Source organism: Populus trichocarpa, chromosome 9 (genome assembly GCF_000002775.5).
Source record: "Populus trichocarpa isolate Nisqually-1 chromosome 9, P.trichocarpa_v4.1, whole genome shotgun sequence".
In the NCBI taxonomy this organism is placed as follows: Eukaryota; Viridiplantae; Streptophyta; class Magnoliopsida; order Malpighiales; family Salicaceae; genus Populus; species Populus trichocarpa.
The window spans coordinates 10969595-11080113 of record NC_037293.2 but is presented as its reverse complement, the minus strand read 5'-3'; the positions used below and the strand labels follow the sequence as shown (position 1 = coordinate 11080113).

At 34.8% G+C, this 110519-nt stretch overlaps 14 protein-coding genes and 1 long non-coding RNA gene across 27 annotated transcripts; 9 read left to right on the top strand and 6 right to left on the bottom strand.

Moving 5' to 3' along the window:
* Positions 1 to 2963: 2963 nt before the first annotated feature.
* LOC7472104 (protein CHAPERONE-LIKE PROTEIN OF POR1, chloroplastic) lies at positions 2964 to 6852 on the top strand. The gene is made up of 3 exons (XM_002312910.4): positions 2964 to 3364; positions 5618 to 5978; positions 6466 to 6852. The coding sequence occupies exons 1-3, from the start codon at positions 3032 to 3034 to the stop codon at positions 6639 to 6641; spliced, it is 870 nt and encodes a 289-aa protein (XP_002312946.1). The 5' UTR covers positions 2964 to 3031; the 3' UTR covers positions 6642 to 6852.
* Positions 6853 to 8238: 1386 nt separating this feature from the next.
* Positions 8239 to 12771, bottom strand: LOC7472105 (protein ALTERED PHOSPHATE STARVATION RESPONSE 1). Its single transcript, XM_024608956.2, has 4 exons — positions 10869 to 12771; positions 9923 to 10146; positions 9493 to 9716; positions 8239 to 9399 (listed from the first exon to the last, which is right to left on the bottom strand). The coding sequence occupies exons 1-4, from the start codon at positions 11770 to 11772 to the stop codon at positions 8556 to 8558; spliced, it is 2196 nt and encodes a 731-aa protein (XP_024464724.1). The 5' UTR covers positions 11773 to 12771; the 3' UTR covers positions 8239 to 8555.
* A 3514-nt stretch (positions 12772 to 16285) lies between these two features.
* On the bottom strand, positions 16286 to 21260 carry LOC7472106 (probable protein phosphatase 2C 64). The gene is made up of 5 exons (XM_002313663.4): positions 20963 to 21260; positions 19906 to 20346; positions 19192 to 19559; positions 17526 to 17762; positions 16286 to 16774 (listed from the first exon to the last, which is right to left on the bottom strand). The coding sequence occupies exons 2-5, from the start codon at positions 20222 to 20224 to the stop codon at positions 16505 to 16507; spliced, it is 1194 nt and encodes a 397-aa protein (XP_002313699.1). The 5' UTR covers positions 20225 to 20346; positions 20963 to 21260; the 3' UTR covers positions 16286 to 16504.
* A 15094-nt stretch (positions 21261 to 36354) lies between these two features.
* LOC7494232 (uncharacterized) lies at positions 36355 to 45007 on the top strand. The gene is made up of 14 exons (XM_002312912.4): positions 36355 to 36522; positions 36964 to 37612; positions 41060 to 41141; positions 41250 to 41306; positions 41735 to 41790; positions 42270 to 42498; positions 42800 to 42883; positions 43178 to 43252; positions 43369 to 43452; positions 43763 to 43827; positions 43941 to 44169; positions 44251 to 44339; positions 44600 to 44714; positions 44797 to 45007. Exons 2-14 carry the CDS (start codon positions 37020 to 37022, stop codon positions 44836 to 44838), a joined length of 1800 nt encoding a protein of 599 aa, XP_002312948.3. The 5' UTR covers positions 36355 to 36522; positions 36964 to 37019; the 3' UTR covers positions 44839 to 45007.
* A 1263-nt stretch (positions 45008 to 46270) lies between these two features.
* Positions 46271 to 50659, top strand: LOC7494233 (translation initiation factor IF3-1, mitochondrial). Its single transcript, XM_002312913.4, has 8 exons — positions 46271 to 46656; positions 46809 to 46899; positions 47034 to 47101; positions 47508 to 47606; positions 47771 to 47827; positions 48400 to 48468; positions 49368 to 49514; positions 49628 to 50659. Exons 1-8 carry the CDS (start codon positions 46447 to 46449, stop codon positions 50486 to 50488), a joined length of 1602 nt encoding a protein of 533 aa, XP_002312949.3. The 5' UTR covers positions 46271 to 46446; the 3' UTR covers positions 50489 to 50659.
* Positions 50660 to 51282: 623 nt separating this feature from the next.
* LOC7494234 (probable 26S proteasome non-ATPase regulatory subunit 3) lies at positions 51283 to 54880 on the top strand. The gene is made up of 8 exons (XM_002312914.4): positions 51283 to 51564; positions 51656 to 51846; positions 52492 to 52629; positions 52722 to 52858; positions 53085 to 53139; positions 53219 to 53329; positions 53703 to 53942; positions 54128 to 54880. Exons 1-8 carry the CDS (start codon positions 51489 to 51491, stop codon positions 54638 to 54640), a joined length of 1461 nt encoding a protein of 486 aa, XP_002312950.3. The 5' UTR covers positions 51283 to 51488; the 3' UTR covers positions 54641 to 54880.
* Positions 54881 to 56320: 1440 nt separating this feature from the next.
* Positions 56321 to 58673, bottom strand: LOC7494235 (uncharacterized). The gene is made up of 5 exons (XM_002313664.4): positions 58507 to 58673; positions 58330 to 58426; positions 57937 to 58015; positions 57750 to 57831; positions 56321 to 56806 (listed from the first exon to the last, which is right to left on the bottom strand). Exons 1-5 carry the CDS (start codon positions 58537 to 58539, stop codon positions 56666 to 56668), a joined length of 432 nt encoding a protein of 143 aa, XP_002313700.1. The 5' UTR covers positions 58540 to 58673; the 3' UTR covers positions 56321 to 56665.
* A 932-nt stretch (positions 58674 to 59605) lies between these two features.
* On the top strand, positions 59606 to 63539 carry LOC7472108 (uncharacterized). Of its 2 annotated transcripts, none has more exons than XM_002312915.4 (13): positions 59606 to 59810; positions 60104 to 60241; positions 60331 to 60412; positions 60503 to 60579; positions 61126 to 61226; positions 61681 to 61810; positions 61889 to 62005; positions 62085 to 62170; positions 62485 to 62551; positions 62744 to 62822; positions 62905 to 62996; positions 63080 to 63223; positions 63323 to 63539. In XM_002312915.4, exons 1-13 carry the CDS (start codon positions 59700 to 59702, stop codon positions 63356 to 63358), a joined length of 1260 nt encoding a protein of 419 aa, XP_002312951.2. In that variant the 5' UTR covers positions 59606 to 59699; the 3' UTR covers positions 63359 to 63539. The 2 variants fall into 2 exon arrangements, with proteins under 2 accessions (XP_002312951.2, XP_024464718.1); XM_024608950.2 differs by having other exon boundaries at positions 59681 to 59810; positions 60183 to 60241.
* A 7861-nt stretch (positions 63540 to 71400) lies between these two features.
* Positions 71401 to 73071, top strand: LOC7494236 (probable aquaporin PIP2-8). The gene is made up of 4 exons (XM_002312916.4): positions 71401 to 71819; positions 72122 to 72417; positions 72543 to 72683; positions 72808 to 73071. The coding sequence occupies exons 1-4, from the start codon at positions 71537 to 71539 to the stop codon at positions 72925 to 72927; spliced, it is 840 nt and encodes a 279-aa protein (XP_002312952.1). The 5' UTR covers positions 71401 to 71536; the 3' UTR covers positions 72928 to 73071.
* A 6695-nt stretch (positions 73072 to 79766) lies between these two features.
* On the top strand, positions 79767 to 81830 carry LOC112328671 (uncharacterized). Of its 2 annotated transcripts, none has more exons than XR_008060100.1 (2): positions 79767 to 80081; positions 80406 to 81830. It is a non-coding gene; the product is annotated as an uncharacterized LOC112328671 (long non-coding RNA). The 2 variants fall into 2 exon arrangements; XR_008060099.1 differs by having other exon boundaries at positions 79767 to 80105.
* A 116-nt stretch (positions 81831 to 81946) lies between these two features.
* Positions 81947 to 85791, bottom strand: LOC7494239 (uncharacterized). Of its 6 annotated transcripts, none has more exons than XM_024608724.2 (5): positions 85430 to 85682; positions 84612 to 84747; positions 83594 to 83974; positions 83035 to 83348; positions 81947 to 82950 (listed from the first exon to the last, which is right to left on the bottom strand). In XM_024608724.2, exons 2-5 carry the CDS (start codon positions 84733 to 84735, stop codon positions 82144 to 82146), a joined length of 1626 nt encoding a protein of 541 aa, XP_024464492.2. In that variant the 5' UTR covers positions 84736 to 84747; positions 85430 to 85682; the 3' UTR covers positions 81947 to 82143. The 6 variants fall into 6 exon arrangements, with proteins under 6 accessions (XP_024464492.2, XP_002313701.2, XP_024464494.2 ...); XM_002313665.4 differs by having other exon boundaries at positions 84612 to 84762; positions 85430 to 85667; XM_024608726.2 differs by lacking the exon at positions 85430 to 85682 and adding an exon at positions 85267 to 85423.
* A 6008-nt stretch (positions 85792 to 91799) lies between these two features.
* On the top strand, positions 91800 to 95208 carry LOC18102166 (transcription factor ABORTED MICROSPORES). Of its 4 annotated transcripts, XM_024608433.2 has the most exons (10): positions 91800 to 91937; positions 92022 to 92082; positions 92277 to 92382; positions 92474 to 92653; positions 92742 to 92820; positions 92916 to 92984; positions 93091 to 93720; positions 94184 to 94474; positions 94567 to 94743; positions 94847 to 95208. In XM_024608433.2, the coding sequence occupies exons 2-10, from the start codon at positions 92061 to 92063 to the stop codon at positions 95051 to 95053; spliced, it is 1761 nt and encodes a 586-aa protein (XP_024464201.2). In that variant the 5' UTR covers positions 91800 to 91937; positions 92022 to 92060; the 3' UTR covers positions 95054 to 95208. The 4 variants fall into 4 exon arrangements, with proteins under 4 accessions (XP_024464201.2, XP_024464200.2, XP_024464202.2 ...); XM_024608432.2 differs by having other exon boundaries at positions 91801 to 92082; XM_024608434.2 differs by having other exon boundaries at positions 91801 to 92113.
* Positions 95209 to 95305: 97 nt separating this feature from the next.
* Positions 95306 to 96324, bottom strand: LOC7472109 (basic blue protein). Its single transcript, XM_002313666.3, has 2 exons — positions 95971 to 96324; positions 95306 to 95763 (listed from the first exon to the last, which is right to left on the bottom strand). The coding sequence occupies exons 1-2, from the start codon at positions 96128 to 96130 to the stop codon at positions 95408 to 95410; spliced, it is 516 nt and encodes a 171-aa protein (XP_002313702.1). The 5' UTR covers positions 96131 to 96324; the 3' UTR covers positions 95306 to 95407.
* Positions 96325 to 99376: 3052 nt separating this feature from the next.
* LOC7472110 (uncharacterized) lies at positions 99377 to 100142 on the top strand. Its single transcript, XM_006379228.3, has one exon. It carries the CDS (start codon positions 99473 to 99475, stop codon positions 99932 to 99934), a length of 462 nt encoding a protein of 153 aa, XP_006379290.2. The 5' UTR covers positions 99377 to 99472; the 3' UTR covers positions 99935 to 100142.
* A 2330-nt stretch (positions 100143 to 102472) lies between these two features.
* Positions 102473 to 109123, bottom strand: LOC7494240 (probable ubiquitin-conjugating enzyme E2 23). 3 transcript variants are annotated; one of them, XM_052455745.1, is made up of 8 exons: positions 108823 to 109122; positions 106170 to 108209; positions 105658 to 105726; positions 104487 to 104978; positions 104118 to 104187; positions 103888 to 104027; positions 103437 to 103745; positions 102473 to 103019 (listed from the first exon to the last, which is right to left on the bottom strand). In XM_052455745.1, the coding sequence occupies exons 2-8, from the start codon at positions 108207 to 108209 to the stop codon at positions 102768 to 102770; spliced, it is 3372 nt and encodes a 1123-aa protein (XP_052311705.1). In that variant the 5' UTR covers positions 108823 to 109122; the 3' UTR covers positions 102473 to 102767. The 3 variants fall into 3 exon arrangements, with proteins under 3 accessions (XP_052311705.1, XP_024464260.2, XP_052311706.1); XM_024608492.2 differs by having other exon boundaries at positions 105586 to 105726; positions 108823 to 109120; XM_052455746.1 differs by lacking the exon at positions 102473 to 103019 and having other exon boundaries at positions 103607 to 103745; positions 103858 to 104027; positions 105586 to 105726; positions 108823 to 109123.
* Positions 109124 to 110519: the final 1396 nt, after the last annotated feature.

Genomic DNA, 110519 nt, shown 5'->3' with positions numbered 1-110519 from the left:
CAGTTGGACGTCTCAGATCGGTCTAATAGTGGCTCATCTCCAGCCAATGAAAATCAATGATTGCAATTAAATGATAAAAAAAAAAAACAGAAGAAGGCATTTGTAGTTTGGAAATTGATCAGGCATTGGAAATGGAGAGCTAAACTCGAAGTTTCTGTTAAGGGTTACTGAGTGCTTAGATAAGAGGTTCATCTCCCTTGACTGGAATTATTTAAGCAAATTTTTCCTTCTCCAAGAAAGTCTACCACCCGATTGGCAGCTTCGAGTCCGGTCACATAAGATTTTTCCTGTTGTAAGTTGATATGCAGAAACATCCAATCAATCTTCTGCTTTTGTATATCCCCACTTATGCAATCAATTTAATCAACGAAGTGATATATAGTACCTGTGACCATGATCCGTGCCGCGTTATAATCCAATCTCCAGCCATGAACATGCAAGTTCGGGAAAGGTGTAAATCCGCGCATCATGTATTTGGATGAACCTTCGAGAGGAAGGTAGGCTAAGATCGATAAAAAGAAGAAGGAAAGCTTGTACTTGACGCAGCAAAGATTGCAGCTGATTCTAAATGAAGCAGAAAAGGCCTATCAAACAGTGTCCAGTGAGAGACATGCTGTTATTAGCCCAGCAAAGCTCTAAGAAAGCTACCCGGAAAGAAACGAGTCAAGGATTTTGGAAATCTGGCAATCTCCATCATAGTCACCTGAGCTGTCTCGAAGTCCTTAACGCACTTGGAGAGATATGACATCACTTCTGTAGCTATGTATTCGCCTTTGAGCGGTAGCAACTCATTGCCATGATAGTGTGAAACTGCATATGGTAATCAGAATAAAGGAGCACATGACCTTAGAAAGAAATTTGCTAAAGCTTGCTTACTTCGCCAGAGAATAATACTAAAAAAATTAGCTTGTACAGTTGTTTCAGGACTTCTCTAATGCTGACCGAAAAGTTCGTTCAATTCAAAGAAATTCCACCCAGATGAATCATCGAATGAAGAACTAGCATTCCTTGCAAATGGAATCCCGATCTGCTTACACGAGTCGGAGAAGAAAGGCTTAGATATTTACGCACATAAGCATAGACTCCAAGCAAAATGGGGCTATATTCGAAACCATTGCTGTCATCAGAGGTAGTGCTGGTGCATGAATGTGATTAATGGTGAGACATGATGACCCTTCAAGATGCAGGGGCATTACTTCCTAAAGGCACACTTGAAATATGAATATTTACAGATGTGTCAAGTGTCTGTCAAGTGACGCTTGCTACAATTTTCTTTAGAAACATGCTAGATTTTAAATTTCTCTATACCTGAATGCTTCATTGCATTGATAAATAAATCAAGAAAATAAACTATACTTGCAAATGAAAATCAGTTTTGGGTTTTAGATGGTCAGTGAAATGTTATTCTTTTCTTCTTATCCTATCTCTATTTGAATGAAAAATCCAATGAGAAATGACATACAGGATTATCCGTGGACATACCTTCTTGTCGAGCCGAAGCTCAGTGGAGACCAAATCACTTGCAGACAGGTTTAAAATGTTCTGAAACTCCTCTCCGGCACTGTATAAAACCCGATTTCCGGTTAAAACAGGATAAGGTAATGGTTTAAGCGGAAAAGGGATGAAAATATGGAAACAAGCGACTCCAAAACAGGAAAAGATAAGAGAAAGGGAATCATATTGTACCATGGATACCAACATCACCAGGATCACCAAAATCACACCCATCTCCAAGAACTGAAGCATCAAATCCCTGAGCAAAATATCTCTCCTCCATATTCAGCACCATGAGCTCAATTATGGTTGTTTATTCACCAAAACAGAACTTAAAATTTTCAATTAAGATGATTATTTGACAAGATATTAGAATTTTATTGATCAAATGATCTCGGCTTCAGAAGGCTGGTGAGGAATTTGCAGGAGTCTTTGGCATAGAGTTTTGCCTTCTATAAACTCGTGAAAACTTTGATACTATTCAATCTAGTCACCATTCATCTGCTTTGGTCCCAGCATCTTTTTGTGACTTGACACTGAAGCAAAACTAATGATTTTATCCTTTTTTTTATCCTTCTTACAGTATCAACAGAGACATGTAAGAACAAAAGAGGCTAACTTGAGGCATCAGTTCTCCAACAAGTAATGTCAAAGAAGAAAACAAAACGTTAGCCATTCTCTCTCTGGCAAAATATCTTTCTTCAGTGACCCTCACAACTTTTTTTTATTTTTTTTTTATCAATAATCAAACCATCAAATGGTCTCTGCGTGGCAAAGATAAACGCTCACAAAACTCCCAAAGAGATCCAATCTCGGGAAAAATACATATCCGTCCCCCAGTTTTACATATAGTTTCTATGTAATTTTCAAAATTCAAAATTGATCAATTTACTCTAAAACTAGCAAAATTCATTTATAAAATATATTTTTTCAATATTATTATTTTTTCACTAGCGAAGCACAATATCCTTATCCTAAGTGGCAATGAATAAGACTATGTGTCATCCAATAATTTTTATTATTTAACTCAATAATTGATTCTTGAAAAAAAAAATACTTATTGTCATGATTTCAATTCCCATCATTCATAGCTATATTTTCTTTTTTAATTGAAGAGGGGTTTCAATACTAGCTTGGAATATACATGCATACATATATATATAGTAATTTTACCAAATATATTTTTAATTTATAGTTATTTTAACTTATTTTTTAATGAGTTATTTATGAAAAATAATTTTTGAATTTTGAATCAAATCAAAATTTATAATCTAAAAATTATATCAAAACAAACTCTAAGTAACATTTGATAGTTGTGCTTTATTTTTAGAGAAATGTTAAGAATAGTTGCGATTGTACTCTTAAGATTTAGAGACCCAATTGAAATCAATTAGATATTTGGAGGACTAATTTGTAGTCTTGCAAACATTCTCTCACTCATTAACAGTTGCTTGCTTCCTCACTCTTCTTCTCTTCTCTCTCTTTAAACACAGAAAGAAACCAAACCAGTCTTCCATTTTGTCCACAAAAAGAACAAATGGCTGCAACTCTCTCGGTCCGGTCCAACCGTCTCTCTCCATCCGGTTCACCTTTCTCACGACCACCGGTTCACAATCCCTCAAACTTAAATCAAATAAAATCATCATTAAAAAAGGATCCGTATTTTTGGAGGGGAGTAATTGTGCAACACAGGCGTAATTTAGTGAGAGCAGGCTCAAGAGCCGATGATTCTTCGGCGCCGTTTGAGATGTCAGTGGAGAGCGCACTCAAGCTTCTCGGTGTCCCAGACGGCGCGTCGTTCGATGAAATACTTCGCGCCAAAAAATTAATTGTTGCTACTTGTAAAGATGACCAGGAAGCTATTGCGCAGGTGATAAACATGTCCTCACGCACACTGGGTTATTCTATCTTTCCTTTTCTTTTTCAATAAAATTTGTGTCTTTTTAGCTAACTGTGAATTTTCGAATTTCGTGTAGAAAGAAGTGTTTAGTTAAAGATTTTAATTTTATTAATGGGTTTTGTTTTGAAGTGTATTTATTGTGTTTTGGGTGGTTATTAATGATGGGTTTTTGTGAAATGTGAGGTTTAGCTTATAAGGGTTGAAAATTTGTTTCTGGGTTTGGTGTCAGAGCTGGATTAATTATTGCGCTGGTGTTAAATTTAGCTTATAATGGATTGGATTTCGTATCATCATGCCCATTAGAATTTCAATTTTTTTTTTTTTTAGTTTTAAAAGTAACTGGAAGCCAGTATGCCATTAGATGCACAGCCAGTGTATGGTTAGAACTTAGAATTGTGAAAGGTACCATAGCTCTAAGTTCAGTGTATAGAGTGATTAGTGAGTTTAGTGGAGGTACATGATAAATGGGGTGTACAAATCTCGGTCATCAAGTTGCTGTCCTGCATTGATTTTTAATTGCTGTTGCTTAGTTATTTTTGAGAGGTTCTTGAATCTTGAGATAATGATCTTGGTAGAATTTATGGCATGTAATTTTCAGTTGTGGTGTTTTGGGGCCTTTTTTGCCATTTTCTAGCGATTATTTCAAGATCCTTGACTGGTTTAAGGTTTATTTCACTTGTGTTATTTATGAACTTCTGCTTGAAGCTTAGTTGAGTTTCCCTGTTTTCTACCCTTTTCAATTTAAGTTTCTGCATTTATACTGACCTGTCTTGCTACAGTTCTTCATTGTGCTATAAGTTTGTGGTGTCGTTATGAAATGATTACATTAGAATTAGAATTACAAAGAAAAATAAAACGTTCAGGATTTTGCTCTTTTTTTTTGTTACTGTAGCCGAGATGTGTTTTTTTGCAATTTTCATCCTTGAAGTTTTTTTTTTCAATTTTGTTTCGATTCTAATCCCTCTTTTATGAGTTTTTTTACATCTTGGTCCAAAACTTCCTTTTCTTCTCATTTTGTTCCTTGAGCTAAGAGGGAAGAGGGAGAGGAGAGTGGCCAGATTACGGTGAAGAAGAGAATAAGTTTAAAAACAGACGCTTTTGGGTGGTGAAATACATTGTTCTTGATGTCAATGAGTTTCATTTGACGAGAGTACCATTTAGGTCTTCCTTTTCATTTATCTTTCCCAAAAAATTAGATTGGGCTTTGGGATGTTATTTGAATTGGGATGATTTTTTTGTTTTTTTAACCGATTAAGTGGTGATTTAATACCAAGAGTGGGTTTTTGGAAGTCCCTATGATATTTCTTACATGTTTTTGGTTGAAAAAATCGGTGAAAATGGGTTTTTTACCCTTAGGAGGCTGTTGTCAATTTTCTAGCCACCTCACTCTTATAGCAGGCAATGCCTGAAATTGTTTTTGGAAAAACCACCCCCAAAAATAGAAAAAAATTTTATAAACAGGCCCAGGTGTGTGGGCTGGCCCAGACCTACGCCCATGGGCTTTTTATTTTTAATTTGTTTTTGTTCATTTGTATTAATTTTTCTTGCTGATTTTTTTTTCTAGTTTCATCCTTAAACATTTTATTTGTTTTGAATTTTGCTATGTAATTTGCTTTTATTTGATATTTGTGGGTTTATCATGGTTTAAAATAAACGCCTTGGTATTTAGTTGGTGCTTAGATTTGCAAACTTCTATTTATTTATTTTTTCATTTAGTTAAACAAAAAATAGTTTTAAAAAGAACAATGTTATTAAAACAAGTTAAGTTCATCACCCAGCTCACGAATTATTAATTAAATAAGAGTTCATCTAAAAAAAATTAAACACATTGGAGTTCATGATCCAAGTCATGGGTTTAAAGGGTTAAGCTGCGAAACCCGAATTGATCCAACATGTAGCCATCTCAGTATTTTAAAAATAAAATTGTCATCTTAGATTTTTTTTTGTTGTGGTACACATTCTTTTTTTTCTTTCAAAATTCTTTTTACGGGTTAGGCCATGAAATTCGGGTGAACCATTTTTTTAGTTCAAAAACTTTTTTGTGCAGCTTGCAGCGTAACGCAGGTACCTATGTAGTGGTCACTAAATTGACACAGATATGGTCTAATTTTTTGACATTTACTTTCTGTCACAAGCATTTATTGAGCTGGAATAAGATTTTGTATCATTGTGTTTTAGATAATTTTTATTTTGTCATGAATGTAGTTAAATTGTGATTTTTAGGTTGAAACTGCGTATGATATGCTGCTTATGCGGAGCTTGACTCAGCGCCGAGCAGGAAAAGTTGCAAGTAGTAACATCCGTTATGCTGATGTTAAACCTGTAAATGGCCCTGGGATGGGATCAATGCCACAATGGCTGCAGACTACAATCAAGAAGACCCCTGTTTCCGTGGAAACGCCATCAACTGGAGAGTTAAGCTTACAAGCAGGAGTATATGGAGCTTTGATGGTTTTAACTTATGTTAATGGCACTTCCACACCTTCTGTGGCACCTTATGCTGGGGCTGATGTTCCTGGGCTGTTATTAGCTACAAGTTTTGGTGCTTCCTTATACTTCATGACCAAAAAGAATGTGAAATTAGGTAAGGATCTTTCCTTTTTATGTTTCATCAAATTTCAAGGAATTTGGCCTAAAGTTCTATTTACTTGAATCGGATTATTTTATTCAGGGTATAATAAAATTTCACAGTTGGTTTTGTGGATGATGAAAAGCTTCCAATCGCTTAACTATGCTGATTGTTCATTGCAACTTCATAATAATGGTTGGAGATAAGAACAAAGTGTGTGTGTGTGTGTGTGTGTTTTGGCATGCCTCTGGGGGTGGGGTGGGGGTTGCTCTGGAAAAATGCGGGTGTAACATTCTAGGATGTTACCAATATGGGTTACCAGGGCATACCATGTGAGAAAGGAAACCTAGTCTCGAGGGAAATTGAATTTTTTGTTTAGAGTTTATGTGAATCAATGACTTGTCGTAAATAAAGACCACAAGTTATTTATACATTAGGAGAATTTCAACTGTCTGAGAGGAGCAAAAAGAGCATCTAAGACTGTTGCTGGTCATCTTTGCAGGGAAAGCCACTGTAATAACCATAGGGGGGCTTGCGGCTGGTGCAGTGGTGGGTTCAGCAGTTGAGAATTTGTTGCAGGTGGACGTGGTCCCACTTCTTGGCTTACACTCCCCAGCAGCTGTAGTTAGCGAATTCATACTTTTCTCGCAATTCTTGGTCTCCTTGTACCTTAGGTAGGGTTAAGAGGTGATTGAAATTGCAATCAATTTGTAAAACTTGTAATTATTTAATTGCACGAGCATACCGAGCTTTTTTGTTGATTGTTGTACAAAACTAGCAAATAGAATGTAGCGACACTTCAGTTGACTTGGAATTTGCTTGACAATTACAATGATCTACACGGCTATTTAATATTAACAATTACAATCCTTGAGGGATTGTTGCCCTTGTTAATTCTTGCTGGAAAAGCTGAAACTTGATGTCCAATATGATTTGCCTATATCCAACTTGAGCACAAATCATGTTCACTCTATCATGTTTGGCCTGATGTTGATGGGTTGACATTATCTCTGGTGATTCCACACTGATGTTCTTGACCTTATAAATGGATGCCGAGGCCAGGTCGCATTCGACAGTTAGTGTATCTTCGTTCTAGTTAGAATTTGATAGTAGCAATTGCATTCCTTTTCATTTTAGTTTCATCTTTAACCTGCAGCAACGGTTTGAGTGCTAGATCCCAACAGGGCCAGCACCCCTTCAGGAAATATCTAAAGTGATAGGGTTGGTCCAAGAAAACTGCACCTTAAAGCCCAAAAAAGAACATAAAGTTTGCTCTTGCCCCATGCGGTTTATAATTTATACGTACTTCCAGTTCCAGGGTATTTGATAAAATCTCATGCTTCCTCCTTCGTTTGGGACTGCGGCTATCCACGCGGTTGGCTGGAGTCCCAAACGCAACTTTGCTATTCCTGGAGCGAATGCCTCAGCTGGACTCACGTTCCCAACATCTGGACAAGAGCCCTGATATTAAAGCTGCTGGATATTTCAGTGCATCTATTAAGCAGCATTCTGAGTTTTGAGTGAATCTGAATCGACATCAACATCAACATCATCCATGGACTCAAGTTGGACTCTGCTATGGAAATAACCCTTCACTCATGATCAATGTGATGAATGGTAGACCCTAGAATATGGGTATTGCTAAATTGGCTCTCTTTGGCTTTGAAAGATTGAGAGATGAGTATCATGGTTGCCTATGGCTAACCACACCTGGACAAGAGCCCTGATATTAAAGCTGCTGGATCCTTCAGTGCATCCATTATATATTCAGCAGCATTCTGAGTTTTGAGTGAATCTGAATCGGCATCAACATCATCCATGGACTCAGCTATGGAAATAACCCTTCACTCATGGTCAATGTGATAGATGGTAGGCCCTAGAAGATGGGTATTGCTAAATTGGCTCTCTGGCTTCGAAAGATTGAGAGATGAGTATATCATGGTTGCCTATGGCTAACCAAAAAGCAAAGAATACAGAACAGGTCCTGAAAAGCACTGGACCTGCCTTCCCTTGGCTGCTGTGCTTCAGCAGTGTAAATGATGCTCATGTCCCCAAAGAAGGCTAAATGGCGGCTTTTTTACCTCTTTTTTTTTTTCCTGCTCGAACTGATGCATCTGTCAGTGGTGTTGCCTGTCGCAAGATGTTACTAATAATTTGGATAAAAATTTCTCATGCTTCAGTCATTTCATTTGCAAACGCTGATCTATGTGCATCATCCCCGGGGCTAAAAGCTTAAAAACCGGACAATTAAACAGAGCCTAGCGAGAGAGCAATCTATCACCAAAAATCTAAAATTTATCTGGTCCACACCGAACTTTAACTACTTACAATGACCTCCCACTTAGAATTTTCCCTCTCTGCACTTCTTGCTCATGTCAAGAAAGATGCAATAGAGTAGAAAATTTTTACAGGTCTTTCTACAAAAACGTGGGCAATACAATACCAATCGACAATAAAAAAATCAAGGATTAATTGCTACAAATGCCTAGTAAAATAGAACTTTACACTGTCTCAGCGAGCTGCTTCGACAGTATAATATACAAACCATCCATGAAACGGGAGATAATCAAGGCTCATTTCAGGCCTTCTCAGTCACCCGCTGCCATTTTCTTCGACAGGGGAGCCTTCTAGGAAAGATTGTTTCTCCACTTTACCAGCAGTGTTCTCGCTATGATTTGCAAGATCATTGTACATCTTCATAGAAGCCTTAGAGAATTCAGTTAAGGACTCAAAAACTCTCGAAAATCCTATCTGAAACCCACTTAGTGTGATCCTTTGTGTTTCTTTCACGTAGTTGTGGTGTTTTTCCTTCTCTACATCCAGCTTCTTCCTAAACATGTCCAACTGATCTTTCTTCTCTGTCAAGTGTTCGCGCCGGTTTTCTGCATCTGGCTCAGGTTTATATTCTATAAGTTCAGATTCAAGAAACCTGGTCTCTACCTTCTGGAATGACGTGGTTCTTCTGTCGAGTTCTCTTGCTAGACTGTCAACTTTCCTCTTCTGTAGCTGTTCCTCCCCTTGCTGAGCCCACAAAGCCTTCATATCCTTCAAGAAGCTTTTAATTGCAAAGGATACTGCCTTGTCTGGTAACTTATCCATAGAAGACAACCAATCATGGCAAGTCCCAAGTAACGGGGGACCAACTGCTCGATAAGGCGCTGCTGAACTCCTGACCCTGGAGCAGAACTCATTTTCAGGTATTATGAACATGCTTAACCAACCATGAAGAGCTCCAACATATGCCTTTTGTGCTGCAACATACTCTATAAAGCATGCACGCCAATTCAGAAGCTCAGCCTTGAGCTGAAGTGTCGCCAGCCGGTGCAAGTCATTGCAGAATTTTTCATGTGTGGGGCTGGCAAAAGATTTTACTTCGAAAAGAATCTTGTTCTGGGTTTCATGGGATTCCAACATAATCTTCCAGGTGTGTGTTAGGCTGCACATAGAGGAAGATAAGTGAAAAAAACAGGAAGACACGGAATGAAAACTTGAACAGAATTGCTTTAGTTTCTATAAGCAACTTCCTTACCCTTTTAACAGTTCTACAATTTGAGGCTGCAGTTCTTCATCTCTTAATTTCTCGATTCTCTTAGAAATTGATTCAGCACTTCGAATTGCAACCAAGATCCTAGCATATAAATCTTTTACTGCAGCTCTGGTCTTGTCCATGGTAAGTTCATCATCTCCCCTGACATCCTGGTTTCTCAGTCGTGAACACTTCTTTTCATATATTTTTCTTGTGCTGTCTCCTGCCTGAGGAACAATAAAAACAAACTCAGGTTTATATAAGAGATAACAAAATTTGGTTCTCTAAATTTGGTTTATACAAGAAATGTAACCCTTTGATGTTCAAATTGATCTTGATTTATAGCAATTTTCATGGATACAAAGAAGCCGTGATGCAATCTTAATGAACAAACTATGAAGACCAAGAAAACAGTTAGGTGGTAGTGACTTACCTTGACCTCTTCATAGAGCTTCTTTTCCCAAGCATACAACCTTCCAAGTGTTAGTGAATGGCTTCCTGAATCCATTCCTCCATAATCATCAAAGAGATCATTTTTATATTCTGTCCAAGTAGAAGAGCCTTTCGAACTGGATGCTACAAGGCTCTTACATGATGATGGCTTTGATGAAGTGGACCGATGCCATGTAATAGCTTGGATTAGTTTTGTTGAGTTCTCTGCGTTCATATGACATGGTGATTAGTTTTGTGAGGTTGATATCAGCCACATAAATATCGAGTAATTAGGAGGAATGTTCATCTGTTAATGTATCACATAAGATAGAAATAAAACGGGGGACAGATATAGCATTGTCCCAGTTTGATAAATTAGTGGAACAAGCGAATCTCAGACCCACTCGCAAAAAAAGCTAGGGATGAGGATTCCCAAAAAATTTCATGCCTGTTTTTGGAATTTTCCTTCGCAGGATATACTTTAGACCTCCTATCATTACTAGCAATTGTTGTATGAAGTTTGCTTATACATATTCTCAAATTATGATTCTATTCGTTACATTACATTACATTACATGCTAACTAACAAAGGGAGGGAGTCTTTTCAATAGAAGAACTTGCCCTTTTTAAGTATCAGACAAAATGAGGATCACTGTAGATCTTTTCAATATTGAAATAAAAAAGTCGAGTGGGATAAATAAAAGATTACCAAAAGCAATAGAAAAATAAAGATAGAAAAGAATTCAAGCAAAAAGAAAGAAAGAAATCATAGCATGCCAGGACAGATTAGTTCAAGAAAGTAAGCAAAGGCATCTGGTAGCTTAATCTGCATGATTTAGATACAGTAATGAAAATCATTATTCTAAGGAAGAGGAAGAAGATTCACATGGTAATTAGTTAGAAATCACTTACATAACCATGAAAACATAACAAAATAGATACCCCACCTTTAATTTCCTCCAAGCCAGACTGCAAGAAAACTTTATTAGCCTCAAGCATCCTTGACACATCTTTGCCAGAATCATAAGCCCTAATGAAATGGTCCTCAATATCCTTCAAAGCATCCAATAACTCCCTCCCTCTCTCTGGTGTATCAATGACTGTAAGTCCCTTCTGCTCACCTTGGCTCCCATCACCACCTCCATCAACTACCTTGACCACATTACCTCCACTGTCCCCAAGATCTCCTTTCCCTTTCTCTTCAACAACAATCACATTTTTCTCTTCCTCTTCTCTATCTCCTTCTAGGTCAGGAATCCCTTCCTCTTCCCTCACAGCCCTCAAATCATCATCAGAACTTCTCCTGTAACCACTTATAATCTCTGGCCTCGTGCTAGTATTAAAAGGGTTAAAGAAATCCCACCCAAAATCCCTCTGAGGTGACTGTGGTGGTGGTGGCATTTGCATATAATAGTACCCATAACTTTGTTGTGCATGTTCCTCTCTCTTCATGACGTCTTCTTTATTACCCTCTTCCTCGTGATCACTGCAGTCTGAAGAAGATATTGTTGAAGAACCACAAGACTCACAAGCAATGGCTTCTTCATGTGTTGTTGACTCGGATGGTCCTTGTTGAAGAAACATTGGGTTTCTTATCGCATTTTTTTCTTCACTTGGTGGTGGAGATGGGCAAGGAGGAGGGAAAGAAATGAGAAATGGTGAAGCTGGGGAAGAATGTCTAGCTACAAAAAGCTTTATACCTGCTGCTACTGCATAGAGAGATTGATAATATCTACAATGCGCCTCTGCTAGTGCATGTCTTCTCTCTACAGCAAGGTTCAACTGGCGCTTCCTCTCTCGACAGATAGATACAACCTCTTCTTCTTCTAGCTTGGAAGCAACACATCCCATTGTTTCACTTTATTAAAGCTGAAAGTTTCTTCTCGGTGTGTGCGGGTGTGTGTATGCTTTGGCTTCTATATAGGCGTGGATGCAACTTTTAGAGAAATGGAAGAACGTAAAGAGAGAAAGGTTGTTTTTTGAGAGAATCTGTGTATGCTTTAAGGATAAAAAAGGAAGTGGGGCTGGGCCAAAATGGATTTTATGTAGTTTTTAACAGCGGTTATATACATGTAGAGCAGAAAATGTTGCTTTTGGAGATGTTTTGGGGTGTCCCAGTTCATCTTCTTTTGCAAAAGAATGGTGATTTTCTGCAAGAAACTTGCTTAAAAATGAATTGGCAGAAAGATTAGTTTTTGTTTAAAAGATAACACAAAAGAAGAAGAAAAAAGTGGATGTTGTGGTACCGAATCTATCTATTTATTGTATCAAACTAAAAATGGCTTAACATTATAGCAGAGAATGTGGAGAGAGAGAGAGAGAGAGATGTTCTTCTGGTTGAGCTAAGAAGCTATTCAAAAAGAAATGAATAGGAAAGGGAGAAAGCCCTTCTTGGTTTCTGCTAAACTGGTTTTAGAGGTGATTTTTGAACTCTTAACAAGCTACCAGCCTACCACTGGCTTGAGAAAGAAAGAAAGAAAGAAAGAAAGAAAATGGAGAGGGAGGAACAAACTAGTCTAGTTGATACAGGCTGCAGGGTATATGGCAGTGGCTAAAGAAGGTAGGGGCTCGAGAAAGAGAGAGAGGAGATGGCGGTGTCCTTGTGTTTGGTAATTTGCACTCAAATGAGTTGGCCTGCATCAACGGCAAAACCAAAACCTCACTCTTTAAAACAATTAATGAAAGTTCTGCTAGTAAATTTAGCAGAGATTTTTAGAGGGAAGGACCAGGACACACACCTGGGGGCTTGGGACAGACAGGTGAGTCAAATGGACAGTAATTTACTGTTAAAAGGATTGTGACTACTGAGGCCAGATAGACAGAGAGAGAGAGATGGATTTGTCTTGTTTCTGGTGGTGTTCTTGTTGTTCTTTGAGTAAATCATGACTTACTCCCTGTATTCTTGATAAAGTAATCTGATAGTCCCTCTTTCTCAAAAAAGAAAATACCACGTGTTTAATCTTTGTTTTTCATATCCATTTATAGCTTAATTCTTTTATAATTTCTAGTCACTTATTTGTTTATGAGGTGCTGAGCTATCATTTTCTAGGTATTAATTAAAAAAAAAAAAACCAATTAGTAATTTGGTCAATTAACTCATGCTTGTGGAAACTAGAGGGACTGACTTTTTAGTTATAAAAAACTATAGTGACCAAGTTGTAATTTACTCCTTTTTGTTTTCGTAACTTTTTTTTTTTTTAACTACCATGTGGACTCCTAATAATGGGTTTATAATTGCGCTCCTTGAACAAAAACATTAGTACTAATTTGTTAGTGATGATTCTTAATAAGTGTGGATTTAGAGACCACAGAAGTCAAAACTCTTGTTGTCTGTTGTACACAAATCTATCCCCAGAAAGTCCAGGTGCTGTTTGGAATTATTATAGCTACATTGATTTAAAATATTTTTTTTAAAATATATTAAAATAATTTTTTTTAATTTTTAAAAAATTATTTTTAATATTAGATGATAAAAACAATCTGAAAATATAAAAAAAATCAAAAAAATCAAAATTTTTGAATTAAATAGAGAAGAATGAGCCATTTGTTTTTTGTTTTGAACTGTATTTAACTATATTTTAAATAAAAAAATATTTTATACAGTGTTCTATAGTTATTTTGATATGTTAATATTTAAAATAATAAAAATTAAAAAAATATTTTCAAATTAAACTTTTCTTTAAAATACTGTCATTAATTTTGGTAAAGTTATTGTTTAGGAGATGAGTAAAAATTAGAAATATATTAAAATAATATTTTTTTTATTTTAAATTTTTTTTATTAATATTATCGTATCAAAATAATTATAAAAAAATTAAAAAATTTTAAAAATAAAAATACGGTTGGATAATTTGTAATGGGATGGAACTAGATTGTTTTCAAGGATTTCAAGGGCTATAGGATCTGGGAAAGAAAAGAAGGTTCCTGCTTGGTCTATGAACGGGTCAGGCGGTACCATTTGCACTTGCATTCGGCTCACAACACGTGCAATGACCTCCGTGCACGTGCGTGTCAACACGGTGACACTTGCATTGGCAAGAATCGAAAGGTGAGAAAATCACAGACTCGGCATCTTCTTTTGTTTGTGTCATTCGATTGATTTATTCCAGAGACATTTTTTATGAGGCCATGGTTTAGATTCTTAAGAAGGGCATTTTCGGGATAAGTATATTAGCTAATTAATTTTCAGAGTACAAGAATTTAAATAAAAAATTAAAATACAGTAACTCAGTTAAAATTTCGATAAAATGCATCATGATTATCTCGTGAAAAAATTTCTCTCTTTTCCATTAAAAAAAAACCAGAGCTGGATCCTTTCTGCACTTTTGCTTCAAAAGCATGAAGCTCCAATTGCACTGGGCCATTGAATAATGAACCTTCCTTCCTGCACTTTCTCTCTCTCTCTCTCTCTCTCTCTATATATATATATATATATACACTTCTCGAGATTAGGGTTTTTTAAGGGGTGGGATGAATGTACCTGTATTTTGTATCGTAGCATTTGGAATGTCAAACGTAGCATTTTAAACTGCCAGGAACATCCACACTCGAATTAAATTCGATCCTATATGAATTGGGTTAAGGAAATAGTAGTTATGAAACCAGTTCGGCTTTGATGAGTTGATCTAAAATTTGGGTAATTCAAGATTTTAATTGGATATAAAATCATAAAAATCTAGACTTATAATTGACTCTATCAAAATTGATCGACCTGTCTGGTCAAGTCAAAACTATAGTAACATAGTATAACTCTGGTGATTCTATTTTTTTATAAATATAAAATATATAAAATTTATTAATGAATAATTCATCTTTTCTTGACTTTTTAATATGAAATATATATATATATATATATATTGTCAATATTGAATAGCTAGATTAAACTTTACTTTCTTTTTTAACAGCATTCATTTGCATGTATTGTTTCTTTTCTAATATATTTTTTTTAATTTTTTCATATTCATTCGTGTAATCTAAAACCTAATTTCTTGGCAAGGTCAACCCGGGTAGCACAGACTCTGTAATAAATATGCATGCACATGAATTATCCTTGACCAACAAAGCCATTGAGAATGGTGCGGCTGTTCATGGTTTAAAAGGCGGGAGCAAGTAATAAAAAATGACAATTAGGGGAAACATTACAGCGGTGGTCTTTCGTGGACGAGGGAGAATATGCCCTGACAAAGTGTCTGACAAACGAGGGGAAAAGGAGTCCTTATCTTACCTCGTAAATCATCCATCTTCTCTCTTTTCAATAACAATGCAGTCCTGTAGCAGCTCTTTTTTTTTTTTTTAATTTACAGGTCAAATTTTCGGTAGTATATGTTTCAATTTGGCACTTCAAGCAAGGCGTGCTGCGTTCGTCTTTCCTTCCTAGAAGTCTGAGAACACTATTCACTGATAGTCAAGAAACAAAACCCAGGTCTGGGCCGAGGTTGTATAATCATCTTGGATAGCTACGGACTGCAGTCTACTGGGGATTGCACCCCTGTGCATAGATATAAAACCTTGACTGACCAGTCAACTCGTTGATTCGATACCTGACCGAGTCAGATTCTATTTTAAGGAAAGAAAAACAAGTATAAACGGGATTGTCTTAAGAGATTAAAACCAGCACATTAATTCCCGGAGCAGGCTAGAGCTAGGCCCAATTTCACGGCTAGGCTAAGTCCAACAGCGCTTGAAATCGATTAAATTCGGCTATTTTACTATACAGCTGGGGCCTTTCCTGTCCCCGGACTCGGGGAGAGGGAATGCAGTGTTACTTGTTCCAGGATAATCCCATTGAGGGATGGAACAAAGCTGTGAACGAAGAAGACCGAAAATCATCATAGGAACATAAGCAGAAAAACAAACTTGATTTTGCTAAAACCAAAGGGTAACACTAAAACTACCATGGAGTATTTTCCAATACAGCAAATCACAACCAAAGTAACTATTGATTGGAAAAGGAGACCACTAAACCATACAAGTAGCAAGTGTTCATGTTCTGGACAGCCTAAATAACTATAAACAGCTACATCTCACAAAAAGTTCAAACTGAATTCCATGGACATTTCCTCAGTCATTTTCAATTTAAAGAGTCTGTCAGTTTAATGCATTTTTCCTGAGAATAACATTACCTGCCCTATTGTTAATATTGTGATTTGCTTCCCAAATAGGACTGCTTCCAGTGCACAGAGTCTCCATGAAAACCCTGTACAAGAATCTGCCAGAACCCAAATTGACAACAGCTGAAACATTGCTCCTGGTAAAATTAAAGTTTAAACCACAAGCAGGAAGGCAGGAAGAAAGGAAACTTAATTTGCCAAGTTTGTACTATTTACAGAAGTAAAACACAGATATAGCCAAAGAAAATGAGAGAGGCAGAAAACTTCCCAAGAAATAACTATAATAATTGTCACCTTGTACTTCTCCAGTTCTAGGGTTTTTCGCACATAAGCTAAATTCAAGTATGAGTTCCAGTTAAAAGTTACAGTGTGCATTAAAGAATTGAAGGGTGGCTCCTCTTTATCTCTTTCAGAAGCTACCTGGTATTCACATGAGAATAATACAAGAGACAGGAACATGAGATACAGCTTCATCACATACTGCCAGCTTCCGTTGGTGTGGTACAAGGAGCCAGTGTGTTGGGAGGCAGACTGACTCCAGCCCCTCTAACAGATATATTCGAGCACTTGACTGAGCTAACCCTGCTTACGAAATTTGAGTCAAGAAACACAACAATCACAGTAATGTCATCGTGGAAATGTCGACGCACACCACGGTCGATCTTCTTCAAGTCTGAATATCTCATCTCTCTCTTCTTTGCTGCTTCTTGCAAGGCAGCTTTTACCAGCCTCCTTGCACTTCCCTGCATGAATAGAACAAGCAATTTCATGAATGGATTCATCTTTAAGTTTATAGTAGCACATGCATTAAGTTTGTTGGATGACATGAATCCACCACCCTAAAGACAAATCCTCTCGGTGTATTTCATGTTTATTCACTAAAACAAGCATCGAAATATGGAGCCAGATATGAGAATAAAATAAGAAACAAAATGTAAAAGAACATGAAAAGTTTTCTAGGGACTCCCTTGAATGAGTTTGGAGGTTTGCTTGACAGCTCTACTCCTACAGATGAATTTGCAACTGAAACACTGAGTAACCTCAAATGGTGAACTTTAACATTTCCAATTTGCAAATAACTACTAATTTAGAGGCATGTAAAAGACCTTGTTAGTTAAAATTTCAGGTGAAGGGAATACTATAAAACTGTTTTATCAGCAAGACTCTGTTTATAGCATTTCATGACCCGAACTTACTATTTACCCTCAATGAAGACAATCTAACAATGTTTTCAGGAAAACAGAAAAGAAACAGGACAAATTTAGTCCGAAGCACTTTTCTCTCTTTCTTTCAAAGAAAAATTAATTTCACAAACAAAAGGTTGGTAATTTAAGTTGCAAAACAGATAAAAACTATTCAAACTGAGGTGCAGTCCAAACGAGCAATGACCCTAATTGTGTCTCTATGCATGGATGATGATGAGAGTACATGTTACAAACAAATGAAAATAAAGAAAAATAAACGATTTCTAGCACCAAGATAAATGTTGCTCACATTGCGTGGATGATTTTGAACTATATCAACTGCTTCTTGATTGCTTAGGTGCTCCCAAAGGCCATCAGAGGCAAATATAACAAATTGATCGTGAGGCTGCAGCTGGTGCACTGAAATTGACGGTTCTGAGCTCAATATTGGCTTTTTGAAAGGTTCTCGGAGTCGGAACTTAGCATATAAAGGTTCCCTGTTGAACTCGGCCTTCTTCAAATATACATCACCAATAGATCTGGAAACCTGAGAGGTCGGAGGATTGTGATCATCAGTGAAAAAATTCAAAAGTGAGGTTGTATCAGGTCAAAATCCACAACATATTACCAAATAAATATTTTTTGAACTCCAAGAAAAAAATTTAATGGAAATTTTTAACACCATGACATACTAACCCTATTTGGCATAGCATGTCGAATTTTCTGATTCAAACCAGGGAACATATTCATATTTGCCTAGGACCAGCCAAGTAACTGTAGGTGTATTACATGCTGCTAGCTATCTATGAATTTTCCACTGTTTCTCTTATCTATAGCATTTGAGAATTATTCCCCGTCAATTAATGATGAATTTGATTCAGTTAGAAGTAACACCCCTGATCCTCCAATCCCATTTAAAAATCAACTATCAACTGAACCAGCCTTTAGACCCAGGTCTGACTAAAGCATCAATTTCATGGTGTACCAAAGTTGCAAAATCTGAGAAATGTGCCAAATGTCCAAAAGAGACTCATGCAAGGTGCACGGACTAAACAAACCCTAAAACTATGGGATGCCATTTTGTAGCTACATCTAAAAAACAAAATCTCATATTGTCTGCATAGGTCAGATATAAATGAAGAACAAAATGCCATAATGAAGTTGACCGGTGAATTATTAACCAAATCTAGAGCCACCAACCTAAAGCTTCATAACATTCTGTACTTCGCATTTATGGCAATCCATTTACCATTGAGCCAGTATATTCCTATCAAATTACTTGACAGAAACTTGTAAACCAGAACAAACTTTTAGCATATCACTTTACGCCCCTTGAACCGTCTACAACATAGCCCTCCCAGCAATCCATTTTGTAGTTCTCCATATGATAACTGCACGGTCATTTTATAAAAGCTAATGCAAGAACCTAAAAGGTAATGCGGTCATATGATTAAAACACAACATTTACGAGCACCTAATAGAGCAATGACTGCAAAGCCACTAAAAATAATATCATGTCAGGTGATATCAACCCTAGCTCTTCAAACATTGAGGACCACTTACAAAAAGTCACACCAGCCTACCAGGTTTAAACAAAACCAAGCTAGACAGGGAAAAAATGACTGGCACTGACATTGATAAAGAATTTTAAATAGACAGCAAGCTCCATCTGACTCCACCCATTTCCACCATTTGCTGCAAAGTGGAAATCACCAATACTGACACAGAGTGAGGCCCTCTGTTCATGCCAAAGATGACTGGCACTGACATTGATACAGAGTTCTAACATTACTATGTTCCAACTCCTTCCATTATATAACGTGCTTTCAAACTCTTAACACATTTAGACTAAAATAATAGTGTCTAGAACGCAACAAGGCTACCAGGACAGGCAACTGTGACAAGATCCACACCTATTCTTTGTCAAATAAGAAAAAAGAGCATAATAAACAGCTCCTGGATGGTGAACAGCTTACTTGTATAAGACCTTTTACACGCCATACATTGTGTTTTAATACTACAATATGGGGGTCATCAGGATGCAAAGCCTGCAGCTCCTGTCTCACAGACTCTATGCAAGCATTGTGCTCAGCAGATAGCTGAATAGACAGAACTTCCCCCGTTGCCTTCACAACTCTACCCAAAACAGCACGTGAATCACCAAGGCTGGCAATGTAAAGGGTTCCGTTACAGATAACACCGGCCAGGCAGCAGGAACCAACTGCTGCAATTTGTGGTTTCATAGGCCACTGTTTGGTAACGAGAGAGAGAAAACCCTCTTCTGTTGCTTGAAATGCCTTCCTTATCACTTCCACCGACATCGATTGTTGCTCCAAAGTAAACCCTACAGATAAGCATCAAACCTGAAAAATTTAGTGCATAGAACAGGCTTAATATCTAAAAGCCCACCATGAAGATAAATTTATGACAAAATATTAATTATCAAGTTAAACTTATTGGGAAAAAGAAGACAAGAAGGAAGACGCATTCATAACAAGAGACCTCCACATTTTTAAATTATTGATAGGCCTAAGACAGCAGTGGCTGTAAACTCTACTTTAAGTATGTCTAGGCTACCTATTTGGTTAATTGACATAAATTTTTTATTTTTAGAAACAAGGATAGGCAAAACCAGGAAACACAAAGTCACAAATCCATGCCGAAGAGTTCATTAGTTTGAAGTAACTTACTCTTGAGATGCTGGAAGAGGTGATCATTGACATAGCGAGATGTCTCAGGCCCTCCATGTCCATCGTAAACACCAACAAAAGTACCATATGGGCCAGAGTCGTTTAGGCTCAAGCTTCCTGACTCAAGCTGACTCTGATCCTCAAGTAAATTGTTGGCCTGCACCACTGCCATAGAAAATTCACCATTTACGTGCTGCCCGTGATCTTTATACCACAATAGCCCGTCTTGGCGACCACCAGTATCTGAATTTGTGTGAACATATCGATCAGGCCTCGGCCGGAAGCAGGCCCTCAAAAAGTTCATCAACCCAGATAACATCCCTCATCTCATCTAAAAACCCTCCAAATAGTCCACATTTAATAGGTGCCCAAAAGAACTCTGACCCAGGAACTTCAGAATGATTTGCGTCCTCCTCTACTTTACAACACAGTAAGTATGCTCTGCAACAAGATCAGCAGCAAAACAAAATGAACAATCTTACACCTAAGACTTGAAACAATTCAGATACAAAACCCCGCCACTAGACACTCGATGCTCAACAAAACAAGTAGTGACTCAAAAAAACCAATTTTGACCTTGCCATGCTCCGCTTATCAGCAAATTAGTTTGGACAACTAAAAAAAAACAAGGAAATCAAAAGTTGCACAGCTGAAGATTAACAGATCAATACAATAATTTAAAAGAGCAGTCGCCTTTTCTGTTAGTTTCCGTCCATGAATTGCAGAATAACATATGAAATCGATGCCTATAGTAACAAAATCGTTATGTTCTCTCTAAACAAAAACCCCAACACCCTAATAATGAAAATATCAAAAAGAAACTTTGAAAAGAAAAGGAATGGTCAAAGCCCACTTTTTTTTCTCACAGTTTGGTCAGCCATTGAAAAAATCCAGGTCTAGCATTTAACAAAGAAGAAATCCAGGACTTGCATTTAACATTGAATCATTAAAACCCGTGATTATACAAATCATCAATGACTCATTAACCAACATAATTCAACTAATCAATATAAAACAAAAGGAATCAAACTTTTTTTTCTTCCTTTTCAAGCTTTACCTTGTTGTAATTTGACTTGTTCTTCAAAGCTACTAACTTTAACAGCCAAACAAAGAAATATTTTTTGTGGGTTTATCAAAGTGTTAGATCTATGGATCCAACAAAATCAAGAAAGCTAAAATACAGATGGGTTTTAGCTGTTTTTGTGTTAGTGTTTTTGTAGATGGTGAAATTGTTGAGTGGAGAAGAATAAGAGAAATGGAGTTGTGAAAAGGGAAGTCTTTGTTAAAAGGTTGAACCCAGCTTGTCTCTCTCTCTCTATTTTTTTTCCCTCTCTTCTCTCTCTATTGTCTTAGCAGACAAGCCCCATAAAAAACCAACAATGGAGAGCTTGAAGCCAGCAAAGCAGGGGTCCAGTTTTGGGCTCCACACACACTGTAGTAATAGAGGGAGAGAGTCAATGGTGTTTATACTTGTGATTTACTATTTTACATGTCATTTCGGGTCTGAATTTATTGCAAGCTTATGGCAAAATAAATAAATAATAATAATAATAATAGTTTTATAATTAATAAAAAATGTAAATAAGTTTGTTGTCTTCCCTCTCACGAAACATAGATTGTCTAATCTCCCATAATATATTTATTTGTTTAATATAGACACCCGTATCACTTGTGTTTAAAACTAATATAATTAAATAAATTCAATGCTATAATCTAACTTTTATAAAATTATAACTATTAAATAAAATTATATATCTACCAGCAAGTTACATGGCATACATGCTGCATTGATCATTTTGATACTTTACAATTAAATAAATTAAATCAAAGTGTATTTTGACTGTCCAAATTCAACTCGATAAAATAAAAATTTATCAAAAGAAGATGCTGATCAACTTAATATAATTAACAAGGGCATTTAAATAAATAGAAATTGAATGTCTTCTCATATCGAGTTCCCTAACATTTTATAATAGAATTATATTTAGAATTTAAGAATAATATAATGTCTTATAACATTTAAGATTTTTAAAATTTGGATATGTATTATCATACCAGGCATTATAAAATATTAAATCCTAAATATCTTCTCTTAAAGAATTTTAAATGTCTTGGTGAAAAAATGTTTATATGAATATTTTTATACAGTTTGTATATTAATTACAATTAAAATATTTCTCAATCAAATTGAAATAAGTTAGAGAGTAATTTTTATTTATTATTATTAATGTGAATATTCGGATCAGCTTGCGTATACCTCGACTAATCCTGCAAATTCTCAAATTAATAACTATATAATTCTTCAATAATTATTATATTAACAACTATAAAACTTTAACCTAAAACCACGAGTAGCAAGTAATTTTATCACTGGACCACGTTAAGTTAGAGAGTAATTTTATTTGACCTATACCGGACTAATGCGCTGAAACTGCTATGAGAATAGGCATCATTCAAACGAAGAAAATTGGATAATGATATCATGTACAGCAATATTTCGGGTGCTGCATGAAATGGGGTTTACGTGAATCCACGTGGAACGTGACATCACACCAAACTATAAATGTAAGCTGTTGTCTTGTTTTTATCTGGTTAACTGATGTTTTGGTTGGATTTATATGTGACGTGTCAGCAGATGAGAGGGGTGGCACACAATTGGTGGGTAGTCTTGGGTAACTGGTTACAAATCATGTTACTAGGAGGGACATAGTCACGCCTTTTAGGCTAGTCAACAAAAGCTATGGACCCACAAACCATATTATAACCATACGTATAAAGTATTTTCCAGAGTTATTAAGACCCAGTCTATTCCATGACATGGTCCAGGGTTCCTGTTCAATTCAAAAATTTTTAAAAAGATTATAACGAGATTATTCTAAAAAAATAAAAAGTAAAATCAGGTTTAATTATATCAAAACTTAACTGGTAAAGTTATTTAAGATTAACTAAACCAATTCTTATTTGATTTTAAAAAAAATATATCTAGTTGAACAGACTCATTAGAATATACCGAGTTTAATAATTTTAAATTTTTAGATTAATTTTTATATATTAAAAACTTTTAATTTAAGTTTTGATTGAATTATTCATTTTCAAAATGATATTGTTATAAAAAAATTATATTTTCTGTTTTCTAATTCGATTCGAATAGTCATGCTAAAGGTATTTTTATCATGGAGGTTTTTTTCATTTCAAATAGGGTGAAAAAGGAGATTATTAGTTGTGAATTATTAAAGTAGATAAGATGTCAAGTGTATTAATGGGTCAGAGCCTAATAATACGAAGAAAATGGTCAGCATTCCTGTATAACGACAGCTCATGAGAAAGACTTTTCCGGTGACTGGAGATTTGTGAGACAGCCGACTTTTGATTACCTCTTGAAAATGTTATCTGCTATAGCTCAAACAACACCACACTGTTTTTCGATTTTGCCCATCTCGGACGGTGTTATTTTTTTCACTCCTTTCCATTTACGCTGTAGAATAATGAACCAGGAAACAGTCAATACATGCATGCGTGCAAGTAATTAAACCATCTCTGTTAGGTTTGACAAGTAAAAGAAGAAGAAAATAGAGAGAGGAGACGGGAACGAGCTGTAATCTTTTTTTACTTGCCATTCACGCTACTGTCATTACATCATTTCTACAACGCCGTTGAGGCTGTTGTTGCTAACTCATTCTCCCTCTCGTTAACCACCTTTCAACTAACTAGTAACTACCCTTAACTAACTTTGCAGCTCATGATTCACATGTTTAATCTATTCCAGCTGCTGCTCTTACAATTATGTACGTTCGTTTCTATTTATTTCATGTGCAGCAGAATGTAACAGTACTCCCATCTTTCAAATGATTCTTTACCTCAAGAATCTAAACAAAACTCTGGAAATTTTAGTTTGTAAGCTACAATGCCAACTTTCTCATTGATTTGGTATGGACCATAATACCTTGGATTCAATTTATAATTCTTCTTGAGAGATACAATATTGCCCTATATATATGGACGGCTGTAGCTTCAAAAATACTAGAATTGGGTCGTCAGCACTTCAATTTATGAGCTAATATGATCATTCTTCTTGTTTAATTTGCTCTACCTATTGTTCTTGCCATATGTCTTGTTGATTCATTATGGAATCTCTGAATTCTTGATGGATCATGCTCTGCAGTTAATATTCATCAAGTCTTCTACAATGTTCATCCATAACTTTAAATTTGTTGTTTTCCACCATTTTGTTTGGATATAAGTGAACGGTCTCACTCTTGTGTAGGCTTTGATACCGATTGTGAGGTTTGATATATAACAATAAGTATAAGAAAATAGAGAGAAATGAATAGAGAATACAAGAGAATGAATTGTAATCTTTATCTTTTTTCTCTTCGCATTATTGCCATTACATCATTTATACAATGCAGCTAAAGCTGCTGTTGCTAAATGATTTTCCCTCCCATTAGCTACATTCTAACTAGCTAGTAACTACCATTAACCAACTTGCGTAGCTCATGATCTACGTGTTTAATCTCTTCCAGATACCGCTCTTCTAATTCTGTGCGTTTTTGTTTATTCCATGTGCATAACATTTGTTTTTCCTTTTTACACGTTTAAGCTAGATTATAGTTTTCAGATATGACTGGTTAAAGATTTGGAGTTTGATTCCGTTAGGGATTAATTCGGGTTGCTAAATCAATCCCAAAACAACAATGTTTTGGATATAAATTAAAAGAAAATAGCGTCATTTTGGATAAAAATAATAATAAAAAATATTTGAAGTTAATTTAATTTGTTCTCATCCGAGTTTGACTGGACTAATACTTAAAACCGTTTAAAAAAACCCTGATATAGATCAAGTTATGAGTTAACAACTTACATTACATCAAAGCCAAATCAAAATCAAGGTATTTTCTAATGTAAAATAGCGTATGATTATTATATTGGAATTTTTTTAAAAAAAGTAGGGATTGAAATAGCAAGTTTTAATTTTTTTTATTTTAAAATTATAAAAATTCACTTCAAAATAGTTTCAAATACACATTTATTTTTATATCATAATCTTCATTAATTTTTATTAATTCTTGAATATTAACCAAACACAACTTAATTAATTCAAACAAAAAGGCTAGGACTGCGAATTAAACAGGCCTTTAATCGCATGCAAACTACAAGGTTCAGGGAGGAATTCCACGGGGTTTGGGTTGAAGATGAGGAGAGTAGAAAATATATCTTCTTACTTATAAAAGATATACAGAAGTTCCTTTCACGGGAATAAATGCCCTCGCATGTCAAGATTGTATCTTTCATAATATTTGGACGTGCTTCTAGAGCTTATGCTATCAAAAAGACCTATCGATAATTTGGCATAAAACGAGTGGCTTTGAACAATTCATTCCGGAATCCTACTATATGCTGAATTATTTTGATTTCGTCGTTCATTTACCTTCGCCTCCATTTCTACTTCACAAGGGTGAGGGGTCCTTCACCCCCTCCTTGCCAAAACTAACACTTCAACTTGCAACCTTATCCCCACACGCTACATTGAGCAAAATAACAAGTCAGCTTCTCCATTGAATTAGCTAGCTTGTCAACATAGGCACCTATGCTCAAATCTGATGAGGACCCCTCCCACCAAAATTGGTATGGCTAAAAATAGTGCTGTGATATTACTTTTGACTGGTACTGTTGAAGGAAAGAATAGATAAAAATATGTTTGATTTGATTTGAGAAATAAAAAAAGAAAAATAATTTTAGAACGAATTTTTATTCTTTTAAAATAAAAGGTAAAAGACAGATATGTCTGTTTATCTCTATTATTTATTTATTTGTGTCTCGAAACAGCAGGCAAATGGTAATTAATATACTGAAATCATGTGAGAAAATGAAGAAAGCTAGAGAAAAATAAAGGGTTATGCAAGATTTGGGCTCTCTTATCTTGTTGACACCACCAACAAAAGTTCGATTTTTTTTTGTTCGTAACCTACAGTCCATAAATGGTGTCAAAATAGAGAGAGGAGGAGTGGACAGGATGGCACCAGTTCAATAATATTAATGTAATGCTTGGATATAGTGCTTGCTAACATGCGCAAGTGGCCCTGTGTATATATATAGTCAATTATAATCGTTTTCAGAGAATTTGATAAGATGACATGATTCATCAACTGTGGATTGTTTGGTATCCAATAGTGGGAATTGTTTGGTCATTATCAAAGGTCACCCTCCTTCTCAATGGAGAAGAACACGATATTAATGGGAGCCAACTACAAGAACTAGGAGATGGGCATCTCTATTTTCCTTTAGAATTCACAAATACCATACTCTACATGGTCATTTCCCTTAATCATCAAGCTAACTCCCATTTAAACTTGCTCATGTGGCTGAACCAGGTAATTTAGCTGCCATGGTAATGATGGCTAGCAAGTATACTGCGTCAAGAGTGGTGTTTTTAGGTGACCAGGCAGAAATTATATTGGCTGCTCGTAATGGATTGCTGCAAAACCTAACTCGCACTAAACGATTAAAAACATGTGTCGAGTCATTATAGCAACGACGTTACACGAGTTGGAAATACATTGAAAGTAGATCATATCCAGGCCAAAAAGCCTAGAAAAAATTAAAAATGGACCGCATTACCAAGAAAAGATTATGCCTTTTCTTCTGCAGAATCATAATCAGTCCATAATAATTGGTAGCAGAAGCACATATTTGGCTTCTAAATGATAAAGTGCCTCTATATACCATGTACAGAGATGAATGTTACAGTACTTAAAGTTGAAAACAACATATTAATTCATTGCATTCGGTGAATTGAATACTTGCTTGAGTGGGGACACATCAGAGTGTCCTATGGCCCTGCACGGACAAATTGAATTGCCTTTATCATGCTCAGATTTCACCACATTGTTCTCATTGTTCTTGAATCTCGAGTAGCCTGACATGGATATCTGAGAAGGAGAAGAATCACTGAAAAGGGTGAAATTACTGTGAAGAATGGCCAGTGACATGACATCTTTCTTACCATTTCATGGATCAAGTTGTTGAAATAGGGATCACCTTGTAGTACTACACACTGTTAAATTATGATATTCCTTTAAAAAGTATATAGGCCAATAGGACTGCCAGTTTGCCATTGAACTTGGTCATCAGGTTTCATTGACATGAAGCTCGGGACCACTTTTACATCAAGAGAGCAAGCTTGTCTTTTGCTTTGTTTCTTTTTTCATTGCATTTCGACTTCTTATATAACCTAAAATGGACAACGAATTGAATTAAGACGGTAAGTCGGCCAAAGTAACTATTCGTTTTTCCTCTTCCCATTTTATGGTTTCCACATGACATGCCTTTCCAGTTAAAGCTCGTGGGTCTTGTTTCCTCACCTTGTAGCTAGATGATGCTGGCCTTTTTTTCATAGAAAGAATTAATCTTTTAACTATAGAGACGATAATAATATGGGATCCAACCAAATTATTAATGGATGATTTGAACATGAAACGGTCGATCTGATGTAACTCTTTTTATAAATAAAAAAATGGGGGGCTCGTGTATCTTGGGATGTGGACTAACAGCACCAAGACGAAGGGAAACATCTTGCCCTGAATGAGTCTTCATTTTCAATATTAAATCACTGATTTATTTCGGATGCGATAATATCTGTATGATTGGTATGGAAGATCTGTGTAGATGGAGAAGAGAAGGCAGAAATAGATTTGCCCTTTTACCTAACATCTAAATTAAATGTGGCGCAACAAAGGACAGTCCAATCTTTTGATTTCATATCATTTGTTCAAACTTCAAAGGCTATATCAGGGTTTCCAACTGGAAATTGAGCTCAGATCATAGGAGCATGGAACTGGCTATGCTACCTTCACATTATTGACATCTTGAAGTCTAAAGATTGCCACGTTAGTACGTAGTATAAGAAATCTCTACCATTTGATCGACCACAAATGTAGATAAGATAACTCTCAATAATGTGAAAAAAAAAAACAACAACAACAATGATAGAAGGCAAACAGCTTAGAAATAATTGAAGATTCGGTTCAATTGGGCCCAGACTCAGATTTCTTTTCCACAAGACAAGAGAGTGCAGTGATCAGGTAAATCTTGAACCGTTCTTGGGATAATGAGGAGTTCAATATTATCCTAACCATAGCACCACAGAATCATGGCTTGAACAGGATAAAAGACAATGCATAGAGTTTTTTTTTTTTAAATTGAGGGAGATTTAGGACATGTTTTAGGGAACGTTTGGGAACGCGGCTGCGGCTGCATTCTCAAAAAATTTAATTTTTTTTTTTACTAAAATTTAATATGATTTATATGTTTTGGATCGTTTTGATGTGCTGATGTCAAAAATAATTTTTAAAAATAAAAAAATATCATTGGCATGCATTTTGACACGAAAAGTTATTTGAAAAGCACCCGCAACCACACTGTCAAACACGCTCTTATTATAAAACATGCCACTTTTATCACGATTTTCAATCTTCATATAGTTAAATCTCTATAGATTAATATCTTTTAACCATAAAAATTAATCAATATAATTTAAACTTTAGATTTAAATCAGAGATGAACAAAAATGTTGTTTAACCGAGGCCATTAATTTATCAATTTAATTATTGACGTTATAATTTACATGCATCGATACGTGACCATATTATTTTATTAATCGATAGAGGTCTACACTAAGCTTGTTTATTTACATTAATGGATAGTACTGATCTAGGCAGTTCCAGGCTTCCATTAGAATTGCTTCGTGATGATGATAATTTCGGAAAAGTAGGAATTGTTTGCTATCATTTGTTTCCGTTATTTGTTTCTCAACGTGAATGCAAAATTGATTTGTTTTGAATTTTTTTTCTCAAAAGAAAAGAAAAAAAACCAAATTATCTTTAAAATGTTCTAAAACACTATCCTAGAAGATTAACTCGAAAAATTCAAGATTTTAAGTCTGATTTAGACAAGTCTTTAGTTAAATTAAACAAAAACATCGACTCAACTAAATTTTTAATGTACAAATTAATTAATCTGTTCAAATTCGATCAAACATGTCGGGCCAGTATCAAGAAGAAAAAAACTCTACTTGGCTTATAGTCTTTTACATTTTTTTAAAACAAAAACTTTGTTTCTGTTTCCGAAAGTAGAAAACAAAAAACGAGTTCGAACGAAATCTAAATTATCGATAACCACAATTCTCTAAGGAGTAGTCTTTGTGGTGGGTTAGTTGTCATAAATCACTCAATACATGCTGCAAAGGAATGGCAGTGGCTTGATCATTAATAAAAAGTCTATAATTGAAGAACAACATTAAAAAAAACCTTATTCTGCTATCATGTATTAGGTTTTATTATTTATTTTGATTTATTTTTTATGAGGCTGTACCAATCTCATGATTCAAGTCAAAGTTTTGCAGGTTAGTCTAGGTAAACTTGGGTTGTTTTATTGTGTTCTTTTTTTAGAATGGATTTTTTTCAATTTTATCCATTAACAATATATAGGTTAATCGAGAATCGAGTTTTATAATTTATTTTAATTTATTTTCTATAGGATTATTTTATTCTTATAACTCATGTCATGGATTTAAGGAGGTTAATATGGGTTGACTCGGGTCTTTTTTGTGTTTTTTTCTTGATTAATTTCTTTCTAATTTTATCACTTAACATTGGGTTGAATGAGAACTAAATTTCATAATTTATTTTAATTTACTTTACATGCGGTATCTTGGTTTCATGACTCGAGTTGTAAGTTTGACAGGTAGACTGGAGTATTTTTTTTTATATATCTTTTTTTATAATTTAATGTTTTGATTTTATCCTTCAATATTCAGTTGATTGAGAATTAAATTTCATAATTTATTTTGATTTGCTTTATATGATGTTATCATGATCTTATGATTTGGGATATAAATTTAACAAGTTAATCGGAATTAATTCTTGTCAATCCAATATAATATCATTTCAATATTAAAAAAAAAGATATTATTTTAATTTTTTTAATCAAATATATTTTTACTTCTCATTCGAGTTATCTTTAAATTATAAATAGTTTAAATTTAAAAAACATTAATTAGTATTAATGTAAATAAAAATAATCCAATCTATAACATAGTACTGCTGCTATTGTGCTATCTCTACCACTGCATACCGACCATCCGGGTAATATCGTTCAGATAAGATCTACAGATCGAAGTCATGTCCCAAAGAAAACAATGTCGTGCTTGGCCTAGGCTATGTTCAACTCAAGATTTATTATTGTTTAAACTGTTGAGTTTCACATGCATTAATCCAACAAGGGTCAATGAATTATTAAATAATTAATAGTAAAACTCAATACTAATCAAGGGTTTAACAATGAGCACAGCTTGGTTAAGGCCTCCCTTGGAACAACGTCCATGAGCTTTTATTAATTTTTACTGGTAATCTTGTGACATTAATTTCCATTGAAAATAATTCTTATTTCATTTATCTTGCTAAGAATAATTAACAAGGAGGACTTTTGAATGGGTCAATGTCCTCACATTACTCGTTCAATAAAATTTAGTTTATGCCGGGGTTTTCGCTTCACATCACTTTGACCACTGACTTGGAACGTATACTATGGACTCCTCCCAACTCCTTATCACGAGTGTATTTATTGTTTTTAATTTTTAATTATTTTTTAATGATTTTAAATAATTGTGATGTGATGGTATTGAAAATAAATTTTAAAAATTAAAAATATATTATTTTAATATATATTTTTTTAAACAAAGAAATATTTTTAAAAGCAATTACTACCTAAATACAAAATACTATTTAATCCTCGTTGTAAGCTACGTTTCCAGCACTTTACATGTGAAAAGCCTGAAAATTTCTGGCTGTTTTTCTAGTTTGTGGATGATACTTGTTGCAATCACCACTTCACGTGTGTGGGAATTTACTCGGGAAAATTATCAACTAAAAACTCTAAGAAATGGTCAATTTGCTTTAATTTAAGCATGGCAACGAATCTCAGCCTGGAAAAAGACCCGGGGATGTAATAAATCCCATAGTTATAGTCCAAATTCAAAATAATGACTTCGTTTTTTGGATTTCGACATCTCTTTCAATGTCAAGATCAAGATCAAGGAATCTGTATATTGCACCATTAATTTGGAAAATTAGTAAAGTTGATGCTAGGGGGTGATTAACATTCTATCATTATTGTTAGCTATATATAGTTTTTTCTTAGCATTTTTTCCGAGCTTTGCAGATTGATGGGTGCCGAATGTCAAAGCTTGCGGTTGGAAGAATGGACTGTCAGTGCAAAAAGGTGAGAGACGTACCCATCCTCTTCCTGCACGTTTCTCTGTACTGTTATAGAACTAATTAAATTCCTGTTTATTCGATGAGAGAGGATGACAACTAGGGGAGTATGTTGAAAATGACTTGGAAAACAAACATATACAAGCATATAACAGCAAAAATATATAGAATTGCTTGGAAAGTTGAAGTATTGTCCAAGTATATCAAGGTTTTGCATGTATACTGGGGCAGGGTGAGCCTGTTCATGCCTGTTAAACAAATTTTATCTCAGGAGAAAGTGTAAAAAAATAGCAGGTGGTTTAATCCGTCCACGTCTTCATGATGAAGATTTGAATGGTTTGTGGTTTTCTGATTATCTCCATTATTAGTTTGTTAATGATAAACAGTTCAGCTTTTTATTTCTTTAATCATGTTCTAGTCAAGGTTAGGTTTAATTAAAGACAAAGATAGAGATTATTCCGACGTAAAAGACAAGGCTCCTGTCCTTCTTGTTTTTTTTTTAAAAAACTCATTTTAAAATTCTCTCAAAAACATATTTGTATTTATGTGTTATTTTTTTTTCCTGCTAGTACTTGTTTCTTCAGCAGCGATGATGATTTTTAAAATCATGTTATAATATATATTAGAGAATAATATAAATTATATTTTGAAATCTCATGACATAACAATTTAAACTATTAGATTGAGATAATTCTTTAACATGGTATCAGAGCCTTAATAACCAATCAGTCAAGAGTTCGAACTGACCATCCTAAACTTTTGGGTTGAGATGGTTTTTTGAGAGTATTGGGCTCAAACTTTACTGTATATTGATATTACTATTCTCTTCTCAAATGTTATGCACAATGGTTTCGATTTCAAGGATAATATTCTCTTTTTATGATTATTCTTGCAACTATATATCTTGTTCCTCGCTTGTTCTGGGCACAGGAAATCGCATCGTGATCAGATGCAACGATATTGTTCTAAGGACAAGGTTTATTAGAGCATGAAAAATATTGTACTGAATTATTCGAAACTAGAGGATTTTGACAGAATTAAAAAAAAAAAAGAATTAAAAACTGATCAACTTGCAGAAAAAGGCAAGAGGACAAGTTCTTTTTTGTGCTTATTTGGATTAACTCTTGAAATCATGATTCCTTTGAATTGATATTGGTCTCTGGGGTCAATTAATGCCTTTTCGATTAATTGAGCGGGGGTTAAGGAGGAGGCAGATTAAGGTTGGTGTTTGCATGGTGAGAAGTCATTTTCCAACGAGAAAGATTTAGCAAGATTATGCTCCCACGAATTAGTCATTGGTTCTTGTGGGCATCATTTTGGACAAGATTTCATCCTTCAATTTATTGTCATGATTTCAATAATTAATGGACCAAATTTCAGTTGAAGTCTTGAGAAATTTAGGCCAATTTCACATCACATTAACGTGAAAGAACCTTAATATCTCTACTATATGGAGAGTTTTATTCTACCCCCAAATACATTCAAAACTAGAATATCTTTGGCATTATAAAAGTGATTGTTTTTCAAATAAAAATATATTAAAATAATATTTTTTTTATATTTTTAAAATTTTATTTTTAACATTAACATATTAAAATAATTTAAAAACATAAAAAAATCAATTTAAAAAAAAAAATTCATCACAAAAACAAATAGGCTCAAAGCAAGTCTTTTAGGGCTTAGTTCAACATTGCTTGTTCACCTTCATTTGAGCTTTAAAGCTATGCTCGAAGCTTTACCAGTAATAATGGCATGTATATTTTATGTTTGAGTAATTTTTCTATTAAAGATTGATATTTTAAATTTGAAATGGATATGTATACTATGAAAGTTTTTTTTTAATAAGTATTTAGATTTGAAAAACCGATAAAAACCTTAAAACAATAATTTTATTTTGCCGGATAAAGGAAAACTTTTTCTCTTTGATTTGTATCATGTTATTTACGTAGTGTGTATAGCAAGGATTAAAAAAAAGGTTCTTAAACCTTGAAGATGCAATCATAACACCACAGATGAATATAAAAAATCCCTAATATTTTTAAAAAGTTTGAATAATAATAATAATAAATACTGCAAATGTTTATATATAAGTCTTGAGAACAGACCTGGCTAAATAATCGAAAGCCATGTAGGAAAAACAATTAAAATCCAAAATTAACCACTAAAATAACTAAAATAGGAAAGCAACAACTTTGAGACCTAATGCTGAGATATCCAGCGTCTGATAATCGACAAAGTGATATTCTTTAAGAATTTGATCTATGAAATGATCTGCCTAAATCAAGCCCAAACCAATGGTCGATTCTTCCATTAATTATTTTTGTTTTTCTTGGACTTCATATCCAGTGCGTCAAAACTTATTCTCGTAATTTTTTTTTAGGCTTCACATTGTCTATCAAGTAAATAAACGTGTTTGCAATAAGTTATTATTTGCAAGCAACAATGATTGCGTTTTTCAGCAGGTACTGATTTAAAATAAATATTATGTTTGTTTGTATGTGGTTATTTTTTAAAATATTTTATATTTAAAAATGTATTAAATTAATATATTTTTATTTTTTAAAAATTATTTTTGATATCAGCATATTAAAATAATTTAAGAACACCCAAAAAATATTTATTTGAAGTGAAGAAAAAAATAAAATATTTTTGAAATATAAAAACAAGCCTAATTGATGAATTTTTTTGTCATTTTCTTTTTGTTTATAAACATTTTTTTTAACATCCCTTGCTAGTCAAATGACATCATTGAAAGAAATGAGATTTCTTTTAGATCGGGCAGAGGGATCATCGTCTGAATGGATGAACAATCAAAAAGTATTGCGCATAATTATGACACTAAGAATTAAAAATTGGTTACTATATAAACATTTCAACCTTGATGGCGATGGATAACTAATTTACCTATCATGTCATTGTTTGTCTAATGACCTAATCAATGCATGTAGGTAACCCTCCCTCCCTCCCTCTCACGAAGGCGGTTTTTGAATTCGTGATACTGATTATTTTTTGGAGTTTTTTTTTGTTTGAAAATATATTAAATTAATATATTTTTTATTTTTAAAAAAATATTTATAATACTAGTATATTAAAATAATTTAAAAACAATAAAAAAATTAATTTAATATTAAAAAATAAACTAAAAATTAATTTTTTCAAAAATACTTTTAAAATATAAAAATTAAGAAACCAGTAGTCAGCTCGGACGAGATCAACATGGTCACAGATTACTTGCAAGAAGCTGGGAAGCTCCACTTTCTTTATGAGAATACGGTGATCTTGTATTGTGGTAACCACTACAATCCTTTCCATGCATGCTCGAAGAAGCCGGTGGCTTTGGTCCAGACGAAGTTGCTTTAGTTCGTTCTATTTTATTTTATTTTATTTTAGGATTAATGCCTCGTTGTGGAATTCTTTCCTCCTGTGTGTCTTTTTGGTGTTGGGTCGAGGCATAATGGGAGAGAATTAGAGTAATTAATTTCGTTTTAGGTGAGTGATTTGCTGGATGATGACAAATCTTGCAGCTTTTTTTTTTAATGTATTATATGGTGCAATACGTAGGTTCTTTTGGATAAAAAAATAATTTAGTGCACAATTCTTGGACTAGCCTTTCTAATAATGGAGTGGCAGTGATTTGAAAAATAATAATCCTAGACATGATTCATCCGGATACTATCAAGCTTTGCGAAAAAAATCTGGTAGTCTTTAAACGCTTTTATGCCTTGCGATGAAATCGGCTATATATATAAACAAAGTATATGATTGAAATTTTTTTAAAAAATAAAAAATATTAAGAATATAAAGATTTTTTTTAGTAGTATCGTTAAATTTAATTAAACAGTTTAATTTTAAAACCTATCAATCTACTTCCTTATCTAATTCAAGTTTTGAATTAAATCACGTGAGATCTAACTCAAAATGAACAATTTAATTTAACAGGTTCAAAAAACAACTTGAATGATTGGTAAAAACATAACATAACTTTTAAAAAAAACTTTAAGATGACAATTGTTTTTTAATATTGAGACGATGTCAGATTTGATCGATCTCGGTCACCCCACGACCTAGATCATGAATTTCAATGAGTTTAATAACTTTGTTGTTTTTGTAAATTATTTTTATTTAATTTTGTGATAAAATTAGATACTTGAAAAATCAAGCACCAACTCTAAAAAAAGACTTTTATTTGATATTGTTAAGATCCTATAAAAAATACAAAAAATAAACCATGAATTTCATTTCTCAACCAATCAAATATTAAATAAGAAATAAATAAAAAAAATAATTTGAAAAATTAAAGGACCAAAAATTTAAAAAACAAAGCATACCAGGTTTGATGGGTAAACTTGCTAAATTCATGAATTGAATAATTTTTAACCAAGTTAAACCCAGATTAAGTTTAATTATTGTTGCCGTGGCGGTAAAATTATGTTTTTAAGTATTTTTTTTTTTAGTTTTAAATAATTATCTCGAGTATTTTTGGATCTTTTTAATATATTAGTATGAAAAATAAATTTTTAAAAAATAAAATAATATTATTTTAATATATATTTTTAAAAAAATTCTTAAAAATCAACTTATAACCCATTCCATTACAGACCCTTACAACACCATTATAGTTGCAGTGGGTTTTTAGCCACAACAATAACAAACGGCAGATAGAATCAAAACAAGGCAGTCTCGATTATTTTAATGAAACCTTTTTTTTATTATTTTCAAAAGTAAACTACTGTTTTTTTTTTAAAGAACCTTTGTTTCATGATGGGTTGTTAGAATAGCCCATTTAACCAATGACAAACCAATCCTATTTTGACTAATATATCTCCCTTAGCCCATGCAAACACCATTACATGGGCTAAGTTTTTCCATTCAATAAACAGGCCTTCCAGGCCTATACTCTACATTTAAAGCCCGGCCCAATAAAAAATAATATGGTGCCCGGATGGCCGAATTCAAGTATGATATTATATTGTAACCCCATTAGATTCCACAATGTCCATTTCAATATCTGTAATTAAGAATCTCCTAATATCACCCTTAAAGTTTCAATGCGAGTTTGCGACCCTTCTTCATCAAGTATTGGGAAAGATTAAATATAGGTGGCAAAGTTGAGCATCTCTAAATATACAGGGACTGAAGTATAAATATCCTCAAAATCACTCTCTCTTGCGCGATAACCCTACCGCGAGAGAGCGAGACAGAAATCCAAAAAATTCTGCGTTTTAAACACACAGAGACGCTGAAACGCACTTCACTTCAAGCTCTCAATAAAAATAAAAATAAATCGTCAAGTCTTTTCTTTACTTCACCTCTCTCGCTCCACTTCTTCACGGCTGCTAATTTGCAGGTAACAAATATTCCTCATTTTTTTAATAATTTCTTTTCCGTCTCTTTTTAGAAAACCTAACGGCCTGTTTGGTTTCCGAGAAAAAATGAAGGAAAATTAGAATAAAACGGCTTTTATGGTATCTGAATGCTAGTAATTGCTTTGCTGTGGCTTCTATGTAGCCAAGCAGAGCGTTTTTAAGTTAACGTGGGATTAGAAATTGCGTTGTGTACTGTTACTGTGCTCATTTAGGGTTACGGAGATTTAGATTAGGTTTAATTTGCTTAGTTAATGCAAAGCCTAATATTCTTATGGGAACTAATCTTGTTATTGAAATTTTATTTGCTATTGGAAATTGTGTGATTTTTTTTAAATTATCGGCGAGTTGTGCAAATAACGGAAGTTTTTTTTTTTTTTTATGAAATGGAATTAATTTAAATTATTGTTTGTTTTCGGTTGCAGTTGTAATAAGGTGTTTTCTGTGAGGTTGTTTGTTTTTTGTTTGGACGATAGTGAAAATGGAGTTTGATGAATATGACTACTTAGAGAAAACAGTTGAGAATCCGGAACCACCAAAGGTGAGGGAAACTGCTAATGGTGAGGGTGATATTGTGAAATCCAGGGAAAAGGATCGACCGCGGAGTTCAAAGCGTAGGAGTGATGATAAGGATGATGGTGATGATGAACGAAGACGTTCGAAGCAATCTAGATCTGGAGATGAGAATAGGGACCGTGAACGGAGTAAAGAAAGGGGTTTGTCCCATCATCGGTCACAATCTAGAGATGGAGAGAGGGATCGGCACAGGAGTAGCAGGGAACACAGGGATAGGGACAGAGGCAAGGATAGAGACAGGGAAGAGAGAAATGGGAAAGAAAGGGATCGTGATCGAGATAGGAGGGAACATGACCGTGATGGTGAAAGGGAGAGGGAGAGAGAGAAGGAGACGGAAAGAGAGCGGTCGCGTCGAAGCAGGAGTAGATCAGAAAGGCATAGAAGTGATCAGGATGAAAAGGATAGAGAGAAGAGCCGGGAGAGGGAGCTTAGAGAAAAGGAAAGAGAAAAGGAAAGAGAAAAGGAGAGGGAGTCAAGGGAACGGGACAGAGAAAGCAGGTACCTTGCATTTTTATATTCATCAATCATATTTTTATCTAGTGCTCTTCCTCATGTCTTTATATTCATGGCTGATATAACTATTAGTCGGTGGAAACTTTTCTGATTGTTTCTGTGAATCAGTTTAGATGATAACATCTTTTCCAGTGTAATTCTGCTTTGAGTGGTTGTGTTTATTTACTGGTTTTTGAAATGGTTTTCAATGGTTGATATCAAGCACAATAAGGGTGTAGTAGTAGGTGCAAACTGCCTAGTGTAGTTGATAGTCACTCGGCACCATTCCAAGAGACTTGGGATGAAATCTCACTCACTTCTGTGATTAAGATAGACATAAAGTTAACCTGAATTCAACTATTGGACCAAAAAGTTTGATAACTGTGTTTTATCATTTAGAGTTTGGTGGAAAACTAATGTTATTTTCTATTAAAATTTTATGCGATTTATATAACATAAACTCCTAACGGGGTGGCTTTCACCATAATATAAAAATCCATTGCTCCAGAGTTCTGCTCAATTAATCAAAATCTTTATCCTCCTGTATTTTCGAAGTTTGTTTTCTTTTATTGGATCTTATTTTCATCATCTTGCACTTGGTTCCCTCTCCTTTTCTTTCTCTCTCATTTTTTAAGGATTTCATTCTACCATGTATTTGGATTTCTTTCGTGCTGTCTCAACTTGATTTTGGAATGTAAGTGAGGCTCACAACTATTTCCCAATGCTTATCACATTAGGACTGGGTGTCATGGCTACACCTGTGATGAAGTGTTGTTTATACCATCCATTGGACAATCAATTAGAAGTTTGAAAGGAGAATAAAGACCCACAGTGACAAATAATCTCCAGTAATTTGACACCCCTATGATGTGATAGTTTTCTGATGGTCTCAAAATTAGAAAATAAATTATATTCTAGACCAATTATGGTTTCTGTCTTTTTTGCAAAATGTAATGTTTTTCTTGATTTTGGAATTTCAGAGCATTCAGTTCGTAGAGTTCTCCATATGTTGAGGTCTCTCTTTCCACATTGTTTTGGGGCTAATTGTATATTCTTCTTCCAGTTTTCCCTGGAATGCCTGAAATCCGTGGTTCATTTTTACTAAGTTACCTGTGACGTGTTGGAAAATTCGAGTTTCTAGAGTGAAAAGCCTTCCCCTTCCCTTTTTTAATTTTTGTGTGGGGGAGGAATCTGTTGTGTGGTGGGTTTTACTTTTTTGAATGTTAGTTTCGACCATGTTTGATGACAGTACAGTAAGGCGGAACAGCAGTTATCTCTCTATAGGGATTTGCTCTGCACTGTTAAGATACCTCTTTCATTGTCTTGAATCTAGATCTATGTGGTGAATAAAGTATTCATGATTGTGCAGTTATTATTTAAATATACTTAACCTTATTGTTGGGGTCCAATGCTGCTCACCGATGGCCTTCTTGAATGTTGAGTGATCAACCTCTGTGTGGCTTTATCTGTTGTCGCTTGACTTTTCTGTCCAGATGTCATATTATAAAGACATGCAAGAAAAGCTGGAGATTGGAGACTGTTGCCATTTGATGTCTACAGTTGTCACACGATGGTGACAATTTCATGCTTTTAGACTTGTAGATGGATTCAATAATCACTTAGTGGTTTTAAGAGAAGTGACTTGTCAATCAGAATGTCATGAGAGTTGTGCTGCAAATATTTGCTCTCACACATTCTCTCCTGTTTTTATAAATTCCTCTGAACTTGCTCCTTAGTCCCAAGATCTTATTATGCTACATCTCTTTTTTTATGTGTCGAGTCCATGTCCAGCTGTGCTTGATGCAGTCCTCTCTAGGTTGTGCAAATACAAATGCCATTGGCTTTTTCTTGGTCTGATTTCTTCTTGACAATATTCTTAGCTCTTAATGGGTATTTTATTCCATTGTTTTAATGAGTTCTCTTACTAGTATCTCGTAAGTTTCATGTAGTTACTTGTGCTTTTAACTATCTTGAAAATTCTGAATATTGAACATTAGATTCTGGGACTCGCAGATATGCTAGAGCATTCAGATGGTCTTTCTGGCATTTGGGCCAGGCACAGGAACTCAGGTCATGGGTCTTAAATGTTTCTTCATAGGCTGTCTGGAATCATTTAAAAGCTTGCATTGCAAGATTGGGGGTTTCAGTGTTGGAGGTTTTGACCAGGGTGGTGATGTCATGTTGTGATTTTTGTTATCCTCCGGATTTGAACTTAGTTGCTTAATTATATTTATTCTGTTGCAGAAATGCCGGTGAGGGAGTGATGAGCTTTGCTTAAGAGAAGCACTCCATCTTCTGATGCTTGTGGAAAACTCAGTGTTCCGTGGGCTGCAAGCATTTGTTTTATTTTATTTTTGCAGGATAGATTATAACTCGAAAAAAGTACCCAATTGCCTATCTTGAAATTCTAGGTTTAAGATGACCAACAGTGCTCTCCCATACTCTTTTGTAAGAGTATTAGATTACTTATTGGCAATTATCTTTGTCATTGTGCTCAAAATTGTCTTGGATGTCACATGCATGCAACTCCTGCACAATTTTGTTAGCCAAAAAAAGTTCTCACTACCTTAACTAAATTCTTTTGCAAGCTTGACATAAATAATTTCTTCACCTTGGAAGCATGGAGATGATTCACAGTTGAATTGTTTCTTAATTTCCCAGTTTTCATTATAGCCAAGCCCCTTTTGTTTTAGTCCTTTGTATCATCTCGTGGGTGGCATTTGTGTGAATTGCTGTTGTTCATATTGTTCGATTTAGCAAAAAATAAAAATAAAAAAATCTACTTTTCTGAGTTTTCAGTTTCCATTTACATTTATTTCTCTGTAATCCATGGGACTGGTAGTAAAACTGTGGTGAATGACATTAACTTCTGAGTGCTTCTTTCCTGCCTTCTGCTGATGGTTTCTTTTTTGGGATATATGAACCTAACTTGATTATTAAAGTTGTTAACTGGTTTCACATTAATGCATATAGGTCCTTTGGTATTGCCAAACTTGATGATGGTGTTTCCATTTAAGATTATGTTTATTTCGAAGGTGCAAATTTATTAATCCATCACTTGAAGTTGGATTTCTAGTTCACTTCTCTTAGTTGCAACTTGCAACGTTGTTCCCCAGGTTGGTTCTTGTTAATTTGAAGATGAAGATCACTTAATTTCAACATGTACATTCACAAGTCCTCTCATGTTAACTTTGTCCAGTTGCCTGCAGGACCGTGTTTTGTGGGTTCGGCGTTTTAACTTGTATTGGAGACATTTTCAATATTGTTTTGGATTATTTTCTACCTCTTTAATGATAAAGCAAACATAAGAAAAACCTTCTTTCTTTTGAAAGACAAATCATCATTGTGTCTGTATTTGCTTTATGAATGTTTTACTCACTGGCCGTTTTCCTCATCAATTTGCTACTGGTTAGAGAATTGAGATCGTTAATTTTGATTTCCACTGTCTTGCAGAAGATATAAAGAAAGGAAGGAAGAAGCGACAGAGCCTGAGGCTGATCCTGAGAGAGACCAGAGGACAGTATTTGCCTATCAGGTTCGATATAGACATGCTTGATATAAATTACGTTGTGTTCCCATGGAGTTGTAATGTACTCCATTTCACATGGTTTCCATCTTTGATTCTGGTGAAAATGTTTTACAGATATGTTTGAAGGCGGATGAAAGAGATGTCTATGAATTTTTCTCAAGGGCTGGCAAGGTTAGTTCTGTAGCAATTACTTACACAGCTGTTTTATTTGGAGCTAATACCTTTTGTTCTCTAGTTTTGCTCTTGACAATCATGCATAATCTATAGAGTGCTTCTATATTATAGTGTGTGAAGGAGTTATTGCTGAATGATAAAAGATACATGGTATCTTATATTTGGGAAGGGACTCACCATATAAGCTTTAGTGGGGCTAATTCCTTCTTATTTGGAGGAAAAATATGAATCAAGTTCACATTGTAATATTTTATATATTAGAGCAATTGCTTGTCAATTAACTTTTATGTGCTGTGTACATGACAAACAAACAAAAATTCATTGCAACAAACACAAATTCATTGTTACTTGGATAGGGGATTGCTGTTTGGTCGCTTAGTTAGCATTCTTCCTTTTGTTTCTGATATGCTCAGCACAACTTTCAGGTGCGAGATGTACGACTCATCATGGATCGCAATTCAAGACGATCAAAAGGAGTTGGGTAAGTTATATTTAAAATGCTCCCTTAATCTTACAGATTGACCTATTTTTGGTTTCACGAAGGTTCCAATTATTAGGCTATGTTGTGCATTCTCATCTCTGACTTTTGTAAAGTGTTTCTCTTGCTTTATCTTTATTTGGCTAGCTATTTGCATGCTTCTCTTTTGGCTTTTTAATCACCGAGGTCCATCAATTTGAAAGGAATTGAAAACTTGGAGTTTTTGGTGTTTATTATTGTTAAGTAAATAAAAAATTACAATTTACTAGTGATTATACTAGTTGTTTGAGGTCTCACTTGAGCGAACAGTGGTCACAAAAACAACTGTGGTTTTGAAGTTATTTGTGAACAGCCTAGAGTTAGTATGGTGATGCTAGTCTCCTTTGTTGCATTTGTTTTACTTAAGTGCAATATTACTCCTGTTTTTAGGTATATTTAGTTCTATGAGGTGATTTGCAATATTGCTCATCTCTTTTTTCTAGCTATATCGAGTTCTATGATGCGATGTCCGTGCCTATGGCGATAGCACTCTCTGGACAGCCCCTTCTTGGTCAACCAGTGATGGTGAAACCTTCTGAAGCTGAAAAGAATCTTGTTCAGTCAACTACAGCTGTGGCATCGGGTGGGCTTATAGGCCCCTACACAGGAGGGGCTAGAAGGTTGTATATCGGCAACCTGCACTTCAACATAACCGAAGATCAACTTCGTCAGGTAATCACTTTTCATGTTACTGTTTATTTTGGCACTGATCTATCTAGAACGTGTTCACCACATCAAATTCTCTGTTTTTTTGTTTTTAGATTGGCTCGATATATAAAATTATCAAGGGAATTGTATGTTAACATAGATAAACTTTTTGTCTGCATTCCAGTTTTCATGAATTTGTGTTTATGATAGCTGACTATCATTATCATGTGACTTTTTCCCTTCCCGTTAGGATTGTACTTTTGTTCTTGCTAGGTGACATCGGTATTCAGATATGTTTCACTGGACTTATTTTCTTGCTGCACAGGTGTTTGAGCCATTTGGTGCTGTGGAATTGGTGCAATTGCCTCACGATGAAGGTGGGCATTGTAAAGGCTTTGGTTTTGTCCAGGTGAGTTTTGTCAGCAATAAAAATGAATTTGAAAAAAATAATTAATGAAATTTTGCAAGTTGAGTTCCAAATGCATGTCTATATTAAGAAGGAAACCGTGACCAAGGCCTTAAAACTGATGTAACAATTGTTGATGAAGCTCCTTTAGTCCTTTATATTTCAACAGTATCTTAAACAATTCCCGAATACTCTCTTCGTGGCTGCACCAAGCTCTTCCTTCCAATTGGCCTTGAAATAGGCTTAACTAGAATCCTCTTGGAAATTGGAGATTAATTGCTTTAACTTTTGCTTCAGTTTGCACGTCTTGAAGATGCTAGAAATGCACTAAACTTGAATGGACAAGTGGAGATTGCAGGAAGGCCAATCAAGGTAATCTCATGCTTCTTCTAAATTGCACTTTTCCCTTGTGCTCTCTGCATTGATGGTGGATCTCATACGGTCATTTAACTGCATTAGATATTTATATGTTCTTGCTTACTGTTCAGGTGTCAGCTGTTACTGATCAAGCTGGAGCACAAGATGGTGGGACAAATGTTGGTGATTTTGATGATGATGAAGGTGGTGGCTTGGTTAGTAATTGTACTTGTCTCTCTTGATAAGTGGTGAAGATATTTTTTTTTTGGCTGACGAAGAGAGGGCTTTATTGGATTAAGAATGCACTCTTGATATTGGCCTGCTTCTCTGAATGGACCAGCAAGTGCTTAGTTTCTTGATGTGACAAATAGAAGATGGAAAAGAAACAGTTATTGCAAATAGAAAATGAAACCAAAAAAATTGTTACTGTTTACAGTCCATCTTATGTTGCTAACTATTTATATTTCTAGTACATAGTGACCAACAATTATGTTGAAGCATACTTAATCTTGCTTCAAATTTCAGGCACTGAATGCACGTTCTCGGGCACTTTTGATGCAGAAGTTAGATCGCACTGGCACTGCCTCAAGGTTAGCCTCTGTCAAGCCTTTTGCTTTTGGATTGGATTTTCTGATGATTAGATTGAATTTTTTTTATATATAAATGATTTGATTGATTTGACAACAACTTCCTTTATTTGCAGTATTACTGGTTCACTAGGCACCCCTACTCTACCAACAGCACCCATCCTTGGGGCTGCACCCGCCGTGTCTCCTGCTATTGCTCCTCTTTTATCAGGTTCTGTTCTGGCTATACCTGGACTTCCAGTTGCAGGTCTTCAACTTCCTGCTACTACAATTCCAACCGTGGAGACAATTGGAGTCCCAAGTGATTGCATACTCTTGAAAAACATGTTTGATCCAAAAAAAGAGGTTCGTGGACTCTCATTTTTTAGACTTCCTGATTTTTCAGCTTTTGTTTTGTTTTGCTTAGGCTCTGTCTTGTTTTGGCAGACTGAACCAGATTTTGATTTGGATATTAAAGAAGATGTTCAAGAGGAATGCTCAAGGTTTGGAAATGTGAAGCATATACATGTCGACAAGTAAGTACTGTTTAGGTGTGCTGTGTGATTTCTTCTCTTTGACTGGTCAGGACTTGAGTCTGTCCTCTTCGAACAGTCAGTTATTTTAAAGTCTATTCATTCTTCTGTTATATCAAAGCATCTTCCTCTTGAAGAGGTCGTTGTGACTCAACATGTTATTTCTTGCTGTTTGTGACAACTCATTCAAGCTGATAAATCCTGTCTATTTTGTTTCTATCATGTTTCTTTCTCACAACTGCCTTTTTTCCTTGGAGAAACAGGAACAGTGCCGGTTTTGTTTACATGCGTTTTGAGAACATGCAAGGTGCTGTAAATGCACAGCGAGCTCTCCATGGAAGATGGTTTGCTGGGAAGATGATCACTGCAACATTCATGGTAATCATTCAATTTCTTACAATATTAGTTATTTCATTTGTCGATGCAACTTATGCTGCAAACAAATTCTACTGACTTGCAGGTTCCCCAGACCTACGAGGCCAAGTTTCCTGACAGCACATAGGATTAGGAGTGTCTGATTTTGGGTGATCAAATTCACCATCTCGTCTGTTAATTCTGGCTTTGTCCTGTTGCACTGTTGTTTAGATTAGATGAGATAGATGTTGGAAGAAATATGTACATGATATTGTTATGAAGTTTCATATTTGAAAAATTCAGACCTGTTTGTATTTTGTACGTATTGTATGCCTCTTTGAAGACCAGGTAAGATCTTTCGAGTCCTTTTTTTTTCTTTCCCTATGCCCTGCCTAGAAACAAATTTATAAATCTATGGGAGCCAATCCAATTCAGCCCACAACGAGCTTGCAGCCCTGTAGGAGGATGCGAGAAAACTGTCACCCCCATTGTGCAGTGATCCAAATGGTAGCGGATGAACCCTCTGCAAGAGCCTCGTACGGATACTCTCGGCTGGTGCAGCATCACGGTGTAGAGTATGGTGGCGGAGGGGCAAACCAGCACGATGGTCTGGATTCCATCAGTGTTTAGCTTCACCCAGTCCTTCAAAAACACAATTTATGTTTTCTTTTTATGGAATATTGAATATTAAGGAATTTAACAATTTTAGAAATCACATTCCTTCAAAACTGGGCAACGTGATTCATTTATAAAATAAAGGAATCTAACATTTCCTAATGACTGAAGATGGTTTTTTTTTTTTAATTCCCCCTGTTTTCATTTTAAGTGGACTTCATGCTCTTACTTATTTGTTAAAAATAGCATAATTTTTTAGAGCGTGTTTCGCAGTGTGGTTGCAGGTGCTTTTCAAATAACTTTTCGTGCCAAAATTGATGTTTTTTTATTTTTAAAAATTATTTTTGACATCAGCACATCAAAACGATTCAAAATATACAAACCATTAAATTTTAACAAAGAAAAAAAATTTCAAATTTTTTGGGAACGCGGGTTGAACCGCGTTCCCAAACGCTTTCTTAATGACTTATTGTAGGCTTATAACTTTTTTATAAGAACTGTAGGCTTATAAATCTAGTATGTATTTTAATGACTTTATTATGCTACCAAATTTATTATTTTTCTTGGCAGTTTTAACTTTATAAGATTAAATTTAATATTATTTTCGACAATCATATTCCAATAGACTATCTAGAAATCTGTATACTAAACACTTGTTTTCAACTCACTGCCTCACATCTTCCTCCCTCAACCACACTGCTTTGATTTTGATGTTTTCCGATCAATCCTTTCTTGTACCTCTATATGCCTAGCATTAGTGTAAATCCTTGTGTCTAGCATACTTTAACCCTAGGCATTAAAATTGTCACAGCAAAATAAAGAAATTTTGTTTTTTTTTGTTAGATATGGTTGTATTATTTCCCAAAACTTTTCCTGTGTCCAACAAAATTGGGTCTCAAATTGGGCCATAAATATTTGTAAAATCAGCCCAAGCTGTAATTTCAGACCATGCATAAATTCATTACTATTTACTGTATAACCCTAGTTTCTGATAGACCACAAAAAAATCCGATTTGAAACAGTCCCTGGGCTCATAAATTCGTTACTAGTATTTCTTTTGTTGCAATTGTTAGTGTTAATTCACGACACAAAGTCTCTATCACTCCAAAAAGTTGCAAACTTGCAACTATTTTGAAGAAAAATGGCTTTTTGGATTAGAACTAATCAGTCAAAGCTCATTTTTTTGTCAAAACAGTTGAAGATATACTACCTTCAAATCCCATATGATTCTTCACTTAAATACACTGCTACTAGCTCAAGATCACGTGTTTTAGAGAATCCAGTTTGTGATTTTATTAAAAAGCACTCTGAATTTTGCAACAATGTCAGGTTTTTTGCTGCCCCAGTTCAGGTAATTTCTGGGTTCTTAAGGTTCTTGCTTTTTCTTTCTGGTTTCTCTGTAATTGAACAGTTCTAATCTTTATGTTAGGACAGCTTGGCTTCAGTTTTCAGTGCTTACATGCGTGTGTTGTTAGTAGACTCTGATATGTTGTTGAATTGCAGGCCAAAGTGAACAAGGAAGAGAAGACTTTGAGTGGGCCAAGATTAAATGAGAAAATCACTGCGCCGGTTGTTAGGCTTGTGGGTGATGAAGGTATAATTTGTCCACTTGATATATGACTGTTTTGGACATGTTATGAATGATTTTGCTTTGATGGTATGATCAAGTTTTCCAAGTTTAAAGAAATCTTGGATATAGAAATCAGTTAAAGTTATGGATGTTTGCAGGGCATATTGTTCTCTCATTGCGTGAAGCACTAGAACGAGCAAAAAGACTTGAACTTGATTTAGTTGAGGTAAGCTTTTGCAATTTATCACCATTCTATTCATTCTGAATATCGGTTGATGCTTGAAGAAATTGTTAAGCGAAAACCAGAAAAAAACTGGATCACTGCAAGTTGATCCTTGTTTTAATGGAAAGATTTTTTTTTTTTTGTGAAATAGCTTCAATTTTTCATGCTTGCCTTATGATGTGCTTGAGCTTTCGTTGGGTTATATATACAACTGTATCATTTTTCATTTTGTTTAATGTTGACTTTTGTGAAGAGATATAGATGGTGATATCTGTTCTCAATTAGGAAAGTAAGAAGTAGCCAACAGAAGTCCCATTCAACAAAAATTAGCAAAAATCTCTTTTGATTTCTTCCAGTGTGCCTTCTACGAGGCTCATCTCCTTGTTTTCCCTTTTTGAATTTTATATAGGTTCAAAGAAATGCCAATCCACCTGTCTGTAAACTCTTGAACTTTAACCGAGAGAAGTACAAAAAAGAACTGAAGGAAAAGGAACGTTCTAAAAGCAAGGTATGGTGTATTTTTAAATTATTTCTTCATTTTCAGTCTTGTTGGAATGAGGTCATTGGAAATGCTCTTACTTTGAGGATAGCTCTGCTATGTTTGTGCCATCCAATTTCTGCTTGAGTGTTCACTGAATAGCTATGGCTTTGTGCCATTCAATTACTTTGCAGGCAGGGGAAACTCTGCGCAAAGGAGATCACAAGGAAGTTCGATTTGCTGCAAAAACTGTAAGTTTGTTGCTTCATGGACAAATCATTTGTTAACCCACAAACCAACCTTGAGACAGTTCTCAGCAAGTTCCGAACTAGGGTCATTACCTAGTTATCTTTCATTCGAGGCAGTGGCCTATTTGGAAAATTTTTACATTTTCCTACCATTCAACATTTTTTTAATGACTGAGTGCTGCTTAAAAGATTCAAACCTGCATCCCTGTAGTTTCAACCCTAAGATGTTCATCATTGCACCGAGTGATCCTTATATATACAAATGGATATTTAGTAATTTATATTAATGGTTTGAATTTTGGCCTGATCGATTTTAGATTATACTATGTTTTATGTTGTTAGCTCTGTACGTTTACCTGTTATCTGAAAGATACAGGATGTTTGGTCTAGACAAATTTCTACTTGTCATACTGCAACTTTTGGATACCAAGTAGTTTCAGGTGCATGTGCTAATGCTTTCTAAGAGTTGGCAAGGCCATATTACAAACTGAATAAATGGACAAACTCATGCAATGCAATGTAGCGGATAAAGCAAAAATTGTATTTCACCTTTGAGCTTATACTGTTCTTTTCAGGAACAAAGAGACTTGGAAATGAAAGCTGATATGGCCAAAAGACTGATGGAACGTGGCTATAGGGTGAAGGTATTTTCCCCCTGTTCCAATTAAATTGTCTGTTTTTTATTAGTTTCTTGTCATACTATACTTTTTAGGCAATTTGGTGCATTCAGTGTTGTTTGATGATACTTTTGTTTTCTTCCATATATCAAAGAAGAAGAAAAGAACAAAACCGAACAGGCATTTCAAACCCTTAAACCATGTTTTGTTTTTATCCTTGCCTTTTTTTTCTTAAGTATAGTTTGTGAAGAATGTCTTCTTTGTATATTTTTGTAAAATACTAGGTTTCTACCTAGACTGCAAGAGGATATGCTGCCATGTTCCACTTTGAGTCGTTCACCAGCATCAGGTGAAGAGGGTAAAGCTTTGTAAATCTTGCACAACTGTTGTCATTAGATAACAATGTCCTCTCACCACATGTTTTAGAGAAATTTTGTGCTTTCAATTTAGAAGTTTACTTGTCGCCATAAAGTTTGTAGATAAATCTTCAATGGTAGTTTTAAAGGTTGCTTAAAAAGAAATTTTAATGGAAAGAATCAGTTGCCCTGAAGTTTGGAAGAATTATGTTCCAGCTTTATGCTTCATTTGGCTGCTTGGCTGGGAAACTCTTTTTTAACATGAACCGATTTCTGCAAATATTTTCAACAGTGATCCAGTATTAGATTTGGTAAGAGAGAGCTCCAAAGAGCTGTTGTCTCATGCAGCAATGTACAGGTAAATGTTCAATTATTTAGCCAATGCCCACGGATCTTGGATGCATGAATGGATAAATACCTACATGAACAACCAGAGGCTTCTCAAATTTATAGAATTGCAAAAATGCTTGTTTCACCAAATGCATGTTTGGCATATGTTCTGCCCTATGTGTCTTGGATTTTTAAGATTTGTTTTCATAATAATTGTCTTCTTTTATGATTTTGAAACAGTGTTTGGTAATTGGTAGTCGAAAAAAGCGTTCAATGCCAAAAGTTCCTAGAGATGAGGATCCAGAGACGGACTTTGATTATGAAGAGTTTGAGAGAAAGAAAGAAGAGGAGGAGTTGCTAGCACTGTTGTCTCGCTTCATTTCTTTGGTATGCCTGCATATCTTTCATCTTTCTCTAGTTTTTGCTATCCAGGCTACTCCTGTTAGTTATGCAATGCATTTGATGTGCTCCTTTGTCTTTCTCTTTAAAAAACCCTGTAGATTGAAGATGTGTCTATTGTGGATAGTGGACCAAGGGCAGGAAGAAAAATGGCATATGCGATAGTTAGGCATGTCAAGTTCGGCTCATCAAAGAAAGGTGGTGGTAAAAAGGACGAGTTAGCCAATGCGCGGCCAACAGACAGTCGATCTGCTCCTCCCAAGAGCCCTGCGATGTCTAAGGAAGAGCATGCAGAATTTTACATGGAATCTGAAGATGAGTCAGCCGATGATTTTGACAAGGTGTTTGATTTCAGCAATGATGCAAAGAGTCCTAGTATAAATCATTCAGAGGGAAGTAATTCTGTTACAGAACCAGCTACCTCCAGTGTAGAGTTTAATGTTCCGAAGTTCTCTCATCCAAGATCAGCACATGATGTAAGGAATGCAAGACTTCCTTCGGCCCTACCAGAGCCTTCCCCGGGGAAGGAAAATAGGTATAGAAGAAGTGAACCGGGGAATCAGTTCCTACAAACGTCAATGGATAATAAAGGCCCAGGTAAGCAGGACTCATTCAAGTTTGAACCACAGTTCTCGAACCAAAGAAGGCAACCACAACCACAGATGAATGCCACTCCATCAACGGGAGAAAGGAAGCAGGTTAGCCCTGATTTTTCTGCTTCTAGAAACTCAAAGCCTCCTCATGAAACACCCAAGCAAGTTGCTTCTTCTCCAGAGACTGCAAAACCTGCATCTAGCTATGGAATATTTAGCTCTGCAAAAGCTGTTATTCCCGGGAAACAAGGCTCTGTAGCAGACGATTCAGCTGGAAATTCTAGCCTCCCAGGTTCAAAATCAGATGGTGGCGTTGATCAGGGTGGACAGAAGGGATTTGGGATTTTCAGTCGAGGCAGGCCAAATTGAATATCTAAGCCAAACTAGGCTGCAGAAATGACCGCATGCTACCAACCATTTTTGTGAAAACATCAACCCGTTTGTCTTGAGGACTGCAAAATTTTTCATGTATTTTTGAACTGTTATATAAACCTTACCAGAGAGAATAATGCAAGGCAACATTGATTTTTCTTTCCCGAATATGATGTTAAGTTTCCCATCCCCTTCTCTGTTTCAATCTAAATTTATCCGCTAAGGATGATTAGCATTCAGACATAACAAGCAAACCACTGTTGTAAAACCTGGATTAGGTGGTCATAGGACATGGCTAGCCTAGGTCTTGGACGATCAGGTTAACTTGTTGATCTAGTAGACTCCTTAACCTATTAATTTTTTTTAAAAATAAAATTATATTATTTTAATATTTTTTAAATAAAATTAAGGATTGGGTCAACCTTAAATTATCGGTTCAGGTTTTACACAATGATAAAAACAGTCGGTGCATCTTCGTATCAATCTAAATTTATCCTTTAAAGGGTTTGCTTTCTATAGATTACCGGTTCGAATCTTACAAATTTCAGGATCACTGGAGATTTACATGATCGTTAACTTCAGAGCCTGTAAAATTAGTTGAGATACGCGCAAACTGGCTCAAACATCCACATTATTTAAAAAACCAATTATCCGCTAAGGTAAGATATTATTATGTAATATTAGTTGATGCTAAATTTGTTATTACCGGGTGGGTTGAGGAATGGGCTGGAAAGTATCTAATCAGTTTCCGGGTCAAAGTCGGGTTTCTGTCTCAGCCCTTTTTCCAAAGCAGCACCGTCTCAGCGAATGATATCCTCCACTTCCTCTCTCTTCACTCCACTTTGTTAGACTTGTAGTGAACGAAAAGGTCTAAATAACCCCCATCTCCACCTCCATCTCCATCCCAGTTTCTCCCTAGTCAAATTGTCCTCTTTCAGAAACCCTAATTTCACCCAAAAAAAGTCCCTCATTTCTCTCTCAGTCTCTCTCTTCAATCATGACTCAAGATGTTGAGATGAAAGAGCAGCATCAACCTTCCAATTCCACCACCTCCTCTCCATCCACACTCCACCGTACGTATTTTTATACGTATATGTATAAACATGCTCGGATTTTTGGTTATTTAGTTATAAAGTTTTAATATTTTTGAGATTTGTTTTTTAGATTTGAAGGAGATTGCATCGTTAATTGAGACTGGAGCGTATGCGAAGGAAACGAGGAGGATTCAGAGAGCTGTGAGACTGACTAATACTTTAAGGAGAAAGTTGAAAGCTTCTGTGCTTTATGCTTTTCTTAATTTTGCTCTTTCGGCGGGATCCGAGTCGTTTAATCGTTTAATCTCTTATCTTCCTAAGGTAATTTAGTGAAATTTGTGTATAGATCGTGCACTTTTAGTGTTTCGACTGTTGATTTAATTGGTTTTGGTCGATGGGAATGTTAGAGTAGTGGAGGGTTTTGATTGTTGAGTAGTTTGGAGGGGAAAGATAGGATTTTTATGTCCTAGCATTGGCGGGTTATACGTGTTTGGTCTGTTTCGAGTTCGTTTTTTCGCGGTCGAGTTGGAATGACTAGCGGGCATTTAGGTTGTGAAGAAAAGTCAGTACTTTGATAGTGCTGTGAGGAGGATTTGCTTTTCTTGATGCCAGGGGAGGCTGAGTTGAGACTACAGTGGTTAATCTTATGAATGAACTAAATGTAGGGTTTGGTTATTGGATGGACAGTTAATCACTCAATTGGAAAAGTTTGTCTGTTCGGGGCAGGTCAAAGATGGACTTTTATCTCTTAGCATTGATGGGCAGTAGCGTGTTTTGTCTGTTTTCAGTTCTCCTTGTTATGTTTATGCTGTGAGTAATAGTGTTTTGGTAGTGGTTGTGTGTGTGTGTGTGTGTGTTTATTTGGTGCTTAGGTAGTGAAGTAAAGTTTGATAATTGGATAATGGATAATGTTGTGGGGAGTTTGCAATTTTTGGAAGTTTGGTTGTTTAATATTTGTCGTGACAGGAAGATGAGTATGAAATGGAGGTTGATACTGCGACATCTGTGACTCAAGCACCTGCAAAACATCCCTTGCCAGAGCTGGAGATATATTGCTACTTGTTGGTGCTGATTTTTCTGATTGATCAGAAGAAACACATTGAGGTAAAGCAGCATATGATTACAGAAGGGTTGTACCTTTTTCTTTTCTTTTCTTCCAGTGAAATAACAATAGCAAGTTATCAACTGGATTGCAGGCTAAAGCTTGCTCATCGGCAAGCATTGCTCGCCTGAAGAATCTGAATAGGAGGACTGTTGATGTTCTGGCATCAAGGCTGTATTCCTACTACTCACTTAGCTATGAACTCACTGGTGATCTTGCTGAAATCAGAGGGTAAATTGTCTATTCTATTCAATGCATAACCTTTCTTTCTTAAAACATGAGTTTGGGTGCATGACTGTGTACATGGATCTGTTTGCTAATCTATTTGATGTCTTGGTGTTTCTTATGCATTAGTTGATGCATTCACAAAACTATAACAAGTCTTGATGCTGTTAAACTTACTCACACATAAGAATACCATTTGTTAACTAAGTTGAGTTTTTTTTCCCACTAACAGTAGCCTCCTTGCTCTTCATCGGATTGCAACACTGCGCCATGATGAGCTGGGCCAGGTAAATTTTTTTCATTGATACAGAACATTTTGTGGGTACATTGCTGGGTCCTTATACTTCTAATGATGTTGCGATGCAGGAAACACTTCTCAACCTGCTACTCCGCAATTACCTCCATTACAATTTATATGATCAGGCAGAGAAGCTGAGGTCGAAGGCCCCTCGATTTGAGGCTCACTCAAATCAGCAGGTAACACTCACTAGACTTGATGACATTTATCCTGATATGCTGAATAGTTAAAGCCTACAATATAGTTGATTTTGATTGAAGAATTTAGTCTCACATCAGCTTTTTAAGCAATTCCATTGTTGGTCTTGATTTTAGGATTTTAATTATAGGCAAGTCATGTAACACATGGTATCTTTCTTGCTTGTATTAGATGCCAAATTGGTGAAATATTGTATCTCATGGGATTAGGTGTAATTGAACTTCATTAATGTGAACTAGACATGTTTTAAAAAATATCTAATATTGAAAAGAAAGTGATTTTATTATGGTTGTCATTTAAAAAAATGATTGGTTGTGAACTCACTTTTTGGCACTATACTGTTTTATCTTGCAGTTTTGTCGGTATCTCTTTTACTTGGGAAAGATTAGGACAATTCAGTTGGAGTATACTGATGCAAAAGAATCTCTCCTTCAAGCTGCACGTAAAGCCCCTGCTGCAGCCCTTGCTTTTCGAGTTCAATGCAACAAGTGGGCAGTTATTGTCAGATTGCTGCTAGGAGAAATCCCTGAGAGGACTGTTTTTATGCAAAAAGGCATGGAGAGTGCTTTGAGGCCATACTTTGAGCTCACAAATGTAAGTCTAGGACTATGGAACTCGAGTCTTCTTGATTTTCTATCTAAATCTGGACATCCATCTAGTTTTTACAAGTATAAAGTTTGATTACTTCTACCCAAGATGCCTATGGTGTGTCAAGCCACCGATCAGATGCTTGAGGTTTAATTGCTGGATTTAGTGGGGACAATGTTTGTTGTTTTCAGGCTGTGCGAATAGGGGACTTGGAGCTCTTTAAGTCCGTTGCTGAGAAGTTCTCATCTACTTTCAGCAAAGACAGGACCCACAACTTAATTGTTAGACTGCGGCACAATGTCATAAGGACTGGACTTCGCAACATCAGTATCTCTTATTCTCGTATTTCACTGGCTGATGTAGCCAAGAAGCTGAGGTTGGACTCTGCAAACCCTGTTGCTGATGCTGAGAGTATTGTGGCTAAGGCAATACGAGATGGTGCTATTGATGCTACTTTAGATCGTGCAAATGGGTGGATGGTATCCAAGGAAACAGGGGACATATACTCCACAAATGAGCCTCAGCTGGCATTTAACTCTAGGATTGCCTTCTGCCTCAACATGCATAATGAGGCAGTACGTGCCCTTAGGTTTCCACCTAATTCCCACAAGGAGAAAGAAAGTGCTGAGAAAAGGAGGGAGAGACAACAGCAGGAGCAAGAGCTTGCAAAGCACATAGCTGAGGAGGATGATGATGAGTTTTGATCTAGTGTCTGCAAAGATACTTGTCTGTTTTCCTGATGGAATTCTCTCCAGCTCCGTGATTCTCTATATGAACTCCCCAGCAGAAATGAGGACCTTTATGGGTATATTTGTCACGGTTATTTATGTCGTGATTTAGGATTCTGTCTTGTAATCGAGCTACCTCCGTTCAACTATTTTGATTTGAATTGTTGGGTTGCTCCTTTCTTCCCCTTGAACTTATCTTATTTCCCTTTTCTATCATTTGATTTTGCTGCATTATTATCAAATTGATGAATCTGTGATGAGTGTGCCTATTGATTTCATTTCATAACAGATGGATATATTAGTGATAATAAAGTAAATATCCATTATTAAATTGCAAGATATTTCACCTATAGAAGGTGCTACGTTGCTGGGCAGGCCATTAGTTATGCTGTTTTTCTTTATAACTGACTATGCAACTATAAGATTTTTATTTTGGCATCAGATGCACTTCTACCACAATATGATATCTCATTTTCTTGACTGCAATGTGAAAATTTAAAGGGCCTCCGAATCTAGGGAATGCAGTGGTAACATGTTAATCACAGGTTTATTGTAATATTGTATAGCATCAACAGATTGGAAAATTATAATAATTTTAATCACAGTGCCTTCCAGGTAACCCCAAAAAAAAAAAAAAAAACATTAGCAGCTTGTATTTTGAGTCTTTGACGGGTATTGCATTAAAAGCAAGGGGCAAAATATTTTGGAATTGTGTTTCAAACGTTTTTTTACTTTAATTTTTTTTATTTGTATTTTTAAATTATTTTAATGTATTGATATCAAAAATAATTTTTAAAAATAAAAAAATATTAAAATATTTCTAAAATAATATATTTTAAAAAATAACCGCTATCAGATTCTCAAATACCCCTCGGAATCATAGCAATCATAGCTAAGCGGGATTTGGATATTGTATAATACGAAGAACACACTGGGAACTAAAAATATAAGATTTTACAAGGCAATCTTTGCAACCAAGTGATTTCATGAGGCTGCAAAGGTGATGGAAAATCAATGAGCATTAAGCAAGCTATGGTCTTATTCTGTTTGCCCTTTTCCCCAGTAGGTGGGCAGGTTTTGGCCTTCCCATACGAGGTTCTCCACCTCTCTACACTCCCTCATGGTTTACTCCCATCAAGGTTAGGGGTTCTGTTTAATGAATTATGAAACTTATGATATTAGTTTCTTGTCAATTCAAGAAAATGTTTAAATCTTGATTCGGTGAGGTTCTTTCAGCCCAGGTACCTACGTCAGGATACCCAAGACATGGAGACGGGATCGAGATATAAAAGCAAGCACGCAAATTGATGTGTCCTGCTTAGTGATATCATTTCCTAGCTCCCATTGTGATCTCGGAGGTCGGGTTAGTGCCCACTTTTGTGTGGTTCCTTCCCAATTCAGTTTGTCAAAAAAGGAATATTCATTTTGGGTTTCGATGAACCTCATCAGGCTCTCAAGCCATTCCCTTTTTCAGGGACGAATAAATTTTCTTTAGCTGAGTGCTTCCGGATTCTGAATGAAATGCTTATCAATGAAGCTACGACTTGAAACATAATAAGCCAAAAAGAAAATAGACTGAGGAATGCTTCCCTATTGTCCAGCACGGCTGCGACTGTATTGTGTCTGCTTGGCAAATATATAGATGCAAGAGTTGGATGGGAGCCAGTCAACTAATCGTTTAACATTATTGCAAATAATGTCATAGTAAATATAGCATACATCAAAATATAGAACGAAAAGATAACACACGAAGATACATTTGTGATTTTTGTCAAGTTTTTTCAAGCATAATATGCACAAAAATAAAAATGAACCATCTCTAATTAAGAGGTAAAATCACTTGTTTTTTCTTAGCTGCAACTCAGATTCCAATTTAGTACAACATATTTGTTCACTTACTATCCAAAGCAGAGAGCATGAAAAGGGTAATGAAAAGAAAATGGCAATATCCAATGGTTGCATGAAGGAATCCAGCAGGTTTAGAAGTGGAAGTCGCTGAATTTAGCCTGCTGAGCTCAAACCAAATGACTTGACGATGTTGCTTACTCTTTCTGCAAAAGTTCTGGACGTGATCTTTTTACCCGGGACGTGAAAAGGGTTTGAAACTGCATCCACATATGCAGCATGGAATCTCCGAAAAAACTACAAAAGCACCAAGAAAATATTGAAACAGAAACAATCAGGCACGACTCATACCAAGCAAGTAGTTATGCACTTATGCTATCATTTTGATGATTAATTGGCAGATAAGTAACAGCCACATTGACACAAAAATCGGTGGGATATCTCAGGGTCTCCATAGACTGGTTTGAGTCCTTTTGGTAACAGAGAAACCTTGTTTCATAGAACAACCCATCACATTCACTTTATATTAGTATCTAGTTCACACAATATAAACACTTCTACTTTTCCACTATGATGCTCCTATTGCATACAATGGCTGGAATGGTCAAATATATGACTTCAAAATTAATTCAAAGCCCGGAAGAGAGGCCAAACAATCAGCAAAACAAACAAAAATTTCCATGCAAAGTACAGCAGAATTATTGATGGAAACTTGGTGGACAATCCCCACCACCTCCAACTGCTTCAAGATAGAACAGATAATTTAAGGAGCTTGCAGCCCTTGTAGGCAGATTATTAGAATCTGTCCCCCATCACCATACCTCCAATATTTGAGATATACTATGTGCAATGTTGTTCCAGTTATGACACGTGAAAAACAAGTTGTAAGATCTCCAGAAAGACTCTCTTAAGTAGATAAGCTGTGAGATCTCAAAATTACCACAAGACCCAACAACCATTGCCACGCCAGACATGGATAGAAAAGTTAACTGGATTTTAGCTGTCTAAGCAAATTTGAAATAACATCTACTTTTGTGCAAAGAACCCTGCACTGCTATTAAGAAAATCACATCTACAATATCCAGTGGAGCTTGATGCACAATGTGTTGGCACACCTTAGCAATGCCACATCTAAGCTTCTAACAAATAGAGCATAGTCATGGGATAGAATTGTGATAGAAAGTGAATTCTAATCTGGATCCTACAAGTAAATTAAGACTACACGCAGAGAAATGCTTACATTTCTGACGTCTGCATCTCTGACATCTAAATCAGTTGTGACCAAGATGAATTTCACCTTCGTGTTGGTCAAATAACCATACCTGAAGACAACAGCAACAACAATAAATTATATCAGGACACCAACCTCGCCATAAACTACACTATGCTGAAGCAATTTCAACCATCGAACAACCAAAAAAACTTACACTTTATAATTCTCGGTTGGATAAAGCAATCCAAGAAATGTCTCATTCAATGTCAGCCCAGATTTCTTTGGATTATTCACTACACAAATTCAGTCACAATCAGATACCAAACAAAACAAAAAGTATATTAAAATGCATCTGAGAATTATGAACCCTGAAGCTCAAATCTCCAAATTTGTTAACAACTTACAATAATGCCATAAACCAACTAGAAAAAATATGAACCCAGAAGCTCAAATCTTGAAAAAAATCTCAAACAAGCCAAACCCAGTTCACGGAAACAATAAATCTTAACAAATATTTTTTAATTAAGCCACATCCCAGTTCATAAAAATAATAAATCTACACACATATGGGTCAATTAGAACCAAATTAAGCATAAATAAGGCCAACCTCGCTCATCAACAACGTCAAGGGAGCAGTGAACTATGTGGTGGAGCTTGAGTGCATCATCTGCTTCAGTAAAACTCTGTATGTACAGTGGATTGTTCTGTTTGACAGACAGTCGTCGGATTTCATCAAAAGATTAGATAATCATAGAATGAATGTGGGAGATGGGAGGCGGTGTACCTGATGACCGACGACCGCGACACACACGATCATCTTCTCCGGTCACTGCTTCTTACAGGGTACTGAATCTCTCAGACTTCAGGCTTTGGAATGATTTTTCTCCAACTCCTTTCAAAAAAACAGGAAAGCTTACATTGATAAGACCATGCCAAAGGCTTGATTACAAGACATGGGCTCAAGGCCTGCTCTTGGCATCGGAATTAAAGGAGGCCCAACAATGAAAAAATTATCTCAACGGTTAAAAATAATATATATTATGGTATTTGATAAGGATAATTTATATCTTGTAATGTTTCTTTCAACAAAATAATTTTGTTTTTTTAATAATAGGTTTTCATGTGATTACATTGAAATATTTAATCGATATTTTTAAAATACGAGCAATTCATCCATTCATATATATATATATATATATATATATATATATATATATATATATATATATATATATATAGAGAGAGAGAGAGAGAGAGAGAGAGAGAGAGAGAGAATTGTCAATTGAACATGTTAGTAGGGAATGATGGAGCCCGTGGATCCTTTCTAGTGGTTTAAGGGCCATCGCTCAGGCCCAAAATCTCTATAAATGAGCTCAAGATAGGTCCCGAATTTTGTTTCCAATGTATTTATAAATTTTATATTGATTGAGAACATGGAGCATAATTAAGAGAGAATTGAACCGAGAAGAAGAAAATTGCGAGTCTGTAATTAGTAGAGTTTTGTTACTATTTTGATATAAAAATAAATAAATACAATGATCATAGAGTAACATATCTTCTGATATTATGTTTTAAAAACACGTAAATTTATTTTAAAATATATTTATTTTTTATTTTTATTTTTTTTAATCAAATACTATCTTGGTTTTTTTTAATCTTAAAACAATAAATAAACGCTATCTAATTAATTTAGTTTTTTTTCTAGTTCAATTCTTCTTCTTTTTTCCGTTTTATTAGTCCTAATTTATAATATGAAAAAAGAATCCGAAGAGATATAAACATTTGTGGACTTGTAATAATAAATCTATATATTTTTTTAACCAAAATAACGACTTCTATTAATGTCGCCTCTGGCATTATTATGTAACCAATCACCCTATGCCACGTCAGGTTTTGTCCTCCCCTAGGCCACCTTCCTCTTCACTTTACTTGTCTGCTCTGTAAATTAACATGGTCTTTTGATCTTCACTGAAAATAATGGCAGACTTATTACACAAGCCATTGCTAGACATTGAAGAACAACTACATACCAGTAAGAAACCCCCACGTGCTGCCTCTCTCGATGTATTTCGTGGTCTCTGCGTCTTTGTAAGCTCTTAGCTCCCTGTCTTCTTCTTTTTTTTATATATATATATCAATCTTGGTTTAGTTTAAAAGCTCTGAATTGTGTTTTATTTTCTTGAACTGGCTTGACTTTCTGGGGTCGCTCTGTTTGTTTTCTGAGAAAAATTTGGCAAAGTCTACTCTCTTGAAATCAAGAATTGAAAAGCTTGCCTTAACCTGAACTTTTCGTTTGGTTCATAAGTCGAAGCATGCATGATGCAAGCTTCATGAATAACTAAGCTTGATTATGATTTGCATTGGATATTGGTTGCTTTCAGCTAATGATGCTAGTTGATTATGGTGGGGCGATTATTCCCATTATTGCTCATTCTCCTTGGAATGGACTTCACTTGGCAGATTCTGTGATGCCCTTCTTTCTTTTTATTGCTGGAGTTTCTCTTGCACTTGTTTACAAGGTAATATCACTCACTCTTAATTTAAGAAAAGACATTTGTGCTTCCTGGTTCACTTGAATCGAAAGCTTTCTGTCTATATACGTTTTCAGAAAGTACCAAACAGAATCGAAGCCACATGGAAGGCAGTGCTAAAGGCAATAAAACTATTTTTGCTAGGTGTGGTTATTCAAGGTAATCTTATCAATAATTTCCATGCACTCGGGAAGTGAAATCTTACAATGAGTTCTGTATGTAATATGGCACACACCCTTTTGAATTCAGGTGGCTACTTTCATGGAATAAATTCCTTGACGTATGGTGTTGACATGAAAAGAATACGCTGGCTTGGAATTTTGCAGGTGCATTGATTTTTCAATCGATGACACTGAACTACTGGAGAGTTTTCCAGTGAGAAATAATCTGTTCATGGTTCTTTGCTTTTGGGATTTTTTGCCTTCATTAGCATATATTTCGTTTTGACACACACATATATTGCTAGTACTGATTTTAATTTGACTCCTCACATGGACAAGTATAGAGAGTAGTATAGAGGAGTGTCAATTTTATGAGGAAATACTGGGAAACTTCACTCTGCCTTGAGATGTTGCTAAAGAAGTGATTGCATACAAGCAGCCACATCAGTTTCCTGATCAACTGAAGTGGATGGGCAGGGTAATTAGCCACACTGATATGTATCTACTACATTACAAACATACTGTTCTACTTTTTGTCGTTGTCATTCTGGTCAGGTGCAAGGACATACACCTTAGCAGTACCCGCATGATACTCAAAGCACTGCACATGACTATTATGGCCTTTGTTTGATTCCTTTAACAAGTTGCATGTTTCATTCTGTATATAATGCTCGCAATTTCTTAACTTGTGTTAGCTGTCTTTCAAGCCAGAAAATATCTGTTGGATACATAGTTGCTGCTTTATGTGAGATTTGGCTTTCATGTCGAACACGGAGAGGAGTAAGCTTTCTCAAGAGTTATTACTGGCATTGGTAAGCTTAACATTTGAAATTGAGTTTCGCTCTAAAACTTCAAATATAAACCATGTGTAATAACAGCATCTTTTCACTTTGATAATCTCATTCTAATGTTGATGCTAAGCATCAGACCTTGTTTCCTTTCGCTCTCTTACTTTCATGAGCTTGTAAGTGGGATTGATTTGAATTGAATAACTCATGTTCAAGAAAAACATGTACATGGAAGAAAGACCATGCCACTGGCATGCGGATTCGTGTTTCATAATATAAGGAGCACTGAGTGGAAGATGGACAGATATGAGTAGATCAAGAGACTCGATGGATTATTTCCTTTACAACCTAGATCATTTTTTGATATGATGATTGCTGATTCTTTGTTTCCTTTAATTTAGTAGGCAGAATGAACTACTATAGCCAACAACTTGCATTCCTTTCCTGTTTCATTGACAAAAAGATTTCTGTTTTCTAGGTGTGTGGCATTTTCACTATCTGCAATATACCTGGGGTTATTGTATGGTTTATATGTTCCAGATTGGCAATTTGAAATGTCCAATGCAACTTCTTCTGTGTTTCCGACAAATCACAGCTACGTTTACATGGTGAGGACCCTAAAATTTTATCACTTGATGTCCAGTTCATGAGATTGCATGCATCCCTACTTACCCAAATTGATACAGGTAAAATGTTCTCTAAGAGGCGATCTTGGACCTGCTTGTAATTCAGCTGGAATGATTGATCGCTATATACTTGGCATTGATCACCTATATAAAAAACCTGTTTACAGAAACCTGAAGGTATCCTAAGCTGTTCACTTTATATTGTGTCTATTCGTTCACGTAATCCATTGACTATAATGAAATTTCACTTTATAAGGAGTGCAATATGTCCACCGATGGCCAAGTTCCTGACAATTCAGCTTCCTGGTGTCATGCTCCTTTTGATCCTGAGGGTGTTTTAAGGTGGGCAATCAAACTTCTTTTATGCTTTTCTTCCTCGAACTCAGTTCTTCTGAATTTTATTGTACTCACCTGAATATTCGTACTTAAACTACCCCCTATCAGTTTGGTGCCTGTTTAGTAGGACTACGTCCTCGGTCTTAGTGGCAGTTTTGTCTCATGGCATCCTGACAGCTTACACATTTCAAGGGTTTCTATCTTTCCTTGTAATTCTCTTCATACACATAAGAAGGATATCTTCTTGGTGCAAATAACCCTTTGATATGGAAGTGTGACTCAAATTCTCTTTGACCTTCTAACAACGATTGTATCCACAGCTCCTTAACAGCTGCAGTGACCTGCATAATTGGGCTTCAATATGGACATCTTCTTGCTCACTTACAGGTGGAATGTAGTTGTCTTCTTCATTCTCTTTTTAGTTCTTATAATAATTGTTCTTAATCATTTAATGGGAGTTACAAGATTTAAATAGAAACATAAGTACCAAAACCGTTTTATTTGCATATGTTGCTTCTTTGAGTACCTTGAACAGTACTATTGACAGATTACATATGATGTTACACAAATGTCTTTCAGGACCACAAGGGACGCATGGAGAACTGGACCCTATTCTCATTTTCACTTCTTGTAGTTGGGTTGCTCCTTGTTGTTATAGGTATGAACTTTAACGACTCATGATCGAAACCATTTTGCACCATAGCATTGAATCTACGACTCTGTTCCTCTTTTCTTTTCAGGCGATCCTGTGAACAAATCTTTATACACTTTTAGTTATATGCTGATCACTTCCGCTTCAGCAGGAATCACATATTCTGCTTTATACTTGTTGGTAAGTTCTCAAAAACAAGTGTATCATTTCTATTTTCGAAACATGGACAGTGATGAAAACATTGGTTTTGCTCTTTATTACAGGTAGATGTATATGATTACAGATGCTTGACATTTGTATTGGAGTGGATGGGAAAGCATTCTTTGAGTATTTTCGTTCTCGTATCTTCTAACTTAGCTGTTATTACAATACAAGGATTCTGCTGGGCAGCTCCTGAAAATAACATGGTAAGCATCTCGGATCAGTAAGCAAGTTTTTCACTTGTTACTTCATAAGAAGTTCAAAGATGGTTAAACATTTTGTTGTTATGCTCATTTGATCAACAGATTCACTGGATTGTTAGTCGGTTCGTGCGCAGATGATTGAAGTGGTTGGGATCTTAGATGGGATTTTTGCCATGCTTTTTTCTCCTTTCCATGTATGTTTTTGTGATGTTCATGCTGATAGTTTCATGGCCGCGCGAGGTACAATACAGATTATCATATCAGAATATTTGTGGATGATGGAAATTGTGAATTACTATATTAGCTGTTTTCAGGGCCATTGATGAGAGACAATTTTTTAGTGAATGTGCTCAAGAACATAGTTATTAAACTTGGTGCGCCCCAATGGATCGATCCAATGACCTGACCACCTGGAGCTTCACCTGGGCATTTTTTTGACATTGACCTGCCGAACAAGAATGATCCAATAAGTAAACTCCGTCAAATTTGAGCGAGACCCACCAGACAACATCAACTTCAAGAAATTAAAAAGAAATGAAATGATCATGTTTCGAACAAAATAATTGATCCGGTGATGGGCGGGCTAACCCATAGGTTAAACCAACAGCCTGAATCCTAAACCGCGTCAGATCTCAAGCCGGATCTGACAGATCTACTCAATACTGGCGCATATTCTTCTTCCAATGTGCTCAAATTAGAGAATCCGAGTCATAAAGAGGAAAATTCCAAGAAGAAAAGAGATCCTTCTCGGGAGGAAATCTGTAGTCAAGCGATCATGATTTCAATACCTGAACTTTGCAAGACTTTTTATTTCGAGTTTTTTAACATTGCTTTTAGAGAAAAAGTAATTTGAAATTCAATACCGATCGCACACCAAGACTAGGAATGTAGGAAATGAAAACCTTTTGTTATCTTTTACAAATAAATCGTTGATTGTTGCAGAAGATAAGGAAAGGAGGCAGCAATTTTCAGTCTCGCGCGAAAAGATATCAGCATTATTCTGGCTTGTTCTTATCCTTCACGAACAGCGACAGTATATTATTAGAAGATGAAAACAGCCAAGCCAACCAGGGAACCACTGTGGTCACTTTCACCAATCCCACTTTTAAGATTCAGGTTCCGTTTATCATTGTCGTGCTTTTCAATTATATAATTTTTTTAACTTTTAAAAGTATAATTTATCAGAAAAAAACTGATTATATAATGGTTTTCAATTTCAATTATAATAGTATTTTTTGTTTGGAAATATATTAAAATAATATATTTTATTTTTAAAAATTATTTTTCACATCAACATATCAAAATAATTTAAAAATATCAAAAAATTAATTTGAAATAAAAAAATAATAATATAATTTTATTTTTTTCAAAAATACTTCATAAATGGGTTTGAAAAATACAATGAAAAACCATAAGAACATCTAAGAATATTTACATGTGATTATTTTTAAAATTAACTCGGCCGAGTTTCATTTAAATTAACTCGGGAAGAGTCAACCTCTGAACCGGTGGGCTACCAAATCAATACAACAAGTAAGCCGGGCCGAGTTTAATATCGAATGAATTATTCCATGGGTTATATTGATCCACGGTTTAAGACAGTAATGTTGCCTTCGAGCTGAAGCATTTTTCTAGCCACCCCGTGACAGCTATTTTCCACTCGTTGTGCTTCTGAGTCATCATTGATTAAGTGGCCCCACCTTCATTGATTTTCCAGGCAGACTGTTCTTTTCCTCGGCCAACATAAACGTGGATAAGGTTGGGGCCGTTAATAAAAATTGTCTCAAATAAAATAAAATATGTTTAATTTCTGATTAAAAAAACACACACGTAAACAGGAGGGTGTCGTTTAATGAATCTTTAAATAATTCAAAATAGAGTTGTTCAACCGGACATGTCGTTTTTTAATTGAAAAAATCACTATCAAGAATATGATTTGAGTTGAATTTTAAAGTGAAATAAAAAATATATAGTAATTTGATGAAACCTAATTTATTAATTAATCGGTTAACATATTTTAACTCGATCAAATCAATATAAATTAACAACATTAATTTAATAAAATAATTAATTTATATTGACTTAGTGACGGTCACAGATTATCCTAGATAATACTTTGCTTCAAGATTTAAAAGAAAGATGCTACACGGGGACTCGTATATTAGTGTTTGGCACTGCGAAAATACATTTAAAAAAATTTAAAAAAATAATTTTGATGTACTAATATCAAAAATAATTTTTAAAATTAATACTTTGTTTTTTTTTAAATTAATACTTTGATAATACTTTGTTTTTTAAAAAAATTAATATGTTTTTTATATTTTCAGATTATTTTGATGTACTGATATCAAAAATAATTTTTAAAAAATAAAAAAAAAATTATTTTAATATATTTTAAATAAAAAACACTTTTAAAAATAACCATTATCACATTCTCGAACATCCTCATATCCAACATTTATTTTTGCCTCACTAGCAACAATTATATAGTCCAAAACCCACTATTTTAAACCCGTCCTTTATAATTTTCAGCGGATGACTAGTTTGAGGGACCATGTAAATCACCTTCAAAATACTCTTGATTGAGATTTGATTGACGCCACTGCATTTACAAGTCCACAGATTATGATAAAACTCCCAGAATTCCATCAAATCTTCAAGGGGCGTGAATGGCTTCAGTATTTCAACAGTAGGACCCGTCTAGAATATGCCAGGAAAAAAAATGAAATAAATGACAAAATATAGAAAATCAAAAGGATCCATCCAATATTCTGTGTGTGACTTTAAGGTGGATGATGAGATGAGTCTGCGTGAGATTGCTGTGGAAATTATTTTTTATTTTTTATATTGATAAATAAAAAAATAAAAAAATATTACCTTAAATATTTTCAATAAAATAAATTTAAAATTTTGAAAAACCACGGTCAACCGCATTTTCAAGTGTGCCCAGAAGACTTTCTGTGTTTTGTGAGAGGGCAGAATTATTTATACTTTTGTTTTTAAAAAAAAAACGTTGCATAGGCAATCATCCTCGTATACGATGTTGGCTTGTTGAATTTATGTATGGACTAAAATCTGCCGCAAGTGCAATCAATTTACTGTTGATGTGTATAACTCCATGTGTATACTCATGGAGAATTATTGTTTACATGACCCTAAAAAATTGACAATATTTCTCTAGATATTACTTCTTTCATGTTACAGTCATGATTGTTTTTGTATTTTAAAAATATTTTAAATTATTTTATTTTATTTTTATTTTTAATTAATATGTTTTTAGATCATTTTAATGCGCTGATATCAAAAATAATTTTTTTAAAAAAATATATTATTTTAATATATTTCTGAATAAAAAATACTTTAAAAAATAACCGTAACCACACTTTTAAATAAGCTATCGGAGCTGCATTTCAAGTGTATCAGGTGCTACCCTTGTCTCATTAATGACATTTATTCAAGAAATTCTTTATCAAACTTAATTTTTTTCTTCTTTGGAAAAAAAAGAGTCGTGATTTGAAGCGTGTTCCGGATTAAATAAGTAGCATTTCACCTTTAAAAATATATAAACATTACATTCTAAATTATTGTGAAGACTTATTTCGTGTAAATGCATTATTGTGATAACGTAGAAGCTTGGACTAAAAAACTCTTAGAGCCGTAAAATGTGAATTCTAATTGAGCTGCAAGCTAATTTACATCATTTACATTATTTTTTTAATTATATAATGAAAAACGCGCACATTGAAAGGCATCGAATTTAAAAGAAATAAAAAGGTGTAGGGTATCTAGCTTTTTTTTTTTTTGGATTCGAGGAAACCCCACTCCCCGGAAAGCGCACTTTGTGGGTCCAGGTGAGTGAGTAAAACCCCGGCTGTCCCAGACTCTTACAAGAGATGCACGCCCTGACTCGAACTCAAGACCTGCTGTGCAGATCTCAAACCCTTTACCACCACATTACACCCCCTCGAAACGATATCTAGCTATTGCTAACATGCTAAATCGTATATGGTTCAGATTGTTAAGTCCAAACCCATAGGAAGTTCTAACGAATCAAACTTGTTTGTGATTTTTAATCAAATTATTAGATCAAACTTGGATTTTCTTACCGTATTCTATATGCTCAATTTTTAATGGGGTCATGCTAACACTGTGCCATGACAGACCATGTCCGGGTCTCAAAATTGTTATTTTGATTTTTTTTTATTTGTTTCCTCATTAAACATAAAATTTTATTTGATTTGAGTTCTCGTTAATCAGGTCTATTTTAGTTACTATTTAAACATTTTTTACGTTATTTTTTTTCTATAAAAGTCAAGAACTATTAGCATTCAAAGTTTATTAAATTAGGATTATCTCTCGCTGTAATTTTAGGATTTTTGAAACCCATTTTTTTTATACAATATGTAAATTGTAAATTATCAACCTACACCAAAAGAAAAATTAAAAAAAAATGACTAATTACTTCCAACTCATAACATGTATAAATCACACATGATACAAACCTATATATTTATGTTTGGTATTGTGATGTATATTACTTTATAAAAATACTTTTTATTTAAAAATATATTTGTTTCAAATATTTTAGTACATTAAAATTATTAAAAAACACTAAAACATATTAATTTGATATTTTTTTTTATAAACATACTTTTAAAATACATTCCAACGCATTTGTGAACGCAATACCAAAAAGCAAATAATAGACGCCCAAAACTCCTGTTTTCCTTCTCAGAAGTAACAACCAAACAAATTAGAATCACTTACGTATAATCTAAAAACAGAATCAAATAATATCCCACAAATGAACAAAGTGAAGCAGCGGATGGTCGCCCGGTATGCAAAAGGTCACTTTCCTCGCCTATAAAAATCAATATCTTGTTTCCTACGCTGCAAAAACCACCATTGCACGAAAGCAACCACGTCTATGATCATGACACAATCAAGCTAATCACAACCACCCCTCCCTTCCTCGTTGCTTTTCATTGGCCACGTGGGCCACCAGCTAACGGGTGCCCGGAGGCTTTAAAGGCCACGAAAATTCAGAAAATAACAAATATATATATATATATATATATATATATATAAAACAACAAGAAGAGGTGACCGTTGGGGGCATCGAGTTCTCAAGAAAAGTAGACTAGTCTTTCTCTTTCACATTCTCGGTGTAGAAATAAGATTAGTTTAATTTAATTGATGAAGTTTTATATTTATGTTTTAAAAATTATTAGTTCGAGTTTTATAAATTTTAGAATTAATAAAAGTTTATATTATTATTAATTTTATAATTCATAAAATTAATTAAAATATATATAAGCTGGCCTGAACACCCGATGTTAATATAAAATATAAAAAGGCAGTGGAACAATCTAGTGGTCTTGGAAAACAGGACACGTGTCATGGTCAAAGAGGTCACTTGAATCTAGTAGTACAATTAATTTGGGCCCCCCTCGTTTGCCATCCGTTTATTTGGTCTTTTGAGGGATATTACATTAGCATTTTATTTTCGTAGGTAAATGTTTGGGACAGTCAATGTAATTTTTTTATGGTCAAGGTAATTCTACTAAAGTCAGTAAGTAAGTGAAAGTTAGTCCAATAATATCTTATGAAAAAATATTTAACCTGAAATCCATTTCAGAATCCAAATTATCAATTGATCATCAATTAAATATAGAATTTTGGAGTGCTCGTGGAGTCACTTATAAAGAAAGTAATATTTAACGTGAAATCCATTTTAAAATCCATAATTGATCATCGATTAGATAGTATTTCTTAGTGCTCATGGAGTCACTTATAAAAAAAGTTAGCCATGATAAATAAAGAGATAAACATGATTAATTAGTGTAATAATTAGTATACGAAGAACATAAAATCTATATATAAAAGAGTCAAGATAAACATGTTTTTTTTTAATTATAAAACGATAGCTAAATACTATCTTAATCACCATTGTCTACTCGTAAGGTCGTTGATTTTTTTTTAATTTACGGTGAATATTTTTTTAAAAATTTTTTCACTGGTTATAATACTGTCATCGATAATTATCTTAATTTTCAACGAATATTCTAAGACACGTGCCCGGATTCTTTTTTTTATTTTTTATGTGGGTGTTTGGGCCAGCTTGCGCGCACCATGACTAATCTCACGGCCCACTGAACACCCTGCAAACCCAGTGAGCATGTAAAATACCACAAAGATGACAGACATACACATAAAAACTCGAACCCAGAAAAAACAGAAAGAAACAAGCCCTTCCCACTGACAGGCCAATACCCTCAGTGCCCGGATTCTTGCTAGAAAGAGTAGGATGGTTTAATTTTCTCAAGAATGAACATTGATTGATGAGATGGCATGATCAAAACGAGAGTGTGACATGAATAGGCTCAGGATAGCTACGAGAACTGCAACGGGACCTCTCAAATCTGCCACACCATCAACACTGATATGTTTTGCCAACTGGTACCACATGATTCTTGATCAGGTCACACATTCAATTTAATCACGGCACTCTTCGTAGCTCAGTGAAAAGTTATAAGATTAATTCATAATTAATCATGTAATATAAAGGATTAAAACGTCAAATGTCGGGAGAGTAACATTACAATCTATTCATGCAGAGTGAATATCACTGTCACTATAAAATATAAAAATTTAAATTTTATAAAGAAAATATAATAGCAATCATTGTAGAGTAAAGTTGAATTACACTAGGAGATGAAATGTACAAACCGAATTATGACGACCCTTCGCCAAGCTGAAAACAAAATGAAGCGATGGAGGGAGGAACGGCCAGTCCTTTGATAGACATGGACAAGCCAATCAATTACACTGACAGCAAAAACATGTAATATAACAGTCAAGTTTTGGATTTATTTTTTAATAATTATAAATTTAAATTACTGAAATCTTACACGAATTAATCGAATTATAAATAAGTTAGCTTAAATATCTATATTAATTTTTTTAAAAAAACACCCAATTAATGACACTTGGCAATGATTCTTCCTCATAAATCCACCCTCTTTACATTTTCTTTATTTTTTATAGGCAGAAAACACACTTGTACAATTTACACATTAAATTTAAAAATAAAATAAAAAAATTGCACTAATGTATTCCCCGATGATTCATCGACTATTTATTTATTTATTTATTTATTATCAGCCTCTTCTTAATTCCAAATCTAAGACAATGATGTGCAAATAAATTTGATGTACTGCTCGAGCGAAAGCCTCGGAGGCGAAATTAAGGTTGTGTGATGGATATTTCACAAGGAGCATTGTACTAATTTCATCAACTCCACTCATTACTATGCTTCGAATTTGTAGATAGATGCGAATCAATGTCACAAACTATAAACCCAATGAACCTTATAAGAGGACACGTTTTTTCTTCTCCATATAACATGGAGCCATGTGCCTTTCTATTTCTTCAAGTACACTTCACAAGTGTTCTGTGGCCTAGTATTTCACGAACCGCATCGCTCTTTCTTTAGCGCTTCAATCATCAATGGCTGCAAATTTATACTTTCTTTAATTACCATCATGGTTATAAAATTCAATGCAGAAGGATTCTATCGATGTGACACTTAGGTTATAGATCATAGGGTTAATAAATCTTTTTTTTTTAAATAATAAATTAAAATGAGATATTCTTGATTAATTCTATACTGAATTTTTAATTGAATCAAACTGAGTTAATATTCTATATTATGAGTTGCGCAAATCTAAAACGACTGTAGGGCTGGTCCATATTTTAGAACTGGACTGTATCTAAGGCAAACCAAAGAACGAATTAATACAAATATAATTCCCCCCAAAACTTGAGACTGCAAAAAATGGGGTCCAAAACATTATAACGTGACTTGGTAAGAATGGGGTCCAAAAGGTGACCCAAAATGAAATAAAAAATTCGGGAGAAAAAAGGGAAGAAATAAAGAAGACCGGAAATAACCGTTGTGGGCTTGACTTTGGGTTGATGCCAGGCTGACCCCTTGAGTCCTACCCTACACGATAGCTAACCCCTCAACCCATAGAAAAGAGAAGATGATTAGCCATCACATGGCCTATCTGCACACCTGGTCCCACCCCCATTTTCTCTCTCTAGGCTCTCCCAGGTACAACAGCAAAACCCTAAAATACCCCTGTCTTATCCAAGATATGCAACCCACCTCTCCCTGCTTTAAAATGACTGACCACCTAGGGCACTTACAGAGACACCGTCGCAAACCAGTAGCTAGAGAGATAGAGAGAGGAGGAAAGGCTTGTGGCAAGAGAGCTAATTAACTGTAAAGACAGAGAAACTCCTTAGATCAAAATGTCAAAGGACGTGATTGAGGAAGGGCAAACTCATACGAAAGATTATGTTGATCCACCTCCAGCACCACTTTTTGATGTGGGTGAACTCAAGCTCTGGTCTTTCTTTAGAGCTCTCATAGCTGAGTTCATTGCTACACTTCTCTTCCTTTATGTCACTGTGGCTACTGTTATTGGCCACAAGAAAAACCAGGACGCTTGTGGTGGAGTTGGGTTGCTTGGTATTGCATGGGCTTTTGGTGGCATGATTTTTATCCTTGTTTACTGCACCGCTGGTATCTCTGGTAAGAACAAGAACCCATCTCTCTCTTTTTTATTTCTTTTCTTTTTTTCAGTCTTGTATTGAGTTTCTTAAATGGAACCTGACATACTGTGTTAGCTAGTTATGTAACACTTGCCAAGACTTTTGGTTCTTTTATTTCAACTAACTTCAAAAATGTTACCTTTTTGTGTAACTTGGTAACTGTTACTGGTGATTTTTGTATGTAAGGCACTCTCTTTTAGTAAAACTAAGAAGTATGCTCTTCAAAATGAAGTCTTTTGTGTGGTTTGTTAATGGGGTTTGGTTTTTTTTTTTGAAAAAAAGGTGGACATATTAACCCAGCGGTCACTTTTGGCCTGTTACTGGCTAGGAAAGTGTCCCTAATCAGGGCTGTGGGCTACATGGTGGCTCAATGCTTGGGCGCAGTCTGTGGTGTTGGCTTGGTCAAGGCCTTCATGAAGCCATACTACAACTCTCTTGGTGGTGGTGCTAACATGGTGGCTCCCGGGTACAGCACAGGCACAGCTGTGGGTGCTGAGATCATTGGCACTTTTGTGCTTGTTTACACTGTCTTCTCTGCAACTGACCCCAAGAGAAGTGCACGTGACTCTCACATCCCTGTAAGTACCAGTAAATAGCAGCCATCTTCTCATATGTTAAAATTTTTAGTAACTCCATTAGGGCATGTAGTTAAGTTCTGATAACCAAGTAGGATTTAGTTTTGATAACATGTGTTCGGGTACAGGTTTTGGCTCCACTTCCAATTGGGTTTGCTGTGTTCATGGTCCACCTGGCCACAATCCCTATTACCGGTACTGGCATCAACCCTGCTAGGAGCTTTGGTGCTGCTGTCATCATCAACGATAAGAAAGCCTGGGATGATCATGTGAGAAACCCTTTAAATATTGAATCAAAGTTTATATATATTTTGATGTTGTTCTTGATTTTTTGTGTATTTGAAGTTAAATATTAGTGTAATTAACACGGAGTGTGATTTGATGGACATGCAGTGGATTTTCTGGGTTGGGCCATTTGTTGGAGCATTAGCAGCAGCTGCATACCACCAGTACATTCTGAGAGCTGGAGCCATTAAGGCTTTGGGATCTTTCCGTAGCCACCCCACAAATTAAATGAAAAGAGCTTGTCTTTATCCACCCCCCCTGTCTCTATTTGTTTGTTTGTGTGTAAGAGAGATCGGATTATGATGGACCTTTCTTTTTCTTCCTTTTGTCCTCTTATTTATAATTTAATATCTTCGTTAGTTTTGCTGTGTATCATTGTCACGGGTAGTTTTGTGTTTTATTTAATACGAGATAACATGCCCGCGCGCTGCCGCGGGCTTATAAAACAAATGTATTTGATAGTGTTATAATTATGAACCAGCGCTAAATAAGTAATAGAAATTAAAGGTATGATAGAGCAAATATTTCATGACGAAAAAAAAAGTTGTGTTGATGATCCAAAACTTAGAGATTGAATAAAATGATTTGTAGTAATTTACAGTGTTTTGTGAGGAAAGATACAGTGCTTTCGCCACATGATTTAGCTTTTCAGTTAATAAAAAGAAAAAAAAATTACAAAGCTAAATTCTCTACCAACTTAATATTAAAAAAAAAACCAACAAAGATAATTTTGGAAGAAAAAAAACCCATGAGAAAAGATGTTGTAGCAATCCACAGTGTTTTGTGAGAAAAACTATAACGCTTTCCTTATATGATTTAGTTTTATTGTAATTATAATTCTTAACCAACTCAATATTAAAAAAAAATCGACAAAGATAATTTTGGAAAAACACTGCAACAATTCACAGTGTTTTAAAGAGAAAAATTATAAAGCTAAATTCTTAATCAGCTCAATATTAAAAAAAAATCAACAGAGACAATTTTAGAAAAAAAAAACACCAAAAAAAGGAAAAAAAATCATGTTGGAAACACTGTAGCAATTCACAGTGTTTTGTGATAAAAGCTACAGTGCTTCCCCACATGATTTAGCCTTATTTGTAATGATTTGTAATTGTAATTCACAAACAACTTAATATTAAAAAAATAAAATTAAAAAGAATAATTTGAAAAAAATTAAAAAAAAAACCATGTGGGAATGAACAATAATTTTTTAAAAACATTACAGTGCTTTCCTCACATATTATAACTATAATTTTTAACCAGCTCAATATTAAAAAATAAAATAAAAAAAAGATAATTTTGGAAAATAAACCATGCGGAGAAACACTGTAGCAATCAACAATGTTTTAAAGAAAAAAAATTACAAAACCAAATTCTCAATCAGCTCAATATTTTAAAAAAATGGATAAATATAATTTTAAAAAATAAAGAAATAAAATAGAAAAACTAAGGGGGAAAACATCACAGCAATTCACAGTATTTTAAAGAAAAAAATTACTAAGCAAAAATTTTAACCAGGTCAATATTTAAAAGGTAAAACCAACAAAAATAATTTTGAAAAAAAAATAAATGAAAAAAAAGAAAAAAAAAGAAAATTTTGAAAAAAATAAATAAAAAAAAAGAAAAAAAAAGAAAGTTGAAAAAAAAAGAAAAAAAAAGAAAGTTGAAAAAAAAAACAAAAAAAAAAAGGAAGAAGAATCACTGTGGATTACTGTTGTAATCCACAGTGATTTGTGTGTGGGGGAACAGTAAATCCCCCACACGTTTTAGTATATTAGTTAATACCTCTTCTATTACGTTTTGCGCACAGAAAACGTTCCCTTCTCGACCACATTTCTCCTTTATCTTTCTAGTACAAAATCTACTAAACGAGTACACTTGATAGGAAGTTTAAAAGTAAATGGCTAATGGGTTTGGTGCATGAATTAGTTGTCTCCAAAATGAGACCTACTAATAAGAGAGAAATGTATATTTTTATTAAGTGTTTTTTTTTAAAAAAATTTAGATATTTTTATTTTTTTTGTGTTGTTTAATAGGCAAAAAGTTTAAAACTAATCTAAATATAATTTGTATTTTATCGACTGAACGAGTTAATTGTTCTTTACTGGTTGGTTGATTTATTTAATCTAACCAGTCAACTGGTTCCAACTACTGATCGATTCCTTTGTTATTCAGAAAAAACAGAAATCAAGTATAATTTTTAACATATCCTCTTAAATTTGATTTCTTTGTAACTCTCAACATATCTCTCATTTCAATAAAAACATCGTTTTGAGTAGTTTTGTGAAGATATCCGCGACTTAGTCTTGTGTCTTCACATACTTGGCTTTAACTTCCTTGTTTGTAATGCAATCTCTTAGGTAATGAAATCTTGTATCAATGTGCTTACTTCAGTAATGAAAAACTGGATTTTTAGCTAAGACAATGACTGATGAGTTGTCCACATAAATCTTTGTAGGCTTTTCTTGTGACATTCATTTTTTTTTCAATAATTTTTTTAACCACATGGAATGACAAACACAAGATGCAATAGCTATATATTCAACTTCACAGGTTGACAAAATGACTATAGATTGCTTCTTTGAACTCCATGTAAATGTTGTGTCTCCTATGTAGAAAACAAAACTCGTAGTGCCTCTTTCTATCATCCATATCTCCAGCCCAATCACTATCATTATAACCCATAAGATCAAAACTATTAGCATATCCATAAAATAAACCAAAATCAACAGTATATTTGATATATCAAAGAATTCGCTTCAAAGCTTTAAAGTATCATAATTGGTTATTGTCTTCATTGTATAAATACTATATGTTCTCTTTGTCTTGTATTCTCTCATCATTGCACTAGTAATGAAGTGGCTTCCTTCTCTTATTTTATCACTAGATTTGCATTCTTCTTAATCTTTTTGGTTGGACTCCAACAATCCTTAGCATAATGACTTATCTTTTGACAATTATAGCATTTAACTTTTGATTTGTCAAACCTGGATTTTAGACTGCCACTATTAGTGTAACCGGTTGAACGGTTTGCTTTATGCGGTTGGCTAGATGACCTGTTGAGGCTGCCATAATTTTATCTTCCAAATCTGTCTCTTTCTTCTCTTTCTTTGCTTTGTCCACGTCCTCAATCCCCTAAGAAATATCTGGAACCATCATGCTTTGAAAAAAGTGATTGTGTACCCATATCTTCTTGAATTTCATTGACTCTTTTTTTATGAGCTTGTAATTTTCCTATGAGACCTTGGATTGAAAAAACATTCATATTCTGCGACTCCTCTATTGCGACCATCATATAATGAAACTTCTTTTGCAATAAGCATAAGATCTTTTTGACCACACATGTCTCTTCCATCTTATCATCATATCTCTTCATTTGATTGTTTATGGCTAATACTCTTACAAAGTATTCTGAAAATATTATCCAATTCAATCATATATAACTTTTCAAAGTCTCCATGTAGATTTTATAGACATATCTTTCTCACATTGTCAGCTCTTTGATTTGATTCTTGTAAAACTTTTCATGCTTGCTTAGCAGTGATTGTGTTGGTCACTATCTCAAAAGTAGCATCATTCAGACATTGGTAGATGATTGTTAGTGCTTGTTGATCCTTCATTTATGTCTTTTGCATGCATTTCCTTTGAACTAAAGTCAATGTTGCTCCAACTATAAACTCCTTGAAGCCTTTTTGAACCGTTTCTCATACATCTTAAGAACCTAACTAAGCTTTTACTCAAATACATTAAGTTTCATAGTTATCCTTTATCAACCTAGAACATTGAAGTAAGAAGTTTAGATTGACCATGTTAAATAATCAAACATAAGTTTTGATACTACTTGTTGGAAGAAAATAAATAGACATGGTATAAGCTAATCTAAAAAAACAAAGCTTAAGAATAAGATGTTAAATTACAAGTCTTTTTATAGACATAAAATCCTAACCAATAAAATAATTAAATTAATATAAAAAAAATTATAATATGAACATGAATTATATTATATTGACTGAACATGTCGATCGTTTCTCAACCAGTCAATTAATTTATTTAATCTAATTGGTAGATCAGTTCCTGTTCTTGTAAAAACCCAAAAAATAAAGTTTAATTTTCAACCTAAACTTGGTCGTGTCCTGGGCATGAGTTGGTATGGTGATCCATCAAAGAACCTTAGCCAAATTGTACCGGACGATGAATGAAACCAGGAAGAGCCATAGATTCTTTATCTGGGTATGGGTCCCAGAGATGAGATGTCTCTCATTTTGCTCATTAACCTCTGGAAAGGTCTCCTTGAAAGACTGGCAAGTGACTTGCTTTTGGGCTAAGGTCCAACTAAAAGAGCCTAAAGTAGGAAATGAAAGGAACTGGCATGGTATTCCTAGCATTTGCGATGTCATCTGATTAGAAGGTTGCATGTTAGGATACCACATGGTGGGCTAAGGGAGTAGAGGTCCTCTCTTTATCATGATAGAAATACAGTAACCCACCTGCACAGAAACCAAGAGGAGAAAGGGGGTAGTTTCGTGCTCATGGGGTATTTTTCTTTTTTGCTTTTGGGAGAGGTTGGAAGAGAAGGAATCATGGGGTCTCGTCTTTTTACAAAGTTTTTATATCTATCTTCGCCACGTTCCGGTCCCTTGAACCTGGTGTGAGGTAAGAAGAGTGCTTGGGTGGTCCTCATGCGATCAAAATACCAGGCTGACACCCCGATCGACCAAATATGAGCTCTTGGGGTCCTTGATCGACCCCCAGGGTGCCTTGGAAGACATCTCATGTAAACAACCTCCTTGAAGATGGTGCTTAGAAGTAAACGAAAGCAATAATCAAGGAAAAAAGAGGAGAGCTGATAAAAAGTTTAGACTGTTCAAAACATAATAGAATAAGACTTTAATCTTGTTAAACACTGGAGTCAGAACAAGGAAAATTAGAATTTATTTATTTAAATGCAATGTTTTTTCATTTAGAAAACTACAAGGATATTGATTTTGAAAAACACATTCTAGAGATTTTTCATAGTTTTTCAATATAAGTTTCTCACTTTCTTTTTCAAGATGAAGAAAAAACAAGAACAATTCATTTTTTTCTTTTATATATAATCACTTTTTTAGCAATATAAAATATTAATTAAGATTAGTTTTTTTTATTTTATATTTAGTTAGTATCATAAATAATTTTTTTTTTATAAATCTAATGTACAGATTTTCTTGATTTAATAATATTATTTTTCATGATAATATTTAATTTAAATAAAATAGAATCAATATTCTACAATTAAATTATCACAAGGATATGATTATTATAAATCATGGTTTTGATTTTTTTAATAAAAAGTAGTTGTAATCGATCTTGCTGTATTTTTTTTCTTTTCTTTTTGGAAAAAAATGTTTTCATTTTCATCAAATAAACATGTTTTTCTTTTAATTTTTCATTGGAAAAAGAAAACTGAAAAGGGAAAAAGACTTTAAAAAAGAAAAGAAAAAACTACTTTCTGCTAACATACCCTACCCTAGTTATTTTATTATCATGCTTAAAGTTTGTCTTCAATTAGGCTATAAGACTCCTTATATAAGAGGTTAGGTGACATTGATGTTATTGGAATTAATTTTAAAGTCTAAATTTAATGTATTTTTTTTAGTTTTTTAAGTGTATATATAATCTATTAATTAATGATATAGTTATTCTTTAAATCTGTAGAATCATCTCTACACGACACTTATTTATGATACAGTACTGAAGCGTTGATCACAATGCATTGATACTCATTTTGTGATGTACTGAAACCCATTGTTGTTGCCACTTCTCTTACCATTCCCCCCCTTGTCGAAAAAGAGAGGGCGCCGGCTGCCAGGTTTCTATTCGTTATCGGATATGGTAGCTGAAAACTCCATGTCGGAGGCTTCAGGATTAATGTCCTCTTTATCAGGGCCAGTGGTGAAATCAAATTCTAAATTAGAAAGCTCATCAAGCCATGTCTGATCTTCTTCGATGTAATGCTGAGCAAGGTGGTCACGCAAGTAGGTGAAATAAGAGCGAGGATACTTGCCGGAGTAAATCCTAGCTCTCGTCCAGTCTCGATCGTAGAAGTTCAGCGGGTCAGACAAAACCTCTGAGATAATTGATGAGTTAACGTCGTTGATGGAGCACATTGTCCTTCTAGCATACATCTATCTGCCTTGACTGGTATATGGATTGATTAATGGATACTCCTTGTAGCTTGAAATTCTATTCATGATTGGCTTAATTTCAACTCCTGTTCGGCCGTGATATATCACATGGGATGTTTTCCTTGAGATGAAACTGACAAAAGGTACTGTGAACTTGAAAAGTTGATGAGAAAGTCATCTAATTTTCAATAAGAAGGAATGTCGTTAGCCATCTCTTCATGCAGACACTAACTGTGGGTGTTGGTGATATCGGCGTATGCGTAAGCTTTATTCGATAAGATAGCTGATAAATTCAAATAAAATAAATTTTAATTTTTTTAAAAAATAAATCAAAAAAATTAAAATAAGCTTAATAAAAACACTTATTAGTGTCGGGCTTGGTATTTCGAGCCTAAAATACAACATGAATCCAAGAAAAGTGGACTCGGGTGTGGTAGTCTAATCACAACACCTAAAAATCCTTTATTCTCTAAGTAATGTTTAAAGGTCTCTTATCAATTTGTTAGAGGTTAATCCGAGATTTTCTATTCTTCAAGTGATGCCCAAAGATCTTTTACAAATTCATTAAGGGTTGATTTGAAATTTTCTTTTTCCAGATGATGCGTGAAAACATCTCACAAATTTATTAGGAGTTGATCAGTATCACCAATCTCTCACCAATTCCCGGGATGAACCTGGAATGCGTATCTTTTAGGTCTTCTTCATTAATGCTATCAGTTCCTGGAAATTCTTTGCGTTTTGCAAAATTCTCTGAATTTCAATTTGAATGTAACGATAATCTTAATAATAAATGGAAAAAGCAAACGATCCAAGCTTGTTCCCCTTGTTTATTTTCTAATAACAGTCTATAGATGCAGATGGAAAATGATCCAAACTTATTCTAGCAACTCAATTACCGTGGTTTATTGTGATTCCCAGGATTGATGTGCTGCAGTATTTTGCTCACGTGTCCATTTTTTTTCAAAAAAAAATAAAAAAACAGAACGTTCCTCCATTTGTGAATTGTATCACTTCATAAGAATTAGCCATCGTTTTCTTTCTGATGGATTTTACATGTGGTATATATTCAAGAATTGCCCACCATCTTCTTCTTTCTTCTGTTTAATACTCGCCACCATGCTCTAAAGTATTCTTATGCATAGTTTCTTTGATTTTTTGTAGGAAGACCCCTTGTATTCTTATTATAACCGGCTACATTATGAATTGACTCCAGTTGAGGTTCATTCTGAGGAATCTGCAATGGTATTCTCAGTAGCAGAATTTTAGAATTCAAGCAACATAAGCTCTTCTATTTTTTATTTAGCTTTTTCTTCTTTTCTCTCTCTCTTTTTATGGAAATCGAGTTTTTATTTTGGGGACAATGGTGGGTGGGGAGGAAGAGATGAATGAGGTGCAGTGGTGGCATTTGGAGATGTTTTCAACCCCCGTTTTGATTATTCTATCTAAAAGTTCAATACGAGTATTACATGAGGCCTTCTCTCTCGGTTTTTTTTTTGTTCACTAGCATTTTGCTTTGATACTGACACATCTATCTGTGGCCAGATTGCCATGTATTTGCAGAATAAACATGCAGCAACACGTTCACAGTATCCTGCTGATATTGATAAAATATTCAGGGTCTCAAGAGAGGGTGAAAATGAACGTAACAGAGCGTTTTCTATTTAGATAAGTCGTTGCTATCTGTAAGGCTAGTCAAATTTACAATTAAAACTTCTATGATCCCTGTTCCGACTGCATTTATTTCTTTAGAATAATTGAATTCTCTCATAAAACTGTTGGATCATGTACTTTTAGGTTGATCTTGGAGACATGGCTGAGCTATTATATGCAAAAAAATGACGTTGATAAGTTACCACGGGGGAAGCTAAGGTCTGGTCTGCTTTTGAAAGTTTTCTTCAGGCTCATCTGGTTGCTCCAATGAGCCTGAATTTGAAGATCATGCTTTTTACTCTTCAAGATCTGCCAGCATGAATTTGAAGTTGCAGTTTGTATGATAGCACGTGAAGAGACATTGCCATTTATAATTTGCATCATTCTCGTCCTTTTACAGCAGAGTTCTATTGCAATCAACTAGAGCATGGCTGGTGATATTGTTTTCTTCCCAAATGCAAGGTTAATACAGTCTCAATCTAATTATTGCAGCACGAAAGGAGTTGGTGGAACTGCTCCAAATCTTTCAGATGCCAAGACACTTGATGATGGTGCTGTTGTTCCCCTTGGGAAGCCCGAAGAGCAACAAGGCTCAAAGGTTGAACAAACAAAGTATGACTCTGTGCATTCGAAGAACTCACTGACTCTGCACATGTCAACTCATATGACTGCTAATAACCTCTATGATATTGTATCACCGTGCGCTATTTTCATAATTTATTGTTGAAATGTGATTTGAATCCTTTTTGCAGAGTGATTTGCGGTGCAATCAGTAACATAGTCTACAACGTGGATCAGATTCGGATGCGATAAGAGGTCCAAGTGAATTTAAAATTCGATCATTTGATTACATTATTGCAGGATAAAAAATACAGAAACAACTTGAACTAAGAAGAGTCAACATGGTGGATGCTTTAATAATAAAATAATCATATGTCAAATAAAATATTTATATTAACATAAAACAAAATCTAACATGATTAAAAATACAAGATAATGATTTTATAAATCCAATTTATATATATATATTAAGATCTAAAGCACTTGGGTCAATATCCCATAGCCACAAATTCTACTGACCACACCAAATACAAGCCTGAAGTAGTACGTAGGTCTATCGGAAGTGGCAAGTCCTATCTGAAACTGTAGAGCTCCCAGAAACAAGGGCATCATGTCTTGCCAGAACTTTCTGTAGCTGCTCATTCAATCCAATATCTCGAGAGACCAACTTTGGACACCAGAGAGAGATAGAGAATCAATTCAAGTTCCTAATATACAAAATAATTTATAAATTAAAATGAGATCTTTCCATGTTCATTGCTTCGGAGAAGAGATCAGCTCCGCTGTTATTCTCTTTGATTAATTAATTGAATTCATTCATCAAAAAAGAGAGAGGCCAGCAGTTCACAAAAATGCTAAAAGAACTTGCATCGTCACTCAAACCAATCACATCTTCCATAACATAGAACTTACACTGTAAACATAAAACTTTAGAACATACCATAGTAAATCTCTAGTATCACCTACATGTTTTTGTAATTTCTATCATAAAATTAGATTATGTAAATATCGAACACTGTAAAATACATTAAGTATTAGGTGGTGGTGGTAGTTTTGCCTGGTAGTTGCATTACAGGATCTCATCTGCCAACGGTTTTTCATGAAACTTTTCGACCCTCGATTGGATGGATGAAATAGTCTCACCTAACTTGGAAGATTCGAGCTCTAGATTACTCAGGTGAGTTCTTGTTTCAGTGATTTGTGCCTTGGCATCAGCAACTGCTTTCTCTTTGAGAGCTAGATCCTCCATCATGGATTCTAGTTCTTTCTTTTTTGACTCTATAAGATCATCGCAGTTGGATTTTGATTCCTCCGCAGCTTGATGCTGATTACTGAGCTCCATGCCTTCAGCCAGATCATTTAGTATATCACGTAGCCAACTAACATCAATTTGTGCGGATTCAACGTCCTTCAGAACAGCCAACATTTCTCTAACTTTGGATTTTGTCAACTGCTTGAAAGGAGTGCACTGCAACTCCTGAACCACAAAGCACAGGCACTCTAGATAATAAGCTCGCATGGAAGCTGATTCCAATCGACTGCCTGTGGCTATATCTCCATACTTTTCAAAGATTAACTGTAGAATAGAGGCAACATTTGCTCTCACGTGATATTTTCCTACTGACACACAGGAATCAGAAACAACAGATTGAACCTCTTCCCCGTCACTCCCTTCTGAGGCACGAGAAATGCCTGAAAAGCTGAAGTTCAAGTACTCGGTAATGGGACCATTAGTGACTCTTCCCTCATGGTTAGCAGAAGGATATGGGGCAGCCTTTGGCGAACCATGGAGCTTTCCATTCTGTTGTGGTTCAGCTGGTGTTGGAATTTTATAGCAGGCCAAACTAATCTTTGAAGGGCTTTTCGGAGGATCAGGCTGTTGGAGAAAGAAAAAAGTGAGGCAATGCAAAGCCGATATTGAAAAATAAATTTAGTGAGAGGGAGAGGCATGAAAAACTACCGTGATTTTCCCAGACACATGCATTGGTCCAGGGGATTGAACTGGCACCTTGTCAAGAGCATGGTCTTCGGAGTAACTTTCATCAGAATGTGGTTGAGATGAGGAAAAAGATCGACTATTCTCTGGTTCCTCATCCTTTTTGGTAGGAAGAATCAATGGAGATGGTGGAGCACGGCGAACTGCTTTTACAGCAGGGGCATTGTTAACGGCTCCTTTTACAGCAGGGGCATTGTTAACTGCTCGAGGAGAGTTCTGCTGAGATTCAGATTCCTTCTTTTTTCTACCAAAGCTTAAAGCAGTATCAAGAAAGGAACCTGCAACAACAACGTGCTGTAATGAGGAACTGAGCATCAAAGAGGAATTGCAAATTGGAGAAAGATATTCTTGTAGGACTTCAATTTTTTAATGGAGTTAAAAAGCTTTCTTCCATCTCCAAATGGCTTGAGCCCAAAGGTTGGCAGGTCCCAGACAAACCCCCCCCCCCAAAAAAAAAAAAAAAAAAAAAAAAAAGTGAGAATCTAACTTGCAACAATGTGTTAGTATTTGAAAAGGGGGAAACCTGATTCTTTTTCAACCCCCTGAGGATTGGCCTCCGAAGTTCTGTTAGAACAAAATTCGTCACATTTATGGGAAGGGTTAGATGCTCTGGGGCATGGCTGTGCTCTTTCTGATTGTTTTTTAACCCCACGAGGATTGGCATCAGCTGTTCTGTTAGAACAAAATTCTTCACATTTATGGTAAGGATTAGATGCTTTGGGGCATGGCTTGGCTCCTCCTGTTTCTTTTTTAACCCCCCCTGGTTTAGGCTCAGCAGTTCTATTAGAACAAAATTCCTCACATTTATGGTAAGGATTAGAGGCTTTGGGGCAAGTTGGCTGTGCTCTTCTTTCTCCATCCATGTTTTTGCTAAGCCAACTCCCATTTACACCATTATGATAATCTAAAACACGAAAAATAAATAAATAAAAATAAATTACAACTGTATTTGGAAATGTTCAGTGCTACCCTTAAGTCAAAAACTCCCTGGTCCAAAACCTGTATTTAGAAGTGTGAAGTCCTACATAATTTCATACGTTGCAAGAAAATAGCCATGACTTACCGCTGGAAAATTAAAAATCTTAAGATTTACCTTTTCAAAGTCATCAGAGCCCTGATTAAAAAATTCTCCTCCACGGAGTTGTATAGGTAGGTGAATTTAAATTAACAGAAAGCGGTCCGGTGCTTCTCAACTCACCATTTTCAAATGATAATTCTCTGATGGCTACAAATTCACCTCTACGAAGGTTGATAGGAAGATTCTGATAGTATTATCTTTACTTTCTTCATCAAATAGATCAAGGCTTTTCACAAAATCATGGCTATGAATGGATTGATTTGCAACAGAATTAAGCTACAAAAATTACTATACGGATATGATTTTAAGGCACATAGCACTTCCTGTAAAACCCAACTGATTACCAATTAAAGTTTTGTGGTGGTGAGGAGATAGATATTAATTGATAAAGTGAACATGTCAAAGTCATAAAACTCTAAACTTTAAGAAGAGTGGCAAAGATATCAGTAATAATAGTGATTACCTGACTTTTTCTTCTCCTTCCTTCCCTGGCCTTGAGAAATCTTTTCAAGGCAAGCTACACCACATTCATGGTAAGGATTGGCAGCATTGACACAATCTGGATGTACCCTTCCATTCTCAGCCATCTCTTTCTCCACCTTTAACACCACAGACTAAGAATTTTTAATAACAATCAGTTATATTGAACACAAAACATTCTTACCCAGATCACCACAAAAGAAAAAGGAAAAACTTTTGTTTGTACAGGAACTTTAAGAACATTGAAAAACAAGATCTTTTACTTGGCATCTAAACATAGAATTCCAAAACAATCCTTGTAGGAAGGAAAAAATATTTATTTCCATGAGAAATTAACATCCCTTAGAACAACCCAAGATTCCATGTCACCAAATAAGCAAAAGAAGAAAGCTGCGAGGAATACAAAACTTTAAGGTTATTGAGAAACAAGATCTTTTTCTTGGCATCCAACCAGAGAATTCCAGAGGGTAAAAGGACACCTGGTTAGAGTGATAGTCATGATTAAGAACAATCCTCTTAGAAAAGAAAAACATATTTCCATGAGAAATTAGCATCCTTAAGAACAACCCAAGATTCCGTTCTTACGTAACTTATCAAAAAGACAGGTTCTTTACAACAATCCCCTCTACTTTCCTTACCTTCTCCAATCTTTCTCATCTTTTTCTCAGAAACCAAACACAAAACACCATCAAACAAGAAAAAACAAACCAACCCAAGAACCAAGAACCTCAAACCATACAAATTGATACTACCACTAAAAGAAAATGAACACAGAGATAGAGAGAAAGAGTGAAGCTTTACCAAAGAAACAGAGGCCTTTGCACCTTCAATAATAATATTGTTAGTGGTCTTTGTAAGACCTATATTTCTCGTATTATTTTCCAGCTTTTGAATGTCAACTTATCTGACCAAATGAGAGAACAGAATTTCCCCGTTTTTTCTACAACTTTGACAAACACGCAAAGCTACAAACACACAATCCCATAAAGAAAATTAGGAGTTGAAATTTCGCATTTATAAATACAGCATAAACACATGTAGCCAACCAGCCCGCCCGCCCGCCCTCCCTCGACACAGACAACCGCTTTCCTAACTTTTTTATCTAGTGACGACGATTTATTGTACACACAAGCATAACACACGTGCCCTTGTTAGAATCATCATCAACTTCAACTTTTTATTTAACCTTGGGATGCCTTTTTTCATGTCCGAAATACAGATTGTGTTTTGAGTTAATTATAAACTAGTCCCTCTAGTTTAGTGAAAAAAATCAATTAGTCCCTTGTTTCTATTTTGCTTTAATTGTAATGCAGTAGTGTCGAAAATTGAGTTTCCATTCTTAAATGGAAGGCAACGATACAGGAGATTGAGTTTCCCATTGCAATCCCTTTACTTTCAACTTGATCGGTTCTTTTCTTAAAATAAATGGGAAAAAAAAAAAAAGGATACTTGGGTATTTTATGTTTCAATTATACTGGTAAGTATTATTTTATATATATATTTTCAATTTATTTGGTTATTTCTTTCTAAAAGGAAAGTGAAGAGTAGGTGAGATGGGAAATCTCACAGGAAAAAGGGTATTTTTGAAGCAAAAAGTTACAAGATTGAGTTTACCTTAACACCTTATCAACAGAGAATTGATTATTAAATTGTTTCTCGTACTCTGAGGACTACTTTGTTCATTTAACTAAACTAGAGGGACTAGTTTTGATTAACCCTTGCCTTTTCTTGTCCAGCATAATAATAATAAATTTCATTAGAAGCTTCTCGCCGGTCAAATCAATCCAATTTGCAGGGCACTCTGGTTTTCGACCAATGGAAACTCATAGAATCAAGAAAAATATATTTTGTTTGTTATAAAGTTGAAAAATCATATATATATAAAAACTTAAAAAGTTGAAAGCTGAAACACATGGGAGCTTCTAGAGAAGATGACGTAAATTTGCTAAATTTCTTGATTTGACCTTGTAATTTAATATTCATTAATTACATAAAAATTGATATTGGATATAACTAACTTAATTATTATACTATAATTGACTACGGAAAATATTTTTATTTTCATGCTTTTGAATCTTGTGTCATCGTGTAAATGGTCGTGACCAGATCGCAGTGTCGTGGTTTGAATGCCACCGTTTATAATTGCTGACACTTTACAAAATATAAGTGTAAACGCTATTTTTTATTTCTGTACATTAAAAAAAATGCTGGGATTTGAAGCAGTGATGCAAGTTTGACAAACTTTAAAAGTATATTTTTCATCTATTGTTAATATAATAATATTATATACTTATATTGTCCTTAATTTTAAAATATAAAAGATAAGTTGAGGTGGACACAAAACTGACCCGAATAATATATTCATATTAAAAATAAAAATGTATATTTTCCGCGGGTTGAGCTTTATTAGACTTCTCTCAAAACTGCTTGACGCCCACTTTTTCTTCTTTTTCATGGCAACTTCGCTTTACGAGAGATTAATACCATATTTTAATGAAGCTCCATGCCATCGTGTTAAGTGGGGTAGAGTCGATCAAGATGCTGATAGCTCTTGAGAGTTGTGACTTTTAGGCGATAATTCCAACACAAGCAAGCAAGCACATAAAAGTCGCCTTCATTCACAAGTGAGTGAATGATTTGCATTTATTTAGCGTTGTAGGATGGAAAAGATTATTAAATTTGTTTTTAGAATAAATTTATATACTTTTAAAATATAAAATATAAAATATAAAGAAATATTTTTGTTTTGTTTTCATTATCTCCTTTCCCAAATAATATCTTATAGAACACTCATGCTTGATTATTGTACCGGGCGAGAGATATAAAAGATATAAATAAAAGAATAAATAAGACAAAGATGATAATAATAATAAAAACTTATTTAGTTGGAGAAACAAAAATAAATTTATATCTAGTATAGTTTTATAGTGAGTTTTTATATTTTTAAAATAAAAAGGAATATACAAGAATATGATTCCTTTATCTTTTCTATTCCAAGAAAATAAATAATCTAGAAATGCTATAAAAAATGTGATAAATTTGGGCAAGATATTAATCAGCTTTTATAAATACAAACCCATCGGGTGCAACTTTCCATGGAGAGACCTGATAATATAAAGATCAGGTATGCAGGTTTTTTATTTCCTTTTTTTTTAAAGAGGGGAGACCAAGTTAGAATATATATATATATATATATATATATATATCAGAAAGTTATTAGGGCCCAATCAAAGTTGCCAGCAATTTTGGACATATTAGACAACTAGCATAGAAATTACAAAAAAAAAAAGAAAAAAAAAAGAAAGAATTAACACATAAGCAAATTTTTTTGACAAAATAATATACTTTAAAATATCACAGTTTAAAAATATAATATATAATTAATATCATGTTTCTGAGAACCGCAAAATCAATGTCTATATTTCTTCGCAAACAATGTGTCATATTAAATCAATAAACCATGAGTCATGTACGTGCAGTTGAGAGATGTACGTGCAGATGAGAGATAACGATGGATTGTTATTTGTTTTATTTTTTAGTTTTATTTGGATACTTTTATATTTTTTTAAAATATAAAATTAGTCTAGTTCAGGGTCTATAATTATGCTTTTTAATAAATATATTTTCGAGAGATCGAACTTGTATTCTCCTCCTTGTAAAAATATAACAATATCTTAACTACTAGATCAATACTTCTTCATTATTCCATAGAAATGCTATTTTTTAAAAGATTATGTGAATGATTGTGTCAAGACAAAAAGAAAAAAAGAAAAATATCAGCTTTCATCACGTACGTGGATTCAAACTTTAAGCTGCTCATCTTTCTCTCCATGGAAATTCTTTATTTTTAGCAACAAATTAATCTTCTTTATGCTTTCGCAGGCAAGAGTGGAAAACTAAGGAGAAAAGGTACGTACGACTGGCCCCTCCAACCACCTTATTTTTGTTTTTTACGATACACACGAAGACTAACTCTGCACTTACTTTTTCAGAAGTTTCACAAGACGAAAACATCCGCTTCCACTAAAACCTTTTTGAAAGGTGATATTTTACTAAAATTCTTAAATTACTGTGATATTTTGTTTTTATTTTTATAAAAAACCCATTTTCCTGGCTCTATCTAACGAGCATTTTTCCCAGGTAAGTTTGGACACTTATTGGCTTTTACAGAACATGGTCTTCACGATCTGACAATATCCCTTTCAATTCCCAGGTAATTTAACCATTTTTTAATTTTAAAAAAAAAGGAGAAAATTGTGAGATAACCATTTCTATAGATAGGTGTGGTGTTTGTACATTGCACAAAACTTCTAAGCAATCTGATTAGGTTGATTTTGATTAATGGAAAATCCTTTCATAAAAAAAAAAAATCATTTCTTCAAGGAGTTGCTATATATGATAGTTAAAAGAGATATGTTTTATTTTTTTTAGTTCTCCCTCTCAACTCAATAGCTTAAGTTGTTAGGTGGGGTTCAAGATATGATTTATATTATTCTCTTACACATCACCTCAAGTGAAAGCCCTTTGGATTTGAAATTTGCACAGACCCACATTACTTTGTGCTTAATTTTTATCAAATAAATAAGGATGGTGAAATTCAAACTCGTGACCGTTTGGTCATTAAGTCTTTAATACCATGTCAAGGAACCATCTCAATCTAATAGCTTAAGCTGTTAGGTGAGGTTCAAGATATGATTTATATTATTCTCTAACACTTTCATCAGGAAAATTAACATAAGCTGATACCAAATTGACCCGAAATCATCCTTCACCGTGAAAAAAAGAAGAAAAAAGAAACTAGGTATCCATTCTCTTGGTGCCACCAAATTTGCCTTCCCTACCAACATTTTTGGTCTTCAATGCTACAGAAGCCCAACACGACTTAAGTGAACGAACCAGTTTTCCCGGCTCATCTATGCATTGAGAATTGACAAGAAGAGAAATTTGGTCCACTGAGAAATGGGAGCTACGTCTCTCTCAGAGACCTTACAGTCTAACCAGAAGAGACATCCAGCCAAAGAAGGTTGGTGATGTGGGCAACAATGCTTTGTTTTAAAGTCAAAAACATGCTCACCACGTTAAGTTCTGTGATGTTAGGCTTTGCATCTAATTATCAGCCCATAAAAATTATTAATTGCGTTTTTTGCTGCACAGGTTTGGGCATGATTTGTAAACTTGATTGGTGTGATGAAATAAATTGTTCTTTTTTTCTTCCTATTTTATTGGAAAGGATTCTTGTTTAAGATGGAGAAGTTAGCCAAGAATACCATAAAGATGAATTATTATTTTTATATTGTTTTAAAAATAATTATTAAAACATAAGTGTGTGTATATATATATATATTTTAAATAAAAAAAGACTCTAAAAAATAATAAGATCTCCATCAAGAAGAGAAAGAGAAGGAAAAGGTTTGGATAGGATTTGCTTTGCTGTGCACATGGACTTAATTAGCCTAGGGCCATATAGCCCACGTAATAATAGAGGTGTAATTAATTAGCCATTAATTAATACGAGCAAAATATCTCGACATGAAGGCTGGAAAACTTTGAAAAATGACATTGGAATGATAATTGACAGGAGAATAATGACAGTCTATGACTAATTGGTCCCTGTACTCTTGAGTAATTTACGATCAGCTGGTCAATGTAGGACCTCTCTTAACCATTTTTTCCGTTATACAAAACGGCGACCATTGAATGACCGCTAACTTTGTTACATAAAGCTAGTTTAGCGTAGTTTGAATGACCTTTGATTTTGATTCTTTCTTTCTTTTGCAAGGATCCAAATTTCAAGCATACATGACAAATGGGCCGGGCCATACTCCATTCCCTGTCCAAATGAAGTTTCTCGAGAGGGTCCTGAGTCTTCTGATAGAGGCCCAGAATTAGTCAGGCCTTCGAAAATATCAAATGGACAATCCCGTCCATGTTAAATCTATTTTATTATTAATATTATTTTTTATATATAATAGATAACATTTTCATTAATATAAATCAAATAAATACAAGTTCACAGGAAGATAGACAAGCATTGCTTTTAATACAAATAAACTTAGGCATCGTCATCGTGTTCTAACTAGAAGCTTGCTTTCGAACTCAACCAAACCATTGCTCTAAGTACTTCAGAAAGAGTTGTTCAAAAGATGATGTCCTAAAATATCATCCATGAAATCCAAGATTACGAGAATAGAAGAATTTCCTGATTCCAGTAAAGCACTTGGGGGGGACGGTGGACAAATATTATATCATCACTAGGGGAGACTATCAAACCCAATTTTGTTGCTATATATATATATATATATATAGACGCGCTTATAAATGGTAATTATTTGAAAATTATTAAACTCAATCTGGTAATATTGTTTTGAGATTTTATTTTATAAAAAAAAACAACATTTAAAAAAAAAATTGAGTTTTGACCGGGTCGATTCGATTATATTTAATCTATTTCTACTCAATTTAATTTAAAACTTGAATTGATAATCAAATTATCAAATCATTAAATTAATCTATTAGATTATATACCAAGTTTAATTATATTTAAGACATGAAATAATACTTTACCAAAACGAATATAGGTAGTTAAGGTTTTGTACACCATCTTAGCTCATGCAATATGCTCCTTCCATCATTACAACAGAAAGTAATACACAAAAAACTCTACTTACACATGCCCACTTGCATAATCAATTTTACATGAGCAGATCCTCACCTTGGATTTATTGATGTTAAACCTCAGAAAAATGATCAAATGGTCCTAAACAGATCAATAGATAGATCCTCATTACACCATAAAGTAATTAGGGGAAACCCCAAATTAGTTACTTACAAATCCACCAGCTTTCAATTGGGTCCCTAAGCTTAATATTTTCTCAATTGAGTTCCTAAAGTGTTAGACATTCTTCGATTGACTCCTTTCGTCCATATCGGCATGTTGTTTTGTTATTTTATGCAATAAAGTGACACCTTTTTAAGGATATTTGACAAGGTGGAGAATCATATGTAATAGATTAGGGATGAAAATGAGGCTTCACAAAGTTATTAACTATAAATTGAAAGAAAATTATTTATTATTATATTTCAATATATCATGCAAGCAGTGCACTTCACCTACCAAAGCAACAGCCAAACGTGAGATATGAAGGGAGACGATGTAGGAATTAGGGGATCAATTAGTTGTATTTTTTCTTCTTCTTTATATAAAAAAAAATCATCCAATATATATAATATAAAGTCTTTCGTTTCATCTTTCATTTGCTGCTCACGCAAGGGTGTTCTTTGGTGCAGTTAGCCATTGCTATCAGCTGAAGTTTGTGGGATCCTTGCTTTTGTTTTTACTACTACACTTTTGTTTCTTGTTCCAATGTCCTTTCGTTTTTCTTGCTTTGTTTAGCTAAAAGAGGCAGCAAACTACAGAGATTTTGGAACTAAGATGAGGTACCCTTATCAGCCAGGTATCGATCTTTCTATCTTTGGTTACATCATGTGAGTATACTAGAGAAGTCTGTGATCTATTCAGTACATTTTTGTTAACAGTTTTGTGCTTTTTCATGGATTTTTATGCATTCTTTTTCCTAATTCACTTACAAAAGTGTCATGCTGATTTTGGAGTTTGTCCCACTTGGCTTTAATCAATCATGCATCATAGGTAACATCATGAATGTGGTACAAAACCTCATGGAGAGACTGAGGCCTCTTGTGGGTGTAAAAGGCTGGGATTATTGTGTTCTTTGGAAACTGAGTGATGATCGAAGGTTAATGCAAACTATCCTAATTAAACTCATGTCTCTCTCACTCACTCTCTCTCTCTTTCTCCTTATGTTTTGTTTGGGGTTCGCTTTTTAGGTATATTGAATTGATGGATTGTTGTTGCGCTGGGACTGAGGCCACTCAAAATGGTGGAGAAGACCTTCAGTTTCCTGTTTCTGCAGTCCTTCCTTGCAGGGATGTCATGTTTCAGCACCCAGGAACTAAATCTTGTGAACTTCTTGCTCAACTTCCTTCTTCAATGCCCCTAAACTCAGGGTACGTTCTTGTCAGATATTTAACAGAACATTATCATATAAAAGAAGTGCTTTAAGTTGAATATTTAATTACTCGAGTTTGAAAACAGATTTCATGCACAGACCCTGAGCTCAAACCTGCCTAGGTGGTTAAACTTCTCTAGTAGCTCAGATTCAAATGTTCTTGAGGTGAGTAATTTCTATTCTTTGCATAAATGAAAAGGAAACCAAGAATTAGTAGCAGTCATTTATTGGACCAATAAGTTCTGCTCTGACCTGAACAGGAAACAGTTGGAACTAGGGCCCTGATTCCGGTGCCAGGAGGACTAATGGAACTGTTCATTGCTAAACAAGTATGGTTTCCTTTTGTTTTGTTGATTTTTTATATTTGAGAACTAATGGAATTGTCACTGCTAATCAATGGTGAAAGTGTTTATCTTTATATCTTATGCTGCGCAGGTACCTGAAGATCAACATGTCATAGATGTTGTAACATCTCAATGCAACTTCCTAATGGAACAGGAAGCCATGATCAACTCAACCAACATGGATTCAAGTTTATCAATTGATGTGAATGTTATGAGTGAAAACCAATCAAAGCCATTTCTTGCTAATGAAAATGAACAAGAGGATCATCACAGTTTGAATATTCCATATGATACCTCCCTTGATAGACTCCACATGTCTAGTTCTCCAATGAACAACTTCATGCACCAGTTCAATTACAGCACCGACGAAACCAAAACAAAAGGCGATCTCTTTCAAGGAGTAGAGAGTGGGCTACAAGATATGGATGATTTGCAGAAGTCCATGATGGCTAATGCAGAAAGCACGCAGATGCAATATATGGAGTCAGGTTTAACAACCAAGGATCAACATGGAAATGACAAAGAATCAATAAAACTAGAGAATGGGCCATCAGCAGAATATTCACACTCGGATTGCAACGATGATGAGGATGATGCAAAGTATCGGAGGAGGACTGGGAAAGGACCTCAATCAAAAAACCTTGTTGCTGAGAGGAAAAGGAGGAAGAAGCTTAATGATAGGCTCTATGCTCTCCGGTCCTTGGTTCCCAACATTTCAAAGGTAGTGACCACTCTCTTCAATCTTCATTTTGTGGCACACATCAATCTAAATCTCTCAATTTATGGGTGGAGCTACTCATGAATTCTATGAAGTAATCCCTCTCCTCTCTAGACCATGTCAACATAACATGCAATATTTAGGATCAATATTTCTAACCATTTTTATCTGTCAATCCCTTGTGACGAGTCGATGAATTTAAGATACATAACCACGCAATGAGAGCATGAAACCATGCCTAGTTATATGAAAAGGTCCCCAAAATAACTTTGTACGTTGTACCATTCCACTATTGAGCCGATTTCCTTATCAGCTCCCCAGCGCTCTTGGCTGGGCATAAGCCTTTTGAATTCGGTAGCCGAAAAATGGTATCCTGCACGTGTGAAAAGAATTCGACCTAACCTGATTGGTGAATTTCTACCACTAGTGTTACATTATTGATGTATCGTGTGCTTTTGATTCTTAGCTGGATAGGGCTTCCATACTTGGAGATGCGATCGAATTTGTGAAAGAGCTTCAAAAGGAAGCGAAAGAACTCCAGGATGAGCTTGAAGAGAATTCAGAAGATGAGGGTGCTAAAAACGGTAACAACAACAATATGCCACCAGAAATTCTGAACCAAAATGGAGTTAATCTTGGTGCATACAGGTCTGATTATGCTGTGAATGGATTTCATGTGGAAGCATCAGGCATTAGTACTGTTTCAAAACAAAACCAAGACTCAGAAAATTCTCACGACAAGGGACATCAAATGGAGGTATATCTTACTCTACTGTTCCCTTCTTTTGAATTTATGGTATCACTAACTCTTAAGTCATTTTTGTTTTCCTGATCATATGACACTTATAGGCGCAAGTGGAAGTTGCTCAGATAGATGGGAATGAGTTCTTTGTTAAGGTATTCTGTGAGCACAAGCCTGGAGGGTTTGTGAGATTAATGGAGGCTTTGGATTCTCTTGGCTTAGAAGTTACAAATGCTAATGTGACCAGCAATAGAGGCCTGGTTTCTAATGTCTTAAAAGTAGAGGTAAATAAAGACCATTTACGAATCCTTCCTCTCTTTTCATTCTGAAGTATAAACTGAGAATACGAAAATTCAGTGTCTATTTCCTTTGTCGTCTTTTGATCAGCAGAAGGACAGTGAAATGGTTCAAGCAGACTATGTAAGGGACTCTTTGCTGGAGTTAACAAGAGACCCACCAAGAGCGTGGCCTGAAATGCCTAAAGCATCAGAGATTTGCTGTAGTGGGATGGACTATCCTCACCATGATCACCACCAGCACCACCTGCAGAATGGCCACATGAATTACAACCACCATCACCTCCACCACCTTTGACCATAATCTGATCAGTTTCAAATGAGAAATGTTACACATATACAGACTCTAACGTTTCCTCGTGTTTTTCTTGCAAACATATGGAATAATTAGGTGATCTGTAAGAATCTTTTCTAAGACAATATAGTACGTATGGCTGCTTGGTTTCTATCAAATGTTTGTGTTTTCCTCATCTAAGCACTCAACTAATTAAGAAGGGGCTTGGTTTCCTGCTCAAATATTGGAGAAAATCAAAACAAAGGAGAAGGGATGGATCTTTAATTTAATTCGTTTACCATAAAAAAAATCATTTAATTTATCATAAAAAAATCGTTTACCAAAAAAAAAAATTATGCATTACAATTTCCACTAGTCTTACAACTGGAGTAAAACTCCAAAAGCAACAAGAGAAACCCAAAAACTCCATCCATCAAAGACGTAAATGGCAGCACAGGAGTTGGCTGGTGGTGGTGGTGGAATTGGTTCACTTTGTGGTGTGGTTGGCCTAATATTTGTGGAATTAGCTTCTTTAACATCGATGAAAAACCTCATGCCTCCAAGGCAATGCCCAGCAAAATTGCAAACGAACCAATATTTCTTTGCTTTATTGAGTTCAATTTGATCATTTCCACTCTCATATGTCGCTAAAACTCCAGTGCTTCCATTGCATGATCGATATGTAGCCTCAATCACTTCATACACGTTGTGCTGTCCCTTCACATACTTAAAAACTACACCAAAGCACCAAAATTTGAGTTCCATTTCACAAAGGAATGTATATAAAATTAAAACTTAATTTGGAACAGTCTTGGAAATGACCGAACCACTTAATCACCGGCCGGCTCCATTGAAAGTTTTTATGGGCGCCGGTGAATTAAAGGCTCTCGAGTTAACTATAGAAAGCAAGGAAATTTAGAACGAGAACGAGGACTACATACCAAGAGTATCGCCAACGCTAAAATTATATTTCCGTGACCAAGAACCAAAGTTTGCCCCCGTATTCCATCCTAACTCATCCCCAACTGTATGAACTTCAGATACAGCACCTTTCAAGAACACCATAATTAAGATCATTAGGAAGATCTTGGCCTCTCCCATGCTTGCAAGGTTGAGAAGAATAATGGAGAACAAAAAACCCAATCAAGATATTGAGCTGGTTGACTGTGTCTTGTAACCTTTGTATCATGACTTTCTAGCTGGAACCCTTCTTCGGTTTTTTCTTCCAGTTACAGCACAGGACAGCTAATTGCTCATTGTTTATCTTCTTCCGTTTATATGGTTGCTGAAAATGACCATGCTTGTTGGTGTGTATATATATATATATATATATATATATATATATATATATATATAAAGAGAGGACCATTTGCAAAGTGGACCTATAAAATCATGGCCTCTTATTTAGAAATAAAGACCTTTTCGTTGGTTGCACGCTTCGTCATGTTCAATACTATAATTCTAAATTAAAAAAGAAGAAGCTAATTTAACACCTGAAAGAAAAGGGAGCTCTCTGGCTTATAAAAATTATATTTATTAAATACCGTCCAGAACTCTAGAGTTGATTTAAGATTCTACCGATTTAAAACACGGTGATTAAAAAAAAAATCAACCTGAAGTTTATTGATTTGACTTGCTCAAAGCTTGATTTTATTTTTATTTTTTTAAATATAATTGTTTTGACTATTTTATTAAAAAAATTATTGATCTTGATAAACTGCCTAACCCCTAACCTAAATATTCCGTCATGTCTGGTTTAATAATAGCTATCCTTCTAGTAACATGTAGTTGAGTGTTATTAATTAATATATGATCATTCGTCTATGTCTATAGTATACTTTATTGATTGGGTCCATTTTCTTGTTAGGGTTGATCACTACTATGTACCTAGACCTCTTAAAATTAAAGTTTTTTTTTTTTTTTGGTTGGAGACGTCCGTCCGTCCGTCCGTCCGTACGACTATTTGTCTGTCCGTCGACACGATCGGTGTGATAATTGGCCATGGAAATGTGCGGTTTCCTTTCGTGGACAAGGAGGCATGCAACTTGCTACTGGTTGTTGATGGATTTAATTAATGTTAATGTCCAAGAAATTGATGTGAACGAAGCTTGGATCAAAAGAGATATATATATATATCTTGTGATATATATATATATATAAGCCTTGTAACGTACGAAAGTATAGACCGCAAGCATTTTCCACTTGCTAAGATAATTATGCACACCCACACCCACTATCTATTGGCTGCGTTGAGAATGTCCATTGTGGACCATTGACAGGCTCGGCCTCAAGTCCAACCCAACGACATCATAGCAGAAGCCTGACGAATTCCAAGATCCAAAACACTTGGTAATAATTAGCAGGGGTGTTCAAAAAAACCGAAAAAATAATTAAACTGAGAAAATAAAAAAAAAAATCGAACCGTGAAAAAAAACCGATTAAACCGATTAAAATTTTAAAAAAACCGACCGGTTCGGTTTCGGTTTTTTAAGCCTGGAACCGAAAAAATCGAACCGAACAAAACCGGAAAAAAACCGAGCCAAACCGGTTTGAACCGGTTTTTGTTCTAAAAAACCAAACCAAAACCGGTCGGTTTGAACCGGTTTTGGTTCGGTTTCGGTTTTTTTTTTAAAAAAAAATTCGGTTTCATTACTTTTTTTTATAAAAACTGAACTGAACCGAAAATAAATACCCCTGATAATTAGAATGGTATATTAGATAATCGGGTTAATTTTTTATTTTAAATAATTTAATTTATTTTACTTTGTTAAAATGTTTGGTTATTTGATATATTGATAGCTTCTAGTTGCTGCTGGTACTGGATAAACTGATCAAATATATGCTAAAGGTTTTTTTTAATAAACACGAGAACTCTTAAATGTTTAAATTAATAACTTTATAGAAAGAATTTATAATAATATTTTAAAAAAATAAACTCTTACACTATCATTATTAAAAGTATTAAGAATAAAAAGATTATGAATCTAGAACTTGATGAATTTATAAAATATATATATAATACATGAGTTATGTCCATTTACGAAGAGGAGAGCAGCCCCAGTATTATTTTATTTTTATGATATTTTAAATTATATTTTATTTAAAATAATATATATTGAATGAATATGAAATATTTAAAAATATACATGAGATAAAAAAAAATAATACTGGGCTTAAAGCACATTCCCAGCACCCCAATTATTTGGAAGGGTGCTGGCGTGCCCAGCGCCCCCAGTTAATTAGGGGGGTGCTGGCCGCGGCAGAACCCCAGTTGATTGTGTGGGTGCTGGCGTGTCCAACACTCCCCAATTAATTGGGAGAGTGCTGCTGGGCAAAAATTAATTGAATGCGCTAAGCATGGATATAATTAATTCAGGCAATAGTCTGGCTCTGGCAGGCATGTTTTACTTCTTGAAGAATTTCTTAGGCTGGTTAAATTTTGGTCCGTCGAAGCCCCCAGTCAGGTAAATCTCTTTTCAATCTTAACTGAGCAACCTAATTAAACCACCATGAGCTTTCATGTTAAATTGCTTGTTTGAAGCTACAGTTGGGTTGTACGAAAATTACTTTTTTTATTTTACATTATTTCTTTTATGTTTATAAATCGTTTTAATACGTTGATATTAAAAATTATTTTTTAATAAAAAAAATATTATTTTAATATATTTACAGTTAAAAAATACTTTAAAAATAGCTTCTAATATTTTTCTAAACACCCTGAAGATCTGATTTGAACAAAGATTTAGATTATTGGATTATCATGTGAATTCTTGGCTTAATTTAAGTTTTTTTTTTATTTTATTATTAGAACCTTATTGTTTTATTTTTAAAAAGAAAATTATAGTGTTGAATGAGTTAAGTTTAGACAAGGTGATAAGTTAACCTATCAAGTTAATTAAGTTTAATTTTATCCAAAAAATTTAAAATTTAAATTTTAAATTTTCTTAATTAACCCATCCAGCAAGCTAGATTAATAACTATATTAGGAACAATACATAATGTTTTAGAAAGATTTTATTAACAATAGTGTAGCTTAGTAATGCTAAGTTCCACCCATGATATGATAAAAATAATATCTCTAAAATATGTATATGATATGAAATTTAAAATATGATGATCAAGGATGAATATCTATATTTCTAATTATCAGATACGTTAATACCATCATGTTATTTTACATGCCTAGCCTTCTCAAACGGTGTTGTCCCCGTTAATTTTATTAACAAAATATAATTAATTTGATAATTAATCTTTTTTTTTTTACATGGTCCCTGTTTTGGAGCCAAGACCACGTGGCAGCATTTCAAGCCAAATGACATGAACTATGAAAACGCTGTCGGTTCAACTATTGATCTTACTTTTCCGCCACTGCAAGTGCAAGCAGGGCAAAGAGGTTGTCCAAAAACCCTAAGCAAAAAACCCTCACCGCTAGAAGAACAAGCAATGGCGGCAGCAGCGGCAAAAGGAGGAAGATTCAGAGAGCTCCTAAAGAAATATGGGAAAGTAGCATTAGGTGTACACTTCTCTGTCTCAGCAGTTTCAATCACTGGTCTTTACATTGCCATCAAGAACAACGTGGATGTCGAATCTCTCTTCGACAAGTGGCATCTCCCTGGTTTCTCTAATCAAGAACCGACCCAGCAAGATCTTCAAGAATTGAAATCCCAAGATGGGTTTCTCGAGAACGATGGTTATAATGATAGATCAATGGTGGTGATCGGGGAAGAGAAGAAGACGAAGAGGAATCGGACGGCTGAGCTTGTTGCGTCGACTGGTGGGGCGTTGACTCTGGCTGTGCTGTGTAATAAGGCTTTGTTTCCAATACGGGTACCTATAACTATTGCCGTTACTCCTCCTCTGGCAAGGTTTTTGGCTAGGAGAGGGATTATCAAGAATGGTGTATGATTCTTGATTTGTATTTTTTTAGGGGCTTTTTTACCTCGTTGCTTCTCTATCTAGTACGTTTTGTAATGGTTAATGTTGAACGGTATAGAAAAGGAGAGGAAATTTGGGGTAAGTTGATGAAATTTGAAGTGGGTTTTGGTGGATATTGGTTTATAATGGTGTTTTTAAAGTTGCCACAAATAATAAACTTACTGTTAAGCTCTGTTGATTCTTGCTGTTTGTAAACGCTAAGGAGGAATTGGTTTAAGCTTGATGTGGATTTTGGCAAGCCTTGTTTTTTGCAGGATATATTTTGTTCAGTTTGTAATAACACTTGCTAGGGAAATCCTTGCTAGAACAAGAAGCATGAAAGATTGACATGAACAACTGACTAGCTTGTTGTTGGTTTTCTTGCTTAATACCTTTCCACATTCTTGTTCATGTTGATTTGTACCGATCTCATGCTCTAATATGCTTATTACATAGACTTCTTGGAACTTCAAAACCCAGTAGAGAGTTTTACCTTTTTTTATGTGTCAGCTTGAATGTCTGTGATCTTGTCGATAGGAATTGATGAGTCACCCTGTCTAAACTTTGTGCAATATCAGGATTTTTCTTATTTGGTTGCCATTGGTTTTTCTCCATTAAAATGCCTTTTGGTCAGACTGTTTTCACAAGTAGTTTTTACCCATGTTGCGGAATGGTATTGCTTTCTCATCTGTTTTGTTTTCTCATTTGCTTATGTGCAAGCAATTAAATTGAGTTAATAATCAAATCAGAGCCAGATTATTGTTCCTTGCCTAATCTTTGATTTATTCAGCTATTCAGCTAAGGGTGTGTTTGGAATGCGGTCTAAAAATTTTGATTTTTTTTTGCTTAAAATAATTTTTTATATATATTTTCATATCGTTTTAATGTGATGATGTTAATAATAATTTTTTTTTAAAAAAATAATTTATTTTGATATATTTTTAAGCAAAAAGTATTTTGAATCGCTACCTCTATCACAATTCCAAACAAGCCTTAACTTAACGCGGTCTGCACTCTGTACAGTTCAATCAGGTGTGTTTGAGATTGTGGTAGCGGTGGAGGTTCAAAGTGCTTTTCGCTTAGAAATATATCAAAATAATTTTTTTTATTTTTTAAAAATTATTTTAAATGTCAATTTGAAAACATAAAAAAAATAAAAATTCATGGAAAATTTTTCTATTCAAAATTTGAGGGAATACACCCTTTGTGTGACACCTAGCAGGAAGTAGTGATTTGTTTTGGTGCAACTCCGCAACGTTCAGAGTTTGACAATTGTAGCATTGCCTTGTTGATTTTCCTGGACTGAAAACTCAAGTCTCAATAAATAAAGAGCATAAATGCACGTAAATTTGCAGATGGGAGGACCTTGAGAAAGTTTTTGATGGAGGAATATGAGAAAGTTGATTGCATTTTATTCACTCATCTCTTAATTTTTACTAGCTGAATTTGGAACTGCAAAGAAATCAATTCTACCTTGTGTTAATTAATTTGCAGTTCCTGCAATACTGATGCCAAAACAATTAGTGCTTGCAAAAGTTCACGAGGAGACCGATTCTGTTGAGATTTTTTCATCTTTCCCTTGTATACCAATAGACAACAAACACAATATACTGTTTAGATAGTGAAATCCTAACAATGCATGCATTTTTTTTGGGAGAAGCTAGCAAGGCTAGATACCAAACCTAGCTAATATAGCATTAATGGGAGAAGCTTAGTAACATTTTTGGCGGTCCAAAACAAATTTTGTTCGAATTTGTTTTGGTCGAGTTCAAGAAACGATTTCTAGTGTCAGCCTCACTATGCACAGCACCCTAGACGAAAGAGTAGCAGCTATTATAAGCTCTCTCCTAGCCTCGACCTTCAAATTTGCTTTCACAATTACTATTTTAGCACTGTGATGCTTTTGTTTTAGATTGGATAAAATTAAGTGAACGATCGACACTTGTAAGCAAATGAAAGACAAAAGGGCCTAATATTAAAATAATGATGTCTAATATCCAATTGCCGCAGGCAGTCTTATCAGGAATGGTTCAGGTTATTGCTTGCCCCTGATACAGGTAGGATTCGCTTGAAACCCAAGCTATGGTTTGGGGCTTCAATCATGACCTGAGTTCTTTATTATTTCTGACCCTGTTATGGGTTCAGTTTCTTTGCTGCACTTTGATGCAGATCGAGTTGCTACCCCTTCTATGTGTACAATCTAGTTTTCTTCGTTGCAGGGCTGCAGCGCCTTCAACAACGAAAAAAATCCTGAGTTTTTTACAGGTGATAATTATTAGGTTTTACCTTGCCAATCACAATGGATAGAAACAACGTGCAAATAAAGCTTGAATTAATGACCATAGAAAGCCAATTGAGGCATTCCATGATCGATTCAACGTCTGCTTAATACACGTGTGTGTGTGAGAGAGAGGGCTCTTTCTTCAATTATATATGATTCATCATTTCAATAAAAGAGCAAACTGAACAGTAAATCCAAAATCCTGTCTGTCTTCTGGATCCCAAAGTACCAGAAAATTGTCGACGAGGTTAGCTGCAAAATTTCAAAGATTATAGAAACATTCCCTCACTGTTGTATTCCCTGATCAAATAATCTTATGACCAAGGGAAGCACTTACAGAAACACCAGGACCTAAACCCAATGAAGCACCAGAATGTTTCCGATCCCAAATTCAATGTTTCTGAAAAACTGACATTTACAGGTATCTGGGATTTGAAAGTAATGGCAATGAATGAATGGAAGTTTTTTTTTAAAAAAAAGAAAAAAAACCTGACCTTGCTGATTTGACAGGATGTTGAAAGACCGACTCGTCAGGTTGTAATATTATGACGGCAGCAGATGCTTAAATTCATGACAATCAGCGCCAACTTCATTCAATGCCAAGTAAAGCTTTGGCAAAATCTTTGCTAACATCAATTTGAAACCAACTGAACTTAGATTGGAACTTTCCTTGCTGCTTACTGAGGCCTCTTGAGTGAGAGACCCGATTAAATTGCCTTGCATATATGCATTGCAGGCTTTGAGAATGTAGTGACCACGCCTCCTGAAATGCTCCTTTACCAAGTCTTCAAAATCCTGACATGTATTAACATAATGAAACATTTTTTTTTGTGATTAGCGGAATATACTCTACAAGTAATACAGAGTTGCAGCATAATGCACAAAATTAATATTCGCCTCAAAAAAGTTGAACAGGTGTCTGTTTGAATATGTCAAAGCCCAGAAATATATGGAACATTTGCCAACTAAAAGCATTCAAATCATCTGTGTTTAGTAAAACGTCCCAATCCAATAAAATTACAGAAAAAAAGAAAGAAAAGGAAACAGGAAGAAATAAAACAGTTCTTTTGCATATTTATAATCATTGTCATTTGATCAAATCTTTGGTAACCAAATGATTACCAAAAACCATTATTAATTGTTAACACAAGAATAAAAGAAACATGAAAAAAAAGGTGATAAGAAGTGGAATTCTTGTGATTAATATATTACCTTGGGGGGTTTTCTCATAAGATACATCATTGTCTTGCAGTTTAGCAAGAATGTATTCTCATTGTATGACAACGAATTTTTCTCTCCTTCAGCTGTCCCTATCTGCTTGTCATACCCAGCTTCATTAAAGTATGGCTTAGAATTTAGTACCAGCCCTTGAAGCGAAACTAAGACCTGAAGGATACTAGAAGACGAGTGCCAGACTTCATTTCCTCTGCCAGTCCAGGTATTTAAAAGGCTAAGGCACACCTTGCCTTCCTCATACAAATTTGGATTTATTCGCCAACCACCAGAATGATAGTGTGCTGACTGCAACAACGCAAAAGACACAGAAAAAATAGAATCATGAACAATTTTTTCCAGGTCAAACTCAAGGTGGATTGCAACAAACAATACAAAATCAGAATATTAGCCTTCGAACCAAAGATCAAGTAAGATTAGTATATCTCACAGGAGGGACATCAGGATACTCTGGTGGAAGGTGAAAGTCAAAAAAGAATAGTCCATCTTGGTAAGGTGTTCCATATGCCCCAACTATTGCTGCCCTTAAGAGATCCATTCGATCCTCATAAACCCGTACGTAGATCTCATCTGTTAAAATTTTTTGATGTTGAGACTGAAAGATGCGAGATATTCTAGTCAACATGGCATAAAATTTGACATGCTCTGAACAACTCGTACCTGGAAGGTTGTTCTGGAGGATGTTCCAATCTTGTTGAACCTTCTTGAGCCACTTCCTTCCGTTATTGATCTGCCAAGTTCGATGCATTAGAAATTATTCGAAAATATCATGGATATCATGGCACATTTCAAACATTTAGATTTCTTGATTATGATAGGTGATCAGAAACATCAAAAAATGAACAATTATAAAAACTTGAAAAATGAAGTAATTATTGCACTGTTGTAAACTACTACATACATTTGAAGACCATTAATGTCGATCAAAGCAACTCAGAGAAAGAGTTTACTTCAACACCAATGAAAGTCTGCCTATTTAAGTCTCATGTATTAAGAAGAAGGAACAATTGTCAGAATAGCACATCATACCTGTCCATTTGAATCAAGAAAATGATGGTCCAAAGGATCTTTAGCGGTGTCAAAATGTTTAAAGTAGTGATAAATCCGAGCCTCAGAACATGTCATATCATTTGACATTTCAGTGCTTAAATTGCATGAAGCTTCTTCATCTGATGATATCGGGACCTCCACTGCAGCATCTTCCTCTTCTTTTTCATTGGTATTTTGCACACCACAATTATCATTGATATTAGATTTTCCAGAACTAGACTCGTCACTGGATTCTTTTTCTTCAGAAATACAACTCGTTCCCTGAGAAGGCATTTCATTTCCACCTTTGTAGCCTGAAAAATCCGGGTCTACATTTTTCCGACCTCGAGAGAATATTCCGTTGGCCAATCTTGCAACAAAGTCGAGAGCAGAAAAGGGAAAATTAAGTGCTGTATTCCTTCCCAAATTATAATTCTCCACGCTCGCTTCTTCTTCTGAGTTCATGCTGGTTGCATCTTGCAGTGCAACTGCCTGAGCAACAGATACTATCATCAGTTACTGAAAACAAATATATTTCCAATCTAATAAGATAACTCCTAAGGAATGTTCGAGCAATTCATGTGAGAATGGTTAATCAAATGACATTAATTATTTGGCAGTTGTTTATGGATGGATCATGTGTGGTACTGATACAGCAAATGGGAAATTCCGAGAACCGCAAGATTAGAGATCAAATAAAAATTATGTATATGGCCTAGATTCTATATGTTACTGCTTATTCCATGTCATTGTGACATGTTATATTCACAGCACTCTTAGTTTCTAATGTTTAGTATTTTGTGAGTTCACTACTAGGATAATGAAATAAAAAACCTATATAAGCTTCATAATTTCTTTTTAATGTCTATGCCTCTCATTGACATCTAAAAAACAATGAATGGCATTATGATTGGTTAATAAATGATCACATATCAAACCTCAAAGACCTACTTTTTATAAGTATTTCCTTGCCGAGGATATATTACAAAGCTAGATCCCATCATAGGACCCACTTATATGTTACCCCTGATTACCCATTAACATTTTTGTCACCATTGAGTTTAACAATGCAATGCTACAGTTTCAAATGGAAACACACCTCTTGAGTATTCTCAAGAGCGTCCCTCTCATCATCATCAACTGTTTCCCAACTAGCTGCAGCGCCACTTACTTCACTCCCAGCTGCCATTGAATCATCATCATCATCTCGACCAACAACAAATATTGCTTGAGGTCCAACCTAAAAGCAAACCAAGGAATAAATGCATCAAATCAACAACTTGTCCTCTAAATCATAATAATGATGATGCAACAGCTTTGTAATTTAAGTTGTAAAGGTAAAACAAATTATAATTGATATCCAAAATCTCATATTGAGCAAATCCCAAACCAGCCATGTATTTTACATGGAAAAATTTGTATTCCATGCATACATGTACTTTTAGAAACTTAGGTGTTGAATATCTTTCTTTCCCATATCATGAAGAAGAATTCATAAGGAGTAAGGAGATAGGAGCCACCAACTCTTTGCAATGATCAATTTCATGGATAAAAGGAGGTGCAGGAATCAGAGAAAGTAATTGAGCCAGGAAGATACAAAATAGTAAGAGCTGATCCCTAACCAGATTTGATAATTTAAAATGGAAAGTGGGAAAATTTCAAGAAAAAAACTGCTAAGCATACCGTTGAAACCATCCCATCTGCCCATGTGACTTCAATATCACCATTCCTAAGACCAGATATATTCCCAACCCAAGAGAGATCTGAAAAGTCTATAGAAACTTCATTACTGGATGCATCCTCTCCTTTCTTGCGTCCAAAGCACTTTTTTGTATTCATAACCTCACTTTGTCCACTTTGTTGCTTTGAATCCCCAACAGTCTCCAAATCAGAGGTTGTTTGATCAGAAACAGTTACTGGGGACAATCGAACGACTACATCCCCATAAGAATAATCATAATCCAGATGACTCTCCAGCTCATAGACACTTACAATTTCCTCCTTGTCAAACTCACGAGGATCTTCTGCCCTGGCAACTGGCTTCAACCATCTCACACAAGCTGTTCGCTCTTTCGCATTAACACTTTTAACAACCCCAACACGCTTAGCTTCAGAAGAGCTATCAACATCATCGGAGGCCTTCTCCACTACATACTGTTCAGAAATGAATTCATGATCACCAGGACTATCAATTGGAATCAAAGTTGTTGAGTTCAGTCCACGTTCTATAGTTCCATCCTGCCATGCTACATCGACCCTTGTCCTGGTGTTGACAATCAAAAGGGCTCTTTCAAAATCTTCCTCTTTTTTTCGAGGCTTCTTTTCTCTTCTGAGTATAACTTTACGAAGCTTTTTGCGATGGGCAGGCACCTTTGAAACTGAAGTTGAACTGCCACAAGAGCTAGATTCATTACTTGCAATAACAGCTGTATTTCCATCTGGTGCTGCCGCAGGATCAATAACCACCGATCCATTAGTATCATCTAATTCCTCGGTTGCAACCCCTTCTGAATCACATCCGCTGCCCAGTTGACTAGAATCTAATTCACTTTTGGTTGAATCATGAATTCCTAACTTCAATAAATCCTTGTCTAAAGTAACAGAGGATGATTGTGCAACAGATGATGGGAGAAGACACCAGTCACCTACTTGCCAACTTGCATGTGCAAAACAAGACAGCAGTTTTAAGTTCTTTGGACTCTGCTCTTCAGCAGGGGTAGTTGAAGAATCAGGTCCATGGCCAGCAGATGCTATCCAATAAATGAATACTGATCCAGCTGTAACTTTAGTAACAGTACCTTCCAATCTATTAGCTTTCCACAAGCCTGATAGCCATCGAGAATTTTTAAAAACTGATGATGAGGTAGCCCTCACACGCTGGCCTGGGTGGTATGGTAAATGCTCATCTTCCTCAAAGATACCCTTGGAAATTGGTTTTAGATGCAATGGCTCAGCCCCCTTTACTTTGCACACAGAACCATCATCAATTAACACAGTCACATCATCTAAAACATCATCAACTCTACCCAACCAGGGACCAAAGACCACATAATCACCAGCAGCAAACTCCCTCACACGTACCAAATCTCTGGATGACACATCTTTTATAACAGACCCGTCAGGAGCTAACAAATCAACAGAGATATTAACATCCACGACAACACCCACTTGCCCTGTTGGGTCCGAAGCAGATGCAACATAATCCCCATGTAAGAATCCTCGATCAATGACAGTTACATCATTGACATGTTGAATTGGGTTAACATCACCCATCCAAATTACCCGAACCTGATCGGCCTGAAGAGTTTCACCCTTGTAATCATCACTTTCTTTCTTCCTCTCTTCAATTGTATCACCATTAGCATTACCGTTACCTCCCTCATCACCAGCATCCTCATCAGCATCATCCTCATCTTCGATGTCATCATCATCGTCATCATCTGTAATACTGCCATCTGAATCTGACTCACCAGCAACTCCACTTACTACTCCGACCACGTTACATTTTTTATGTCTAACAATATCTTGTCTATAAACATACGGCACATTATTCAAGTTCCTACCAACCTCATCTGGTTTTTTAACATTATTTTCAACATCCGCATTCAACTTGCAAACCAACCCATTTGCCATAGAACCACTTTGAATCAAGCAGTTTTTATTATCACCGCCATCACTAGACCCATTAACTTCAGAGCTACTCTCATTTTGTGCACTTTCCATCTGAAAACACATATTGGAATACAATAAAAAATTCAAAACCTTTACCATTAACACAAAGTCCCCAAAAAAAATAATCTTAAAGGCACCCAGAAGTTGATGCTTTTAAAACTAATAAATTAAAATCGACGATCTGTCACTGAAATGCAGTCAAAACTTTGCTTCTTTCCATATTGATAAATTACCTTGAATCTCAAACCCTTAAACTGTAAAACTATATTCGACGGGCAGCCATCTAAGTTCAATTAAAGTTTAGCTTCTTTATACATTGAAAAATTACCCTGAAGATCGAGCCTTTAAACAGTAAAATTAAAAGTGACGGACGGGCTGCCATTGAAATTCGAAACTAAGCTACACAATCAATGCTATTTTTTTCATAACCCGTAACAAGATTGGGGAAAAAAAAAAACGATACCCATTGCTTAAACTAAAATCTGCAATCTAATCAAACCCCCCAAAAAAACTAGCATATTTATTAACATAATCAATGATTGAAACCTATAATTTTATATGACATCAAAATCTCACAAAATATTAAAAAATCACATGCTCAGTATCGAAAGCAGCAAATAGTCATCAATAATGGAATAAAAAAATTAGTGTTACAGAAACTAACCGATTAGAGAAAAAACACTGAAGCAGCTCCAAAATGATCGAGCTCAAATCCACGTGATAGAAGCTTAATAGCTAAAAGTCGTTAATAATTGACCATTAAAAACGATGATTAACACGATATAATCGCAGGATTACAAGAGGATCCGTATCAAATTCTTTTTTTAAGGGATTTTCTTAGCTCTGTTTATGAAATTTTTTGAAGAAAAAAAATGAACGGTCTTTGAAAAATTATAGAGACTCCTGTTTTTCTTTTTTGTAATATGTATATTTATAAAGCCAAAAAGAAGAAGAAGAAAAGGGAGGCATGAGAGCTGGAAAATGAAGCGATGTTGCAAGGGTATCTCTGTAATTTTAAAGCGCTGTGTGCATCGGATTGACTTGTAAAATGCTCGTTTGATAGGTCGTGAAATAAAGTTGGTGAGTTGATCCTGGCCGTTCGATTTGATGACTTTAGTAATGCAAGGGATTTAAAAAAAACAAATTGTGTGATGGATGATGCTTTTGGGGGTAGGATGGTGAAGAAAGAAGAATACACGTGGGTTGGGTTGCTCTTCTGCTCTAATAATAATAAGAGAGTGTGTTTGGCAATTGAGATTGTGGTGCACATGTTTTTTTAAATAAGTTTTTGTTTGGAAATATATTGATTTTTTTTATATTTTTGAATATTAAAAAATATTAAAAAATATTAATTTAATATTTTTTCCAACCAAAAATATTTTTAAAATAAAAACAGAAACTGATCATTTGTTTAAAGTTGAAGTAAAGAAATGAATATATGTTACTATGGTTTCTTGACGTATGGGACAATTATGAATTTTTTGATGGACCAGCTAGGGTTCAGTTGATTCATCTTTGTTTTTTTAAATAAAATAAAAATAAAAGAAAAATTTGCTGTTAAAAGAAAAAGTTTGGTGTTAGGGGAGGGTTCAATTGATCAATTTAAAAGAGCTCGAGGATCCTATAAGAAAAAATAGTAAAATTCAAAAATTAACTAGTCACGTGTCTCCCCGTTAAGAGGATGAAATAATCTAGTCGGTCGATAATTTGTACATGGTCGGATGCTTGTAATATTATTATTTTTATGTTATTAATTAATGTAATTATTATAATTATATTTACTTGTATTGCTGATATTGGGTTTGAACATGAATAGTTAAAGATTTTATATATACTCGTTAGAAATGCTTAACCAAAAATATATAATTTGTATAGTATTTTTTTTAACTTGATATCAATTTTGATTTTTTTTTAAATATAATCTATATATTCTCTTGATACCTATCGAGTTTAAATCATTAATCAATTTCAATTGTTAATAAAATACTATTATATCACTTGATTTCATTACTTTATTAAGAAAAATAATTTAATTAAAAAGTAATAAGGTTTCAAATAGTATATATATACACACTTCAATTTCAATATTATCGTCCAAGTTTAAGCAATTCGAAGGACCTTGATGCAAGTCGATATAATTTAAGACACCGTTTTTAAATAATTTTTGTTTTTCCATGTTATAAAAAAAAATGCTAGTATTCATCGCTTTCAAAAGGTTAGAGTAACAATAATTTATAATAAATTGTAATTCAAAGTTTTTAGTTAAAAATTTTTCTCATATTTTTTTTTAAAAAAAATTTAGTATCAACGTTTAAATTTTTGTCTTTTTCAATACCATTATTGTAATTGTTCATCCAAAAA

Bases quoted from the DNA above. Each gene is read 5' to 3' on its own strand.
- LOC7494232 (XM_002312912.4), top strand. From the start codon at position 37,020: ATGGAGTTTGATGAATATGACTACTTAGAGAAAACAGTTGAGAATCCG. The intron at 41,307-41,734 runs GTTAGTTCTGTA...CACAACTTTCAG, and splicing joins TTTTCTCAAGGGCTGGCAAG to GTGCGAGATGTACGACTCAT. The intron at 42,884-43,177 runs GTGAGTTTTGTC...CTTTTGCTTCAG, and splicing joins AAGGCTTTGGTTTTGTCCAG to TTTGCACGTCTTGAAGATGC.
- LOC7494233 (XM_002312913.4), top strand. From the start codon at position 46,447: ATGGCTTTTTGGATTAGAACTAATCAGTCAAAGCTCATTTTTTTGTCA. The intron at 47,102-47,507 runs GTAAGCTTTTGC...AATTTTATATAG, and splicing joins TTGAACTTGATTTAGTTGAG to GTTCAAAGAAATGCCAATCC. The intron at 47,828-48,399 runs GTAAGTTTGTTG...TGTTCTTTTCAG, and splicing joins TTCGATTTGCTGCAAAAACT to GAACAAAGAGACTTGGAAAT.
- LOC7472105 (XM_024608956.2), bottom strand. From the start codon at position 11,772: ATGGGATGTGTTGCTTCCAAGCTAGAAGAAGAAGAGGTTGTATCTATC. The intron at 9,717-9,922 runs GTAAGTCACTAC...ATTGTTCCTCAG, and splicing joins AGCTCTATGAAGAGGTCAAG to GCAGGAGACAGCACAAGAAA. The intron at 9,400-9,492 runs GTAAGGAAGTTG...CTCTATGTGCAG, and splicing joins ATTGTAGAACTGTTAAAAGG to CCTAACACACACCTGGAAGA.
- LOC7494236 (XM_002312916.4), top strand. From the start codon at position 71,537: ATGTCAAAGGACGTGATTGAGGAAGGGCAAACTCATACGAAAGATTAT. The intron at 71,820-72,121 runs GTAAGAACAAGA...TTTGAAAAAAAG, and splicing joins CTGCACCGCTGGTATCTCTG to GTGGACATATTAACCCAGCG. The intron at 72,684-72,807 runs GTGAGAAACCCT...ATGGACATGCAG, and splicing joins AGAAAGCCTGGGATGATCAT to TGGATTTTCTGGGTTGGGCC.
- LOC7494239 (XM_024608724.2), bottom strand. From the start codon at position 84,735: ATGGCTGAGAATGGAAGGGTACATCCAGATTGTGTCAATGCTGCCAAT. The intron at 83,349-83,593 runs GTTTCCCCCTTT...TTGTTGTTGCAG, and splicing joins GGGGGTTGAAAAAGAATCAG to GTTCCTTTCTTGATACTGCT. The intron at 82,951-83,034 runs GTAGTTTTTCAT...TTTCTCCAACAG, and splicing joins ATGTGTCTGGGAAAATCACG to CCTGATCCTCCGAAAAGCCC.
- LOC7472104 (XM_002312910.4), top strand. From the start codon at position 3,032: ATGGCTGCAACTCTCTCGGTCCGGTCCAACCGTCTCTCTCCATCCGGT. The intron at 3,365-5,617 runs GTGATAAACATG...TGTGATTTTTAG, and splicing joins ACCAGGAAGCTATTGCGCAG to GTTGAAACTGCGTATGATAT. The intron at 5,979-6,465 runs GTAAGGATCTTT...TCATCTTTGCAG, and splicing joins CAAAAAGAATGTGAAATTAG to GGAAAGCCACTGTAATAACC.
- LOC18102166 (XM_024608433.2), top strand. From the start codon at position 92,061: ATGAGGTACCCTTATCAGCCAG. The intron at 92,654-92,741 runs GTACGTTCTTGT...GTTTGAAAACAG, and splicing joins TCAATGCCCCTAAACTCAGG to ATTTCATGCACAGACCCTGA. The intron at 94,475-94,566 runs GTATATCTTACT...TGACACTTATAG, and splicing joins ACAAGGGACATCAAATGGAG to GCGCAAGTGGAAGTTGCTCA.
- LOC7494235 (XM_002313664.4), bottom strand. From the start codon at position 58,539: ATGATCGTGTGTGTCGCGGTCGTCGGTCATCAG. The intron at 58,427-58,506 runs GTACACCGCCTC...TCTGTCAAACAG, and splicing joins TCGCGGTCGTCGGTCATCAG to AACAATCCACTGTACATACA. The intron at 56,807-57,749 runs GTAAGCATTTCT...GTGCTTTTGTAG, and splicing joins GAGATGCAGACGTCAGAAAT to TTTTTTCGGAGATTCCATGC.
- LOC7494234 (XM_002312914.4), top strand. From the start codon at position 51,489: ATGACTCAAGATGTTGAGATGAAAGAGCAGCATCAACCTTCCAATTCC. The intron at 53,140-53,218 runs GTAAATTTTTTT...GTTGCGATGCAG, and splicing joins GCCATGATGAGCTGGGCCAG to GAAACACTTCTCAACCTGCT. The intron at 53,943-54,127 runs GTAAGTCTAGGA...TGTTGTTTTCAG, and splicing joins CATACTTTGAGCTCACAAAT to GCTGTGCGAATAGGGGACTT.
- LOC7472108 (XM_002312915.4), top strand. From the start codon at position 59,700: ATGGCAGACTTATTACACAAGCCATTGCTAGACATTGAAGAACAACTA. The intron at 60,413-60,502 runs GTAATCTTATCA...TTTTGAATTCAG, and splicing joins GCTAGGTGTGGTTATTCAAG to GTGGCTACTTTCATGGAATA. The intron at 61,227-61,680 runs GTAAGCTTAACA...TCTGTTTTCTAG, and splicing joins AAGAGTTATTACTGGCATTG to GTGTGTGGCATTTTCACTAT.
- LOC7494240 (XM_024608492.2), bottom strand. From the start codon at position 108,209: ATGGAAAGTGCACAAAATGAGAGTAGCTCTGAAGTTAATGGGTCTAGT. The intron at 105,727-106,169 runs GTATGCTTAGCA...GTTTGCTTTTAG, and splicing joins CAGATGGGATGGTTTCAACG to GTTGGACCTCAAGCAATATT. The intron at 103,746-103,887 runs GTGAGATATACT...GCGTTGTTGCAG, and splicing joins AGTATCCTGATGTCCCTCCT to TCAGCACACTATCATTCTGG.
- LOC7472110 (XM_006379228.3), top strand. From the start codon at position 99,473: ATGGCGGCAGCAGCGGCAAAAGGAGGAAGATTCAGAGAGCTCCTAAAG.
- LOC7472106 (XM_002313663.4), bottom strand. From the start codon at position 20,224: ATGTTATCTGGGTTGATGAACTTTTTGAGGGCCTGCTTCCGGCCGAGG. The intron at 19,560-19,905 runs GTAAGTTACTTC...GCTTATCTGTAG, and splicing joins CCTCTTCCAGCATCTCAAGA to GGTTTACTTTGGAGCAACAA. The intron at 17,763-19,191 runs GTAAGCTGTTCA...CCGACCTCTCAG, and splicing joins GTGTAAAAGGTCTTATACAA to GTTTCCAGATCTATTGGTGA.
- LOC7472109 (XM_002313666.3), bottom strand. From the start codon at position 96,130: ATGGGAGAGGCCAAGATCTTCCTAATGATCTTAATTATGGTGTTCTTG. The intron at 95,764-95,970 runs GTATGTAGTCCT...GCTTTGGTGTAG, and splicing joins TAGCGTTGGCGATACTCTTG to TTTTTAAGTATGTGAAGGGA.